Raw genomic sequence first — 144179 nt, forward strand, 5'->3', positions numbered from 1 at the left:
AAAACAGCAAAGCAAATTGAATAATCAGTTCCCTAAATACTGTGAAACAGCATAAATAGTACTGCACGATGAGTCAGAACTACATAAACTGGTAAAGAATATTTTCTGGAAAACACTGTTCTGTTTCCTTGAGTCAAAAATAGCCACTGGGGAAAGGATACAACTCCAGGATAAACCTGGCGAGGTAGGTAATTAGAAAGAAAAGCTAAATGTAGAATCCAAAGTCGCGTGTTCCATCTGACAGCCTGCCTACAGGGGGTGAGATGCGTGTTGAGAAAAGCAGGTGTAGGACATGCACCTGTGAAAGCACGTGGCAGGTGTGTGTGATCCTCGCAGCCTCCTACCCTGCACCCCAGATCCGTCATCCACCCCCCTCTGTCCTGCTTTTCCCGGTGCGCTGACATCTACCGGCTTTCACTGCGGCTTGCTTGTCTTCTACCTTTTATTTATTAATAGCGTTGGCCAGTGGGAGGTGTGGGCAGGAAAGCTTTGAGTGTAAGGAGGCAGCTTCCCCGTAATCTTCCTCCTCACACCCTCCTAGCGTAGCTGTGGTCCTGACAGTGGCTACCAATGAGTGTCCCTGTTCCGTGGCTCTAGCTCCCCCCCTGCCCCACTCGGGCTTCTCAGTCCTGAGGACGGCTCCCCACTGTTGCTAGTCCCTGGGTGCCTCAACATCCCTTGTTCCAGCCCGCAGCCCTGCATATTGTCCCTCCCTTGATTTCTTTTTTCTTTTCTTTTCTTTTTTTTTTTTTGAGACAGAGTCTCGCTTTGTTGCCCAGGCTAGAGTGAGTGCCGTGGTGTCAGCCTAGCTCACAGCAACCTCAATCTCCTGGGCTCAAGCAATCCTCCTGCCTCAGCCTCCTGAGTAGCTGGGACTACAGGCATGTGCCACCATGCCCGGCTAATTTTTTCTATATATATTAGTTGGCCAATTAATTTCTTTCTATTTATAGTAGAGACGGGGTCTCGCTCTTGCTCAGGCTGGTTTTGAACTCCTGACCTCGAGCAATCCGCCCGCCTCAGCCTCCCAGAATGCTAGGATTACAGGCATGAGCCACTGCGCCCAGCCCTTCCCTTGATTTCTTGAAAGTTAAACCTTTTCTAGTGTGCTATCTGTGTCCTGCCGGGACCCTAATTGAAATAGAATCTAATGTTGGGCACTCCCAGATCTACCCTTTCAAAGAAGGCAGCCAATATAAATAAGCAAACTCCCAGGAAAACATAGGCTAAGATTATGAAAGTTTTGTCTAATGTATTGTCTTTACTGAAATGTTCACCAAAACACATTGGGACTGTGGAGAGGGGGGAATAGAAGCGAAGAGAAAAGACTTGACAGCAAAGTCTTAAATTCTGCCTCATACCCGAACCATGTGTACTGAGGTTGGGCTACTCAGATTGGGTGGTTTGGAGGGAATGGTGGCTAGCCTGGCTAGACTGGCTAGCCTAGAAGCTTCTAGTTGCAGGAAGAGAGGCTTTTTGCAGAGATATAAGCATTTATTGCTGTAAATTTCTGTCTTAGAACTGCTTTTGCTGCATCCCATAGATTTTGGTATGTTGTTTCCATTTTCGTTTATCACAAGATATATATATATATATATATATATATATATATTTGAAGCAGAGTCTCACTTTGTTGCTCCAGGCTAGAGTGAGTGCCATGGCATCAGCCTAGCTCACAGCAGCCTCAATCTCCCGGGCTCAAACGATTGTACTGCCTCAGCCTTGTAGCTGGGACTACAGGCATGTGCCACCATGCCCAGTTAATTTTTTGTATATATATTTTTAGTTGGTCAATTAATTTCTTTCTATTTTTAGTAGAGGCAGGGTCTTGCTCAGGCTGGTTTCGAACTCCTGACCTCAAGCAATCCACCCACCTCAGCCTCCCAGAGTGCTAGGATTACAGGCGTGAGCCACCACGCCCGGCCCACAAGATATTTTTTGTTTCCTTTTTATTTCTTCTCTGATATATTGGTCATTTAGTAGCATGTTCAATTTCCACATATTTGTGAATTTTCCAAGATTTCTCCTGTTACTGATTTCTAGTTTTGTACCATTGTGTGCAGAAAAGATGCTTGATGTGATTTCAATCCTTTGAAATTTGTTCAGATGTCTTGTGGACTAACATATACTCTATCCTGGAGCAAGTTCTGTGTGCACCAGAAGAATGTATATTCTGCTGTTGGATGGGGTGTTCTGTGTATGTCTGTTAGGTCCATTTGGTCTAAAATATAGATCAAGTCCCATATTTCCTTAATAATTTTCTGTCTGGATGATCTAGCCACTGTTGTAGTTTGGGATATTAAAGTCCCCTACTATTATTGTATAAACGTTTGCTTTATATATTTAGGTGCTTCACTGTTGGGTGCATATATTATTTACAATTGTTATGACCTCTTAATGAATTGACTCCTTTATCATTATATAATGTCCATTTTTGTCTGTTTTTACAGGTTGGGTTTCGTTGTTGTCATTTTGGTAGAGATAGTGTTTTACTATGTTGCCCAGGCTGGTCTCAAACTCCTGGCCTCAAGCAATACTCCCACCTTGGCCTCCCAAAGTGCTAGGATTACAGGCATGAGCCACTGTGCCTGATCTATTTTTTATAGTTTTTGACTTAAAGTTGATTTTTGTCTGATATAGGTATTACTACCCCTGCTCTCTTTTGCATTTCATTTGCATGGAATATTTTTCCCCATCCTTTCACTTTGTGTATCTTTAAAGAGCGGTCAGTCTCCCACAGGTAGCATATAGCTGGGTCTTATCTTTTTTTTTTTTAATCCATTCAGCTACTCGGTCTTTTTATTGGAGAATTTAATCCATTTACATTCAAAGTGACTATTGCTAGGTAAGAGCTTCCTACTGCCATTTTATAATTTGTTTTCTGGTTGTTTGGGGTATACTTTGCTTCTTCCAATCTTGCTGTCTTCCTTTGTGATTTGATGGTTTTCTGTGGAGGTGTGCTTTGAATCCTTTCTATTTCAGTTTTGTGCATCTACTATAGATTGTTTTGTGCTTACCATGATCTTTGCAAAGAAATGAGTTCATATTGTCATATCCCAAAGGCTTGCAATTAACTAGTTAAGGATGTGAGCTTCCTAACTGAAAAAACAAAAACAAAGATTTTTCAAAGAAATCAGAAAGGTTCAAGGCTTCATTTAAGCAAAGAATGAATTATGCCTGAGTAGAAGCCAAATTTTTAAGGTAACTAAGTATAGCTTCCTTATTTAGAAGATGCTTAAGTGCTACAATCTGGAATCTTCATAACAACTGAGATTTGCCAAGTGTGTGTATGTGTAAACTAAATGGCATAAACAGCGTTCCACATTTGGCAAACCCCTCTTTATTTTCAGGCTATCCTTTGGGATAGATGAAGGTTTCCTCTAAGTCATATTTTATAAAGTTTTTCAAGCACAATTTCCTTTTTTTGCCTTCCAACTAGGCATTTAAAAAAAAAGTACTCATTGCATGATGGATATATTCATATGAATAATATTTTATATTACTCTTGGATACCTGAAGCTTTCAAGAGGAAATTTTACTATTTGTCCAAGATCCTGGGATAGAAACTCCACCAGCCCACTGACACTGGTGAGGCACTCCCACCAAAGAATAAGGATGGAACAGTTGTTCTTTGGACTGTTTACTGTGGTAGGAGTTAGGAATTTGCAGAAAATGTGTTTGGGAGGAAGAAGTGGTCTATGCCATGTAGACTAAGCCTATGTTTTCCTCTTTCTCATTTTGTAAGTATTGTGTGTGTTTGGTCTGGTTTCTATTTTATTTATTGATTTATTTCATCATATTATGGGGGTACAAATGTTTAGGTTACATGTGTTGCCTTTCCTCCCCCTCACCCCCCACCGCCGGAGTCAAGCTTCAAGTCCATCCCCCCATGGTGTGCATCTCACTCATTATGTATGTATATACCATCCCCTCCTCCCCTCTCCCACCTGCCCGACACCCGATAAATGTTATTCCTATATGTCTACTTAGGTGTTGATCAGTTAATACCAATTTGCTGGTGAGTACATATGGTGCTTATTTTTCCATTCTTGGGATATTTCACTTAGTAGAATGGGTTCCAGCTCTAGCTAGGAAAATACAAGAGGTGCTATATTACTGTTGTTTCTTATAGCTGAATAGTACTCCATGATATACATATACCACATTTTATTAATCCACTCATTTATTGAGGGGCACTTGGATTGTTTCCATATCTTTGCAATTGTGAATTGTGCTGCTATAAACATTTGAGTGCAAGTGTCTTTTTTTATAGAATATCTTTTGTTCTTTTGGGTAGATGCCCAGTAGTGGGATTGCTGAATCAAATGGTAGATCTACTTGTATCACTTTAAGGTATCTCCATATTGCTTTCCACAGAGGGTGAACTAGTTTGCAGTCCCACCAGCAATGTAAGAGTGTTCCTATCTCTCCACATCCATGCCAACATTTATTGTTTTGGGATATTGTTTTTAATAATGGCCATTCTTTCTCACTGGGGATAAGTGGTATCTCGTTGTGGTTTTGATTTGCATTTCCCTGATGATTAGAGATGTTGAGCATTTTTTCATGTTTGTTGCCCATTATTCTGTCGTCTTTTGGAAAGTGTCTGTTCATGTTTTTTGCCCACTTTTTAATACAGTTGTTTGATTTTTTTCCTTGCTGATTTTCCTGAGTTCTAAATAGATTCTAGTTAACAGTCCTTTATCGGATGTGTAGCTTGTGAAAATGTTCTCCTATTCTGTAGGTTGTCTGTTTGCTCTCATGACAATTTCTTTGGCTGTGCAGAAACTTTTTAATTTGATCAGGTCCCATTTATTTAGTTTTGTTGCTGCTGTGATTGCCTTTGGGGTCTTCTTCATAAATTCTTTGCCTAGTCCGATGTCTAGAAGAGTATTTCCAACATTTTCCTCTAGAATTCTGTAGTTTCACACCTTAGATTTAAGTCTGTTACCCAGCGTGAGTTGATTTTTGTGAGAGGTGAAAGGTGTGGATCGTGTTTCAGTCTTCCACGTGTGGCTATCCAGTTTTCCCAGCACCATTTATTGAATAAGGATTCTTTTCCCCAGTATATGTTTTTGTCTGCTTTGTCAAAGATTAGATAGCTATATGAGGATGGTTTTATATCTGGGTTCTCTGTTCTGTTCTACTAGTCAATGTCCCTGTTCTTGTACCAGTGCAAAGATGTTTTAGTTACCATAGCCTTGTAGTATAATTTGAAGTCTTTGTTTTTATTGCCTAGGATTGCTTTTGCTATACAGGGTCTTCTCTGGTTCCATATGAAGCGTAAAATTATTTTTTATGTATCTGTGAAAAATGATGATGGTATTTTAATAGGGATTGCATTGACTCTGTAGGTCACTTTGGGTAGTATAGACATTTTAACAATGTTGATTCTGCCAACCCACAAGCATGGTATGGTCTTCCACCTGTTTACATCCTCTGTTATTTCCTTCCTCTGTAATTATTATTTTGATGGCATTCTTCTTTATGCATTTCTGTGAATTATTTTTTCAAGAGATGAAATCTCCCTGTGTTACCCAGGCTAATGTTGAACTCCTGGGCTCAAGCAATCCTCCCGCCTCAGCCTCCCAAGTAGCTGCGATTACAGGCGTGCGCCACCACGCCCGGCTCTGTTACTTAATTACTGATAAAACAAAAAATCACCCAACCACATAGAAACGAAAACTTGTGTATATCTTGTGTGTGTATATATATATAAAAAGATCTTCCCCATAGCCAGCTCTTAATTTTTACTTCCATATTTACCTAAACCTTGAGAACACTTTAAGAAGTCACCTAAGCTTGAACTTTCACAGCTCAGACTCCTCTGTATACCGCATTACAGAACCCTCTTGATGCAACCTCTGAGATGCTGCTTGCAACTGAAGCCTCTTGTCAAGCCTACTCCTGCTACCCTAGGCCACATCTTCACACTGTGTTACCACCATAGCTTCGTTAATTTAAACTTCATTCCTGTGATGGTCGTTTATGCTGTTCAAGTATTTTCAGCTTTCTGGACACATAGGACTGTACTTCCTGCCCTCCTTGTGACAGGATGGGACAATGTAACTGGTTTTGGCCAGTAAGTTATGAGATGTGACATTGGTCACTTCTGGGCCGGAGCATTTCATTGCACTTTCCCTCTACTCCAGTAACTAACAACTTTTGTGATAGTGGGGTAATTGGGACCAGGAGATACGGACATGACGGACACTGAATGTAAACAAGACATGTCTTGTGACAAGCCATTTAGACTTTGGGTTGTAACCAGGGCATAACCTGACCTGTCCTGATATACTCCCCCACCATCCATGCTAAACACTGCATCTGGTTACAGCACTACCAGGTCCAATCCTTTAGGCTGTCATTCAAGGCTTTTTATACCTTGGCCAGAGTCTACTCTTCCAGCCTCAGCTCCCACTTCTATACTAAACAGAGTTAAATGGGCTTCCTAGGAATGCACCGAGCATGCCCCCCCAGTATCCTTTCCAAGTAGCCACACCCAGCATCTGTAACTAATGAAGAAGCGGCAGAACTTAGGTTCCAGTGTGGATTTTTGCTCAGCATTCATGTCTTTCACTGATGGCTAAGAACTTTCTACACTGACCTTTCCCCAATTCTAGTCCTTCTTTCTGGAACTTCTATTAAAGTTGGATCTTCTCATTTTGAGCTTTTTTCCTGCATTCCATCCCCTCCCTCATCTCTGTGCTGTATTCCAGGTTAATTTTCTCAACATCTATCTTCCATGTTACCAATTCCCTCTTCAGCTGGGCCACCTAGGTTTCTCCCTAGGGCCATATCACTGTGTAGTCGTTTTTTACTCTGGATTTCAGTTTCTTCATTCTTGGATCTCTGAGCTTTTTAAAAATTTTTTATATTGTGGTCATTCTTGCACAGGGGCCATGATAATCTTTGTATTGTTCCAACTTTAGTATATGTGCTGCTGAAGCCAGCCAGCACTGGGCATTTTTTAAAACTTTCTTTTGCACTCAACTAAGTATTGAACAGATACTAATTTCATATTATATCAAATATTTCTATGCATTAAAGAATGAAAAGACTTTCAGGTTATCTTATAAAAGCCATAGTGTGCCGAAAACAAAAATTCTGTATCATGTTTTGCACATACTTTTTATTTGTTGAATAAATGAGTATTTATCAATATGTACATAACCACATAGAGCGAGCACTATATTTAGAGCAAAATATTTGGGTTCTAATATGCAAAGCCACTTACCAGCGATGAGGGCTTAGGCAAAGAACTTAATCTGAGCTTAGCTCCCTCAACTGTAAAACTAGGCTACTCCGACCTGCGTGGCCGACCACACAGGTTTATTGCAAGGTTCAAATGCAGAAACAATGAAAGTGCTATGAATACAACTCAGAGCAATACAGATATAACAAGTAACAGCAATTGAGTTTCAAGTTGAAGAATAATCACACCTTCGGATGGTACCGATGGAGCCAACGAGAAAGTGACAATAGCTGATTACTAATGAGAATGAATATGGCATTCTTCTGAGTGGGAAGAATTCTGCAATATCCCGTAGCCTGTCCCTAAGACTAATCACTTCCTAAACTTCATGAAGATGTCAGAGACCCACCACCAATAACTCTCTCACAGAAGCACAGGGCCAAATGTCCCACGTTTATTTACATATGAAATGTGTTTAATACAGTTACGATGATGTAGTGCATAACACCTGACAGCAGCAAGACCTTTTGAGGAACCGAACGTTGACTACAGTATATCATGCAAGTATCTATATATACACAAAAGAATTTTTCTTAAAAAAAAAAAAAAAGTACAAAACATGTTCAGGGATAAATACAAGATATAAAATGCAAAAGAAAACACAAAACAAAAACCAAAAAATAGAACTCTCCCAGAGAACTATAAACGGAAGGGACAGAAGAGTACCTCTGCTGCACTTAACAAAGCAGAACTACTGACATGAAATATACTTATTGAAATGACGGAACTAAACCCAGGTGGCTCAGTGCGTAATCTAATGGCCAATTGCAACACACAGGCTGCTGCATTGATAAGTCGGTGGTTGAAGTTGTGCATCCCAACTCTAAGTACCAGGACGTTTGGCAGTAGCACCCAGAACAGGAAACACCAACTCTTTTGACAGCAAAGGGTTAAGTCAACTGAGATTTTTTTTTCTTCCTGTCAAGAGCCAGAGAAATACTTGATATTCTTAGTTGTGTTTCTGTAAGTTAATAAATTACATGACAAAAAAACCTGACTATATAAATCTATTGGTCTAACTACGTATTTGTAACTTTTATAGTAGTCCAGCCCTTTCGTAACTTCATCTCCTTGTGCTCTTGTAAGCTGGCCTTGCAAACGTCGCCCGGAAAACAACCAAAATATGTGTTTTCGCTTCCCTTTTAGAATACCCTCGGGTTTCCCATTCCTCAAGATGCAATTAAGGTAATAAGCTACATTCTTTCCTGGATTCCTGGCCTAAGTTTTTTTACCCACTGCGGGGACAGAGGCCGCCTGCAAGGCTGCTTTAAATACTGAGTGGCGCGGCCTGGCACCCGCCGCGCCCGCACCGGAGTGCAGCTGCGCCCCGCGGCCCGCTCGCCGAGGGCGGCGCTAAGACACTTAAAAGTTCCTAGTGTTTTTGAGACCCACGATTACCTATAATTTATGTAGTGAATTCTAAAAATTAAAAACACTAAAAAAGGCATTATTTCAGCCTGTAATTAGTTAACCCATTCAAATTCGTAACATACAAAATGATTTATTCGAATTCAGGAACTGCCCCTGTTACTAAGAACTCTGTTGTAAAGAAACAGTACAAAAAAGAAATTCTAACCCAAAAAAAAAAAAAACCAACTCAATGTTTTCCACTAAATACTGATACAAACATGTAACAAAGAGTATAAAAAGTTATTCCTTTAAATATATACAAACTCTTTTAAACTCAAATACTGCTTTAATACTTATCGAGGATATATACGACCAGGTTGAGGGTAGGTGGAAAGAGAATATATTGCAACAGCCTAGATAGTACTGTTAACTCTATTATACTGTGAACTTTTTGTAACAAAAATGTCTTTTTTATTCCAATGTGGACAGGGATTTTCCTTATGGAACATCTGTGGCTATTTCTCAGCTGAACTCATTCTTTTGGATTTAATGAAGGCCATGCCGTGTGTCCGCATGTGAGTATTTAAGGCAGCTTCAGTTTCGAAAGTTTTTGCGCACACTTTGCACTTTCTGTCTGACACGGCGCCGTCGGGGGATTCGTCCTCCGGGCTGGGTTTGTTCTCCTGCTGGCTGTCTTCCCCGGCCCCGTTCTGCTTGGACACCGGCTGCGGCTCCTTCAGCTTGTGCACGATGAACAGGTGCCGGGACAGGGAGACGTGGGACGTGTAGCAGAGGCCGCACTCCCGGCACTGGTAGGACGAGCCGTCCGATTTGTGTTGAGGGATGTGTTCGTGGAACTGCAGCAGGTTTTCGGTGGTGAAGCCACACACGGCACATTTGTGGACCTTGAAAACGTTGATCTTCAGCTTTTTCAGTGGTTGGGTGATCGCTCCCCTGGGAGGCCTGAACTCTAGAACTGGTTCTTCCAACTTCCGCTTAGGACTAGGAACCTTGGGGGGGAGGGGGGCGCAAAGAAAAGAAAAAAAAAAAAAAAGCAAATGACATAACCGAAAACCATCCTGCTCTACTGATAATTCATCAGTTCTGACTTTAGAGCTGTTAGGAAAATGCGGGCTTTGAGATTTAGGGGGCACTAAAGTCGCATGTCTGCCGGCCCACACCTGTCCTCTGCGCCACAGACGGGAACCGGGCCCAGCAGTGGAGGAACAAGCCCCGGCCTTTGTGGAATTTACGTTCCAGTGGAGCTGGATGGACAGAAACAATAGACAATCCACAGCACAGGAGAGCCAGCAGCGCCTGATGGAGGCTGGGCAAGCAGCAGGTACGTGAGTGTCAAGTGACATTTGAACAGAGGCCTGACGCAGCAGGGAGTGTCGAGGCTGCAGGAGACGGCAGACCGAGGCAGGTGGGCTGGGACGCACTCTGGGAGAGACACAGGCAGGACTCTGCTTCTCCTCTAGGACAGGAAGCTGCTGGGGGACCTGCCAGGTATCCCCTCAATTCTGCATTCCTTCCCCTGATACACCTACCTGCCTTTCCCCTCCTTCCCACTCTGTAACTCCCTACACCAGCCCATCCCCTCACTTCTAGTTCTGCAAAAGTCCAAGCCCCAGAGACTCGTCCCCCCTACACTCCATGGTCTATCACACCTGCCACCTTCACGTGTGGCCTTAACCTGAAGCTATCTCTGCCCAGAAGTTCTTTAATTCCCTGAGTGCTGAGGGGAAGGACTGCATATTAACGTGACACTGGCCTGACAGGTATTCTGATGAGGGTTTGCTCAGAGATCAATTCCTTGACTGTACACATGTGCTTTACCCAGGTACATTCTAGACACAGCACCAAAGACCACAGCACCCCCCTAAATGCTGCACTGCGGCTTTCTTTACCTCAAATAGCACCTGGGACACCCTGTATGTGGGTTCCTACGTATATACATAGTCGCCTGACTGAAGTTTACTATCTGCTGATAAAAATCACAAATTTGTGCTTTATTCTTATTAGGTACCTATCACAACCAATATATTGCCAATAAAAAAAAAATCTAGCTTTAATACATTCCTTTTGGCTAGGAGATAATTTTCATATTTAAAATTTTAAAATTCAAATATGCAAGTAGATCCCTGAAGCTGTTTCTGGAAGGATACAGGAAAAACCTTAAAAGATTACCTTTCCAGGAGCAAGATGAGAGGTGAGAATGGGTGTAGAGGGAGATGAGCCCCTGTTTTACACCTGTATGCATAGTCTGAATTTTAAAAGGTACGTGACTAGACAAAAGCTGCATGAAAAGAATGAGGAGTGAAGCGTGTCAACACAGTCTTCGCTGTAAAGCGAGCATCTGGGATGTCTCACCTTGGCGTCGTCTTTTATTTCTACTTCCTCCTCGTTGGTGATGTCTGTCATCTCTTTCAGGTCGGGGTCCTTGATGCCGTGCATCAGCTGGATGTGCTTCTCCAGCATGAGCCGCTTGGTGAAGGTGCGCCGGGAGTCCGGGCAGTGCCTGCGGGGCGAGGGGAGGAGGTAACGCCCCCGCCGGCCAGACGGCCCGGCCCCAGCACCCTCAGGTGGGCCAAGGCAAAATAAGCCCGTTTGTGAAACTTTTTTACCACTCTTATTAAAAATTCTCTGTTGGTTTTGAGTCTATATAGGACCAGCCTCATGTGGTTCAGATGGAATATTTATTTTCTAGGTTTGCTTAAAGTATCACTTAATTTCTAATTCTAGATGGTTTTCAAGTGGAAAATACCAAATTTCAAGTGTTCTTTACAAGGACTCAGTATTCCCTTGGAATTGTCATGACAGACGTTTTAGCATGAAGGATCAGGGAAACAATTTCTTCATGCTAATGTTAATTATTCCTGTTTACTCTGCAACAAAGAGCGAGCTTCTAGCCCAAACTCTTCAACACACAAATACAGCATGCGTGTGTACATCAGACACTCAAATATGTGCATGCAGTAGATTAAAATGCAGAAAATTATAAACAGATCAAAAATAGGTCAATTAAGTTTTCATTTTATCTTGTGCAAAAGATAGAAAATATTTGTCAAGGAAAAATAATCCTTATAATTAATAAGAGAGGCCAAACACAGGTTTAAAAAAAGTTAATGACCACAGTGATTAAGTGCTCTAAGCCAGATATGAAGAATGCCACTGGAATGAGAGGGTTGCTACAGGGTCTCTCGTGGTCTTACTCATGAGCAAACTTGCTGCCTTCAAAAAGGCTTCTGTGGATTTTATAATGACTGGCCCCACGCCCCGACTGCATGTTAGACACTGTCTACAGGGGCAGGAGCAGCACCACCACCAGAGGACCGGCGTGCTTGAGTGAAAATGGGGTTTAAGTTAGACAAACAATCGCAGCGTTTTACTGCGTTACAGTGACTGCACAGGGAGACACACATTGCGACAGCAAAGGAGGAAGCCAGGCCAGGCTTCCCTCCCTCTTCTTAGCCCAGGGCATCCTTCTAATTCTCATTCTTTTGATCTGGTCTCAATTTAGGGGACATTCTCGCCTCACCAAGATCACCCCTAACTTCAGTTTCACTGAAGGAGAGTCTACCTCCCTAGTTTTCCTACCTAGGAAACTTTCCCTAACTAGCCAAGTCATCATAAACCCCAGGAATCTGACTGTCAACCTTCATGACCCTCCAGATCCACCGGGCCTTGCTCTGAGCAGATATTCATGTGACCTACTGGCTCCCTAGCCTCAGGGTCCTTGTTCTATCCACCCGCTTTAGGCACATTCTGGCTTGGTGGGTAAATAGAGATTTTCCGCTAATAATAAAATGCATTGTGATCGACATAGATAGTGAAGTAGCCTGTGACTGTCCATTGGGGCCCGAGTTGACAGTGGCTCATGCAGTCCCTTAAATTTGGTTCTGGCAATGACGTGTCCTGAAAACAGGCCACTCTGCCTCCTGCGGCAGCTGTAGCCAAGGCGCCGAGGACAGAGCGGAATCTGTAAGTAGGCCCGGGCAAGGCTTCCTCTACAGCCCCGAGTAAACCAACCGGCCCAATCGCGTGCCTGCACGAAGGCTGGAAGACATCTTGTTTATTAACTGCTCACTGCAAATCCATCACTTCCTCAAAACTCTCAGTAATAAAATATATGTCTCTGGATAACATAAGAGTATACACACACTATGCAAGAAAATGCTCCTTAGTATTTTAATTTTTAAGTGTGACCACCCAATCCAAAACCAGCTAAGACAATTTAAGAAACATAACCTAGGAACCGGGGACTATAGCCAGCTAATGGTTGAATACGAAAACCCTTCGAGAAGTTGGTTCCCACTGAACCCTCTCACTGCGCTCCCCGTGGGAACCCGCGACTTACGAGCAGGTGTACACTTTCCTGATGCCTTTGTGCTTGATCCGGTTGTGCCGGCACAGGCTGTGGGACGAGCTGAAGGACTTGTCACACTGGCGGCAGGGGTGTTTCTTCATTTGCTTTGTTAGGAGACAAGAGAGAGAAGTCACTTAAAGGAATGAAAATGGAAACATTTGGAAAAATTAAACTTTTGTAACAGTTTAAATTAAATATCATCAGTATGGGTTGAACATCCCTAATCCAAAATTTTCCCAAGTCTGAAACTTTCTGAATGCCGACATGAGGGGGACAAGTGGAAGATTCCACACCGGACCTCGTGTGACAGGTTGCAGTCACAACTTTGTTTCACGCACAAAATATCAATCTCCTGCTTAGATTTGGGTCCTATCCCTAAGATACTTCCTTATGAATATATAAATATTCCCAAAATCTGGGAAAAAATCCGAAATTTGAAACATTCTAGTCCCAAGAATTTTGGATCAGGGATACTCAACCTGTATTTAAGAATACAATAACAAAACTAGAAGATCTTTAAAACATGGTAGAAATGCAGGGCCAGAGTAACCACGAAGGGGCTAATTTCAGGGAGACAAGATGCACTTTATCATAGGAGCAAAAAAATATATATTTTTTCACTCAAATACTTTTTGATTCAACACAAACATCCAAGAATTTGAAATAAAACATTACATTTCTTCTGCAAAAGAGTTACTTTTATTTTTTATTATTTATTTTTCTGTTTGTATTTTTTTTTCTAGAATTCAGGAAGCAAAAAGAGTTACTTTTTAAAAGCTGACAAACTACTATTTCAGTAAGTACCAAATAAAGCCATTACTTTGTTGTATAAAGAATATGCCGTCTTATCCAGTGTGCCCTGTTAAATTTCTGGGTAGTTTTAAACATTTTAAAACTTTAAGGATTAAGTATCAAATAATTATTAAGGGAAGAGTTTTCAAAAAGACCTTTTAATTAATACTATTTGATTGAGGCTGCCTATTGGTTTATCTGGGGAAGTGTGTATACAAGCTATCGAGTAAACAAGCCTAACTTTTTTCCCCCTCATATTTAAAAGTTTCCCACACTCTGGCTAAGACATAACCCAGCCAGTGTATTTCCATACAGAACCTTTGAAGTAAATTAATAGCTTAACTTTAAACAAATTCTATGGGTATGACATGTGTAGCAGTCTGGAACCGAACAAATGTCATATCACTAGGAAATTAAATCAAAGAGCTGTCACAGCCTCATGAATGAAACAAAAGAATGAAACAAAATTTGGCTCAACCTTCATTAAAAATAAGGCTGAAGTAGGACTAAGTTCTCATGTGAGATAAAGTTACATACAACTTTTGGCAGTAAGAACAAGTCAACGCTTGCAATAACAATGATATAAGACAGATTTTTTAAATTTTACAATTATTTTTCCACTAATGATCTGAGCGGCCAAAAGCCTGGCTCTTCAGCACCAGAGATGGGCTGACACCTTGTCTCTGCCACCACCAATCACAGGACCTGTGGAAGGTGATTTGGCCTCCATGACCACACCCCCTCCCTCAGCTGGGAGGTGGCTCGCACCTGTAATCCTAGCATTCTGGGAGGCCAAGGCAGGTAGATTGCTCAAGGTCAGGAGTTCAAAACCAGCCTGAGCAAGAGCGAGACCCCGTCTCTACTATAAATAGAAAGAAATTAGCCAAACAACTAAAAATATGTAGAAAAAATTAGCCAGGTATGGTGGCACATGCCTATAGTCCCAGCTACTCGGGAGGCTGAGGCAGCAGGATTGCTTGAGCCCAGGAGTTGGAGGTTGCTGTGAGCTAGGCTGATGCCACGGCACTCACTCTAGCCTGGGCAACAAAGCGAGACTCTGTCTCAAAACAAAATCTAGTATCTATTAATTCCTTTTGAATTTGATACATATAAAATCAACAATATAAAGAAAGATCAACAGCTGAAACACAGACATCTTTCTAAAAGCAGGACAGCTTTAGCAAATAATCATAGCAGATTTAGAGAAGAAAAATATATCTTTCAAGGCAAGAGGCCCCAGAGAAAGGAAAATTGGATTTTCTATTAAGGTGAAGGGTTTAGTATTTTATTTCTTGTTACTGTGTAGTTATGTTAATATCAAAACAAAATGAATAGAAAAATGCCAGTAAGGAAATTCTCAGCAGACAATAAATTAAATGAACACCTTAGGTGAACCAATACCTATTTTCAAAAGAGCTGAGGATGTGTTAGGCATCTTTTTTATCATCTTTATGAAAAAATGTTGAAATCAACTCTGCAATCCCAAAATAATACAGCAGGGTTTCTGATTCACGGATGACAAGATGAGAGGCTTTAACACCAGTTTCCAGATCAAACCTGCCACATTTGCACCACCTAACAAAACAAATGACTAACTTATTCAAAGGTACTTTACCTAATTTATTTTTATAACTTCTCTTCAATATTATGAGTTCATACTGCTATTTCACAACACAGAAAATTTTATATGTTGAAAAAATGGAAAAACGGTGTTAAGAAAGTGGACAGCCCATCGTCACCCTCCTGTTTAAGGCCATTTGCTTCCTCCTGGCTTCAGTGCAGTGTAAGCTGAGACTGAGGGAACCACGGCCTTGAGTGGACTTTCCATAGTTAACATCAGAGAAAGGGGTATGTTTTCCCACTCAATTCTGAGCTATTTTGTTTTTAAATAGAACTACTTTAAAGAAATAAGAAACTAGTAAGTTGGCAGGGTCCCCAAAATTTTTAGCATAAAACTTTTTGAGTAAAATATCAAATAAAACACTTAGGTACACACTTCCTAAACTTCCTCCCTGCTCTAATTTTTGAGTCTTTTACCTTCACTGCTTTCAAGAGAGCAACAAGCATTAACAATTCTCCTTCTCACCAGGTGACCTGGCTAAGAGGGCCCCACCCTGTGGTCAGCCTCGCTCAGGTATGTACACGGCCTCTAAAAGCTATTCTTTCTGGACGTCTGTGTCTGGGTTTGCCACAGGCTCCCGCACAATCAGACATTTCCTGTTCTGACAACTAGCCCCTCTCTCTCTCTGCCTGCAGGCCTCTTTCTATTTCAGATGACTTCCGGGGAAGTTAAAGGGAGACAGTCACAGCTTCACACAAACAGCTGACAGGCGTCCACTTCTCCACCCTGTCCTGAGGGTCCTACCCCTCCACGAGGCACCAACACGAAGTGGACCTCCTTCGGGACCACCACACACCCAGAAGTACACACAGACTTGAGACTGAAGGGTGCAGAGTTATTCTCATTCTCAATCCATGCTGACATGCCCCCTACCAACGCACTTGATGAAAACCCAAACCAATAACATGAACAGAGTACAGCACCAGGAAGTCCCTCAGAATTTAACTCCTAATGCACTGATCACTTCCACTTGGGGACCTATTCTATGGTTATTCCCACAACTTGGTATGGTCCATTCTGTTACAACCCAACACACTTGCTCCTAAAAAATAACTGCCATGCAAAAACCAGGCGATGAAAACCACATGGCTTCTAGTGAAAATGGAGGTAGGGAACAATACTCAAAAACTCAGTGACACAGCCAGTAAAACGTACATGCGTGTGCGTGAAGAAACGTCAAGAGACACGAGAAACAGTGATTACTGGTGGCAACAGTAGGAATCAGACTTTTCACTGTGGTCCTTCATACTGTTTGGATTCTTGAATGTGAATGTAACACGTATATAAAAAAATCTTTTTGTTGCCTCAAAATAAATTTTAAGTCTGGTTTATTCAGTTACAATTTACAAAGGTAAAATCTGCCCCCCTTGAAAGTATAGTTCTATGAGTTGTGACAAATGGGCACAGCTGAATAACTGCCACTGTAGTCAAGAGAACAGCTGCGTCACCTCCCCCGGTCCTGCCCCCAACGCCCAGCTCTTGGCAACCAAGGTCTGTTTTCTATCTCTGCAATTTTGCTGTTTCCATTTGTCATGTAAATGGAACCATGTAGTGTGTAGCTTTTTGAGTGACTCCTTTTGCTTGGAGCAATACATGGGTAATTGATCTGTGTTGCAGGGTCTAGCACACCCACTCCTTTTCACCGCTACGTAGTGTTCCAGCGTGGGGACAAACCCAAGCGTGTTTATCCGATTCCCAGTTGAATGGCATCTAGAGGTTGTGTTTCCAGTTTGGGGGATCATGGATAATGCGTAACATTCACTTACAGGTTTCTGATTTTATGTCTCTTGGATAAATACCCAGAAGTGGGATTACCGAATCAGATGTCAAATAAGAAACTGCCAAACTGTTTTTCAGGGTGGCCGTCCGTTGCATGTCCAGCAACAGAGAAGAGCTCCAGCTGCTCTAAAACCTTTTGCGGCATTTTGGTATTGCCATTTTACAGGGGGGTCAGTGATGTTTCACAATGGTTTTAATTTGCATTTCTCTAATGACTTACGTTATATTATGGTAAAAAAAAAATTTCAATTAACAGATAAAATACCTACTCATATATAACTTTTCCTCCAAAGAAAACTTTGCTATCAAAGTTTTTGGCTTTTAAAGGAACGTTAAGGGTGTTTTCACTCTCCCATAAGCTCTTTGAGGACAGAAGCTATAAACTGTTCATCTCTGTACCCCTGACATTCAGCATACAGAAGACACTCAGTATTTACTAAGTGAATTAATAAATAAAGATTACCTAAACACACAATTAGAAAAATATCAGTAGGTTCTACAAAGTAATCACAAAGTGACAAATTTAGGCTAAAGGGTGAGACAAGCATGTTTAACACATTGGCCCCAAGGAAAAAAATTTTTTTTCTAGTGTGGCATAGTGTTACAATTAATACTGAAAATATTTTCGACACCAAGAACATCAAGTAAGATTTTCATGAACCAAATGCAGGCTCCAGGCTCAAAAAACTAGTGTGAGTTAAATACAACTCACGTGGCAGTTAACATGTTAAAAACTGATGACAGCGAGCCTATAAACATGAAGATGTTGAGGACACAGGAGAGGAGTCAGTGAGCAGGAAGGCATTCCAACAGAAGGAAGAACAGCTCTTCCTGCGTGGCCGGAGCCAAGGTGCCGCCCGCGGACAGGTGTGATGCTTATTAAAGTCAGGGGTGGGCGGCGAGGAAAGGACCAGGAAATTGAGGGGATTCTGGCACAGAGGCTTCCATTTTCAAAGTGAAGTATGTGCGCTGTACCTAGATACCGGGGCCTTCATTTTCTTTCTTATTCCTTTAAGTATTAAACTAACAAATGCTCACTGCAAAATAAAAGAATAAAGACTGCTTCCACTCACAGAAATAACCACTGACAATTTCCAGCAATCTATCCTTCCCATTTTTTCTGAATATACAGTCACGTGTATTTATAAAAATGGGTCCATATTCTACATGTCGACTTTTAACCTGATTGTTCCCACTTGGAAAACACACACCTACACATATTTTGACAGTTCTGCACTCTTAACAAGCACATAGTATTCTGTTGCACAAATAGACCATATTTTGCTTAACTATCTTTCTATTAATGATTCAGGTTGTTTCGACCTCTTAGTAATTACAGATGCAAATGACTATAATCAACCAATTATTTCCTGAAAGTACTCTTTCTAGTTCAGTAGTTGTGAAAAATGTTAAGGCTCCTGATGCTACTTGCTGAACTGTCCTCAAAAAGGATTCACGCTCCCACCATCTGCTGGTTCACTGAGAGTTTCCAACACCAGATCATCATTCTTCAACTCTGCCAAAGGGATAGGTAAGATACATTTCACCTTTTTCCAATGCCTGGTGATGCTGAACACTCATCCATGTATTTATTCCTTGGCCATCTGTATTTCTTCACTGAACTGCCAGACTACATCCTTTATGTAGTTTTCCATGGAGTAAGGACAGAGGACAGACAGAAGGGCATGAGGTGGGGATGGTTGGCTTTGGTACAACCCTCAAGGGTGGAGAGGCTAGTAGGATCTGTGGATGGGCCAAAGGGGAGAAGAGGAGGGACCAAAGATGGCTCCAAATTCTCTGGGCTGACAACCTGGGAGAACACAGTTGCCAGTTACTGAGAAAGACTAGAAGAGAAGCAAGCTAAGGGATGGCAAGGAATCGAGTTAGGTTCTGGGCATGCTAACTTTGAGAGGCCTACTGGAGAGGTACTAAACAGATGGTAGAGAAGCTAAACAGGTGGTTAGATTCAAGTTTGGAGGTCAGGAGATACAAATCTGGGAGTCACTAGGGTATACGGATGGCATTTAAAGTCATGGGCCTGGGTGAGAACATCAACACCTATAAGCTGGAAAGATGAGACAGTCTGAGAAGGACGGTGGAAGATAAGAATCAAGAGAAAACAGTATCCTGGAGGCCCAGAAATGACAGCATTTCAAGACAACTGCTTCAGACGGCGCAAGAAAGATGACGACTGAGTAAGCCAGGAACCACCCCAGGCCTGGGGACAGGAAGTCACCAGAGACCTCGGTAAGAGTGGTTCTGATGTGGTTGCAAGATGGAAACCTAAATGGGAGGACAGAAAGCCACTTCAGCGAGACTTGGTGTAAGGAGAGGTAGAGAGAGGCAGGAGGGGAAGAGGAGTCAGGAGGTGTTCTGTTCTGTTCCAGCAAGAGGCACCACAGTATGCTTTACGATGACTAGAGAATGGTCTTTGTGAGAATAATACGGGAAAAGCCGAAGATGCAGGAGAGAGGAGACAGTGCAGTTGGGATATCCTTGAATGATCCACAAGAGGTGAGTGCACAGATGGAGGGGTGGTCCCTCCAGAGGGATACTGAGTCACCGTTCATTAAAAAATAAAAGTTCCTCCTGCAATCAGATGCAAAAGTGTTTTCAATGTGCTCTTTCTCCTTACATGTAAGGCAAGATCCAACTTCCTGGCTTTCAAGACTGTCCACAATGTAACCTTCAAACTGGCATCTCCTGGGACTTTATAAACTTTCCATTCAAGGCCAAACTCATACCTGCTGAACACGATGACATACTCTTCCCCTGCCCGTCTAAGACAGCCTCACTCTCCCTGAGCCCGTTCAAGCCCTGTCCACCTCTTGGGCCAGCCCAGCTCTCAGCCCCTTGGTGGCCTTCCCCAACACCCCTCCTTCCTCTCGTCCACGTCCCACACAGCTACAGAGCAGGCAGCTGAAAATGCACAGCTGATGTGTCACTTCCCTGCTGAAGAGAAGTCACTTCTCTGGTGCTCTCGTAGCTTTAAAGAGTGAGACCTTGACCTTGCCTGCCTCCACATGCTTTGAGGCACATACCAGGCCCCGGAACCACCTGCTGGTTTGTGCCATATCCCCCGCCTTTCTCGTGCTGCTGTGTGAGGGGCAAATTCTTCTTGTGCAGCCTTCAAATAACCTCTTTGGGGAGCATTTCTGCTGTGAAGGCAGCTTCCCTGGCACCTCCTAACCCATCCCCACGAATCACTGAAGTTCAAATCTCTTCCTTACCTGTTCCTTACCTTCCTTGCCTGTACCTTCTGCTTCCTATGCCTGAGATAAAATTCGACATCTTCCCTTCTGTGTATCACACTGGATTTTAATTTTTAATTTTATCCTCTGACCTCTTTAAAGGCTAGACTGTCTTTTTTTTTTTTTTTTTTTTTTTTTTTTTTTTTTTTTTGCCCCGTTTAAAAAGTTTGATAGACTGTCTTTTATTGTTCACTCTGTTCACCAGGTCTCAACAAGTAATGAGCTGAAATCTGAATTCGAAGCACTTTCCATTTAGCACTTTATTATACACCACCTGTGATTCCTCTAAGACTATCATTTTACACTCAACTCTAAGCTTTTAACATGTTTTCTTTTTCTACCCAAGTGTAAGCATCTATAGGGCATGCATTATACTTTACACTTCATTTGTTCTATCCCATAACAAATACCATGCAGCTTGATAGAGGTACATACAAAAGGAAAAATAGTTAAAAGTTACACTCCCAAGATATGAATGGCCATTTTGACAGTTTCAGAACTGCGCATTATACCTATAATATGTATACACCCAGACAAACCAAAGACAATTTAGAAAGATAGAATAAACCTGAACAGCCCTTTGAAAAAGTCTACAGCCTGATATGTCCCCTATAAATTAGCTTTTCTACAGAACAGCAATGTGCTGAGATTATATCTAAACTATGGCTCAAAAAGGTGATTTTTTAAAAAAGAAGCTCATTAGCATATTTATTAAATAAATAAAAGTTATAATTTCCACTGCAAGACCTCTTCAAAAGCTTTTCATCAGGATAAGTAAAAACCAAGGCTTCACAGGCATTAAAGTGTCCTCATTTATTCAGGTTAGGTCCAGATACAGTCAGTTGTGCCCACAACGCTGGAAGGCTTTCGCTCCTGTTACGTGTCACCTCCAGTTACATTTGGTAAGTTACGGGACATAAGCCTGCTTACCCACACCACCTATACTTTCTTAGAAAATGATCTTTTACACACAGACAAGTAGGCGTCCCCTGAAGCTTGGAATATCGTAGGCCATAAATTCTAAAGTCCTAACTGAGTTAACATCTAGAGCCCTGGTGAGATTTTCCAGTTCCAATTTCACGCCACCCAAGAACAAACAAGCAAAGGGCATTTTAATGAGCAGAGCACAGCACAGGAAACCCAAACTGCCTACATGTGAAAGCCTTAAAAAAATACAATTTTTCAGTACCAAAATTAATCATACCACCCAGGTTTCTATATTTGAACTGAGTGGTTTGGGGAAATATATAAGCTCAGAGTATAAATTTAGACCAGGAATCAGCCGACTTTTTCTGTAAAGGGCCAACGAGTGAGTGAGTGAGTTAGGTTTTGTGGGCCACAAAACTTCTGTTGCAACCACTCACCTCTGCCCTGTGGTTTAAATCTAGGCAATAACGAATGAATGAATGGGCCTAGCTGTGTTCCAATAAATTATTTACCAAAACAGGTGGTGGGCCTGCGAAATATAGCTTGCTGATCCTTAGTTTAGACCACTGTCTCACATGCAATAGAAAACAGAAGTCTCAATCATTCAGAACCACATCTACTTAAAGTGGATACCCTAGCTAAAACAAGTTGTAACTATAAAGTGAGGAGAATACTTTTATTTTCTCATGCGATGTGCTGTCAGCGGATTTTGAGAACCAGCACTATCACGGCCATGCATGTAGGTTACTGAGGTGACAACTTTGAAATAAACAGTGTTCACAAGGACGAATATGTGCTTGCTGTTAGGCTTGTTTAAAACAAAACAAAACCAAGTCTCTTCTGACTTTCTGGTTACAGGACTATCTAGTTTGCTGATGACATTGTATAACTGAAAAAGTAATGATGCAGAACAGTCATAAATGCACAATAACAAAAGCCAAATCCAGAGCAGATGGGAAAGAAACACATCGCGCCATAGTTTCCGTGCTCAGAACAGTGTCAGGCACTCGGGCAGAGGAAGAAGAAAGTGCTGGAAGGAAGGCTAAATCCTAATCACGCTGCTGCCAGCATCATGGCAACGAAGCCAGAGACGCCCGCTGGGGCACAGCTGAACAGTGGTGACCCGCAGCACAGGTCTGGGGTTCCCCCACTACACACCCTGGCCTAGCAGACCCCACGGCTCCTCCCTGCCAGGGGACTCTTGGGCAGATGTCCTCCCGCCATCCACCTGAGAGTATCTTCACTAACCCTTATTAGAAGGCCGTCACACCATAAACCCTAATGGTTACTCTCCTTCAAAACTGACATCCGAGAAGCAGACAGGCGGCTTGGGGCGTGTGCTGCCGTACTTCATGAGCCCCAAAGACCACATGGCTGTGAAAAAAATCTCTGCCCGATTCTTCTAGGTCTGGCACAGCTTCATTCCCTGCTGTCTACTTAAAGGGGTTTGTCCTCTACCTCTGAAGCCACCTGGGTTCCTAGGCTACACACCTACAGATGGGTGACACATGATTTATTATTCCTATTCTGAGAGAATCCAGTCTTCAAAGAGGGACCCCTAGCAGAATTGTACAGAATGTTTTCCTTCTCATGTAATCTGCAATACAATCTTTTTGCTCTTTGTAATTATAAAGCAATCCAAAGAGAAAAAGGTCACTGTGAAAGATTTTTTCCCCTATAATCGCTAGTACTTTATAAAAGAAAAGGACAAATATTGTTACATAATAAATTAAAACGTCCTGTCTGAAGACCTAAATAGAATCTTTCTAATAATTATTCATTCATACAAATCAAACGACAAACTAATCATTCCTTTTAGAGACAATCACTGTTTTTCATCAGATGATCTGTAAGAAATGTGTTAATAACTTAAAAAAGTAAACAAAGCAAACACAAGTGTTAAGAAAGCTCACATTAAATCTAATGACAGGTTATTTTCTCCTTAGCCCTCGCCCTACATCATGTAGGAATTTTCCAGCTGTCTAAATGAACCATATTAATGAGGTCTGGCTAGTAGGTATGATCAACCAACAAATCTAAAGGTGTAAGGAAAAAGAGGGGTACCCCTGGGACCCTTGGAGTGTCCCAGGAAGGTGCTACACACCCTGGTGAGAGGACAAACTGCCAGGCAGCTGTAAGACTCTCCTCTATACTCCTTGTCTTGTTGGTGTTGATTCCAGCTTTGTGGATATGAAGAAAAGGTGACTGTGGATTCCCTCTTCCTTCCCTGAACCACCCTCTCAAATGGGCATGCCAGTGGACTTGCTGAATTTAGTGAATCGGACAGAACCTTTCTCTGTGCTCACATCTCACCCCAGGCTCTAGCTCTCCTCCTGCCAAACAATAAAAGTTTGTTCTCACTGTAACTTGGGGCCACTGCTTAAAAGCCCACGCCCCTGGGCTCTGGCCCAAGGGCTAAGAGCTTTGAAAAAAAGTCCTGCAGTCCTCCAGGGTCTGAAGTTTTCCCACCTACAAACAGATCCCCAACCTCTCCATTACTTCCAGAGCTGTCTACTTTGCAATTTCTTATGAAGTCCGCCATTAGCCCAGAATGCCCTTTTCTCCATTTCCTTTGACACACCCGCGTGTGGCATGTAAAAATTATTTTCTAGTTGTTTTGGGTTTCAAGGTAATAAAGTTGATTTACAGACTGAATTGTGTGCTAAATTCTTAAAAATCTAAAAACTGGGTCTGAGAGTTGGATTTAGGAATGCGTTCTCCTACAGAAATTACAAATGACGGTTGCATTCCTGAGCAAGCCCATAATAGCCTGGCCACGTGTGATGGCAGAATCACAACAATGGGCCTGACAACCACCATTTTCAGCGCTAACCCAGCAAAGAAACCTGATCTCCGGTTCTTCGAGGCATGACCCATCTGGGTGTCCTCCTCCCACTCCACCCCGCAGGGCCTGCACCAACACTCTACCTGCCAGGGACAGGAAGGCAAAGCGCCCTGAGTCTGAGACATGACAAGGGAGGGTTTCAGGGAGGCATCGGCCTGGGCCTACGGTGGGTTACGGGCGGGAAGCCAAGGTTTTGCTGTGCGGTGCAGTTCGCTTCTGAGTGTTGTGAGCAGCGTGAAGAGACAGCAAAAGCAAGCCCCACCAAGCCAAAAGGAAGAAAAGGAGGACTAGCAGCGAGGCGCACTGTGGCCACAAACACTGGGAGCCGGGCTGGAAGGGAGGTGCACGCCTGTGACAGAGAGGGACTCAGTCTCTGGCTGTGGGCGATGTTTTCAATAAAAAATGTTCCCGAGCCAGCAAGTTCTGGTACATTCCCCCAAAGCAGATGGAGACAGGCTCCGAGTCTCCTGCTTTTCCTGTCTCGGCAACAGCACCAGCCCAGTGTCAAGGGAGCCCTACCTTCCGAACCTCCCAGAGACAAACAGGAAAAAGCCAGGGGGAGGAATTAGATTCCTCAGTCTCCAAAATAACAGCAGCCTGGTAGGAATGCACTGCAAATGTCCGAATGTCTGTAAACATCTTAGTCACTGTGGTGTTTTTAAACACCACGCTGTAAGCAGCTATTGCTGGCATGCCTCGAAGGGTTAGTGATTTTTCAGAGACGGGTACCATATGTGCCGTACTTCATGTGCAAAGATACTACTTGCTATCTGTAGCTCTAGTGATCTAAGTCTGTGGTCCCCAACACCCTGGCTGTGGACCAGTACTGGTTCGTGGCCTGTTTAGTGACCAGGCCACAGAGCTGTGCCACCACCCCCTGGGCCCGATCCATGGAAAAATTGTTTCCCAAGAAACTCAGAAATGGCGGGAGGGGGGTGAAGGGGGTGGGAAGACACAGCAGGAGGTGAGGGTGGGAGGGGGTGCAAAGCTTCATCTATATTTACAGCCGCTCCCCGTCACTGGCATCACCTCCTGATCTGCTCCCCACCCCTCCAGTCTGGGAAGATTATCAGTTCCTGATGCAAAAAATGTTGGGGACCACTGCTCTAAGTGATTTTCTAATACCTGTGTAATGAGCCCACACTGAACCACTCCTTTTTGGCCAGTAATTCTAGCCAATGACTTGTATCAGCCAGGTGGCAAGGTAAAACTGAAGGTTTTATTTTGGTTACAAAGAGAAGTGAGAGTAAGTGGCCACAGCCAGCCCTTGGCCAAACAGAAGGTCTGAACCAGCCTAGCCAACCCAGGACGCCATAGCAGACCCACTGCTGTGTGTTTTGATTCCTTCCACAATATTTACTGAGCTCCTACTTCAACTTGCCAGGACCTCCCTGCTCTTGGGCTTATAACCTGTTGAAGGCGGCAGAAAAATTATAAAGATGGTGCCAGTGCAACAGGCGGTATGATGCAGGTAGTCACAGATGGATGGGCACATTGAGGACAGGGAGACTTCTGCTGGCCATGAGACAAGGAAAGCGATTTCTAGGCAAAAGGCATTGGAAGTAGCAAAGGCAAAGAAGACTGGCACGTGTCAAGAAGCTACAAGCACCTCTGTGTTGCTGGAACAAGAACAGGTGGGGTCAGATCATGGCGGGCTTATATGCATGACAGACATACAAGAGATGGCTCTGGCAACTGTATGGGTCTACCAGGGAAACCTTTGTCACCTGCCAGTGGGTTCTAATCATAGGGGGATTGGTTCTGTTTGAGACCCTTCACTGGGACCACCAGCCCCTAAACCCTGAAAGGTTGTCAGAAACAAGCCCACTGACCCGATTACTGGGACTCAACACATCTGTCTTGCTACTATGTTATTAATTTTATTGCACGTCCTTCTGTGTGGGGTTTTTATACTTAACATCTAATGGAATGCACATGAATATACGCTCCCATACAGTACGATCAGAAAACATACAGATCATGACAATAAAAAGAGTTAATAAAGAAAGCCATGTCTTTCTTTAGCCCACATAACCTAGCATACATAAATACCTATTCACAGCCTTTCACCCTTGTTTGTAGCAACCTCAGGTGAGTTTACAGAAAAATGCCTCCTAAAAAGGGCTGCAACAGGGCCAGGTGCGGTGGCTCACACCTGTAATCCTAGCTCTCTGGGAGGCCAAGGCGGGCGCATTGCTCGAGGTCAGGAGTTCAAAACCAGCCTGAGCAAGAGCGAGACCCCGTCTCTACTATAAATAGAAAGAAATTAATTGGCCAACTAATATATATAGAAAAAATTAGCCGGGCATGGTGGCACATGCCTGTAGTCCCAGCTACTCGGGAGGCTGAGGCAGGAGGATCACTTGAGCCCAGGAGTTTGAGGTTGCTGTGAGCTAGTCTGATGCCATGACACTCACTCTAGCCTAGGCAACAAAGCAAGACTCTGTCTCAAAAAAAAAAAAAAAAGGGCTGCAACAGACATGTGACCAGATACCAACATTTCACACCTAAAAGCAAATCTTTATAAGAATCTGAAAAAAACACCTCTTCTGGCTATAAATGACAAGGTGTAGAATAATATTTTGCAGTCTTGTTTGTGTCACATTTTCAAAATAACTTGTTAATCTTTCCTGAAAGGCCTTATTTTTCCTTTTACTGTCCCTTGTGGAAAAATAATCAGCAAGCTTTAGAAGTGGAAATTGGTCTTTCCTTATCATTTCATTTTCTTCCAATTTAGAGTGCCAACCCTTCAAGTTCCTTCTCTATGTTTCGCCTTCTTTCGGTTCAGTGAAACAAGGAAGAATTGCTGTGTACCAGGGCAAGCTTGGGGCTTTCCGATTCTGCTTCCTGATTCAAAAATAAATAGGTTTGCTGTAATAGTTTAACTGAAATAAATTATAAACTAACATCAAGGCAAGTCATTTTTAAGGTAAACTTTTTAAATGGAAGATAATGCCCAAAATAAAAACCTGCAGTTTTTCTAACTATTTTTCAAAATTTATATTAACTCTTAAATGGGAATTATTTTCCAATCTCATCTTCTTGTTAGGTAGCTTTTATAAAGTCTTTGTCATTAAGAGCTATAGACCTGGGCCAAGCATGGTGGCTCACGCCTGTAATCCTAGCACTCTGGGAGGCTGAGGCAGGAGGGTCAGGAGTTCGAAACCAGCCTGAGCAAGAGCTAGACCCCATCTCTACTAAAAATAGAAGTTAACTGGCCAACTAAAAATATATAGAAAAAATTAGCCAGGCATGGTAGTGCATGCCTGTAGTCCCAGCTACTCGGGAGGCTGAGCTCAGGAGTTTGAGGTTGCCGTGAGCTAGGTTGACGTCACGGTGGCCAACAGAGTGAGACTTTGTCTCAAAAAAAAAAAGAGAGCTAAAGACCCTAAATAGCTTATCTCTCAGCTGTCAACTAATTCCTTTACAGCAGAACTTCTCAAGGGGAGAAGAGAAGGTAGGAGAGGAGGAGGGAGAGAGTGTGTGAGTGTGCAGGTACCACAATTATCTAGGAAAGTTTAAAAATAGATTCAGTCCTACCCAGGTTCTACCCACTTCTCCACCCCTCAACCAGACCATCAGAAAAACTGATTCTGATTGGTGACTCTCTCTGCCCCTCGCCTCTGCTTTAAGACAACCCCTGCAATCAGGCAGGAGCCCCTGTCCTGTGCGTTTCTCCAGATTTCTGAGTCTGTCTCTGCAGGAAGAGCCGCTGTCTTCCAGGAGGCTCCCATTCAGCCCCCAAGCACATCGCAGGCAATCGCTAAGCAATACAAGCCACTCTAAAACATTTTATGACTCTGCAGGACGATCTGCCCAATTAATTCACGATGCAACAGCGCTACTGACCACAGCTACAAGTGACTCCAGTAGAACATTAGGTCCCAACTGAGGAATATACAAAACTATTACACTCAACCATCCCTCCAAAACTACAAACACACGTTCTTTTAATGATGGCACAGAGCCAACTTTAATCAAGATTAAATGTCTAAATTAAAATGACTATGTCAAAAGCAGAAGTGAAAACTGGCTAGAAAGTCACATAGTTGCTAACTGTTTCACATCTACATTGAAAGAGTCGATGACACTGAAATTACGCTGTTTTTGAGTCAAGCTTCCATGCTGTGCACACAAGTAACCGTTCAGCTTGGCGCTGCAGCACTTGAGGAGTCCGGGCTGGACACCCATCTGTACTGCAGAGCCTGGGCAGGTTACTGACCGTTTCCTAAACTTCATTTCCTCACCTGGAGAGTGGGATTAGTAACAGTGTCTACGTGGGGAGCCTGCTGCGAGGCCTAAATGAGACAACCAGGGCCAGCTGCTGATCATGTCCGCCCCTCACCCTGACCATCCTCCCTCCAATCTAGCCACACGTTACCAAAATCACTGTATTTTAATAGGCTTTGAACCAAAAATTTAACATCATTTTTACAAGGCATTTACATCGTTCCATTTTTTTAAAAAAGTTTCCATGAAATAGAAGACTGGTATAAAACTATATATAGTGAACCATACTAATATCCAATAAAATAAAAATAAATTACAAAAAAGTAAATTAGTAAATGGAAAATATACTTGTTAAAAATATGCAAATACATAAGTATAGCCTAAAAATGTTTAGAATAAAAATATACTAATACCAATTTCAGTAGCAAAAATTAATTAAAAATAAGTTTTATAAAGCCAGCAGTGATATACATCTCTAGCACAAAGTGTTAATACACAAACTGTAATTTAAGTGCCTTTGAACTCTTGGACTTACATCTGATCCAAACACAGAGTCAAGGGAAAAACCATCCTCTGTAACAACTGACCAGAGATAGAACAGAATATGCAAATAGTTTAAATATATTTCTCCTGAAACCTTGAGCAACTGCAAACAAGTTCTCAACCAAAAAGATAAGAGAAACTGATAATTTTATTTTTTACCTGTTGCTAGAATAATATGATTTTGTCAGAAAGTATCACTGTAGCTAAAAGATGAGTTTTTTAAAAGGATAAAAATATATTATTCTCCCTACATTGAGATTAAAGACCGTTGAGTATGTCCAGTAGTGAATGCCTAATGATAACAGGATAAAACAAAAAAATGAAAATGAAACCACCTGGCAATGAACTGAGCAAACCAGACAATATTTCCATCTCCTTTGCTAATAACATTCATGACCACAGTAAGGTAGGAAGGCAGAAACAAAATGGGGACAGAATGCTTACTTTGCAAATTTCTCTAAAGAAATTTCAGAAAATTTAAAAATTATGCCCAACCATACATTTTATAAGCATGAATAGGATCCAGGTTGGGTGGGTACTTCTTAAAAATTTTTTACATGTATATATTACATACATATATATATATATATATATATATATATATATATATTTACAAATCATCTGCCAGTGAGAGTCTCTACAAAGTTCCACAGTGAATCTAACTATGACTGTCCCACACCGGGACACATACGCAGCTCACTACTGTTTTAGGAAGTACAGGACAGCAGGCCACATCAGCGTCTCTGCTAATCTTCCAGCACTCCGATCCTTTCATTTCTCCCATTTTCCTTTGCTGCCACTACCCTCTTTTACCTAGCTCTCTGAGTGAGCTGAAAGTGTATTTCAGAACAGAAAAGACTCGCAACAGGTATTCCAATCACCCACACCCACTGTGCAATGCAGGAGATGAGATCTGCGGACTTATCTTAAAAGCTTCACGAACCCATCGGGGACAGACACATTAAAACATCCTAAAATCATTTATAATCAAGGCATTAAATTATATCAGACAGACTTTGGGCTCAGCTGCCCCTCTACTTACTAATGCTGAAATTTCCAACCTCCATAGAGTTGTGTTCCGTGTATTCACCACTGAGAGGGAACGTGGATCCGCAGGAGTCGTTACACAAAAGCACTTGGCGTCAACCTTCCCCAAACTGCGAACCCAGCGAGGGTGCGTTGGTGCCGTGGGGGTTACAAGTGAGGGCCACAGGAACGAGGGAAGCTGCGTGGCAGATTCCCGATGATAGTTATCGAGTGTTCTCGACCCCGGCTACAACAATGGAATCACCTGGAAGCTTTAAAAACGCCTGTGCCAGGTCTCCTCCCCAGCGATGCCAGTTAATTGGCCTGGGGGCACATGTGTGCTGGGACGGCACTAACAGCTCTCCAGGTGATTCCAATGTGCAACCACCCGGTTAGGCTCACTGCTCCACTTGCAACCTCACTGCCAACACAGCGACTTCTTGCTGCAAGTTTTGTTTCAATCTACATATCAGAGCAACTGTGAAAAGAAATGCTTTTCATGAGACTTTGGTTAGTTCAAGGAATGACTTTAAGCTACTTTTAGCAGCTGTGGTCTACTACGTGTATTACAAGAGGTGGTTTCCTTTCATTCCAGGGTCCGAGGCTGAAAGGTACCTTGGTCTTGGAATCCCTTCTAGTCCATTCCTTTATAGGTGGGCATTTGACTACTGGCCTGAATAATTCCAGTGACAGGTAAGACACTTCACCCACACCCGGCTCCAGCTGTAATTATCACGCACTGGTCCTTACACAGAGGATACAGATATCTGAAGATGGCACCAAAGTTCTGACTCCTACTTCTCTATCCTCCTGGCCCTGTTTCTAGACTCTCGCTGCCTGGCTACCCTACTCTGCTAGCGTGTTCCACCCATCTTGGACTGGTGAAATGGGAACCTGAGCACACCATTTCAATTCACGTAGCCACCTTACTGCGGGTGGTAAACATTCCTTGTCATTCCCTCCCCTTTAGGGCACACAGAAGAGCATACTTTGCAGCCCCCTCAACTGAGGCTGCAACAACCGAAGAGGTGTGTTGTGTGTCACATGACCAGGATGCGAAGGCCAAGTGTGATTCTCCAGTCTTTTCCTTCTTGCCCACTGAGGAACACCTATGCTGACACAGTAGGGCTAGAAGAAGCGGCCTTGGTCACTGTTTTATGAGTGGAAGGGACAGCTACCTGGAGAAATGTTCAAACCCATAGCAAACCATGCACAAGAAATACATTTTATTGTATGAATCAATGGGCTTTGGGGCATTTTACAGTCACAAAGTATGGTCCCAAGGCCAGCAGCAGCAGCATCACCTGGGACTTGTAAGAAACACAAATGATCAGGTTCCATTTCAGACCTGCTCAATCAGAAACTCAGGGTGGACACTAGCAATTAGCAGTTTGACAAGCCCTCCAGGTAACTGCGGTGCACACTGAAGTTTTGAGCATCACTAGCCACATTATGGTGCCAAATTAAAGGAAAGGGGTATCCTTGATATGCATGCTATCTCAGTAGCTACAAAGAAAGACTGCATTAATATTTACAGTCCAAATATACCAAGGGTGCTGGAGGCACATGTGGCGGCCACTGTGGACCTGATCACCAGGAGCCACCACGGCCTGAACCGCCAGGAGCTGAGCTTCGCAGCACTGTCGTAGCACAAGCTGCACGCAGCTGTGAAGCACACGCCCAAGGCCAAATACCACGGTAACGTTAAGCAGCTGCTGCTCCCCAAGACAGGAGGAGCCTACCACAAGGGCCTGGGCCCGAGCTACAACCTCTCCCGGGTGTGCGACAGGAAGGTGTCTGCACATGTCCTCGAGGGAGAGCGCCGCACGCTGCTGGAGGGCAGTGGCCTGGAATCCGTCATGGGCATCATCCAGGGCTCCCTGGCAGAGCCGCCTGCGAGAGTGGCTGGGCCCAGCACCCACCAGACAGCTCTGCCGCCCCCTCACCTGGCCTGTCCTGCCGAGGTGACCCTGCCCCTCTCGGCTGCTAGAGGTAGGCTGTTGTGCGTGTCCTATCCATCTGCCACCACCCACGGTGTGCGGGGAACCCAAAGCCTGATTTGGAGACGCCCCATCTGTGAAGAGCCAGCGCAGCCCACAGAAGCGGGCCTGAGGCTTTTGTACCAAGTGGACGTTTGCAGCTTGGTTGGTCTGTCATTTCTCCACTCAAATTAGGTATTTACTGCCTTGCTGGCAAAGCCCCTCACCTCCACCCTCTATGAAGAGCGCAGAGCACCCGGGTCAGGTCCTGGGCACCACATGCAGAACAGGTGGCCGCTGTACACACAGGTGGCCGCCCAGCCTGCCAGCTGTGCCCCTTCTCAGCTAGGCCTGGCCCTTGCCCACTGCATGGGAGGTGGCAGGCAGAGCGAGTCCCTCAGAACCAGGACAGGTGTGTGTGTGTGTGTGTGTATATATATATATATGAAGATTAGCCAGGCATGGTGGTGCACCTGTAGTCCCAGGTTCCTGGGAGGATTGCTTGAGCCCAGGAGTTTGAGGTAGCAGTGAGCCATGACACCACTGCACTCTAGCCCGCATAAAAGAAGGAGACCCCGCCTACCCCCCAAAATTAAGTTACTTTTTGCTACCCCCGTTTCCTCCATTATAGTTTCCCATGCTAAGTGATGATCAAAATATAGATTGAGTCTCTTAAAAATATGCTTATCATTCTAAATAAAAGGAAGCAGGTTCCCACAAGAAATGGTTGACAGCAGGGCCGGTACAGGGAAAATAAAAGATGAACTAGAAATGTACCATGACACCAGAAAGGAAGTTCTTGGAAATACGGCTTGTCAAGAAGACGTGGGAGCCATTGAAAGGAACCCCCAATGGCCACATCTAGGACCACTTGAGCAAAAAAGTAAATAATGATAACAATGGATTCAAACCCATTGGATAAAATAAACACTCATAATAAAAAACTGAGCTTATAATTACAACAGAGTTCCAATTAATAAACACAGAAGAAGTGACAGAAGTTAATAGACAAGTCACCATTAGGCAAGCACTGCAGTAATAACTGTTGCAGGCAAAAATAAAGAATGGATGTCCAAATTCATGGGTGAAAGAATGACAAGAAACAGGCTGTTTGCACAGTCTCAACGTATCTCCCCACAAGATTGATTACAGAGGGAAAGTAGCCATTTACAGGGGAGAAACCTGTCAGACACCAAACCTGTCAGACACCAAAGCCAAGCGTTGAAAATATCATCATCCCCAGGAATGATTCATTCTGACATCAGGGGCCTCCTGATATGTTGCACAGAAAAGGGCACAACATAACCTCCATGATATTATTACCAAAAACCAAATACTCTGAATCTAATCATGAGGAAATATCAGACAAATCCAAACAGAGGGACATCCTACACAACAACCAGTCATCTTCAAAAGTGTCAACATCATGAAAGATAAAGACTAGGAACTGTCCCAGGCTGGAGGTGACCAAGGAGGCACGAGAGCTGGATGCAAAGTGCAACCCTAGCTGGGATCCTGCAACAGACAAGAGACCTCAGCGGGACAACCAGTGAAACTGGAACAAGGTCTGAAGACTTATCGATAGCTCTGTATCGATGTCAACGCCCCTGTTTTGATCACTCTGCCATGGTTATGTAAGATGTTGACATCACAAAAGCTGAGAGAAAGGTATACGGAAGCTCTGCACTATTTCCAGAATTTTTTCTATAAGTCTAAGATCATTTCAAGGACAGGTACGGTGGCTCACATCTGTAATCCCAGCAGTCTGGGAGGCCACAGTGGGAGGATCACTTGAGACCAGGAGTTTGAGACCAGCCTGAACAGCACAGTTGAGACTCCAACTCTATAAAAAAATTTTAAATATTAGCCAGGTGTGGCAGGACACAACTGTAGTCCTAGCCACTTGGGAGGCAGAAGCAGAAGGATCACTTGAGCCCTAGAGTTTGAGGCTGCAGCGAGCTATGATGATGCCACTGAACTCCAGCCTGGGCGACAGATCGAGATCCCATGTCTTAAAAAAAAAAAAAAAAAAAAAAAATCTAGGGTTCAGAGAAGAAATACAAGATAGAAAGAAAATGAAGGAAATGGCTACTATATACTGTGTTAGAGACATGATCTCATTTGATTTAATTTCAAAAGAACTTTATGTGGTAAATATTATTTCCCTTTTAGACATAAAATGAAGCTGGAAGGTCATTTTTTTTTTTAACAAAGCCACACTGCTAGTGGGTGGTGGTGCTAGAATTCACACACAAGTCTCTTGGGCTCCTCCCATGTCACAAACACAGAAGCGGACCACATTTACACCATGAAGAATCTTGAGAGATCTCAGGTTCATCTGCGTGTCACCCGAGTTCCCTGACTCAGGGCAGGCACCTCTGCTTTAGGATCTTTTCATTAAAATGTTCAGTAATAGTTTTTGATGTGTAAGGGCATACCAAGCAGCAAATGAGAAAACGACTACAATTATCACAGATCATGTAGTGATTTCTAAGATTTGAACAAATACAGACAGCTTTTGCTTTCTTATCTTACTACTAGCTCACATAACTGAAGGATGCTTGATTTCTCAGAATGACCTAAGATACCTCTTTCAGAGGATCTTAAGGTTCCTAGAAAACCCCTTAGAGCAACCAAACAAGAAACATGAGGAACGACGACAAAAAGAACATTAGGAGGTGCATAACTTGTCTAACATCATACGGAGAATTCTGTGTATCTGTGCATGCATGAGAAAGAGCTCATCGCTTGGATGAGATCATCAGGTTAACGACACGGACAAGCCCATCCTCTAGATTTTAGGGTTGAAAATAAGGAGCTACTGAAGGCGAAGGAATTTCCGTGGTTACAAAACTATCTAAGTATGCAAACCTGGACTTCTAGTAACTGGTGTGTACTTGTGACTAACACAAGAGGATCCAAAGACAACTGCTGCATCAGTGACTCCAGAGATGGCCCTGCAGGGCTCCGCACTGCAAACTACCGAGGACACCACAGAAAGGCAGGCACAGAATGTGCCCTCAAAGGACACGTTCCTGGCCACGATAAAACAGTAGTATCAACTTTACAAAGTGATCAGGTTTTTTTTTTTTTTAACTGACTTTTCTATATGGAACTTCTACAACACGCTTTTTACAATGCTGCTGCTTTAACTAATTTTATTTTTTTAATGGCTAAAGTAGCAATTCAGCAAGTTGTGGGTTATAAAATGATTGTGCCTTTAATAAACATGTATTGAATATCTGTCAAAAAAAATGTAAGTACTTGATATCAGATTACAACACATTACTAGAAAAAAGTTAAAAGACACTAAAAGTAGATACTGGGTTGGTATTAGTTTAAAAAATGCATTGGAGACATAGAGAAGCTAGCTTCTGAACAACTAGCATAACTGAAACCATGTTCATGAATCTTGTAGACAAGGCTACTGAATTATCTTTATTTAACAAGTGGAAGTCTACACAAAATATTTCTTTCAGTGAAGAATTTTTGGATGGGAACTGAGGAGAGGAATAAAGGTCAAAATAATTACTGAAACCAAAAAGGCCATCTAAAACAAACGGCAATGAATTATTTTTATGTGAATTTTCAACTTATGCCAGTTGGCTTTACTCCTAACTTATAATCCTTTCTCTAAACCCTATCAAAATAACAATCACACTAATAGCAATAACAGTAAGGTAAGGACTGTACTTATGGTTGGCAGAATGTGTTTAGATGAATCCCAAAATTATTCAATATACATATATATTATTTTTAAGTCATAATTATGGCACTGAAATCAAGGATACCTTCACAGTTCACTGGTTCAGAACATTAATGTACTTATCATACTGCATAATCCTATTTCATTGGGTAACCCAACAAATTCAGATCTTTCCAATAACTTTGTGCCTGGTGGAAGTAAACATTGGTGTTTTCCTAAGACCTTTAGCCAAATATAATTTTCAATCCCTTATAAATTTATAGCATATTTCATATTTATATTTCATCTTAAACCCAAAAGGATTGGAAAATGCTTATCACCTCACCTATAGTTCTTTTCTAGGTACCTACAACACAAGACCCTGGACAGTCTGTAAAGCACGTACCCATTTTGAAGAAGAGGAACTTAAGACTAAGGGGGGGTTAGATATCCTCAACTTACTATGAGGTAGGTGCAGAAGCTCCCAAAGACCATATGGATAGGAACTGAAGAAAGCATGAAGTTCAATGAAGAAAGAGGTGTGCGATTCTGATAAGGTAGGGTAGATCCAGAAAGCCGTGCTATGAAGGCTGGACTATTGTGAGGGCAACAGGAACCTTGTGCAAGAGAGCAACACGACGGGACCTGTAACTTAGGAAAAACTCTGGCTACAGTGAGAACGATAAATCCGAGGGAGAACTGACAGCTGCCTGAACAAAAGCAGTGGTAATGAAGAGAGATACGCGGGTGAACTAAAGGGTACTCAGGCTGCCAGAGGGGCTGGGTGGAGAGAAGGAAGTGGAGACGGACACCGAGCTCCTGCAGAAGCTGGGGCCGGGGGAACAGCTGAGGTTCACTGTCGGGCAGGCTCAGATGAAAGCTTCTGTGCATCATCCAAGAAGCTAAAACACTTAGTAAGTGGCTGGATTTCGGAGACTGGCATTCAAGCCAGAGGCCACAGCTGGAGACACAGATGTGGCCGTTTTCTGCGCACATGCTGTATGTGAGAGAGAAGCGGAGCAACGAGAGGGGTTGACTTTCCCCGAGAGTTAAATGTTTTGAGGACAGAAACCTGGTGGGTGTTCCAGCAACCAGGAGAAAACCCAGAAGAAACTGGTGCTCCACAGTAAAGGTAGAAAACAGCTTTTAGAAAGAGCTGCCGATTGTGCCAAATGTTGCAGTAGGGCCCAGGGAGGCAAAGAAGGAAGCACGACGTCCAGCGACCCGTCCAGCAACTCCGCAGCAAGGAGGTCCAGAGAGGACGGGCTTGTTTGGTGACAATGAGGTGGGTCTAAAGCCCGCAGGCAGCAAGCTGGGGAGGGGCCAGGAAGGGATATTGGGACGGCGAGGCGCCCACCTGCTTGTCTGAGAGAAGAGGGAGCAGAGACAGGGCAGGAGACGTGACGTTTGGGGGACGTGAGTATTCTGCAGGAGGAAAGGAATAAGGAATGGGAATGGGTATGGGACGCTTGCAGGTGGGGTGTCTGGAAGTGGAGGGTTCCAGTCTGATGCAGGATGCTAGAGAGCTCACGCCCTGGCTACTGCTTCCTTCAACGCTCTTTCCAGGTCACTGGCGTGGAAAGACAAGACTTCCCTCCCCTCCCCACCTCTCCTTTGCCCTTCGCAGGAGGCTGAGGGAATAGAATCAAACTGCGAAATAATCTGATGCACCTCATCCCAAAAGGCAGGGCCTCAACTCCTTCAAAGCCAACCCTAAAATCCTGCCAAGCCAGACATTTCCTTTTTGACAAATGGCTCCATCTAGCACACGAGCACACACTGTGCACACACACACGATTCAGAGTGGACTCCGGGCCCCAATCCTAGAGCAAATGGTTTCCCTGAGTGCTAAATTTCAGCCCACCAACTCTTTTGGAGTCATCTCCTGATCTTATCGTCTAGATCTGATAATTATCCCACGTGCAAGATAAAGGCAGTATTTTTTAAAAAGGAAAACAACAAACCTGTAATGTTAGAAGATAGTTACAGAAATCTCTCACATGTAAAAGAAAGGAAAGGATGGGACAACTAGATAACTATTAAGGTCAGCTCCGTTTTAACATTTATGATACCCAGTTTGGATTCCAAGTAAAGATGACTTTTCCTATAATCGCCACATCAGGCTCTGAAAGAACTATTGGTAGTATATTTGTACAGTAGGTTGATAAAGTATTGTTCCTTACAAACACGACCCAGTGTTTACAATGAATATTATAGGAAGCCTAAAATTAAGATGATTAAATAATCAATATGCCACTAAAAGCAAATATATTCTATAACTCTTTATAGTGTGACCAAATATAATAAAAACATCTTTTTGAGATTTATGGTCATTGTGATCGATGCTCAAAGGCCATTTGGTTGGTAACAAGGTAAAACATGGCAGCTTCATTAGCAGCTCAAATAAATGGTATAAATGAGATGGCAGAATAATGCTTAACACACTTAATATAAAAAACTACACAAGGATATATATAGTATATACTAATTCCTATGTACTAGTTTTACAGGTTCACTAAGGAAAACTACTTTGTTATATTGGCAAACAGAACTACTTTGTTCTTGGTTCTATCTACTTTGTTCTATTCTATTTAAAGAAATAAGACAGCTTTCTTTAAAAACATCATGTATTTGAGCCTACTAATCAATCTTAGTATTACTAAAAGTGGAACATGGTATTATGTTCCTCATGACGAGACAGAAAAAGAATATAGTATCTATGACACATTCTTATCTAAAAAAATTCCATCTGAATCTAATTGAAATTCTAGGAATTATAGGATAAAGAGGAATAAGTTAAATAATACCAAAAAGAAGCAATTACCTAAATCCAGTAAGATGAGGGATAATCTGTAGGACAAACAACCCCAGTTTTTCCAACAAATCAATAGAACATTAAAAAATAAAACAGAGGGAGGGCAACAACCACATGCAATATGCAGACTCTTTGTGGATCCAGACCATAACAAACCAACTCTGAGACAACCAGGAAACGTGAGTACGGCCTCGTCTTGTATCTAATACGGTGTTAGATAATATTTGAAAATAATTTTGCTAATCTTATTAGGTCTAATAATGGGTCTTTTCAAAATTCTTTATCAGTTGGAGATGTGCATTTACTATTTTTAAAAATAGAAAGAACATACATTTTGTGGCTCAGATTTTTGTGATTTTGAGTTACAGAGCTTCTCTTGGAGGGTGAAGGTGAAGTTCCTCTTCCCACTACCCAACTCCGGGAAGAGCCATGTGAGTCTCACAAATGTTACTAGCAGTTTTGAGCACATCCACTTTCTTTCTCGCCCGTCTTCCTTATTTGTCACAGGGCTGAGAGGCACATTCAAACAGTTTACTATTGTTCTCAGCTTCCCCAGCTATAAACACGAACTTGGTGAATAGCTTCCATCTAGTCTTGGCATGTGCAAGTTAAGGAAACGATTAGCAAAATCAGAGAACGAGAATAGAAGGATTTGGAAATGGCCATTTTATAGATAAAGAAACTGAGGCACAGAGACAGAGTGGTTTCTGAGGTCATGCTACCAGCGACTGACAGAGCCAGGCCGAGAACGTGAGTCTCGGTGGTTTGCCAGTCGGGGCTCTTTCTTGCGCCCACGCGGAGTGGCCCCACCCTCTACTGACCTTCCCATGCTCCTTCCTCACGTGGAATATGTACACATCTCTCTGCGTGAACAGGCGGTCACACTCCCAACACGTCCACCCAGGACTGGCCACTTTCTTGGAGTCCACTGATTTTTTCACAGGAGATGGAGATTTCTTTTCCAATTTCTCTTTCCCGTTCATGGATTTGGTGTCCTCTTTGTTCAGATTTGCTGAATTTTGAGTTGCAGGCTTAATGCTCAAAGGCAAGTTTATACCCAAGTTTGGAGGCCCTTCAATACTTTTCAATGTTCCATGCATAGACTACATTATAAAAAGAAAAGAAATATCTATCACAAATCACACCACTAAAAGAAAGCACATGAAGACTATCTAAATTCATTATAGACATTTCAATAGGATTTTATATTCATTCAAAAAACATTTCTTAATATATAAAGAAGAAAACCCAATCTAAATAGACATTTAAAAAGATAAAAGCATATTCATTTTTATGATTGCTGTTATTTTTAGTTCCAAATAATTTTTAAAGGCTTATATATTTGTGCCATTTTAAAATTCTTTAAAGACCAACCTTCAAATTAAAATTCTTTAATTTGAATCCAAATTAATCCTGGTCCTCAATTCTCCCACAATGTCCCAGAGGGAGGCCTCTCTACACAGACCATTTCTGAAGAACACTTTAATTTCCCATCAGCCCAGAAATGTCTAAATAGGCTAATATACCATTAGGTATTCAACCAGAATGAACCGACTTGAACGAACATCTAAGACCAATACGTTAATAGCAAACCTTTCTCTTTCCTTTCATGTTCATGGAATACCTGAAACGGTTTGGTGTTTGCTAGGTAATTTTCATCTCCCTACATCCTATTCCAACCCATCTCTTTTTACTGATAGCACCCAGGCCTGAGAACCATGCACATTAGATATGTAAAACATCTTTTAAAATTGTTTAGCTGTTTATTATCATTAATAGCAACAACAGCCATCTTCAACTTAAACTCACAGGATTTCGAATTTGAGAAAGGTAAATTAGTACAATTTGATTATAAGACCAGGGCACTTTGGTTTTTGTTCTATGTTCTAAAAGCATGGAGAAGAGAAGGAAGGAAGGAAGGGAGGGAGGGAAAAAGGAAAGAGGGGAGAGAAGGAGGGAGGGAGGGAGGGAGGGAGGGAGGGAAGGAAGGAGGGAGGGAAGGAAGGAGGGAAGGAAGGAAGGAGGGAAGGAAGGAAGGAAAGAAGGAAGGAAGGAAGGAAGGAAGGAAGGAAGGAAGGAAGGAAGGAAGGAAGGAAGGAAGGAAGGAAGGAAGGAAGGAAGGAAGGAAGGAAGGAAGGAAGGAAGGAAGGAGACAGAGAGAGAAAGAAAAGAAAATCTGTGCTGCAATATATAATTTATCTTTGAATAGAGCCTTCTCTTATTGGCATTCAGGATTGTAGTTAGTCTCTGAATTCCTGAACCCACAGAAAGACATAACAAGAAAAACTTTCCCACACGTGCAGGACCCCCTGCTGGGTCACAGTCTCAACAAAGTGTAGATCTCAGCCCCACATTCCTTCTTGAGTGTTCAAGTAAGGAGCTATTCCTTCAGCACACTCTCCATACTTACTCAAGGTAAGGTCTTCTCTAAACAGTACCAAGAATTAGCCAGCCTTCTTCATACTGTCTTCCCCAGAGGGAAAAAAAGGGGCTGGAAGATTTTTCTCATTAGGAGAGGTTTCGAGATCTACCCAAACAGACAACCATTAAACTGATACACAGAAGGGGGAGAAGGTGAATGTCTAACCATGATCCTTTGCAAAGAAAAAATCTGGAGCAAGACGTGATTTCTGGATAGTCAAAAACTATACATATGCTTCTTTTCTACTGTGCAGGGCAGAAGGCTTCTCTGTTTGAATGGCCCTTTTTCAAAAGAGAAACTAAGTTTTTACATTTTTAACAACTTAAAACCCAAAGGAAACAAAATCTAAAACCTTCTAAATAAACTTTTCTTAAGTTTCCAGGCATATGCATTTTCACTAATGGACAAGTTGAAGAGAGAGTAAAGTATTATTCTTCTGTAAGATAACCTTAAAGTACTATAGAAATCACAGAAAAGCAAAAAGTTCCGTAACAAAAGAGGATGATGGACTGTGTGCTAAAAAGAACATTTCAAATTTACTAATTTTATTTACACATTACAAGTAAAAACAAGACTATTAAAAACAAATGTCTCCTTTGCTACCGATCTCAGGAAAAAAAAAATAAAAAAAAAAAAAAAAAAAAAAAAAAACAAATGTCTGGGAGGCTGAGGCGGGCGGATCCTTTGAGTTCAGGAGTTCGAAACCAACCTGAGCAAGAAGGAGACCCTGTCTCTACTATAAATAGAAAGAAATTAATTGGCCAATTAATATATACAGAAAAAATTAGCTGGTCATGGTGGCGCATGCCTGTAGTCCCAGCTACTCGGGAGGCTGAGGCAGGAGGATTGCTTGAGCCCAGGAGTTTGAGGTTGCTGTGAGCTAGGCTGATGCCATGGCACTCACTCTAGCCTGGGTAACACAGTGAGACTCTTCCTCAAAAAAAAAAAAAAACAAACAAAAAAAAAAACAAAACCCACAAATGTCATTTTTAAATAAAAATAAAGCAACTTAATTCTTTTAGAATTGGTTTTTCCAGCTGAGCACAGTGGCTCACGCTTGTAATTCCAGCACTCGGAAGGATCGCTTGAGGCCAGGACTTTGAGACAACACAGTAAAACCCAGTTTCTACAAAAAAATTTAATTAAAAAAAATAAATAAAAATTAAAAAATTGGTTTTTTCTTAGCTCCCTTAACAATAATTAATTTAAATAAATGTTTGTAACTTGAAAGTGTACTTTAAATGTAAATGCCAATGTAGAATATAGGGGTCCTATAAAGTAAATAAATATACATTTTGGCAGAACAAATGACACAAATTGGATTAAACTGGGCAAAGAAAGATCTCCCTTCAAATGAATATGCATGCAGAGAAACACTGTTCTTGTTCCACTTCCTCTTAATTCCTTCCTCATGAAAAAACTGTGCAGCACAGGTGCTGAGCAATGTGAATAAGTAACAAAAGCTAAATACATTACCTTAAAAATGAAAACAAAACAGGGTGACCCTAAACTTCATCCTCACCTATCCCCAAATACATAAACGCAGGCTAACATTTGAAAATGCACAGAACATACTTGCAACGAGAACGTAAGTGGTTATTCCCACTGTTTGCATGTCATGCAGTCTTACAAAGGTTTGGATGAATAAAAACCATTCTTTCCTCTTTGCAGGCACCAAGATTTTACCACTCCTCTTCAGTTCCCATTTCTTGGAACCTGTATTCCTCCAAATTCGCTATTAGCACAGGGAAGGCCCTACCCACAAAGTCACTGACCCCACCTGCAGATATAAAGATGAGTTCCAGAAAGCCAACACCTTAAAAGCCTCTTCAGAAGCAACTGTTCTTTCTCTTGTTCCTTTTTTTTGGTTGCCCCATATATAGTATGCTAAAATATTTTGGTCTAATTCCAATGTCCCTAGGTTTTTATTAGCAGTTTTTGCTTTTTTCGGATGATTCATTAAATAAATATTTACTGTCAAGATAATTTTGTAATCTTAGCTAAAACACTGGAAATATCTCAAAAGAGGATTTTACTGTACTTCAAGTGAAAATGATGAAACATGCCTCCCATGCACTTCATTCACTCTAGTAATGGCACAACCACCACTATCTTCACTTTGCCAATAAAGAGTAGAATCTCCAAGATATTAACTTCATTTACAGTAAGCCAATTACTCTATAGGCACTCTAATATGCTCAAGACAGGAAATTCTAAGGGTTAATAATACAGTCATTTAACTGACACAGGACTAGACTAATTCAGAGACTTTATTTGCTCTTTAAACTGACTTAAAAAATATATATATATATAATGTATTTTTAAAAGAGCAAAACTAAGAGAAAGAGATTGAGTTCATGATAATACTGGGTCTCTTGTTTCTCTGTTTAAAAAGTAAATCATTTTAATCCCTGAAAGCCAGTGGATATTATCTCCTAATCACACAAGGAATAAAATTGTTGAACCTATCACAGTGGACAGTTAAGAAGCTAGGACTAAGCACTGGCCTTAGTAAGCTTAAAAGGCTATAAATAGACTTTGGTGCCCCTTTTGGGGGTTGGAGTAGTCCAAACTGGACATACACTTATTCATCTCATTAACTGCAGCCCCCACGGACCAGGTACTATGCTAGATATTTGATAGTCAATTCACATGCTATCTTTAGAGAAAAAGAAAAAAGATTAAAAGATTTAGGGGTGTCAATTATAATGCAAACTTAACTACTTAAAAAATTACAAAGGAAAACCTTCATTCTTCTAAATATACTGATGTTTTGTGAAAATTAACATAACCCATCCATCACAGCTTCTATTTCATACAACACAAGAGTTCTCAAAAGTAAACTTCACAGTCATCATTTTCATATACATGTATATGAACCCTAATGCCCTACTATTCTTTTAAAATCGAGGCATGCATTGGTTCCTTTTCACTAGTCTTTCACGGTGAGCAGATCAGGACTCCTGAATAAGAGCAGCCCATAGTCAAGTGAACACACGGTGACCGCATGTCAGGTGCTCACTGACCACTACCAGCATCCATCCCTTCCTTCAACAGCAAGGTATGTTTTTTAGTAATCTGTAGCTCAGGCTTGATTTATGAGCAACGAATGTATCTGCAATTCATTTAAAGGAGAGGATAGATGCACACACACCTTGATATGGTCCATCATAAGTTGCTTCTGTGCATATAAAAGAGAACAGTCTGGACACTTGAAAACAGACACCTTCTGGTTTTCAGTGTGTTGGTCAAAGTGGCGATACAGCAAGGTTTGCAGGGTGAACACAGTGTCGCACATGGAACACTTATATATTATTCTAAAATAGAAGAAGTGCAGCGAAACAATGTCAGTCAGCCTTATCTCTCAAGTCAAAGAACTGCTACTTTACAGCTGAAGAACTCAGGAGGCAGAAGCACACTGAGTACACACAAATATAATACAAAGAACAAAAGTTTGGCTTTGAAACAAACTTTGGAAGACAGCTAGCATCACTCAATCATAGAACAATCTTAACATTTTGGGGTAAAGACGCATTTGGCTACATTTAGTTAGAAGTCTAAATTAACGACCATTTTACTGCTAGCAAATCTACAACCGTACAAAGTCTACACGTAAGTTACTTTAACACAGAGCAAAAGCATCCCCTTTTTTCAAGATTTTTTTTTAAGATCAGACAAGGCAATATAGCTCGATGGTAGTACAACTAACTTGAAAAAAAAATTGAATTTGATTAATGAACTAAGTAGGCCTACTCAACTCCAAAGTTTTCTTTTAGAGTTAGCAACAATTTTACGCTTAACTGTCAACCTTTCTATACCTGTTCTTAACATAAGAAGCCTTATGCCAGTAAACAATTATACAGCAAAATAAATAGGAAGGAAAACCCACAACACTGCTGTTTTAACACTTGAATGTTTCTTGTGCTTTAAATGGTTTAAAATACTCACTTGTTGACTACAAACTATTTCTGCACCTAATATGTTACCACCAAGTAGCCTCCTTAAATTAAGTCAGCAGACCTTAATCTTCTGAACATAATCCCTCCTACCCACCCACACTCTTCGCTGAAGCCTGGGCAGAAGATGCTGATATCTGCAGGGGTTAAAGGACAAAGCCTCCTCTGCTACCACCTTTCACCTGCAATGGATCTCAACGGTCACTTGTGAACCACTCTGACCACAGCAGGTCACCCTGCTCCTTAGCGGTGGCCCTGTGGGAATCTGTGTCTCCTTTGAAGAGCTAGGAGGATGGGCACAAAGAATTCCAGGGAGCAGGTTAGGAAAAGATCAAAGAGAAGTGACTGAATGTGAAGGTTAGAAGGTGAAAATGTGAGGTTTAACCTGGTATTTCGACAGCAAAGTTAAAATTAACCTGGTAGTTCGACAGCAAAGTTAAAGAAAGGAATGCCCCCTAAAACGACTTGCCTTTCTCTCAGGGCCTTAAGAGATCACTTCTCACGTAGCTTCAAACCTCAGTGTGAGTCTCTGTCTAAAAATGATAGATTTAGCCTTCATTTCTTTTCAGTTTGGGGGCGTTTCTTTTGTTTGGGGAGGGGGCCTGGGGAAGGGGAGATAGAGTCTCGCTCTGTCTCCCTGGCTAGAGTGCAGTGGAGTAACTGTAGTTCACAGCAACCTTAAATTCCTGGGCTCAGTGATCCTCTTGCCTCAGCCTCTTGACTAGCTGGGACTACAGGCATGTGCCACCATGCCCAACTGATCTGTCCATTTTTGTAGAGATGGGGTCTCCCTCTGTTGCTCAGGCTGGTCTTCAAATGCAAGGCTCAAGTGATCCTCCTGCCTTGGCCTCCCAGAATGCTAGGATTACAGGAATAAGCCACCATACCTGGCCCTTTTTTTTTTTTCCCTTTTTCTACATAAGATTTATAAATTTAAGTGGAATAGCACATTATTACAAGTTCTTGACATGTTGGTTATTTTTCCTCAGAGCCCATGTACCCTTGATTGGCAGGGGGTGGGGGTTATTTCTGAAGATCAGACAAGGTTTTGCAGGACTTTAAAATGCAGCCCAATGTTAATGATGTGCCATCATTAACCTAGCAGGTGTTGACAAAGATGTTCACTTTCTCACTGTTTGAAACAGCTTAGTGTTGTGAACAGCCCAAACGACCAGTAACACAAGTGATTATATAGAACAACTATTTGGTCATTAAATTCAAAATGCCCAATTTCAAATCAAAAGTTTAGTTTATTATATCTCAAACAAGAAGCAGTACATTTAGTCAAAGTTTGTGCCTAAACTATCGACACAGTTTTGCCCTCTCAACGGTAGCTTGTTTATGCCAGCAGAGAAGAAGCCTGGAGAGCAAGTGGCGACGAAACCATGAGAAGGCATTTTCCACCGCTTGTTGAGATTGAGTATTTGCCTTGGAAGGAGTGGTCCAAAGCCTAGAAGAAGTGGTAGTCAGTTGGTGCAAGGTCTGGTGAATACAGTGGATGACAGAGAGTTCCCAAGTCCAGTCCCTGTAGTTGGAGCAGCGTTGTTTGTACAACATGCGGTGGAGCGTCATCTTGCAAGAGGACTGGCCTGTCTCTCTTGACCAATCTTGGCTGCTTAATTGCAAGCATCCTCATCATTTCATCCAACTGGTTGCAGTAGAGATCCGCTGTAATTGATCGACTGACCAGGTTTCATGAAGCTGTAGTGGACAATACCAGCGCTGGACCACCAAACAGACACCATTAGCTTTTTCTGCTGAATATTCGGTTTTGGACTGTGTTTCAGCACTTCATCTTTATCCAACCAATGCTTGCGACTGTCAAAAAGAATCCATTTTTCATCACGCATAAGAGTATAGTGTAGAAATGGTTAGCCTTTATGTTGTGACAGCAAGAAAGGGAAGCTTCCAGGTGAATTCTCTTCTGACACTCATTTAATTCATGCAGAACCCATCTATCCAGCTTCTTTACCTTGCCAATTTGTTTCAAATGGTCCAATATTGTTGGAATAGTAACATCAAACCTTGTTGCTAATATCACGAGCAGGCTGAGATGGATTCGCTTCCTCCTTGGTCTCAGGTTGCCCACATGGCTCAACTTTAAGATTATAACGACCAAAATGAAGCTTCTCAAACCATCAACATACTGTGTGCTCATTAGTCACATCCTTCCCAAACAGTATGTTGATATTTCGAGCTGTCTGTGCTGCACTGGTTCCATGATGGAACTCATATTTGAAAATAATATGAATTTTCTACTTATCCAAGGTTTCACAAAAATTGCTCTAAAAAAATTTTAAAGATAATCACAAGCCAAACTGTGCATTTGAAAGAATGAGGATGTACCCTCACAATAAAAATAAAACAAGAAGTGTCAGAGATATCAACTGTCAAATTTAATATTTAAGGAAATCAGACATTTCATACTTAATAACCTAATACTATAAAGATTTTTTTTAATGATGTTGCAGGCCTATACCAATGACATGGAAAGATTTTCATGAAACTTAGAGCAACAGATAATAAGATAGTATATATGATATGATCACATTTTTTAAAAGTTTATAGAAAAGAAACAGAAGGCACGATTGTCATCATCTCTGCTGGATGTTAGTCTATGTATTCTTTTTATTGTTTCGCTTGCCTGTATTTCCCAGTTTTTCTGTAAATAGCATATAACAATTTTAAAAAAGAATAGCTTCAAGAAAAGAATGGAGATTTACTAACTAGGCTAAGAATTTCCTGAGGATTCAAGTCACATGTTTTGAGAAATAACCATTTCAGGAAAAAACGGCATGGTTCATTTTATTCATGTTACATTCCTTTGGGGAGGGATCTTATTGGATACGTTGTCTTGTAGTTAATAAGGAGATAACCTATTTGTGCTCAGGCATCTTTCGGAGGAAACTGAGGAAGAGGCTACTGCTGTAGTATCAGGGAGATACAAAGGGGAAGGTGGTGACTTCACAGGGGAGAAGACTGAGAGACACCAACTTGACTTGGTGACAAAGGGTGCCATCACCACTAACCAGAGGACAGGTGGACGCTGCCTGACCTCCTGACGTGAGCTACCAAGGAGACCACACCACCTCCTCTGAGGCGTCCTGCCAAGAGCGCGAGCCCCCGTCCAGCTATGAGAAAGCTGCGACAGGCCGGGGAGGGCTGACCTCAGAACGGGAGGCCTGTGCCCCTCCTGCATGGCCGAAGACGTGCAGAGGCAGGACGAGCTGAGCAACTGTCCCAGCTGGAAGGACACTGACGAGGCTGAACAATTCGATCCAAAACGGATACCCAGAAAGGATCTTGGACAAGAAAGGAAAAAGACATCATCTCAACAACTGGAGAAATCTGAATAAAATCTAGGAATTGGACAGTATTGCAATCAACACTGATGTCTTGACTGGGGGCTATATGGTGTAATTTACATGAGTGGGGGGGGGCAGAACACAACATAGTATTCACTTCACCATGCGCCTTTACTCCTAAATACAAAGGTAGGTGGGGGACGGGGGTGACCCCAAATACCGTAAATGCTGACAACTGAGGAATCTGGTGTGGGGGACGCAAGAGTTCTCTGTACCTTCTTCCGGCTTTTTTGTGGGCTAGAAACTATTAAAAACTGCTGCTGATGTTTTTGTTTTTCACAAAAAGCCCAAGTAAAGGCACCACGAACCTCACAGATGTGGTTTTTAGGGACAGAACATGAGGATGGAGCAAAATCTCCGAAGACAAGAGAAAAATCCCAGGGGGACAGACTGCCAGGCGACAGGAGGGAAGACACTCCGGATAGGGAGAGAGCGCTCTGCACAGAGGCGGAGGTCTGCCTGGCCACGGCCTGCTGGGAACAGCGAGAACCCGGGGTTGGCCAGACTCCCAGGGGTGTGGGAGCGGCAGGGGGAGGGCACGGTGGAGCAGAGAAGGGCTTTGAAAGCCAAACCTAAACGTCCGGACCTAATGCTAAATGCAAGCCCGGGTGAGTAGTCGGGTAACGACACTGTAACAAAGGGTGGGGGAGCAGAGGGGAGGGGGAGAGGAGGAGGAGACAGGGGGTGTGGAGGAAGAAACAGGAATTGAAAGCCAAAGCCAAATACCCACGACACAGGTCAAGCTTGGAGCCACCAAAACTCACCAGCATGTAGTGCCACACTTGGAACGGGTGTGACAGGTGAATAAAGGATGCTAAGCTCTAAGATCGTTGCCATAAACCTTCTCCATTGTCACTGCCTGGATCCCGCCAGATGCAAAGTACCACCCTCCGTGTCACGTACCTAATCCCCGCGGCCCCGTTAGGTGGGTCACGCTACTGCCATTTCACAAATGGGACTCGAGACGTAGAGAGACTTGATAATCTGCTTGGTGTTACATAAATCCCACGGCCAAGGTTCAAATTCAGCTTTCTCTGACTCCGTGGTCTGCCACCGGACTGCTATTCTAATTTTGTGTGTTTTATTTCTTAGGAACTTGTTCAAAAATTCTGTCTCTTATACAATGTTTAATTTTAGAGCTCTCATTTCTCTACTTACATACATTTGGAAACTGTAAATCAAAGGAAAGCATAGCAAAAGAAATTGCTGTTAATTAGATGTCAAGGAAAAAATAATAACAGACACACAACTTTATCAACATAAAATACAGTAATGGACATTCAAAATGATCTTGAAGCATCCAGAAAATGTCAAAAGGTGTTCAACGTGTCCTTTTAGACAGCAGGGAGACATGCCTGCCCCCACACTGGAAAACAGGAAACAAAGCACTTACAACAACGACTGGCACACAGGAAACGCTACCTGGGTGTGTGTTAAATAAAAATCTCGTGTCGTGCTTTTAGAACTGAGGTGCTGTGAATGCAGGACTTTGTATTTTCAGACATCCATGTGTTCTCTAAAGAAAATGGGCGAGGGATTATTTTAATATTGATCGTTAAGAATTAATGTAAGCATTTGCATTATTTGGCATCATTTGCATGACCACCTGTTAACCAAATACTGCTGGGAGATTTCAGTGCCTGAGGTTCCTTTGCGGTGGGACCTACTTACTGATTTTGGACTAATGTAAACAGGACAGAGATGGATTTAAAATGTCAAAATGAAACTCCTGGGCCAAATGTAGGCCAAACAGCCACAAGACGGAAGCTTCTACAGCAGCTTGGATCGGAAAAGGTGGCGGAAGAGTTTCCCAGGCGCTATAGTACAGGTCTGATGGGCCCTGCAGAGCCAATCCACCTGTTGCCACAGCCAGGGCGGGATACAGCCACCCGCATGCTGCGTCAGTGCTATCAACTCACATCTCCTTCTGTTTACCATTGCATCTGTAAATTTGTTGTGGTTTTATACGTCAATATAAACTATTTTTAGGCTTGTACTTGTTAAAGAACCAAAGTATTAAAAAAAATTTAAAGAAAATACTAGAACAATGTTTTCCTAAACACTACTCAAATCTGAGGAATACTGTTTTAGCTGATTTTAATCATTTGCTACCTTATACTCCCAGGTAACGACTGCTATTACAGAATTCATACAATTAAACTTCATTTATTTGAATAAATGAACCAGACAAAAACTACACTGACTGGAGGGGGGGAGGCTGCATCAGTGCCCAGAAGTCTTACTTGTCATGAAAACTGAGGACACTGAAATTCACTAATCCCCATCTTCAGAGTCAAGATACCAAGTTGCATATGGGACCCCTGATTTGGGATGTGTTTCATGCTGAGGATTAATCTACAAAAATCAGAGTGAAGATATTATTAGAATAAAACTTCACTGTTGTTTAGCAAAGGGTCATTTCTAGTCTTCAATCACATTTCTCCAAAACTCAATGTTACAATAAGAGCCGTGTGTGCGTGTGCATGCGTGTGTCGTATCTGCCCATGCTCCCCCTAGTACTTCCTTGATTATGGAGTTACGGGCAAAAACATACCAACAGATTTGGACAGGAAAATCTAGCCTCGAGTAATCAGACTCTCCATTATGTGATCTAGGAATTAAACGAGCACAACCGGGAGCATTTGCTCCAGTGCTGTGCACAAATTGGGAGAGTGGAGAAATGCAGGCCGGAACTGTGCTTACAGAGGCCCCATGCTCCTGACACAGGGACGGTGCGCCACACACCTGAGATACGCCGCCTCATTCTCCCCTCACTAAAGCATGACTCTCACTCTACGGGGAGAAGACTACAGGTGAGAAAGTGTACTGGGCAAGGTCACACGGCTGGCGGGCAGTAGGATGTGACCCTCTGCTGCGAAGCTGCTCTACTCCGGGCAGCCCCTAAGAGTCTGCTCACGAACCCTTTCATAATTAAAGACTCCACTAAGCAAAAAACTGATCAAATTAAGAGCAAGATTATGGCAAAAATAAAATTTGCTTTGATTAACCAAGGACTTATACTGGCTATGAAGTTAAACTCAGTAACCAGTGCCTTGAGTTGACTTCATCTCAGAAATATTACTCTTTAAGTAAAAAGTGTATCCTATGAAAAAGGAACTATGGAAAAATTTAAAGATGACAGCTTTGTTTGTTGGTTTTTTAATAGTTTTCCTAGAACTTGTCAAAATCATCTTATAAATAAAATAGATAAAATATGTGCTTGCTGAATAAAAAATTGATGATAAGAGCATAAATAATAGGTAACATTTTTGGACAAGGACTTCACCTAGAAAGAATAGAAAGGTTTGGGTGAACTATGAGCTATGAGCTGTACTTCAAAGAGCATAAAAATTGGCATAGTTGTGTAATTTTTCATATCTTATTAAATTTTATTCAGTAGAACTACTACCTCCTCTAAATTACTAATAAAGTAGTGGATTAAAATGTCGGGATGACTTACTTCGGTTCTCCTATCTTGATGCCAGGATGCTGTGTGTAGGCATGGGAATGTGTACTTGGGGCAGACTTAAACGCCATTGGACAAATAGAACACTTGTAGAAGACTTCACAGTGGGAACCTTGAATGTGAGACTTCAGCGCAGCCACATCAGAGTATACAACATTGCAATGCACACATCTGTCAGAAGAATAAACACGCAGTCATTAGCACAAGACCACTACACATGCGCAACTGTGTAAACACTGGGTAAAATGAAAATACGGTCACAGCCCTTTCAGGGTTTCTAATGGCCTTTTGGAAGTGTATTTTGGTTTTTTTTCTATTTATAACAAATCAACTTATTTTTATATGTTTAAGAGGAAAGATTACGAAGAAGAAAAATAAAACTCAAATGGTCTCTTTTTTGAGCCTCTTTAAAACTCAAATGGTCTATTTTTTGAGCCTCTTTAAAAAAGTTTCTAAGAAAGGATGACTGGATTCCAGACTATGGTAAAACCGATGGGAGTGTGCAGGACATGTCAAGACTGGGGGACACAGCAAGACGCCCGTGACTTCTGACTCTGGAGAAGTCCATAGGCTGAATTCTGACACCAGTGCCCTGAGGTTCCTACCCATCCTCACCACTCAAATGGCGTTTCTCACACAAGAAGCTGCGATGTCTGAACCTGCATGCCAGGGACAGAAGGGCAGAGAGGAACCAACGAGTACTGGCTCCAAAGCCATGGCCCACTGTTTCCTGGTGCACGCTGACGTGGGTCAATGTATCTGGAGGTTATGGTGGCCCATGAGGTGGGGAAGGTCAACCACCTAGGTTTTCTGTCTGCTAGACGATCAATTTAAGTTCACTTGTATTTAAGAAATTACATGAATTATAAACTTATGAAAAATCAGCATCTCTAAAAAAAAAATGCCTCTTTAGATAACCTTACTTTTTGATTTCTAATAATTTCACAATTAGCTCATCTCTTACTCAAATCTAATCCTATAGAAACAACTTTAAAACTAAGATACATTTCTCTTGCATCTCATCTTTTTCACATGAGGACACTCACCAACAATTGCAATACCTCCATTTGATGACCCAATCTACTTAAAGTTCTTTCAGGTACTAGAGATACCCAAGCATACTAAATTACTCTGGGTTAACTGGCTGTGTTGTCCCAAACAGCTTAATGCCCTCTCTGTGTTAGATACTCATTTGTAAAATGAGAAGAGTTGGAATAGATCACTTTTAGCCCTTCCCAACTCTAGAAGCCTATGACTCCATTAAAAGGGGAAGACTACGTAAAACAGAAGTAGACGGGTCACTAATGAAACTGAAAATGAAGGCCCCACCACTCCATGAACCATAAAACAGAAGATTTTCCCATGAAGGGTAGAAAGGTGGTATGTTCATCAAAGGCCAAAAGACCAAGGAAGGACAAAAAGAAATAAAGAGAAAAGCACTAATTTGTTGAAGTCACTTAGAGTAAGAGGAAGGTTTACAGAAAGGAAAGAGGAAGTTAAAGTATAAACTAAAGATGGAATTTTTTTCGTGGCAGGAGGAAGTGGCTGAGACTCAGTCCAAAGCACCAAGGGAAAACCCTTCCTTAACGTGAGGCAGGAAAGCAATGCTTTTGGTAAGAACTTACAAAAAGAAAACGTTATAAAACATCTGCCTACAGAAGAAAGAAAAGGTTCGGGGGCAATAGACGCCAATGGGAAATGTAAGTGAAACAGGAAAGAGAAAGCAGAACTTGAAGGGCTCGTACAGGACCCTAACCATGCTATGAGAAAGCCAGCCTACTAAGAAATATTCAACATACCTGAAGTCCTTTTTGCTCCGGGCACCGATCAAGTTCCTTTATTTTTTGATTGTTTTTTAAGAAGTGTAAATTTACAGTATGGAATCCTATAATGACTCCCCTTTCGAGATGCACATCCAATGTGTCAGGTGGCAGGAAAATTCAGAAAAATATTTGACTTTTACCAAGTTAACCAGGAGCTAGGGGTGCCCTGTCAATATTTGGGAGATGTTATAGGAGCAAGAACAAGGCACAGTGACTGCATCGAGGGGAGACAGAGGAAGGCATCGGAGCCATGCTGCCATGTTGGAGCCTTCTCTGGCTAAAGACAAAACAAACTGAAAATGATCAGCTATGGAGCCAAAAGGAAGAGAAAAACACCACAAGGGCAAGAGGCTGCCAAGCCCCAGTCAAACATGAAAATGGACCGTTATTTCCAACAGCAAGAAAAAAAATTAAGGTTAAAATTTTTTTCTCTCTTCTAAAAAAGCGGTAAGCATGAACTAAACCTCATGACAGTTGTATTTTTGTTTTGTTTTCATTTTTTTTTTTTTTTTTTTTACAGTTCCTATAGTCTCAAGTCCAAGGGATGGTGGGGAGGGGGGGGAGGACCTATACTTAAAAACTTTTGGTAAAAATTTGAAATCTCCAATTCGAAACACCAAATTTAAGCAACTGTGAATGGAGCAAAAGAACAGAAACGCAAGGATAGTCTTTTCCAAGTGAGTTGACTACTTTCAGCCTACACGTGGAGCTTCTGTTTTAATTCAGGAAAGATACCAGGAATGGCTAAAATTGCAGAAGCATTACTTCCTTTCCTTTATTCATTCCAACCTAAGTTTACTTTCATTATGTTAGAAAAATAAACTAAACATTGAGAAACGTTTGGCATCATTTCTCACAAGAATAGCACTTGGAAAATGTTACAGAGCTGCTTTCTATTATTAAACACAGAATCCACTAATAGCTCAAAACGTGATGAGAGCCAAAGTATTACTCTGCATGGACTTTGTGGATCTAGGGCACCTTTCATTATCCTGTTTTACTCTATAACATCCCAGTGGAGCCGGAGGCAGGCAATGCACCAGTTTTATAGACAGAGACATCACGGCACAGAGAGCTTACACAAACTACCACATAATTAGTCCCTGCCAGACCTGGTACAAAAAACTCTGGTTTCTTGATTTCCAAGCCAAAGGTTTTCTACCAGGCTATATCCTAACCCATAAAATATTTGTGTGTTACAGGTTTGAAAGCATGAGATAAAAACGTGAAGTCTCGGGCGACTTCCGGGGCCCCTGCTCTTGGGGCCCCAGAACCTCGTCCACGAGTGTATAATAAAGCCACGTGGTTTGGCCCCCCCAAAAAAAAAAAAAAACAAAACAAAAAAAAAACGTGAAGTCTCATAGCTTAGTGTTAGAAAAATGGGCACAGCCACCCGGGAATCAAAGATACCATAACCTAAACTTAAATAAAACCATCAAATCATGCCAATTGAACTTCATTTTTATAAAACATCTTAACTGTATTACAACTAAAAAAAAAAAAAAATCACCGTGTATTAACAATCTAACATTAGAGTTACCAGGTAACCAAACATTTAATGTTAAGATAAACGTAAAATACAGTAATACCTCTATTAACAAAGACTCTGTGCATTGGTAACAGGCTTTCTTGGGGCATCTTCATCAGGTCAAAATATAAACAGCACAGGAATGCATTTCAGAAAGTCATAAAATGGAGAATAAAGTTCAAATATATCACTGCTCAATGCTAGCTAATCTATCATGAGATTTGCTAGATGTAAAATACACATCTGGGAATCTTAGCGGGCAGTGAAAGAGGCCATAGTTAAGATGTGCGGAGAAGACAAGATGTGCAGAGGAGACCTGGACTCAGGTAAAGGAGGAAGAAGAGGAGAAGGAGGAGATGGAAGATGAAGAGGAGGAAGAGAAGGTTATTTGGAGTGGAAGGCTCTTCCAGAGAGAGTAGTGTTAGAAAAGAGTATACACCCGATCCTTCAATGTGGCAAAAATAAAACTAATAGACCATCGCACCTTTTCTGTTTTCAGTAGAGGAGGGAAAGTCTAAAGAGGTACAGAAATGCATGGTGTTCTTACAGGGGTTAAAATGCAAAGAGTGGCCAGGCATGGTGGTTCATGCCTGTAATCTCAGCACTTTGAGAAGCCAAGGCGGGAGGATCACTTGAGACCAGGAGTTCAAGATGAGCCTGGGCAACATAGCGAGACCCCCATCTCTACAAAAAACTTTTATTAAAAAAAATGCAGAGTATGACAACAAAAGTGCGCTAGAAAGGGTGCAGAAAGAAAAAGCTGACAGTCACTCAAAGCCAAACTTCCACACACACGCAAGATTTTGCCTAAAGGTTCCATTTACCCTCGGCTTTGTGCAAACCAGCAGGGCCAATATTACATTAAAATGACTCCAATGGATCAACTCTGATAAGATAAGCTGGGTTCTCAGAGGATCTGTTAATCGAGGTATCACCGTATGACCCTGAAAACTATGTGCGCAGACCACTCGAAATGCTGTGTGGTTATAAGTGAACAATATACTGACCGAAAACCAACTCTCCGAGTGTAGTGCAGACAGTTCTTGGTGACGTGGGTCTGGAAGTGCACCGACCTGCAGATGGCCCCACACTCAGGGCAGGTGTAGGGAGATTTGTGCTGATGGATTCTCTGGTGTGATGCATAACTGCACTGGTTAGGAAGCAGCATCTGGCAGATAGTGCAAGTCTTCTAAATAAACCAAAGGGGGAAACAGGGTTGGTCCTACAAAGTATTTTCTAATTTGCAAAGAACCTTGGTTAAACCTCAAAATAATTATACATCCCTCATTTTGAATGCTACTATAATTGACTCTAAGCCCAAGGGAAAAAGCAAACTTGAAAATTACACGTCCACTGTAAAGTTCTTTATCCTGTAAAATAAAAAGAAGATGTACTATGTAGGCAGGCTCATCCCAAAGACTGAGCTAAAAATGTCAGCTCTAGGTAGAGTTCCAATTTCGTTACTTTCGCAGTTTGTTTAATGCAAAGGAGAAGTATTAGAACATGTACTCTTGCAAATTATGTTTAGCAAATCAACTTTAATGTATATTTACAGGTTTGTAGGAATACATATCTTGATAGTCATAGTTGTCACAATTTACAAAAAATTTTGTTCAAAATAATAAAAGTTAATTAGAGGCTAATCCAGTTTCATTTTTCTCCCCCATGTCACTTCGGTTACTTGAAATCTGAAATATGGGAATGCAAAAGAATGGCTACAGCAATTAGTTCTTTTTGCACTTAAATTGAGCTCTAAATGGATGAGCTGGCCATAATATAATTTGTTAAAATCAATGAACTCAAGCTCAAATACATAAATTTACACATTAAATTGAAATTGTATAGAGCTTAAGATGTGATTATGCATAAAATAAAATTAAGACTGAAATCCTCTTTGGAAAAGGCTCTAAATCATTAACTATCCAGGAAAAACGCAAACAGTATTTTTTATCCCCTTAGATGTAAGCACTAAACATAGTATATTTTTAAAACACAAAACCAAAAAGATATAAAGTAAATATGAACTGAGGTCTTATTACTTCCACCCCCCAAAAAACCTAATGTAGCATGACATAAACTGTGTTTGAATACTTTACAGACATTTGTGCAAAAACAAATTAGCTACCATCTTCTAAAACATACAATTTGTATTAAAGCCAAAGAAATTCTCAGAACATAGATACTTGCTAAGATGTAAAACATTCTTTTATACTGACGATAGTTTTGAAATTTTAAAACAACTTTTTATTCTTCTAGCTTTTGAATCAATCCCAAAAATTAAGGTTTAAACCACCCAGTGACTTAGACTAAGAAAAATTAGGAACTCGCTTGAAAATTCTTTCTTGGTTTTCTCCTAAAAGGACTAAAATACAAATTTTATCCCACAAAATGTTTATTATAGTCACAAAATAAGAACATTACAGACAGCTTTGATGAGGTTAGCATCATTAAAAAATAGCATTCCTCTTCTACTAACATATATTTCAAAGGTTAAAACATGCTACAACAAGGAAAATCAATCAAGAGATTCATTAATTAGAAGATCCTATTAACATCTACGTTATCACAGGTAATCACTTGTTTCTTTGAACGAAATTCTTCTATCTACCTTCACACAGTCCCAGGCAGTGAATTATAGTGTCTGAATTTCCACAGGTATCTTAAAATATCTTGTACGCGTATCTGGGACTAAAATTAACATTTTCTATACTAAAAGTCACAAAACATTTTTTTACATATATACATAATATATATAGTAGATATATCTATAAGTATGCAGTGTGTGTGTGTATTTGTGTATATAAATAAAAATATATGAATTGGCCCCTTCCACCATGAGCCAAGCATCTCATTTAACCACTTAGGTATGAGCGCCGAGTATAGTTGACAGCCACAGATGAATGCACACAGCGACTGTAGCCGACAGCCGTGATGTGACTTTTCTAATTTTTCATTTATCAAAATAAAATTGTGAACATTTAAAAATAACATAATGAAAACATAGATGTATAAGTTACCTATTCTGATTTACACTGTAAGTAAAGCTGCCTGTAAAGTAAAACGAGCTTTCAGTGCTTTCAAGCTTTCCTCATCACACAAGAGCAAAACGGATCCGTCATCAATGCACGGCACAAACTACCGTGGGGACTGTGAGTACCGGCTGTGGGCAAGGTGACATGGCCAGTGAGCGCCGTACCGAAGTGGATAATCTAAGATGTAGATAACGTCTCCAATTTTACTGATACAGAAATGAGGCTCAGCAAAGCTAAGAAAGCTGCACGAGGCCCTGCAGATATGAAGTAGAAGAACCAGGATCTGAAGCAGGCTCTCTGATGGAGGAACGCCAGGAGTGGGGTGGAAGTCACAAGGAAGGAGCACACGAAAATACACGGAGGAAAACCATGAGCAAAAGATATGAGCTCCCCTCCGTCTCCTAAGCGTCTGTCTTCTATCTAAGGCAATGTGATTATGCTACTTTTATACTAGTTACAAATAAAAACAAAGTCTAAAAAGGAGATAAAAGGGATCCCTAAAAGCTGGGGAAAAAAATGTTTACCTTATCTTTCATCAAGATACAGTACAAATGGCTATTCTTCACGACACACGTAGAATGCGCACTGACTTAAATCATTGGGATTTATCATAACCCCCCTGTAGGCATTTGCACTCATCCATTTCCATAGGCTGAGGCTCCTCCCCCACTTTAGATACAGAAGTACAAGCAGAAAGAGTGTCAATAAAGACTGTACTTAGCCTCAAATCAAAATGCTTTCATATTTTGCAATTGCTGAAACGGGACAAGTCGGTCACTGGGGAACCAAGTTGGATACTTGGAGACCTTTAGTTTATACAGATGCAAATATATTCATGCACCTACACTGTATCTAATCCCACGTTTCTATCTTTGTTGACCTGCCTCCCTCCACACCTTGTCTCCCTTCCATTTTGAGAAAAAGCACACTATTTTGGTTGGAGACATTCTCCTCCTGATGCTTGCACAGTATCAGTAGCTTTAAACTCATATGGTATCGTTTACTGAACTGTACTCCCTCAAGTTTCGCTCACTGTACCTGTTATAGAAAACATGTCACCCCTGCTTACCGAGACAGTGGTGATGCATTTTCACAGCATAAGAGTATACTAACACTAGCTTTTCTGGAATGCTTGGAATTCATGACAATGATGCACATTCTCTGGGTTAGAGGGACGCATGTGAGCACAGGGGCAGATAAGGATTTCCTTGGGGTCTAAAACTGAGGTCCCCAACCCCCAAGCCACTGACTGGTACCAGCCTGTTAGGAACAAGGCCGCAAAGCAGGAGGTAAGCGCTGGTGAGGGAAGCTTCATCTGTACGTGCAGCGGTTCCCGGTCACTCCCATCACAACATAAGCTCCGCCTCCTGTCAGATCAGCAGGGACTCGAGGATCTCACAGGAGTGCAAACCCTACTGAAACTGTACAAGCGAGGGATCTAGGCTGCACTCTCTTTATGAGAATCTAATGCCTGATGACCTGAGGTGGGGCCGAGGCGGGGATGCTAGCGCTGGGGAGTGGCTGCAAATACAGATTATCATTAGCAGAGAGGTTTGACTGTACAATAAACATAATGTGCTTGAATCATCCCAAAACCATCCCCCACCCACTCCACACCCCTCCATGGAAAAATGTCTTCCATAAAACCGGTCCCTGATGCCAAAAAGGTTGGGGACTGCTGGTCTAAAAGAATCTGATGTCCCTTCCATTTTTTGTTTAAATGAAATAAAACATACATTAAAATCCTAACTCTGCTATATAAGTTGAGGCTACTTACTAGAGGATAAAGCAGCTAACTGTGACAGTTCTTGCCTTTCGAATAGAAGCAAGCACAATAAAACGCACTGAAATGGTTGTGTGTGTCTCCTGACATTTCACTTATGACATCCGAAAAGGGAGAAATGTTTTTCCACATTTAGATAATGAACAGCTAATTTCTACTCTGGGGCAGCCTCATTTGCTCAGAGAACCGTCACTTCTTAAAGTAGATTATAACTTTTCAATAGTCAGGTAACACTGGAAAGCTACAGGAAGACAGAGATGAAAAGTAATCACATTCCACGCTTTGCAATTACAGCCAGCCCTCCATATCCACGGGTTCCAAGCATCCAACCAACCACAGATAAAAACATTTGGGAAAAAGATAAATAAAAATACAAATACAAAAGTATAACAACAATTTACATAGCATTTACATTGTATTACGTGTTGTAAATAATCTAGAGACGATTTCAAGTATACAGGATGATGTGTGTAGGTTATATGCAGATACTACCTCATTTTTATAGCAGTGACTCGTGCATCCTTGGAGGGTTCTGGAACCAATCCACCCAGCACATAAGGTACTGAGGTACACCTGTACTTTTCTGCCCAATCCTGGCACTAGAATCAACAGCTGACATGCAAAAATACAGGCTACAAGGAAAGGGAACAGGGCACATATTATGGCCCTGGTAAGGAATCAGAGAATGTCAGGACTCAACATCCTCTTTCTACAGATGAGGAATTATCCGAGTAATAAGGAAAATAATTCTACATGTTTCAGTTCACATTTTAGAGAAAAAGAACAGCCTGGGAAAGGTATAAGGGAAAGACTGAGAAAGGCTTGAGAAACGTAAATATAGCCATGTATTTGTGCTTAAATTCAAATAGACCAAAGGCCTGTAGCAACATGAAACACTGAAGCTAAAGGCAGAAACACTTCCAGCTTAACAGCCAGCCTGGATGCTAAGTAAATTACTGTCACCTCATTAACAGTAGTTTTATAATTCTGTCTAAAGTATAATTACAAAAAGACAATAATAATAAAGGATACCAGTGGCTTTCACTTTTGCCCAATGTCAAACTGAGGACACAAAGATAGCATTTCATTTCATTTCAGGTCTCACTTATGTGGAAATAACACAAAGCAAGCGTCATAGAAAAAAATGGCCCTACGTACCTTTTGTTCCCAAAGCTAGTTGGCTGTGGTGGTTTTGTCCTCAAATCATGCTGCTACACTCAAAATCCCTCATAAGAGCTGACAGCTAAAGGAGCAAATTTACAGAAAGCTGTATGGTCCACACATAACCTATTTAGGAGATTATCACTGCAGAAAATAGGTAAATGAAGGGTTGGTGACACTAAAATACAAGCTGGGACATAACCAGTATGACCAAAATTCAAATTAAAGCACTTAGAGCAAGACTAAAAACCAAAGGTCTTGAGTCTTCACCTACCATGTTTCCCCGAAAATAAGACCTACCCATAAAATAAGCCCTAGCAGGATTCTAAGCATTTGCACAATAGAAGCCCTACCCCGAAAATAAGCCCTAGTGATGGGCGTGGGTACGCAGCGCATCTGCACAACCCATGCATTTCGTCGCGGAGCGGTAAAGAAGATGAGCAGCTCTTCTCATCTGCCCCATGAGAGCTCTAGTGCTCGAGCAGCCCTTCTCATCTGCCCCATGAGAGCTCTATTGCTCGACAGGAGAGATTGGGGCCAACGGTTCTAAAGGAAATAGAGTCGCAAGAAATTCAGGATGGAATTTGGGGTTTGGAGAGCTATGATGATGTTCCAGAAGACGACGACTTAACTATATTTGAATAAATGTAGATTGCTGTACCATACTTAAAAATAATATCACATCCCCTGAAAATAAGCCCTAGGGTGTCTTCTTGAGGAAAAATAACTACAAGACCCTGTGTTACTTTCAGGGAAACACGGTAGTAACGATGTGTTGGGAGACTGCTGGGGTAAGGGGAGAAAACGGAGCCGGCGCCACGGTTTCCAGGGGAAGCTGCTTGAGCAGAGCGGATCTAGAAAGAAGTGGTAGGGCCTGCTCAAAGCAGCTTAATGTACTTGGTATGTTGTGTTAATGATGCCCAGAAAGTTCCTAGAACTAAAATGAATCAGCGATCCCTAAAAATAAGGACCACTGCAAAAACACGTCGACTATCTGCATAACCCCAAGAGTCTGTTCTTACAGGATTCCCAAGGTCCTTCCAGCCATAAGATTCCAGGCTTCTGCAACTTAAGGAATCAGCAGGATAAACCAGGAAGAATAATGAACTAGCAGTAAAGAAACCGTGCATGAGTTCCTGCTCTGCCACTTACTGGGCATCTGTTTTTTCCATTGCAAAATAAAAAGGCTGACCAAGGGACTATAACGTCCTGTGAGAGTCTATGCCTAATGCAGATGCCACACGAGGAAAACGGATTTTAACGATTAAGAGGTTACAGTACGCATTTCCAGTCTGTACTTGGCTAAATTTAGTCATGGTTTTACTAAGAGATGAAGCAATGACATCCCAATACATTTAAATATCAATTATTTAAACTGCAGTCACCAGCTCTTAAATACTTCATGGAAGAGAGAGGAGGCAAGCTTCTAGAACTGACCTCTCCCCCACTCCTTTTCTCAACCTGCCCTAAAGCAGGGATGATGATCAGATAGGTCAAAATAAAAACCCCCAACTGGGGCAGATTCACTGGTGTTAAAAAGTCAACTGCCCAGAGCTCTATTTTTATTGCACTGCTTGGTTCCACACCAGGATCCTAGGCCCTCTGGCTCTCCCCCTGACCTCTTCCTCCAACCTCCTCCTCCTCCTCCCATTCTGTCTGTGGGGAAATCACACACACAGCCTGGGCAGCCTAACCTCAGCCCAACATGCCTTAGGTCCCTAGACCTAATCTCGCACCTGCATGTGATAAAATTCCAAGACTGGGGCTCAGGCTGGGGGAATGTAGGGCAAAGAGTGCCCTGAGCTACATTCCAACCCAGGCCTTGCCGGAGACCTGCACTAGGCCTGCTGAGCACAGGGCCAGTTCCCGATGACACGGCATCTGGATGTTCTCTGGGAATTATCACTTGTGTATAGAGCAGCCACAGAACACGTGGAGGAGGAGCAGCACTGGCAAAGCAGAACTCACCAAATGCCACCCAAGCCTTCCTCTATCCCGAGGCATGGTGGCAAAGTCTCTGACGGCTAAGGCGTGTGGGAGCCAGCGGAAGGGGCGGTGGGGGGCACGGCCCCAGCTGGTGCTCAGGGAAGAGACCCCTCACTGGGTGCAGAGAAGCACCCTGCAGAAACGTAGAAATGGTCTGTTCAAGACAGAAACGAGGCAAAACACAAAATGACATTGAATGGGGAAAAAAATATGTAAAATGGAACATAAAAAGAAGGGAGATAGTGTCTGGACCAAGCCAAGAAAAGGTGGTTCTTGAGAGAATGGCTGAGGCCTTAAGAGACTCAGCCCTCCAGATGTGAAAGCTTAAAGGAGCGATTCTCTTGAAGATGGGGCTAAGGAAAGGAAATTTACCCTGGGGGCGTCGGGGGGAGGATGTCAGAGATTCAGAAAAGACAGAAATTCCAAAAAGCTAAATGAATGCCTTCCTCCCAGGGAACCTAATTCCAAAAAGCAAGTGAGAATTGCTGTCTGAATGTCTCCAGCAGAGCACAAATAACGTGATTATGGAATCTCTCCTTGAAGACAGGACAGTTATATTAGGACCTTTAACAACAACAACAACAAAAATGGAGTGAAACTTCCACTTCCAGGAAAATGGAATAAAAGTACCTTTCCCTATTCTTTCCACTAAGTGCCACTAGAAACCCTGGGCATTATATGTAAACCGAACATAAAAGGACTCTGCAAGGTGGAACAAAGAAGGCAGTCTGGGTGGGGGCCTTGGGACCCCAGGGATGACAGGGAGGTGAGCTCCTGGTTTCTTTTTGCCTCATATTCCAGATCTGGAGCTGAAGAAGCCTGGTGATCTAGAAACACCAACAGGTAGAGAGAAAAGTCCCCAACAAAAGCCTGCTCTCTATAGCCAAAGGATGAGAAAATAGGCAGTCCAGGAAAATGGAAAACTTTTAGACAATTACTGCTCCACTCCAGACAAACCCCACAGGAAACACTGTGGCCCCATCCCAATCCCATGCCAAGTCTAGATGGAACCCAGACTTTTACCCTCTTGAGACTGTAATGAATTGTCCCAACACGCCTGGCCCAGACAGCCTCAGAGAAGGCCAGTAGGGAAGAGGTACTTTCATCCCTGCCAAGGGGTAATGAGCCCCTCCCTTAGCCCAGCAGGCATTTTTTTTTAATCCCAAAAAACGAAATCTCCAGGCCCAGGTGGTTTCACTGGAGGATTCTACCAAACATTCCACCAAAGAATTCTACCAAACAAAGAAAATCCAATTACACACACTCTCTTCCAGAAAAACTGAAGAGGAAGGAACACTTCTCTATTCATTATATTAAATATAAAGCTAGTATCAGCCTACCCCAGACAAGGACAGAACAAAAAGAAGAAACCTACATTAGTACAGATGCAAAATTCCTTAACAGCATATTGGCAAATACAATTCACAATGTATAAAAAGTCTGATTGAAGTGGGATTCATTCCAGGAATGCAAGAAGAAATGAACCTCGACCTAAGGCCCATACCTTATACAAAAATGAATTCAAGGACAGGCACTGTGGCTCACATCTGTAACCTTAGCACTCTGGGAGGCTGAGGTGGGAGGATTGCTCAAGGTCAGGAGTTCAAAACCAGCCTGAGCAAGAGAGAGACCCCGTCTCTACTAAAAATAGAAACAAATTAATTGGACAACTAAAAATATATAGAAATAATTAGCTGGGCATGGTGGTGCATGCCTGTAGTCCCAGCTACTGTGGAGGCTAAGGCAGAGGATTGCTTGAGTCCAGGAGCTTGAGGTTGCTGTGAGCTAGGCTGACGCCACAGCACTCTAGCCCAGGCAACACAGTGAGACTCTGTCTCAAAAAAAAAAAAAAGAACTCAAAATGGATCACAGACTTAAATGTAAAACACAGAACTATTATATAAAACTTCCAGGGAAGAAAAGACAAGAAAATCTTCAGGGATATCTTAAAAATCAATGTAATCTACTCTTAAAAAGAACACTCTGAAATCAATAAATGAGTTCAATATTCCCAGGATATAATATACATATACGAAAATTGTATTTCCATACAGAAACAGTGAGTATGTTCACCAAAAAATATAATACCATTTACAATTTCCTAAAAATAGAAACCTAACAAAACACATATAGGACTTGTATGATGAAAACTACAAAATGATTAAAAGAAATCAAAGAAGTTCTAAATAAATGGAGAGAGAGTCTGTGTTCATGGAGTGAAAGACTCAACCATAGTAAAGATGCTGATTCTACTCCAAATGGATACAAAAATTTAACACAATTCCTACCCAAAATCCTAGCAAGATTTTTTTGTAAATATAGACAAGATTATTCTAAAATTTATATGTAAAGGCAAAAGAACAAGAATAGCTAAAACAATTTTAGGAAGGCAGAATAAAGGTGGAGGAATCAGTCTACCTGATTTGAAGGCATCACATAAACACCGTAGTTAAGACAATGTGATATGGGGAGAGGGACACACACAGATCAATAGAGTAGAAGAACCCAGAAATAGCCCCACACAAGTACGCCCGACTGATACCTGACAACGGCGCAAAAGCAATTCACTGGAGGAAAAACGGCCTCTTCGACAAACGGTGTTGGAGGAAGGAGACAAACACGGGGCAGAAGAAGAAATGAACCTCAACCGAAGGCCCACACCTTACCAGGGGTCCTCAAACTTTTTAAACAGGGGGCCAGTTCACTGTCCCTCAGACCGTTGGAGAGTGCGCACTGTGGGCCCGGGACGAGTTGGCTGCTAAGCAGGACAGGCAGCGGTGGCAAAAACATCCGCGGGAACACCCGGTGGGCCGGATAAATGTCCTAGGCGGGCGGCATGTGGTCCTCGGGCCGTAGTTTGAGGACGCCTGCCTTAGACAGAAATAAACTCAAAATGAATCACTGACTTCAATGTAAAACACAGAACTAGAAAACTTCCAGGGAATAAAAGGAAAGAAAATCTTCAGGATCTAAGATCGGGCAAACAGTAACACCAAAAGCAGAAAAAGGGAAAACTGATACACTGGACTTCATCAAAATTAAAAACTTTTGCTCTGCCAAAAACCTGTAAAAAGGATGCAAAGATAAGCTACAGACTGGGAGGAAAGACCTAAAACCACACAGCCAACAAACCGCTAGTGTCTAGACTCTCTCAAGAACTTGTAAAACTAATTAGTAAAACAAACCGAAAAAGACCTAATTAGAAAATAGGCAAAGATAGGAAGAAGCATTTCAACAAAAGAGAGATACAGCTGGCAAATAAACCCATGATGAGATGTTCAACATCATTAGCCATTAGAGAAACACAAATTAAAACCGCAATGAAATAATGAAACAGCACCACCCACACACCTACCAGAATGGCTAAAGTCAAAACTGGCACCACCACCAAATGCGGGCGAGGATGCTGAGACGAGGCTCGATGCTCCTACACTACTCACGGGATTAGGGAACGGAACCACCACCCTAGAAAACAGTTTAAGCATCTAAACACATGTAACTACCACATAACTCAGCAATTACATTCCTGGGCATTTATTTCAGAAAAACAAAAACTTACATTCACACAAAAACCTACACACCATGTGTTCATGACAGTTTTATTCATAACAGCCCCACACGGGAAACGATGCAGATGTCCTTCGATGAGTGCTTGGTGAAACAAACTATGGTACAACCATATAATGGAATACTACTCAGCAATAAAAAGGAATAAACTACTGATGCTATTGATTGGGTACCCAGGCAATTATGTTGATGAAAAAAGCCAATCCACAAGAGTTATAATACTACATGGTTCCATGTATATAATGCTCTTGAAATAACAAAATTATAGCAACAGAAAGCAGGTTAATGGTTGCCGGGGCTTATGTAGGGCACCGGGGTGGCCATAAAAGGGCAACACAAGAGACCCTTATAGTGCTAAAGAGTTCAGTGTCCTGACTGCACCACTGCCGACATCCTGCTTGAGACACGGTTCCACAGTTGTGTGAGATGGTCCCTTTGAGGGGAACTGGAGGAAGGTACACAGGTTCTGTACTATTTCTTACAAGAATGTGCGATCATCTCAAAATAAGCAGGGCAGGAGGTCCCTCTCCCAGTAAGGAAGTGCCTTGCTCCAGGCCCAGCAAACCTGGAGGCAGAAAGGTGGAGAGTGAAGGGTGAGGACCTGCCGGTCTAGCGAGGGCCCTGGAGGCCGCACCCTTTCAGCCTGCAGAACCCTGGACGGCAGCACGGGTCAGCTCAGGAGCCCGCCGCAGACGAGCCTCTAAGCACAGCCACCATGCAGGCGGAGGAAGCCCTGCCGGCCGGCAGACGCAGGGCTTGCGCCGCTCTGGGCCCCGACTCCAGAAAGGCCGGGCCAGGGAGCGAGGCCGGGACGGCGGCTACACACGCGGGGTGGTCCACGCTCTCGCTTCCCATGAGCTTCCAGCACGTGGAGGTCAGCGGGGAAACGGAAAGTGGAGGTTTAAGTGCTGGAACACGGAGGACAACAGAGGAAGGAAGGGACTCGGCAAAGTCTGTGGTACTTGCAGTGCCGCCGGGTCAACTTCTAAGTTTTGTGAGAAGACACAGTTGTAAGTGACATTCTCAGAAACAGTTCCTGTGGGTAGACTCCCCCCCCCCCAGTTTAAGTGAACCAATATGTACACTGGCCAACGGTCATGTGATGGTAAGCTGGAGAGATGAAATGAAGGGTTATTGTCTCCTCTCTGTCCCCGCCTCCCGCCACCGTGGCTACCTGATAGCACAGCAGGTGACAGCAATGGGTGAGAACCACCCTACCTGCCATGACACAACAGCCACGTGTGCCCGACTGACCTCCTGGAACTGGGGGGAAAGACTCGAGCGTGGGTGAAGCTGGATGCCGAGGCAGCAGCCACTCCTGCTAGGGTGGAAAGCAGATGCCCTGCGGGGGTCTGCGGGAGAGCTGTGGGGCTGGGCCCGAGGAGCGTGGGCAATGGCGGAGGTTCCTTGGACTGCAATTCCAAGGAGAGAGGGGAGCTGAGAAACAGCAGCAGGTGTACCGGGGGCTTATGTGGCCCTGTAGCACTTGGCCATGCAGTCGGCTGATGCTCACTAAGTAATATCAACACGCTTCTCTGGCGAGCCGGCGGATGACTTAGCTAGGCAGAACTGGAGAATGGAAAGAGAATAGGAGGCAAACGTTTTGCTTAGAGTGTATTTGGCCTTAGAGTTAAATGTACACTCACTGTGACTCATTCTTCGGACTCTGGGTGAAATAGGTGACCTGCACATTTTACTTGTCCCAGCAAAATATAAAAGTGATGCCAAAGCAACCACACCACACAAGAGATACTAATTTCCTTCTCCCATCGAAAGACCTTCACCCATGTGACCCTGGTTTGGCAGCTCAGACTAAAAGGTTAACAGAGAACAGAAACTCAAGAGAACACAGGGGAGTAGGAATATTCCTACCTCTCTGCCCATGTCCTTCCTCATTCCTAGAGGAGGGATCTGAAGAAGACAGACACATTTGAGGGCAGCTCAAAATGCCTGATATAGAGCACACAGCCAGTAGTAAGAACCGGCCTAAGCCAGGACATAGCCTACCGCCCCCCCCACGATCTACCCACAAACACAGGAACAGGACAAACGGAACTGGAGAAAGGGCTTTTTGGCCTTCTCTCCCTTTTACTGCATCCCTTTGGGATGAAAAGAAATATGACCATGTTGATGAAGTAGTGACAAGGCAAGAGGATATCCAGGCGGACAGAGCTCAAGCATTATCATGACGACAGGCTAAAGAGCTACAGCCACCACTGCCACCTTCAACTGCGCAGCCGCCTTCCTCTTCTCTGAGCATTCTACTGTCAGAGCCGATGAAACATTTAGCAACCAAGCCTGCAGGAATGTCCTAAAAACTCTTCATTGCTTCCATTTCCACTAAACTGAAAATTCAGAGGAAAAAAAAAAAAGTCAAGATATTCTTGATCTTTTGTTTATAACTCCCACAAAGAACGTAGTAACTGCCCTTCAGGAACCCTCCGCCATGACGGTACCGACCGCTGGCCCGCAGCAGAAACCTCCCAATTAACAAACACTGGAGGATAAAGAGAGGAAAACCAGATGAACACTGGATCTTCACCAAAGAAAAGTCTGAGAGGCAGAGCACATTAGCTCAAACTAGCACCCACTTTGAACCTCCCACGTTTGCTGGTTTGGACAATATATCATATAGACTAACTCGAATTTATTTCATTCAACATGCCCAGTTACTTCCAAGTAACAGTATCATATATGCGTTAAACACATTTATCTATTAGTCATTTGTTGCCTTGTGCAGTAACCATAGCTAAAAGGCCAAAATGTGTATCACCAACGTCAACCTGTACTTCACTACAAAACAGAAGCTGCAAGCGCACACACACACACACACAGTAACCTGCTTAAGTAGAGATGGGTTTGCCACTGTAGCTTAATACATTGCAGTGAAGAATATTACTAAATATATTTCTAGACCATCATCTTATACTTAAGTAGACACACCATTAAAGGGGGTACTGATTAAGTGCTTAACTATAAAAGAGATTTCAGTATTATAAACAACACTAAGTAATTTTTAAAATCTCAAAATTGTCACTAATAATTCAGGAACTTTGGTGATACAGCCTTACTTGAACACTGAATACAATGGGATGACACTATAATTAGCTGTGTCTCTGACTTCCGATATATAATCCAATGACTGAGCAGTTACCAAAATCTAAAGTACCATAGCTCGACTAGTACACACGGTTTGCATCCGGGCTAAAAGAATTGTCTTCCCCCCAAAACACCATTTTTTTTAAAGTAAGATTCATGTTTCAACATTGTTTCTATTCTATGAAAACGATCCTTTCTCTCTCGCATGCACGCCTGCCTGCGGGCACGCCCATGTGCACACACACACACACACACACACGCACACACACACGCACACACACACCCCATTTAACCAAGCTCCCACTCCCAAAATCAAAGGCATCTTAACAAGCACTCCTGTCTACAGACTCATCACTGAAACACCAAGATTTAAATGATACTCTACTTGTCCACTCGTATCTGCAGCGTGCTGGAAATGTGTAGCCAGTGACGTCTCATCCTGGAAGACTTCGTTACACTCCAAGCATTTTAGGCTGTGTCTACAGAGTTTGGAGGGGTCTTCATCCAGGGGCATGGCTGGGGTGACGGGAGTGCTGGAAGGAGCCGATATGACCGTCCCCGTTATGCCAGACTGAATTTTTGTTACAGTGTGTGTGCCGGCTCCCCCGGGGCTCTGCAGAGTGGAAGATGGAGCTGAAGTATTGCTTGATGGAGAAACTATCATTTGATCTGCTGGGACTGGCTTTAAAATTAAGTGGGAGCATTGCATCACCACCCCTTTTTCCTTATGCCCACGGGCATGGGAAAGGAGGCTGCATTTGTTGTAAAAAACGAGGTTCTTTGTACAATGGTTGCACGTTACTTCGATGCGCACACTACGTCTGTCGTAGTGCTGGGTCAGGCTCTTTTCAAGCGCAAAGGAGTCCCCGCACTCCAAGCACTTGTACCCACGCGTCGGTAACGTGATCCCTGCATTGGCGGGAGGACTGAGGTTTGGGATGTAAACTGGGACTGGATTGACACTGCTCAGCACCTTGTTGAAAGCTTCCACCACCGAACTCTGCAAGGACGACACCACCTGGACTCGAGACACCTTTTTGGGCGGTTGCGAGGCGGCTGCATTGATTATTGCCTGCTTTATTTGTTGCTGAGGTTTGGTTAGCACTTGGCGGAGTTCAGAGGTGGCCTGGGCACCCTGAGGCAGAAGGTTAAGGTTGGCAAGGTGCACAGTCTTTGGCACGAGTTTGGCATTGGCCAGGCTGGACGCCGGCACCACCACAGTCTGCTGCTGGATGGCGTTGGCGGCTTTAATGATGGCGCTGCTGGCACTCTGAACCGTGGCAGCAGATATGACCGTGGCTTTCACTGTCGTGTTGTTAGCGAGCTTCAAATTAATGACTTGGGATCCTGCCGTCTTGACAGCGGACACTGGGAGGAAAGCGGTAGCCACGGGCTTGATAGTGACCTGCTTCGGGGTCAGCTCCACGGGGGAGACCGCGCTGGCCACAACTGCCGACTGCAGAGGCGCCCTGGGGGGAGAGGAGAGGACGGCGGCGGTCGCTGTAGACGACAGCAGGGACGTCACAGAGGCCATGACGGACGGCGTCTGCTCGGAAGGCTTCTTCCCAGAGTCAAGGTCCGCTTCTGGCAATACCCTGGTCACTGTTCTCTTGATTTCCCCAGAAGACGTCTTGATGGTTTTTATGCGGACTTTGGGGATTGCTGGTGTGGATCCTGCAGGAGAGGACGGGGACCCCTTGCTGCTGTTCTCGCTTGAGATGCTCCTGGGACTGTCCGGTGGCTTTTGGGAGGGTTTCTTTGTCCCGTCGATGAGGTTCTGGGACTCGGGAGACTTGTCGGTGGCCTTCGGGCTCTCGTTCACTTCTTTTGGTAACGGAGAGGACTCCCCTGAATGGGCCACCGGCTCTTTGCAGGAGTCCGAAGCCGCCTTCCTAGCGCTGAGCGCCGCGATGGCAGCGATGCAGGATGAGAGCTTGGAAGACGACTTCGCCTTGGATGGCGCCACGCCGGCGAGCCCGCTGTCGTGCTTCTCTGAGCCCAGCTTCCCGTCAAGGACCCTGCTTTCAAGCACCTTTTCGGAGTTTTCCTTCAATTTATCCTCCGCTTTTCTGACTTTAAAGGGTTCATAGACACTCAGGTTTATAGAATTTGGTTCTGTTTCTCTCTTGACTTTGTTTTTCTCTGTGCTGCCCGCTGCAGAGCTTCCGGTCTTGCTGGAGTTCTCCCCTCCGGGCGGCTTCCCCTTGTCGTAGTCCTGCTGGGGAGCCGACCCGGGCAGCACGTTGGACCTGAAGCCCGGGCGCGCGTCCTCCTTGTCGGGGGGGTCGTCCACCTCGATCTTCTCGTCGTCGTCGAACTCTTCGGCACTGGAGATGGGGCTGAACTGGCTGAACGCGGCATCTTTCAGGGCCGCCTCGGAGGCGGGCGCGTCTCCCTTCGAGGGCTTCGCTCCCCCGTCTTTGCCGTAGCTGTCCAGGGAGGACGCCGTGAGGAACCCGTTGTGCAGGCCGTTGCCGGTGGGGTTGTGGCCGTCCTTCTCCCCGCCCTCGGAGGAGTCCATGTTGCGGACGTTCTTCACGATGACACTGACGCCCACGTCGGAGGAGGACGGCGTGTGCGAGTCGTCGTCGCCGTGGGCGTTCTGCTTCAGGTGGCTCTCGTGGTCGTCGTGCCCGGACTCGATAGCTGCCTTGGGGTCCACCATGTCTGGGATGTCAAACGCTGCCAAGAGGTCATCGAAGTCTGGGGTCTTCATGTCCCCCATGGTCATGAATGTGATCAGAGGTTCTGTTAAACGAACAGAAAACAACTCCATCAGCAACGAACGTTTCCCGGCCATGAGACAAGTCTCCCCGCGGGATTTACACTAGCGTAGTGATGACTACCAAGGAAGAGCAAGGTGGTGAACTGCGTTTTTATTGTAATTACAGAACTCTTGAGTCAAAGTGAACAAACACCCAGAGAGTATGCATGGAACCTAAATAATTTTAGCTTCAAAAGTAATCCCTCCAAACTGCTGTGCAGTGTCACCGGCGTGAGTCCTCACTAACAAGAATGAAACTGATAGAAACTGTTACAGCACAGAAAAGCAGGTTTTAGTGTGGCAACTATGAAATGTGTCATTTTCATAAAAAGCTACAACCAAACATATTTTGGAAAATGACAGTGTTTAACTGACAGTATTTGATTCTGCTGGCAAATTATCACTATCACAGTCACCATCGGATTGAGAATACACACTAAACGAAACATAATCACAAAACCAATTAGAGATTTCAGTATTCATCTGCAGAAAAAATGAGCATCCAAACCAACCACAGTATATCTACTGCTAGTAAGTCCACCTAGGATTTAAGAAAAAATAACAGCTGAGCATGGTGGCTCACACCTGTAATCCTAGCACTCTGGGAGGCTGAGGTGGGAGGATTGCATGAGCATAGGAGTTCCAGACCAGCCTGAGCAAGAGCGAGACCCCGTCTCTACTAAAAATAGAGAGAAATTAATTGGACGACTAAAATATATAGGAAAAAAAATAGCCAGGCATGGTGGCACATGCCTGTAGCCCTGGCTACTTGGGAGGCTGAGGCAGGAGGATTGCTTGAGCCCAGGAGTTTGAGGTTACAGTGAGCTGTGATGACACCTCTGCATTCCACCCTGGGTAACAGAGTGAGACTCAAAAAAAAAAAAAAAAGAAAACACTCTCAGATGGTAGGAGAATGGAGAGTTTTGGGAAAATGGACAGTCACAGCCCTTCCTAAAGATGAAGGACATATAAATACATGCAGTGCTTGGGGTCTTCAGAAGGAGCCCTTCACTCCACCTGCAGAGGACAGGTGATTGTGGGGATCAGACAAAACCTCCACTGCAAGGGGGTTGTTCTGCTCCCTGGACCCCCACAGCACTCACTGCATCTTAGGGTTCTCTTATTTCCTGGTATGTACCCCAGTGTGTGTGCGTGTGTACTCCTCCTCTCTTCTTATACTCAGACAAGAATATGCATACCTGTGAAAACCCACACAAACCACAAATCCATCAACAGCCGCTGAGACCCTCAGTGTGTCAACGCACTCTGGGGACACGTCCAAACACTCCTCAGAATTTGGTTGGGAAAAACTACTGCTGCTGATGAAATAAACACTTAAGGTTCGATGCGAGCTGAGGAATACATCGCCTTCCATTCGCACGTGTCCAAGTTAATACAGAACTGAAGAAGTCACGTGTACTTTTCCCTCGGTGGCCCACTTAGCCTGGAGAAAACACTCAACGGCCACTATTCTCTTAGACGGGTGTCTGAGAGACCACACAGGGAAAAACATATCCCGCCAGTATCAAACTACCGCCAACGTAAAAGGTACACAGGAAACAAAACCTTTCTAAAGTGATACTGATGTGAAACTATCTATGAGAAGGCAGACACAGTGGGAAAGTCTGAGATTATAGTTTTCTTTTTAAAATGAAATTGAACTTCAACTGCAAAATGTGGGCAACAAAATATCCATCTGTCAGACATATATCCACATAAGAATCCACCCACTTATGAATAATCCCTGAATGTCAGCACACTTATTTTTAACCATCACATTGATGTTGTAAAGTCACCCTGTGATCTGACTTTGCCAACCATGTTGATCTATGGCTGGAGGCCACTGTTACTAGAAAACTCAAGGCACAGAATCGTGAGCCACCCTCTCCCACCAAAACCAAGGTTGAACAGGCCTGACAGAGAGACTCTTAGTGCCACCACTTATCCAAGGCTTGGCCCTGGACTCTGTAAGTCCTCAATGGTAGCTGGGCTCTGTCTAAGTCCTTCTACTGTCTTGTTTTTGTTTTTGAGACAGAATCTCACTTTGTCACCCTGGGTAGAGTGCAGCGGTGTCATCATTGCTCACTGCAACCTCAAACTGGGCTCAAGCGATCCTCCTGCCTCAGCCTCCTAAGTAGCTGGGACCACAGGGCACTTGCCACCACATCCAGCTAATTTTTCTATTTAAGTAGATACAGGCTCTCGCTCTTGCTCAGTCTGGTCTAGAACCCCTGAGCTCAAGCGATCCTCCCACCTCAGCCTCCCAGTGTGCTAGGACTACGGGCATGAGCCTCCATGCCCAGCCCTCTCTACCCTTTCTTTCTAGCTAAATGGGATGTGTGTCATTTGCCTTCTCTTTATGATTGTGGTGAGCAAAAGACATCACACAGTTTCACACTGTTCATCCCAGAGGGCACTCAGTTGAGGAACAAAAAGAAGTTAAGAGAATACTCAAATACTCAGTGGGTGGCAGGCCCAGCTCAGCTCGCAGGTCAGATCAGCAGTGCAACTGGCAGGTAGCCTCACCAATCCTGGGAAGGTTAACACATGATTCTGATTATCTTCATCTTCTGCGACAGGTACCAGGGACCGGCCTGATTTATAAACAGGCACGCAGCAGCATCAAACCATTTAGTCAATGTTAGTTAGCTTGTTGCCCACCACGCCACCGTATCTCTTCCTATGTGACCAGCTAAAGCAGAGTTATGGTCTGGGAAGCCCCAGAGAGGAACCTCCATGCCTGCAAACTCTGCAAGAAATGGAGAAGCAACTTTTTCTCCACAGTAACCCAGCCACACCCGGCTCCCCAGTCCCTCTATTTCACCTAAGGTTTGCACCCTTCTCTTGGGGGAGGAGGGTGAGCCCGGGGTGAAGTAGCGTGGCATTTCGAAGAGGTCACAGTCAATTGCCAGTGGTTTAAAGCATATCGGTCAGCCACCCTAGTCCACCTGAAGGAAGCCTGACTCTGAGCTGCAAATGCACAATGCACATTTTGCAAAGCTCAGTACAGTGGCAACTGCATCGTGTCACATGAAACCAGAGATCGCTGCGGCAGGTGGACTCCCCTCTCCGGGGTTGTACAATTAATGTAATAAATGCCACTCTCTGTAACTTTACGCTTCTTTTTTGGTTTATAGAAATGTTTTTCATACCCACAATCACACTGTCCTATTACCCTTTCCTTCCCACATCCCGAACGCCAGAGCAAGTGTTCCACTTGCCGGGGGAAAAAATGTTTAACTCCCACTCCAGCTCTCAGTTATACTGAATACAAAGAGAAATATTTATGTGTGAAAGTTTTCTTCATATTCCACTCCAATTCCTAAGTACTACTGTCTTAAAAATAGATTCTTTTGCTTAAAAACACTACAAAAATAAATCTGTCCTCTTTTAAAAGATAGAACAATCTCATTTTAGCTTCCCTTACCCTCAACAGTTTGATTTTCAAACAGAATTAGCTTTAGATATTATAACAGTGACTTTCCTTTCATTCGTACCCTATAAAATATGCCTCCCTTCAAAGGCATTACCGGGTCTTTTATTATAATTTAAAACTAAACCCCTATACAAATAACCTGCAATTCACTAACAGCATTTGTGCTTAATGTATAATGAATGTCCTTTCACCCAAAGACATTGATAGATATCTTAGTGGAAAAAATGCTAGGCCTGTTTATAAAAAAACGAAATTGAAAGAATCAAGTCTGTCACATAATCACTTTATTCCCTCCTATGATACAGACAAAACATTCCCTTCCCTACCAAAGCCTCTTAAAATTATAGAAAGCTATTTCATCTCTGTTGGCAGACGTCAAAAAGTTATCAAGTAAAAAGGAAATCGTAAGAAAACCCTATTCACCCCCTAATCATACTTCTTATACTTTCTAATAAAAAACTGTTCTTTCTTTGCAATAAAAAACTGTTGGTTTCCCAATTTCCAACTAGACAATGTCAGTACAAAAGGCATAGACGTAAGCCAACCACTGAATCCTAACTTCAAATAATCCCCAAACAGAAAGATACATGCCTAAATCCAGCCTGAGTTCTGCCTCCTCTGAACAGTGAAAACACATCAGGTCCTCCATTTAAGTGGAGAAACGAGCATGTCTTGTAATGAAAATCGATAAACTCTAAATCGCAACAGTCGCACTTAAAGAAAAACAAATCAAAGCCCATTGACCACCCCAACAGTATCATACAGACTTCCTGTAAAACAACGGTGACAATACAAGGCCTGCCCAGACCCTGGGACTCTCCCCGTCACTGTTCTGCAGCACTGTCTGGCCACCCCTCAGTGGCCTTCATTATGTGTGTTGGGGTGGGTTTTTTTATTATTATTCTATTGAATTTTTAAAGAAATAATTCAATAGATGAATGGATTCAACACATTTTTATCCTTCTTATCTCTCCTTCAAATATAAAATGTTCTTAAAACGTGTGAATATAATGCCGTGTTTCACATTTAATTTGTTCCTCTTAGATAATAAATCTAGCGACCCTGGTTTTTATACATCTGCAAAGAAACACAGAGGGATTGGTTTCTCTCAGTCATCTATGTTTGCCTTCTAGCTTTCCCATTACACCACATGCAAACCTCAGTTCCACCTCCAGCAGTCTTTTCTACATCTATAGACCTTTTAGAGGGGAAGGGATGAGAAGGGGAGGGTAGAGGAGGGGGGAAGAAAGAAGGAAGGAAGGGAGAAAAAGAAAGAAAGAAAAGAAAGGAGGGGCCGGTGCAGTGGTTCACGCCTGTAATCCTAGCACTCTGGGAGGCTGAGGTGGGAGGACTGCTTGAGCTCAGGAGTTCGAGACCAGCCTGAGCAAGAGTGACACCCCGTTTCTACTGTAAATGGAAAGAAATTAGCCAAACAACTAAAACTAGAAAAAATTAGCCAGGCACAGTGGCATGTGCCTGTAGTCCCAGCTACTCGGGAGGCTGAGGCAGGAGGATCACTTGAGCCCAGGAGTTTGAGGTTGCTGTGAGCTAGGCTGACGCCACGGCACTCTAGCCCAGGCAAGAGAGTGAGACTCTGTCTCAAACAAAAAAGAAAGAAAAGAAAGGAAGAAAAGGGAAACAAAGAAAAGACAGAATAGAAAAAACAGAAAGAAGAGAAAGAGAATCTCATTTCCTCTCTTCCTTCTGCTGACCCCTTGCTTCTTTTCCACTGCAATTAGAATTGCTAATGAAGGAAAAACATGTTCTCACTGCAATTCCACTGCAAACACCAAGCCAGTTCTGCTGCACAGGTCTGCCTTATGCTTCTTCACTTTTCCTACAGTACCTGGGGACAAAGGGCAGTTTTGTGGCCAAGTTTTTTTTAAAAAAATCCGATCAGCTGCATCTCTGGAGCAGCTGTTAAGAATCCCTGGCTCATTGTTTTGCTCTGGAGAGGGTAGCAGGGGCAGAGAGAGACTGGGCCCCCAAAACTGGCAAATACACACATCCGGGAATATCTAAGTGTGTATAGTTTTGAGGAAAAATAAGCAATAATAAAAGGAGCTATGGAATTGCTTAAAAATGACATGCTATCTGAAGTCCCATCATATAAGCAACAAAATGCCAAAGAAAAGTGTTCATTTTAAATCTTTATCCTCCACACTACTCAGACCCTAAGTAAGTCTGGACAGCAGGACAGACCACCTTGTAAGTCTAAAGATTACGTTCCAGCCACAGGGAAGAACCCTGACACAAAGGAAAACCAAGACCCCCCCTTGATCCTCTCAGCTGTCAGCAGGTGGGAGGCAGGGACCCGGCCACACGGCCCTTTCAGAGCAGAAGAACTTCATTTTCTGAACAGCCCACACCAGGGTAAGACACAGTGTACAAATATAGTTTGTACGCAGGGCGAAAAACACAGAATTCACGCTTTGTTAATTCTTCGTGAGTTAATGAAAAATTAGCAAAACAGAGTTGCCGTCAGTCAGAACAGATGTTTATTGGTTTCATTAATCCTGATGGCATCGATCACAGATATACAAATACTTTGCCGGAGGTAGTATATGTTTTCTTCCTCAGTTAACACATAATATTCCTGATCTGAAATGTAACAGGCGAAAGTTCAAACTGCTCCACTTACTAACACCATTCATCAGGGCAAGACCTTGGGGGAGACGGGAACAAAACCAACCTCAGCCCTCCCTGTGGTTACTCCACGTTCCTCCCTCTCATCTAAAATAGGCCACCTCCCCCATCTCTTCCCCCCATCCCTTCAAGGAGCAGCTCAGGGGACATCCTCTTCACATAGGCTAATGTCACAACAAACCTCAGCCTCTTCCAAAAGCTCAACCTCCAGCACTGGGCCTGCTTCTCACAGGGCCCCCCTAACCCCCAGCCCTCATGGGTCAAAACGAAGGTGCGGCAAGAGTGAGCCCCTTTGCTCTCCCAGCTGCCGAGAGCCTGGCCCTGGTGAATCCCACTCTTCCCTCCAGCGGGTCTCAATGTCATCTAGCACGTCAATCCTTTTTTGCTTTTCCTTAACTCTCATCCTTCCAAGAGACAGGGGCTGTTTCTAATCTCTCCGTCTTCCCAACTCCAAGCCTTTGTCTTTCTGTAGTTTTAAAGATAACAGTCACCAGGCAAGAACTCTCCCTACGCACTTCCTTCTTCAAATCTTGTCTGTACCTCCACTGCTGGCCTTGCTTGGCCGACCCTCCACCGTGGGTTTGGTCCTCTCCCTTTGTTTTGGGTCACTCCTATCACCTCTGCCTATTGCCACACAGAGACCTCCCCCAGCCTTACCCTGGACACCTGGTGCTCTTGACCTTCTTGCCATGTGGCATTTGCTGCTCAAGTTTCACTACGCGGACAAATCCTACTCTTCCTAGTACCTCCCTAGCCCCTTGGCAACCCACTCTCTGAAACCACTGTTAAAATCCAGGCTGAGCCGGGTGCACACCTACGATCCAGCTGCTCAGGAGGCTGAGGCAGGAGAATGGCTTGAGCCCAGGAGTTCAAGGCTACAGTGAGCTATGATTGGGCCACTGTACTCCAGCCTGGGCGATAGAGCAAGACTCTGTCTCAAATATATATATACACACACACACATATACAAACAAACATATATTAAAAGTTAAAAAAGGAAAAACCAGGCTATGTGGTATAATAAAATGACAACAAGTTTGGAGATGAAATTCTCACTGCCATGCTTCCTGTTAGCTGGTGACACAAGGCAGTCACTTAGCCGCTCCGAGCGCCACTTCCCTCACAGACACAAACGAAGGTGCGTGCTGCCACTGAGCAGTGTAGAGCACTAGCCACCAGATGAAACAAAGCCAGTGTCTCTTTGCTACAGAACACTCTAACAGTGGTCCCCTTCCAATCTTTGCTCCCTCGTGTCTGTTCTTGCTGCCCGTGACCTTGCTGCAGAATTTCATTTCCCAGTCGTTCTTTCCTCTTGTGGACCCCACGGCAGAGCCAGGCGCCACGTGGCTTTTCCGGACTCTGGCTCTTCTTCTCTCCCTTCGTGGGTCTCTTTGTCATCCGTCACATTCAAAGCCGACCGACCTCAGCAACTCCCATGGTCATAACAATTATGTATTTTCAGAGAACTTAGATGCTTCTACATTAAGCCCTAATTCTACCTTAAAAGCCATCTTTCCAGTCACTGGTATGACATTCCACTTGGCCCTCTCAACAGTATGTCAAACTTAACACATACACTGCCACACTAGAAAAAAGAATTTTTTGAGACAGAGTCTCGCTCTGTTGCCAGGGCTAGAGTGCACGGTGTCAGCCTAGCTCACAGCAACCTCCAACTCCTGGGCTCAAGCGATCCTCCTGCCTCAGCCTCCCGAGTAGCTGAGACTACATGCATGCACCACCATGCCCGGCTAATTTTTTCTATATATTTTTAGTTGGTCAATTAATTTCTTTCTGTTTTTAGTAGAGTCAGGGTCTCTCTCTTGCTCAGGCTGGTTTTCAACTCCTAACCTTGAGCAATCATCCCGCCTTGGCCTCCCAGAATGCTAGGTTATAAGCATGAGCCACCGCGCCCAGCCAAAAAAAAAATTTTTCCCTGGGCCACGGTGTTTTATTAAAACAAAATGATCCTTTCTAATTTGTTATTTTTCATTGGTTTCTGTGAGTTACATGCATCGCAATCCATGTTTTGAGAATTAAACTGTCAATATTAATTGTAACAATAAGAACATCAACGAGTAAGATTTTCATGAACCAACTGTAAGGTTTTGCTTCATGAGGCCCTGGGCTTAAAACTAGCCCGAGTTAAATACAACTCACATGGCAGTCAATGTGTTAAACAAAAGCCCTCATGTTCTCTCTTAACCTGTTCCCCCTCTAAGTCCTATCTCTGTTTTGTCAATGACCTTCACCTACTCTAGGAAAACACTAAAATTAATCTTCAGGCAGCATTTCACAAACTATGAAACAGAGACGCTAGTTCTATAGGATGCTATTAGGTTTTTCACAAAGACAACACTGAAATACATACAGCAAATGCTAGATTTTTTCTAAGTTAAACAGATTTCTTTTAGGCAGGAGCCTCTATTTTGCTAATGAGTATTAATAACCTTCAAAAAAGAGCTATGCCAACAGTTCTCAAACTTTGATACAATCGTAGGTCATTTTTTTAGATCCATGAATACAAATACCAAAATGATTTCTCAAAAGGCTGCAAAAATTTTTGTTGCTACCAGTTTTGCATTAGAGTTATGTTTAGGGCATTCTGTCCCCCAACTTTATAAATATTTATCAGCTAATGTCAAAGGCAACAAAGATGTCTTATTTCAATTTTCATGTTATCAGAAAGTTTATGCTTTTACCCTTATGATTTGCTTGTTAATTGTAAAAGAAATCAATGAATGAATAAATGGAGGACGATGATGAATTTCCTATTTACTTCTTTCTGCGGCTCTACAAAACAGCTTACCAATCTACACGCTTGTCACTTATTAAGAAGCAAGAGGCCGGGCGCGGTGGCTCACGCCTGTAATCCTAGCACTCTGGGAGGCCAAGGTGGGCGGATTGCTCGAGGTCAGGAGTTCAAAACCAGCCTGAGCAAGAGCGAGACCCCGTCTCTACTATAAATAGAAAGAAAATTAATTGGCCAACTAATATATATAGAAAAAATTAGCCGGGCATGGTGGCGCATGCGTGTAGTCCCAGCTACTCGGGAGGCTGAGGCAGAAGGATTGCTTGAGCCCAGGAGTTGGAGGTTGCTGTGAGCTAGGCTGACACCACGGCACTCACTCTAGCCTGGACAACAAAGCAAGACTCTGTCTCAAAAAAAAAAAAAAGCAAGAGCATACTGAAGCTCAGAGAAGACCCAAGAGCCATCCTCCTCCTGGTCCTCAGGACCCTCGTAAGTAAGCTTCCCAAAGGAGCCCCAAGAATTATACAGAAATATAAAACTTTGAGTCTTTGTTAAAATTTAACTTTGATACGTTTTTAACTATCTCCTGAAGATTCACGAATCTGTAAAATTCCTGGACACTGCAGTAAAAACATAAATCACATACCAATAATACCATGAACCCAAATTCAACCTTATTTATAGCCAGATCCCTATGTCATATCAACACTAGAATTCAGACCACATAAAGCAGCAGCTAATTCCCCATTCAAGTCATAATACATTTGTCTGGTCTTCTAAAACTCTGACAGCTATAAGAGCCAAAACCGGGCAGTCTTATGGAAAGAACAGATAGGAAAAAGCAGAAAGGGGAGGTGAGAAAGTACAGATGCCAGACAATGATCAAAAGTGAGGAAGACATCCTGTACCCAGATCTGTGTTCCTAACGCCACTCTCCACTGAAACTCCTTGGAGAAATGCCCGATTCTAGGATCGGGCAAAAAATGCATCAAATGAGCCTGGAGCATCCTCGTAGAACCAGAAAGTAAGAAAATGCTCCACATTCCCTGCTCCCAAAACAACAAACTACATTGCCCGGGCATGCCAAAGGGACATAAAAGCCAATGGAAAGCTGGAACAATCTGAGCTACAATATAAATAAGGCAGTACTGGATTATAGCTCAAAGTCAAAAATAAAATACCCATGGGTCCACACTGATATCAACGACTGAATAACTAAATGGGAAAGTGTTGTAGATATGCAACGATTATGGAGGTGAAAAACAACTCCTCACCCCTTATACGACTTCTCTCCAGTGTTCAGTATGGAAAGAGAAACTTTCGGAACCACCTCAGCCAGGTGATCAAGGCCAACATCACGGCGATGAGTCACAGTGACAGCATGTGCCCTTGACATGCTGAGAAGGGCACACGACCTCCGAGACCTTCCTCCCAGAAACACACTGCCCAGCCTGACCGTGAGAGAAACATCAGACAGATCTCCGTGGTGGGACTTCTACAAAATCCCTGCCTGGTCCTCCTCAAGCTGTCAAGGGTCACCAAAGACAGGGAAAGTCTGAGAAACCGTGACAGCCAAGTCAAGTCTAAGGCGACATGACAACTACATGTAATGTGCTGTCCTGGATGGGCTCCTGGATAAATTAAGCATAGACTCTGGTTAATTTTTTTGAAAAGAGACAAATAATGAACAGTTAAGAGAACCAGGGAGCATGAAAGTACAGAGGAGAGCTGGGATGAGCAGAAGTTGTATACCGCGATCCTTTTACTGCCAAAGAACATTGGCAGAGGGCAATACATTAATAAATAAGAAGTCATTCCTAAAATGTTCAACAGCCCTGTATATGTAAAGATTAACTTCCCATTTTATCTTCTTACCAATAAGCTGCCTCAAGGTCAGTCACTGGCTCATCCAAATGCCTTTGCAACACTTACACCATAGGGTATCAGAAACTTCAAAAGTTTGCATTCTGGCTGGGTGAGGTGGCTCACGCCTGTAATCCCAGCACTCTGAAAGGCCAAGGCAGGAGGATTGCTCAAGGTCAGGAGTTCGAAAACAGCCTGAGCAAAAATGAGACCCCCCCACCTCCCACCCCCATCTCTACTAAAAATAGAAACTAATTGGCCAACTACAAATATATAGAAAAAATTAGCCAGGCATGGTGGCACATGGCTGCAGTCCCAGTTACTCAGGAGCCTGAGGCCCGGAGGATTGCTTGAGCCCAGGAGTTTGAGGTTACTGTGAGCTAGGCTGACGCCATGGCACTCTAGCCCAACATTCTAGCCTGGGCAACAGAGTGAGATTGTCTCAAACAAAAAAAAAGTTTGCATTCTCCATACTTTCTGCACACAAAATGATTGAGATGATCTTCTGTGACCACAGATGATAAATTATTTATTTGGTTTATTTTTTTGGCCAATGGGAGGCAACATGACAACTGGATCACTGATAATTTAATATATAAAACAACAGCCTATTGGAAAAAATAGGTCCCTCCTAAGGATCTGGTTATACAAGTCACGAAAAAAAAGGAAACTGTTTGCCTCTCTCCATCTGTCAGTTATCTGCTAATAAGGCCAGTCAGTCCTTCCGCAATAGCAATATAACCGGGTTTGCGATTCCAAAAATTAACAGTCATAAATGGGAACTACTGCTTCCCTTTAAATAAATTATATGCAGTATAATTTCCCAATCAAATATCAAATCAGATACTAAAGTCCACACGTATCACAAAGTCAATGTAATTATATGAATGGCCCACACAACATAAAATTTACCATCTTAACCATTTATATTTAATTTTTATATGAAGAATATATAAAATAGGCCAGGAATAATGGCTCACGCCTGTAATCCTAGCACTCTGGGAGACCAAGACAGGAGGATCACTTGAGCTCAGGAGCTTGAGACCAGCCTGAGCAAGAGCAAGACCCCGTTTCTACTAAAATTAGAAAAATTAGAGGGTGCAGCGGCACATCCCTATAGTCCAGCTACCTTGCAGGCTGAGGCAGGTACAACACCTGAGCCCAGGAGTGTGAGGTTGCAGTGAGCTATGATGACACCACTGCACTCTACCCAGGATGACAGAGTAAGATCCTGTCTTAAAAAAAAAAAAATATATATATATATATATATGGGGGGGGAGAAAGAGAAATAATAAAAGCAAAAGTGCTATCTATTATTACTAAGTGAGGCCATGCAGAGGAATAAAAAACAAACAAACAAACAATTAGTTGAACTATTCCCAATGTAGGCCAAAAATGTTATAAAAACTTTTCAGGGGGGAGACAGGGTCTTGCTCTGTCACCCAGGCCGGAGTGCAGTAGCATCATCATAGCTCACTGCAACCTCACATCCCTGGGCTCAAGCGATCCTCCTGCCTCAGCCTCTCGAGTAGCTGGGACTACAGGCATGCGCCACCACGCCTGGCTCTCACCTTCCATTCTTCTCTTGCCAAGCCTCTGCGGTGCTGTATTTCACATGCATCCTCTTTATTCTAATCCCTGTAACTCCTCCAGTTTGGACTATCTCACCTTCTACCTAGACAAAATACCCTGTGCTCCATTTTTCTATCCTCTCATTCAGAATTTCCAATTAATCTTTCTAAAGATGTATTTCCAAAATATATCTATCACTCTCGCTATTTAAAATCCTTGACTCACCTTCCAAATTAAGTCCAAACTCCTTGGCCTCACCCCGAAGTCCCCGCAGGATCTGCCCGGCCCGCTGCTGTGCGGCAGTGCAGGGCGTGACTGGCGGGCCCAGCTCTCCCTCCGCATCACACTGCCCCGACCTCAAATGCCCCCAACACTAACCTCACCAGCCTGGAGCCTCAATCTCCCCATCCTCACAAAGAGAACGAATAATAGTAGCCACATCAGAGGCTGTTTTCCTCCTCTCTCTCTGTGTTCTAATAACAAAACAAAAGGAGGGGGAAGAAAGCTGAATTCACGTTTTTTGAGAGGAGTGAAGAAGTTTCGTGGTGATGGTGGCTTGATCAGAGGAAAAGAAGGAGGTGGAGGATTCCTGGTATTTTCCAGAGTGGGGCACTGGCTCCTTAGTAGATTTCATTTCATTTCAAAATGTACAGCCCTTCTCCTAACGTGAACTTTCTCCTAACATGCATGCGTCTCCAGTCCGACTCCAGGCATCACTCGCCATGAGCAGGGTCCCCTGGAGTTCACAAATGGAAAAGAAGGCACAGTTGTCTCTTGAAGAGCAACAAAATTCCATCGATTCACAAAACAAAATATCTTAGTGTTTCTCTGCCTCTCCTGTGACCCCTCCTCTTGACTTGTCTTCCCAGCCCAGCGCTAACCAAAGATGGGCTGGAGCCTCGATGGTCCCCAGCGAGATGGTGCCCCACACCTGCACACCACGGTCCCACTGACGACACAGCCGCCCAGGGCCGGCGCACAGACCAGGCCCAGAAAGAGAGCAGGGCCCCAGGGGAAGCGGCCACAAGGTGACAAGGGTGGCGGGTAAGAGCACCTGCTGCGGGCCCCCTGGCGCCATCCACCTGGCGAGGAAGCCCAACCCAGAGCGGCGGCACCCACATCCTGGAACACCAAGAGAGGCCAGAGAAGAACAGGAACATAGACACCGAGCTTGGAGACAAGATAAAGCGACCGTGGGCTAAGAAGCCCTCACCACGCTGTAGAGATCTCCACCCCTACCTCTCTGGAAGGGTGACAGCCTCAGAGGTGGCGGCAGGGGAGCCCCCACTGGCCCGGCCACCAGCAGGCCAGGCACTGGCCCACGAGACCAGCCCAGGAACCCCAGCGGGCAGGAAGGGATGGGGCAATGTTCCCCAGGAGCAGCCCCAGGGAGAACAGGCTAATACCTGTTCAGGGCGACCCTTAAGGCCAGGCTAACTGGTGGCGTCACCTGCAGCAGGTGCTGTTGTCTGTGTCTGCCTTCTCTCCCTCACTGGTTCGGCCAAAGTGCGAGACTCCGCTTTGTGAAAACACCCAGAGCAGCTCTCCATGGAGCAGGAGCTGGTGAAAAGGCAACCGTGTGACAGGAAGATCTACGAGGTGACGGAAAGTCTTATCTGCTTCCAGGCAGCACGTGGCCTCCACTGCTCAACCCAGAAGACGCCTGAGGTCCCAAAGTCACCTTCTGGCCCCAGGTCAACCCCTCTGCTCTTCAGACACGTGAAACTGCTACGAGCCAAGAGGAGACACGAAGGCCACTCACTGATTTGGGCTTGGCAACTCCCAGCTCCAGAAGAGCAGAATTTCAGGTCAAGCAAAGCGTTCAACAGAGGACTGAGAAGGAAAAGGAAGAACGAGATACAGAGGAAAATTTCCATCTCTCGGGGGTACACCAGTCAACACGCCAACAGCAGAAATAGAGAAATGGGCAGAATATAAATTTTTTGCATTTTCATACATGGCAAGAACTGCCCACGAAGCAGCACTGAGTAAATTAACGAGTTTCTTTCCCTTCCCTTCTGAAATCCTAAAAGACGGCATTAGAAGTATTTTGTAAATGATATAAATAGGCAAATACATACAGACAGAAAGTAGACTGGGAGCTGCTTAGAGCTGGGGAGCCGTGGCAAAAGGGTGCAGGGTTTCTTTCTGAGCTGAGGAAAATGTCCTAAAATTGACTGCAGTGACGGTTGCATAACTCTGTGAACATACTAAAGCCACCGAACTGTACTCTCTAAATGGGTGAACTGCGTGGTATGTGAATTCTATCTCAACAACTGTCACCAAAAATATATTCTGCGAGAACGGCGTCACAGTCGAGGTGAGACATTAAAGTTTGGGGAAAAGGAAAAGGACAGAGGAGTGACCACTGACTCAGCAGGCCACGAAGTGACACCTCAAGGTCTACCAGGAGGCTGCTGAGGTGGAGGACGGGCAGTCCTAGACCGCCACAGACGCCCGGCCCCGCAGCGGGAAAGGGAGGAGGAAGTGGGGGGGGCTGGCAACAGGGCCAGGAGGGCGTCCGCCCACAGGGCCCTGACCGTACCTCCTGCTACCCGGGGCAGTTAGGGAAGAAGAGGAGGGAAATCTACCGGTTACCAACACCATGGAAGCTCAGGACTTCCCAGCCGTGGAGTCAGAGACAGAACGCAGGACCCAGGGGCTGGCCTCCCATTTTCTCCTGCCCCAAGGCTAAAAGCCAGCAGGAGCATAGACCAGCCTCCAATGAAAACAAAAGCTCCAGTGAAAAGACCCCGGATGCTGACTAGTGGGATCCTCCAACAACAGGTCCTGCTCCACAAGGAACCAGAGAACCCCCCGCGACAGGCCCCACCTGTGTGGGCAGAGTCCCGAGCAGCTTTTCACAGCCAGATGCGTGGGGAAGCCTCCAGCACAAGAGATCAAACCAACAAAAAAATAATTGCTTTTTAAAAAGAGGACAGAGATGCTGCAAGGAGAGGAAGAAAAAGAACACATACACAATTAGTATGCTGTGAGAAAAAAAGAACAGGAAGTTGTAAACGAACTTTTATAAATTATAAATATTAACAACTGAAATGAAAAGATAAAACAAGTAAAAAAAAATAGAGTCAGAGAAATCAGGATCTCTCTCAAAAGAGCAGAACTAGAAAAGAAATACAGATAATAGGAAAGGCATGAAAATTAAAAGTTCAGGCCAGCCCGGTGGCTCACGCCTGTAATCCTAGCTCTCTGGGAGGCCGAGGTGGGCGGATTGCTCGAGGTCAGGAGTTCAAAACCAGCCTGAGCAAGAGCGAGACCCTATCTCTACTATAAATACAAAGAAATTAATTGGCCAACTAATATGTATATATAGAAAAAAGTTAGCCGGGCATGGTGGTGTATGCCTGTAGTCCCAGCTACTCGGGAGGCTGAGGCAGGAGGATCGCTTGAGCCCAGGAGTTTGCGGTTGCTGTGAGCTGGGCTGACGCCACGGCACTCACTCTAGCCTGGGCAACAAAGCGAGACTCTGTCTCAAAAAAAAAAAGGAGGGGGGGAAATGGGCATTTATTGAAACCTTAAAATCTGTACCCCCATAATATGCCGAAATAAAAAAATAAATAAATAAAACTAAAACCATTTCAATATTAAAAAAAAAAAAGAAAAGAAAATTAAAAGTTCAATCCAGGTGGTCCAACATCTGACAAGTAAGAATATACATACCAGAAAGAGAAAATGTGGAGAGAATATTATCAAAGAAATAATACAGGAACATCTCCCAACACTAAAGGAGCCAGTTCCCATTGAAGGGGCCCTCACAGGGCTGCCAGATAAAATGCCCAGTTAAATTTGAACATCAGATAAACAACAAATAGTCTTTCAGAGTAAGTATGTTCTGTTGTGTATCCAGACATCTTTTTGTATTTGAGACAGGGTCTCATTCTTTGCCCAAGCTGGAGTGCAGTGGTGCGATCATAGCTCACTGTGGCCTCAAACTCCTGGGCTCAAGCCATCCTTCCGCCTCAGCCTCCTAAGTAGCTAGGACTACAGGTGTGAGCCACAACATCCAACTAATTTTTCTATATATATATTTTTTTGGTAGAGACAGGATCTCACTGTGTTGCCCAGGCTGGTGTTGAACTCCTGGCCTCAAGCAATCCTCCTGCCTTGGCCTCCCAAAGTGCTGGGATTATAGGTGTGAGCCACCACACCCAGCCAGCATCTTGTCTTTTTGATTTGCTAAATCTGGAAACCTTATACCTCTGTTGGCCCAGCACATCAAATGAAAAAAAAAAAAAAAAGTCCACACTGTAGCAAAATTACAGAGCACCAAAAACGTTAGCAGTGCGACCAAAATTGCATGGGGCTTACCATGTCCCAGGCACAGTAATAGGCTTGCAGGTGTCAGCTCTGGAATCCCCACAGCCCATAGGACACTCGGTGCCTTGGCCTCCAGACAAAAGGGGCCTCTGACCTGGGCCTGTGCTTTAGACAACCCATTTATCTCAAGAGCTAAAACAGAGATTGTTTCAGTCTTATAGGGAAGTTTTGTTTAATTTTATTTTTAATTTTGAAAACTGGATGAACAGGAATCCTGAGAGAGACTGGTGAGGAGAGGGGAGACTTGTGTGTGCAGATCACAGCATCTGCCCTGGTCTAGCAGAGAGTGGGCATCTAAGCAGACCAGACTTCCCAGATAACCAAGTTCCCGGATTCCCTCTGCACAGAAGGTACAGTTTACGAGAAGCAGGGGTGGGGAGTGCTTAGAACTGCCTAGAAATCCCAAGTCAGAGAAGTGAGGTGTTGGGAAAGTACAAGAAATTTATTCTGCATAGAGACAGGCTCTCTAGGAGCTTGAGCTGCCAAGACTAACTGGCACCAGTGGGTCCAACCATAGCTTCCCCACCCAATCCCCACCCTGCCCGAGCAGATCCCGGCTGTCCCAGGCTTGCCGGCTGGGCCGAGCGTGAGGGCATCCTTTAGACTTTGGTCTTGCGGGAGATGCCTGGAGAGTAGGCTCCAAGGCCCTGGGTGAACATAGGGGCCAGGAGATAGAGTTAGATGTAAACCTTTTAAATATTTAGGCCTCTGGAATATACCTTTTAAATATTTAAATATACCTTTTAAATATTTAGCCATCTGTTATCCACTTGTACTCTTGCCCCAGGCCCTACAAACATTAAGGGCAGACCAGAGAGCCATTACTATTATTACTGTGATTATAACTACCCCTATTCTATACATTAGGCAGAGAAAGTATCTTGCTCAAGGACAGATGGCCAGGAAGTGGGAGGGCTGGTGAGGACCCAGACCTTCTGCCTCCACAGGCTGGGCTTATAACCTTTTCTAGGGCCAGAGAGTCAGCAGGTAAAATCTAAAATGAAGAAGCCTAAGTTTAGCAGAGTAAGCAAATTACTGAGAAATAAAGTCAGTAAAAAAAGATCAAGAAGTTTGAATTCACTGCCTATGGGAATTATGACTGGTGAGTACTGTTTGATATTTTTTGAATCTATGTGCACATATCACTTTTAAAATAATTTGATTGCTGAAAAGAGTTAACTAACAACCTTAAATTTATATCTCTTCCTTCAATGTAAACAACTTAAAAATCACACCGCTCCTCAAGCGTCATACTTCCAACATAAAACATACTCATGGTTTTCCCTAATGCAAATGCAAATCTGTCACCATAACATTTCACTAATTGTAACCCTAAGGGTGTTACTGCATTTAATGTGGTCTTAAAATTATTTATGGTGAAATACAGCAAATTCTATTATTTGTCAGAAAAAATGTTATATAACTGAAAACCCAGAAATAGTAATTTCAGATTCAACATTAGGTGTCATGAATATACAGAATGGATTATTAAATGTATTTTCTTTTTATGGTCTTCCACACCAACCCCCAGAGCATTCAAAACATCCTCAGTGAGAATTAAAAAATAAAGGGATGGGTAGGAGAAGAAAGGCTTTCAGTATTCGACTACTTTTAGATTATCTATATTCTAGAAAGCTATGAAGCTTATAAAATTATTTGTTTAATAGAGAAACTGACAGAGAAACTGTCTGTCAAATTTACCAAATCTAAGAGCACACATTATGAAATGTTAATGACAATTCTCCTGTAGACCAAGACCAATATCAAAGAGAAAATCCAACCCAGAGAATGTTTGTGTCTCTGTTTAAGCCCTGAGGGAAAAAACAGAAAGAAAAAAGAAAAAAGCTTACAACCTAAGACTTGACCCCAGAACAAAACCACAGCTCTTTGAAGCACATGGTCTGAGTAGCCTTTCATGTCTCTACCTTGCTGGGCTGCCTGTTTTAAAATGTGTGGTCACACAGGATGGGGACCCTGTCTCTCGACATTTCATGGCTTATTGTCACCTGCACCATCTGTCAGCCCAGGCTTTCTTTCTCCCGTCCAAAGCCCCTGAAAACACTTCCCTGATTAATTAATGTCGACCTATTTCAACCTTTCCAATTTAACGATCTCTTCAGTATTTATGTACGTCATGTGTTACTGTTTTATTTTTTAAATACCAGTACTGAAAGATCTGAGGTGGTTTATCATAAGATATACACACATAAGGACCAAACACAGTGCAGAGGGAAAGGAATATAAAGCTATAATCCTAAATATAAATAGGCAGATAGAGTATCTAAATAGATATCTAGATAGATGTCTAGATAGACAGAGGTAAGATACCTAGATGGATGGAGGGAGGGACAGGTGCACGCATACATGTATGGCTAAAGGTGTTCCAGCATGTGCTGTGACCTCTTTTGCTGCCTTCCCATCCCAGACACGGGTGGTGGCTTGGCTGGGTCACAGCAGACCCACCAGACAGAAAAGGCTACACTTTGCACTTACCTGAAGTGTCTAGAACAGGCAAATTAAGAGACAGAAAGTAGAACAGAAGTTGCCAGAGGCTGGAGGAAGGTGAAAAGGGGGAGTTATTACTTATTTGGATCAGAATTTCTGTTGGGGGTGATGAAAAGTTTGACTGAGGGTAGTGTATTTCATGCCACTGACCTGTATGCTTATGAATGGTTCAAATGATATTACGTTATGTATTTTTTACTACAATATTTAAAAAAAACACTGATACAGAAGGGGGGGGCAAGTTACACTGAATAGAAAAGTGAAGATTTTAGAAATGCACTTATTTCTAACTTCTGACACCCCTGTGACATCTTTAGGGAAATGGGCTGATGAATGTGGGCGACGTGCTGAGCAACCTAGAGCAGCCAGCAGTCTGAGGGTAGAGAGCCCTGATTTTTTGCTGTTGCCCATTTCTGTGACTTAAATCCTCCCACCATGATACATTTCCAACGACCCCTAGTCAAGACGCCCCTGGTGGAGCAGAGAGGAGACACATCCTGCGGTGGGCTGGTGGGCTGGTGGGCAGGCTCACAGGCACTCACCGACGCCACTGCCTCCCAAACCTGTTCTGTCCACAGGTATCAGGAGCGAAGGAGATTCTGTGCTAGGGCCACATGGTTAAACAGAGCCCAAACTGGTTTCTTTGCCATAAGACTTCCCCAAATCTGTCCCCACCCCTCTCTGAGACCTTTACTATAGCAATGTGCATTCTGAATCGCAAAGAAGGGCTAGAGTATAAAATGTTTACCATATCCATCTGACCTCCAGACCCTGTCCCCCTAAGCCATCTCAGAGGTTTGCTGTGCCTCTTTGGGAGATACCATCTTAAAGAAATGACTCTAGGCCTGGTGTTGTGGCTCATCCTGTACGCCCAGCAGTTTGGGAGGCTGAGGCGGGAGGATCGCTTGATGGCAAGAGTTTGAAACCCGCCTGAGCAACATAGCATGACCCTGTCTCTATGAAAAAAAAAAAAAATAGAAAATTAGCCAGGAGTGGTGGTAGGCTGAGGCAGAAGGATCATTTAAGCCCAGGAGTTTGAGGTTGCAATAAGCTATGATGATGCCATTGTATTCCAGCCTAGGCAACGGAGCAAAACCCTGTCTCGGAAAAAGAAACGAGTCTGTTCACTGCAGGCAAACACAAAGCAGAAGCGGCAAGGCATCCAGAAGATCTGGCTACTCCTCAGTAGAGGGCCACCAATACCACTTGTGACTGGCACCCAGGTAGACAACAACACAAGCTGGGCAAGCCAGTTAGGTCAAACTTTAGCAACAACTTATACTGAAGGGTCTGATTAGCACCCCTGCCAATGGCCCCGGGCCACAGGGATGAGGGAGAAGGAAAGGGAAAGGGTTCAGGCACGGTTTCTTTCGGCCTTTTCTGTGGGGTATTAACTTTTCTCTGAGTTCTACAATGTATAATACCAACAGCCCTCAAAATCTTAATGCACGTTAATCTCTAAAATATGCCAGGTAGGATACAATATTAACCCAGGGAAAAAAAAAAAAAAAAAAAAACCTGCCAAAATATCTGGAAAAAATTGACAAGGCTAGTTCTGTTCATAAAATGCCAAGGAGTGTCTTAAAATCAAGGATGACTTCAAGTCTAATGAAAACGAAGTGGGTAAAAGGAACATCCAGGCTGCACAAAAGGCAAATGATTAATTACTTCCTTAGGGAAGAATAAGAAGGTCGATATTCATAAAGCCTAGCAAATTAATACCCAGAACGAGCCATGGTTTACTGGATTTGATTAGTAAGACTGTTATTTTCCCTTATTCTATTATTCAAACCCTTCCTAGACAGAGGGAAGTCTTTCTGTTTTCAACGGCAAGATGAAAATCACATATTTAAGGCATCTGTGCAAAAGTGCTCTGAAAACTGGTAAGACAAATGCCGGGATGTTAAGAAAAGACAACAGCGATCCACCACGAAGGCACTGCGGCGCAGAAATGGCCACGGAACGTTTGGCCCATGGTGAACGTTTTCTCAGCTTTCCTGAAGGATCAGATGGATATTCAGGAACCACTCAGCTGATCTACAGTTAGGTAAAAACATGTCCTCGTTCTACCCTGTGTAATCACTCCTCTCTCTGGCTTACGCCCACGAGAAGCATAAGGCAAACTCTTCAAAGATAAAATAACAAGCCAACCATTTCACAGGTACTAAGTTAGGTCATCTAATAGTTCTAATACATTAAGCAATAAGCACTGGGTCTAAAACTTCAGGCAGCTTCCCAATTAATTCATTTCTTTTTTTCCTTTTTATTTTTGAGACAGGGTCTCTCTGTTGCCCAGAGTGCAGTGGCTCGATCATAGCTCACTGCAGCCTTGAAGTCACTCGCTCAAGAGATCCTCCTGCCTCAGCCTCCTAAGTAGCTGGGACGGCAGGTGCACACCATCAGGCCTAACTAATTTTTCTATTTTTTGCAGAGATGGGGTCTTGCTATGTTGCTCACGCTGGTCTCAAACTCCTGACCTCAAACAATCCTCCCACCTTAACCTACCAAAGTGCTGTGATTACAGGTGTGAGCCACCACATCTGGCCCAAATTTCTAAAAGCCAATATTAACGTAATCAAAGGAAAAGATTCGTTGACATCTAAAGCAACTCACAGAAACTTCTAATTATTCTTTTTCTTTGAAGCACAAATAAGAAATTGCTGAGTTGGTAATTTGCCAACTTACTCTCAACTCACAAGCATTTCTTAAGACTTTCTGTATACAGAGCACTACTACAGAAACAACAGGTCAAGAATCTCATCATTTTTCCTATGCTGTCAGTTCCTAAAAAAAAAAAAAAAAAAAAAAAAGAATCTCATCATTTCATCTGCCATGAGGAGAATCTTGAATCCTTCTGTATGAGTTCTACTGCAAGAATGACAGTCCCCCTCCTCTGTCTCTTCCACACTCCTACTCAGGGATCTTCAAGCAATATAACCTCTTAGATTCGAAATCTCTACACAAACATTGCTACTCCATTAGAATAAGTCTAACTTGAATGCTAAAGTAGCATCTTTGTAAACAGCTTTATTTAGCCAACAAGCTTCCTTCTATTCAAATGTACCTCTCTTTCATTACTGGATTTCCTTATAGAGTAGTATGTGCTCTTTGCCAATACTCTAGAACCCAGAAGTAAAAGCAACAGAAGGGAAAAACCTCTGGAGGCCACCTCATCAGAGATAAACCCAGATAGCATTAGGTATACAGTCTTCTAGATGCAATATATAAGCATAAATATACACACACATATATGTACCTTTAACGTTATGGGCTTTTTCACACTCAGCAATATATTACAGATATTGTTCCATGTCTACACATGTTTTCATCATCATATCACAGATGTTTTTGCAAGTCCATTTAACACACAGAGTTGTTCAAGAGTATCCTTTAAATTTAGATTGTGAGTTTGGCGCAATGGCACGTGCCTGTAGTCCCAGCTACTCAGGAGGAGGGAGGATCACCTGAGCTGAAGAGTTTGAGACCAGACTGGACAACATAGCAAGACTCTGTTGCTAAAAGAAAAAAAATTAAGATTCTGATATTTCCTAAAAAGAGTTGAAAGTCAAAGCAAGCAACCACAGGAGAGACCTTTCTTCATAAATTCTTGGAAAAATAAGAACACTTCAAAAAATAATCTTTCAGACATACACTGTTGAGTTTCACGCTTTTGCTTTAAAATTCTGAAGATATGTTCTTAACTCATTACAGTATAAAATGAAAGATGAGGTAAATGGAGACATTAAAATCATTTACTCATGCTCTTAAGTCATAATCTTTAGTTTCAAATGTCTCAAAGAACAACTTCTGCCATCCCATGCACCAAGAAATGAGATATTCGTGATTGCATAGTATACTACACTTGCCTATGGGTAAGTGCCTGATATTTTTGGTACTTTTACTTTCACTTTCCTGAAGCATCTTAGCCTGAAGGAACTCTTCTAATCCAAATAGTAAACTGCTTCTCAGAACTCAAGGGAAGTGTGCACCAGAAGTCCATCCAGCCACAGGAGAGAGACCGCCTGGCCTAGGCTGGCGCTTAGCGGCGTGCTGAGATGGGAAAGAAAATGGCACGATCAACAACAAGAAAGGGTTGTTCGGGACCGAATGAGACAGCTAGCCAACTTTCTGAGGTGCCTTTAGTCAAACTCATTATAAATGAATTCCTACTTTAAGTAAACAGCCTTTGAATATGTGCAAAAACACAGACAAAAACCAAGTATAAGAAATCTTTTTAACCCCACTTATAAAAGCATGATCCGTTTCATCTGGTGATTTTAAAATGTTCATAAGCACAAGGGTCCCAGGTCCCTTTTACAAGGAAAGACAGAAGCCATTTACCTACAGGGAAGGAGAGCTGGAGAGGCGGAGGAAAAGGAAGAGGAAGAGGAAGAGCAAGAGGAGGAGGAGGAGGAGGGGGAGGGGTAGGGAGGGGGAGGGGAAGGGAGGGGAGGGGAGGGGGAGCAGAGGGCAGGACTGAGCAAGGGAACAAAACAAGCACACACAGATATTCACAGTTAAAATAGCAGCTGGTGCGAATCTAGGTAGCACCTAATGAGGAATGCATACCCCTTTCCTTACATTTTCAATTCCTCAAAAAAGAGTTGGGGGAAGAAAAGAATTCTTTTAACTAGTCAATGCAGAGGCATGGGGATTTTGGCAGGTAGATACCAGGTAGAGTTTTAAGGTTAAAAAAAAAAAAAAAGAAAGAAACTAAAAGTCATTAGGGAGATAATAACCACCGGTCCAGCGCAAAAGAGTAAGGATCAAACTGGAACCATGGGTACAATAGCTGCCTTCCGGGTAGCAGAAAAGCAAATGTTTACATAAGCCCAGGTTGTAACAGTTAGGTAGTGACAAGGATACTTAATTTTACTTAAGAGCTTATGTTTCTTAAGCACCTGTTCCCCTTCTGGAAAAATGTCCTTTTAAGTAAAAAGTGTAAGTTAATGTCAGTGGTGTTTTCTCACCAACCATATTTTAAAGTCCATGGATATATGTTGCATGGAAGACTACAAGAGGTTTATTTACCTCTACCTAGCTACCTTCAAAGCTTTCAACTCTTACGTGTTAACTATCGAGCATACGTATCTAAAATGCTTGGAAAAGAGAGGAAAAGAAAATCAAAGAAACAGAAAACATGGTCTGTAATACACTGAAGACAGGGAAAAACAGAAAGGGAAGTATGAGTTGAGCCCTCCAAATCTAAAAATCCAATACCCAAAACACATCATAATCCAAAACCTTTGAACACTAACATGATGCTCAAAGGAAATGCTCATTAGTGCATTTCAGATTTTGAATTTTTAGATTTAGGATGCTCAACTGGTAAGTATAATGCAAATATTCCAAAGTCCAAAAAAAAATCTGAAATCCAATGCACTTCTGGTCCCAAGCATTCCAGATAAGGGATACTCAACCCGTATGCATCATACACATTTTCATTAAAAAAAAAACCTCAAAATGAAAATATTTATATTTACAAAATTTGAAAATACATGACTTTGAGCCATGATAGGGTGCATTGTGACTCTTTACCTTCACGTGGAGTTAACTGATTTCATATTTGACTTTGAAACGTAGTTTGCTAAAATCACATGCCTGTTTCAAAATGCTCAATTTACCTCGATTAATGAACTACCTAAAAGTTTTGCACTGAGTCTGCTTATATAAAATACTCCATGAAGACTGCGTTTTATTATTTGATTAAATAAATTCCTTTAAAATATACTGTTTTCATAACTTCTATCAGAGCAAAAATCCCAGAAAATCCTTTATGTCAAACGACAAAGTTCTGTTCTTTCAATTTTCTGAGAACTAGAATAGTAGAGCAGTTAGAAATAACTTACAAAAAGCAAAGCACTAACGTAACGAAAAGATTGCTTGGGAAGAGCTCCTTTAATTCCAAAGCCCCTGCTCATAGGAAAAGCCACTCACATGTGATTTCTATTCCCCTCTGTCCCCCTAAGTGGGACCCGGGAGACAAAGGAGCATTCACAAAGTCCCACTGCCTCAGTCACTTCCTCAGGAAGTGGCACTAACCACAGCTCACCCCCAGACTCAGCGTGGTCTCCAACATTCAGACAGGCACTGGGATTGGGAAGAGGACACTCTGACCACAACCAGCAATACTGGCCGCTCCTGCGTGACACAGACACTCTTGCGAGCCTAGGCGTGGGAGTTTCTGTTTTGGTTTGTGGTTTTGTGTCAGAGCCCAGGTGGAAGATGTCAGGTCCCACACTGAGGCAGCAGACTATAGTCTTCTTTCTTTCCCTCTTCCCCAACCAGACCACCTCTCCGACCCAAAGCACAGGAGAAGCCGAGTGCCACATCGCCCGGGGACAAAATCTCCATCAAACAATACCCAAATTAAGCAAATGCAGTCAATCTGCACGACCAGTGTTTTCTTTTTCTTGCTCAGGAGTCAAAAATAAAATTGTGCTGACTTGCTGTGAACATGAAACTTCTTGAACAGTGGAATGTCTACTTACTGAATACATAAAGCTGCCCAAAATACCTGCCCCATGTTTTTCTATAGAAAACAGAATGTACATTTAAAGGGCACGATTGCCCTCGGGTTAGCATTTCAAGAAAAACAGCGACTCTTTGAAAAACTGAAACATAGTAGTAGCAATTTACTGAACACCAAACCACTGCACAGGACCAGGGCTCCCTTTGCCCAGGGCCTCCTGGGCCCCTGCTCAACAGTGTTACGGAATTAGCTGCCTAACCCAGCTATCAGAGCTCTGTTATCTGGCTCTGTGTTCTCCTGGGGGGCTGGGGGGGGTCCCTCATTTCACCTCCATGAATGCCTTTGGGAACCAGGCAGTTTACCTGGTATAATACATTCACATTGTTTTTGGTACAGTGTTTTATTGTAGTTTTAAGACAGAGTCTCACTCTGTTGCCCTGGCTAGAGTGTAGTGTGGTCTCATCACAGCTCACTGCAACCTCAAACTCACTGGGCTCAAGTGATCCTCCTGCCTCAGCCTCCCAAGAAGCTGGAACTACAGGCATGCACCACTGCGCCTGGATAATTCGTCTATTTTTAGTAGATACTGGGTCTTGCTCTTGCTCAGGCTGGTCTCAAACTGCTAAGCTCAAGCGATCCTTCCACCTGAGCCTCCAACAGTGCTAGGATTAGAGGCATGAGCCACGGTGCCCTGCAATGCTGCAGCGTTTTTATGGAGTACGATACAGTGATTAAAAGTGAAGTAGAGCCACTGTAAGTACTAGATAATTCAAGGGAGACCATCAGGTGACAACAATCAGGTCTTAATACATAAACTACATTAAAGTTTAAAAAGCATATATTTTTATGTTTATATATATAGATATGTAAGACTTACTGCTGTGTAGAATTTCATAGAAAGGCACAGAAAGATGCACACCAAAGATTCTCACACGTGGACCTAGAAAGGGCAGTGGAACCAAGCTGGAAAGGGAACTGTAGCAGCACCTTGAGCTTTTTAGTGTATATTTCCATTTGTATTCTTGTAACTAACACACACACACACACACACACACACCCCACAATTGTTTTCAAAGGCCATCCACAGAAGTGTAGGTCTGCATTTTCAAAATCTCATGTCTACACCAAAGGAAGCAGGTAGAAGTTTAAACTTCCTACCACCTTAGAGACAGTGCTGGCAATTCTGTCAAAGGCACTTTTGGACAAGCTCTATTTCTCATTGGATATACAGTCTTTTAATTAAAAGACCTTTGTGCTGACAGCTTACTCATTCATCAGTGAGTTTAGAGGAACACTGAAAGGGTCTAGGCTAAACCTATCACTATTAATAAACTTCAGGAAAATTCATTATAGCCTCTGCTTGCAGTGGGTTATTCAAACAGTTTCATGATGAGAAAACAAGACAAAAATTTCTAAGTTTCTTCGCTGTTGTTTATACACTGCCTTTTTTTTTTTTCTTTTAAAGAAAGAAGCACATGTGGCGAATTCCAATATTTCAAAACTAAGAAGTTACTTACTTATCCATGAGAATACTAGTAACAAAGGATTCCTGGCTTACGAATGGAACTCATGCAGACTTTAGAAGCATTCCTTTGGCATTTTATAAATACCGAGCTTAGCATCTCTGCAATTGTAGCTTGAAACAAAGCATAGATTTCCTAAATTAGAAGTGATGTCTTGAGCACAGAAAGAAGAGCTTCAAGGTCATTTTCCTTTGTCACCTGAATAAGCCTTCTCGATTTTTATGCCTAAGTCCTAAATCCTGCAAAGAAGCCTTTGTCCCTGAAATGCTCCGAACCACCGGCAGTATTTGCTGTTTCTTCTCACTCATTTTACCAATTTTTAAAATTTTAAATACTAAACAAAAGGTTATTTGCAAACATTTTTTGAGACTTCCGGCACCGGAAACCATGGAAGAGAACACGAGTAGCTGAAGGTATCTCACACTTCCCCGGGGGTTTACAGCTCAGTGCCGCCCGTCTGCTCGCTTCCCTCAATGCAGGTCTTTCTTTTGGAACGTTCACCACTCACAGCTTTGAAGTCTGGCTCTTGCTACAAGGCTTGACGTCAGTTGTCCTCAACTGAGGTGCTTTCCCGCCACCAGTGATATTTAGCAACATCCAGAGACATTCTGGTTGTCACTACTTGAGAAAGGGGGCAGGCTGTTAGCATCTAGCAGGCGGAGGCCCAGGGTGCTGCTAAACGTCCGGCAATGCACAGGACAGCCCCCCACGACAGTCACCCAGCCACAACGTCGACAGTGCTGAGGTGGAAAAAACCCTGCTACGGGGACACACACGCTTTTCCCGTGTCACTCTGACCTCCTCCCACCAATGCTTAGTCCTACTAATTAATGCTCCCCTCGGTCACCCACCCCAGAGCCTTCTAGTACGCAGATGGTGGCGAGTCTCTGCTGCGGCCCAACCCTGCCCCGACCCGACACTCTCCCACCAATCAAGGGAGGGGACAATGGGCTCCTTGTGCAGTTATCACAACTATTCTTCCCCCCCAAGATGGTATCATTGGCTAAGCATGAAACAGTCCTCACTAGATACACCAAATGCACTTAAAACATTGCGGGGACTTTGAAACATAGTGCTTTCATCTATAAAATATGTCTAAGAGCAGCCCCCAAACTGATCATTCATAGCATAGCCTGCTGCTGCTGATTTTAAAAATAAACTCATTTAAAAGTCCTATTCCTGGAATAGACAGAAAGCAGGGAAAAACAGAGAAAATGAATTAATTACATCAGTTTATCAATCGCTGTTATACTAACAGGAGGATGGGTGAAGCCTTGTGAGCATTCCTCACAAAGCCCTCTCTCATTTTTCATTAATTTCATCAAAGACATCAACAGCTTAGAATAATATTTACCCAGGAATGCTCCTATTACTAAACTTTCCACCTTAAAAAAAAAAAAAAAAAAGAATGGGGTCTACAGTCTAGGAATTTGAGAAATGCTAGGTTAAGTACACACACACACACACACACACACACACTTCTTTTCTCAAGGCTTCTCTGAGCTTTCCAGTGCTGATATGAATGAACCTCCCCTGTGAATCTTGCAAATGGGCATCTGGAGCTGGGAGCATTAGCCAAACTTAATTGTTGCCGAAGTTTTTGGGGTGAGACATCTTTGGGACATACTCAAAGTAAAGTTTAAGAAATTATTCTCATCAGAGCTAGGCACAGTAGCTCACGCCTATAATCCTAGCACTCTGGGAGGCCGGGGAGGATCCCTTGAGGCCAGGAGTTCGAGATCAGCCTGGGCAAGAGCAAGACCCCGTCTCTCCAAAAATAGAAAAATTAGCCGGGCATCAGTGGCACACACGTGTCATTCCAGTTACCCAGGAGGATGAGACAGGAGGATCCCTTGAGCCCAGCAGTTGGAGGATGCAGGGAGTAATGATGATGCCACTGCACTCTAACTTGGGCAACAGAGTGAGAATCTGTTGAAAGAAGCAAAGAAAGAAAAAAGGAAGAAAATAAAATAAAGAAAGAAGGAAGAAAACAAATGACTCTCTCTGGGAGTTGGTTTCAGGATATACGGTGAGAGTGTGAGTGAAGTGTTTCCTGCCAACCTTACTCTTTGCTTTTCTTGGGAATGGTTCCTCTAGGCACACATCTGCATCAACCCAAGATGCGTTAAGAACAAGCGAACAAATCTCCAAATAGGGAAGAACAACAATAATAAAGTATTTCTAAAGGGGTTCTGCCATAAGTTTCATGCCATAGAAAGGATTATAAAAACCTTGTTTGCCTGGTTCTATAAGTACTGCCACAGGAAGCTATCTGTGTTGTAAAATATACACAAATAGGTACACATATACAGTATAAACAAAGAAAAACTCAAAGAGAGCATGTTATCTCTTAATGTTTACAGACTTTCAGTACCACAGCCACATCAGTTTCATGAAGCAAGGAAGAAATACCTCCTGGATCTTGACAAGAGGAGAAATATTGGTTGACCCAGAAGTAGTGGCTTTGAACCTCAAAGATATTCAAGCCTATCACCAATTAGCTGCAGAAAGGACACCTATAACCACAGTGCACTGTCGTGGTTAAAAGCATGGGCTCTGGAATAAGACAAATTAAATTAGGGTGACTTCTAGCTTTTCCCTTTAAAAGTAACAAAATTCATAGGCACAGAATGTGGCATGACGCATGCAAAAAAAAAAAAGATAATAAATAAAAGTAACAAAATTGTAAGCAAGTGACTTAACTTCTTTAAAACTCCATTTCTTCAGGGGTAAAACAAAGATAATAAGATCTACCTCACAGACTTACTGAGAGGATTAAATAAAACAATACAAGTAGGCTGCTAACTACAGTACCTGGAACATAGTACGTGTGTACTAAATGTGAGGTTTTGTGCTTTTTTTATTTGTTTTGTTTTTGAGTTAGAGTCTCTGTTGCCTGTGCTAGAGTGCTGTGGCATCAACCTAGCTCACAGCAACCTCCAACTCCTGGGCTCAAGTGATCCTCCTGCCTCAGTATCCCAAGTAGCTGGGACTACAGGCATGTGCCACCATGCCCAACTAATTTTTTCTATATATTTTTAGCTGACCTATTAATTTCTTTCTATTTTTAGTAGAGACAGGGTCTCGCTCTTGCTCAGGCTGGTTTTGAACTCCTGACCTTGAGTGATCCTCCCGCCTGGGCCTCCCAGAATGCTAGGATTACAGGCATGAGCCACCACGCCCAGCTTTAAATGTGAGTTGTTATAACATCAAAACAAGGGCAGCGATAGGACTCGAGGACAAAGTCCTAGAAGAAATTAAGCCACAACTCTGATGCTCCTAAATAGGTGACAAAAAGAAAGATGCCATCAGAACTCCCAACAAGTACATGGGCTAGAATGAAGTGCACACTCCACTCAAGTGCCCCTTGCAGACAGGCCACCCAGCAAGGTCTTCTAAGAGCAAAACAGACGCAGATTTTTCCTGTCCTCAATGACCTGAAACTAGAGCTCTGTGTAACCAAAGATGTCGCCGCTCAATTTGAAACTCCCACTAAAGTCAACAATATCCTAATGCTCAAGATTAGAACAGAAATTTTTTTAAATTCTCAGCCGTCTAAACCAAACCATTAAAGCCTAATTACAGTATTACATCAAGTGCTAAAGTATGTGTTTAATCTTTTCCAAAATTAACATTGGCCAGATAAAACAGATTTGCATTTTGCCAAACAGATATATACTCATGAGAGGCCCCAAACATGCCACCCACACACCCAGAAAGCCTATGAGAAGCCTCTAATACACATCCGTGTACCCACGAAAGACCCTAAACGGTAGGCTTGGACAATTCTGCCAGTCACCTGGCCAAATTCCCTACCTTCAGAATCTCAGTCCAATACGTCACACAGACAACCAGTATTTGCTACGCATTTATGGAGCAAATACTGCAAACTAAACATTTCATGGTTTTGAGTAAATAGAGAAAAAATCCACTTTCTGCACTCCAAAGAGCTTATACACCCTGGCTACTGTACTGAAGCATGATAAACGGCACAGACTTCAGGGTCAGAAAGACCCAGGGACGAATGCCAATTCCAACTCAGCCGTGGCATACTTGGTACACTCTCCGAGCCTCAGGTTCCTCGTGCATAAGATGGGATTCCTCAGGCTAAAACTACCCGCTGCTCAGAGCTGCTGTGGGGCCTAACTACTCAGATATCAAAAATGGCTCCAAGCCAGGTTGTGGTTCATGCCTGTAATCCTAGCCCTTTGGGAGGCCAAGGCAGGAGGTTCACTTGAGGCCAGGAGTTCCAGACCAGCCTGAGCAAGCAAGACCCCATCTCTACAAAAAAAAATTATAAAGTTAGCCGGGCATGGTGGCATATACCCATAGTCCTAGCTACTCGAGAGGCTGAGGTGGAAGGATTGCTTGAGCCCAGGAGTTTGAGGTTACAGTAAGCTATGATCACAATATTGCACTCTAGTCTGAGTGAAAGAGCAAGACCCTATCTCTTTAAAAAAAAAAAAAAGGCTCCAAATAAACAGTTTCCTTAGCTTCATTTTCCCAAGGTCACAAAGTCACCCTTTAGCTAATCTTCCCTGCAACTCTTGTTTTTCATCATTTCTTATCACAAAATGTCCATCCAGCCACACAGCTATGCTCAGTGGCCTACGCACGCATTTTCTTCAGCTGCCAACGGTTCAACGTTCCCATCGTTTCCCACACTGGGTCATCTTTCCCTCTATGTCAAACACCATCACTCTCCTTTTTTGCAATCCCACCAAAACTTATCTTTTCCAGAATCTCTGTTTGGACTCAATACTTTCCTTTTTTGTATTCTTCCCACCCCTGCCCCTAGAACCCAAGTAAGCATGTCAGAAAAGAGTGTTAAAAATTAAGGACACACATTCGGTTCACTTACGGGTAAGTTATTTTCTGACAATAATGAATTAATAAGGCGAAGCTACAAACTACACCCTCAAAACAGTGTAGTCATACAACAAGTCTGTGCTCAAGGCTATACAGAGAACAGACGAAAGATGGAATGAACCAAGGAAAATCCATCCCTACCACTGAAAAAAAACAACAGTTGGCCCAGAATGTCATTTTTATATATGAACAACAGCACATTCCATATAAAAAGGCAGCCCCCAATTTCATTGCCTTTTTGTATCCCAGCTTGTTAAAACTTGTCTAATAAATGTGTGTAACTCGTTTCTCCCTGACTTCATTCACTTAATAGTTTTGCCAACGTCTGAACAAAGGCAGCCACCAGCTTTTGCTCTTACAATGAATGCCATTCTCTAGAAAGTATCGCATTTTAAAATGAGGAACACCTTGACCAGACACAGGAGATGGCTAATGTTTTATCATGTTTGCCTTCCTGGTTCCTACTGTAGCAGACTCCTCCGGGACTGTCTCATGAGCCTACTGTCCACACTCACTGAAAACTACTGCCACCTATTTGGGGTTAAGAATATAGGGCCGAGGTCGGGCGCGGTGGCTCAGGCCTGTAATCCTAGCACTCTGGGAGGCCGAGGTGGGTGGACCACTAAAGATCAGGAGTTCGAAACCAGCCTGAGCAAGAGCGAGACCCCGTCTCTACTATAAATAGAAAGAAATTAATTGGACAACTAAAAATATATAGAAAAAATTAGCCAGGCATGATGGTACATGCCTGTAGTCCCAGCTATTTGGGAGGCTGAGGCAGAAGGATCACTTGAGCCCAGGACTTTGAGGTTGCCGTGAGCTAGGCTGACACCACGGTACTCTAGCCAGGGCAACAGAATGAGACTCTGTCTCAAAAAAAAAAAAAGAATATAGGGCCAGGCATGGTGGCTCACACCAGTAATACCAGCACTTTGGGAGGCCAAGGCAAGAGGACTGCTTGAGGCCAGGAATTTGAGACCAGCCTGAGCAAGACCCCATCTCTAAAAAACTTTTTTTCAATTAGCTGGGCATGGTGGTACACACCTGTAGTCCCGGCTACTTGGGAGGCTAAGGCAAGAGGATCCCTTGTGCCCAGGAGTTCGAGGCTATAGTAAGCTATGATCATGCCACTGCACTCCAGCCTGGGCGACAGAGCAAGACCTTATCTCAAAAAAAAGGAAGAAAGAAAGAAGAAACCCATGTTCTTAAGCCACGGCTGATTAGACCAAGACCAGTTACATTTCTGGTCTTATAAACATAGATTGAGGAATCCAGGTGATATCCAGTAGTATTTTAAATGAGGACATGGAAATACACAGGCTGTGGGATAGCAATATTTAACCACACAGGAAAGAAGTTCTACCAAGGGGGAAGCACAAAAAGACAAGCAAGGACTTGAGGCCCTGAAAAGAATGCACAGCAAGCTTAGAGAGAGACGACACCTGAGTTCCTAATGTCAAGTCCCACGACAGCTGCTCACCTCTGTGCCTTACAAAGGCAGCTCATTAGCTCCCTTTTATGTTGTGTTGGCTTGATCGTGCATCTGCATATCATGCAAACTCTAAACAATCTGGTCTTTTAATGCTGCCCCTTATGAATCTTGCCTACTAGGAGCTCCTGCTTCTCCTGGTCCACACACCTCACTGCAGCCACCTGGGCCACGGGTGTCCTCAGTCACTACTCTACAGGAAGGCTGCCAGGTGAGACTGGCTCAAGCACAGTCATCCAGTGACCACTGTCTCACAGTCCTCATCCATCCAGCTACTCACCCACTCATCCCCAGGCCCTTCAGCGGCCCTGCCTGTCAGCATGGCAGCTCATTCGGACTGCCGCTTCCTGCCATCCCGCACTGTCACATGCTCACCCGTGCTGCTCCTCATGCTCTCTCGGTTCTTGCCTGTTTCACTGCACTCGCGACCATCCTTGCTTGGCCTTCTGATGCCCTCCGAGGGTCTATCTGCCTCGCCTTTGACTCCTAACCAACCCTGACTCTTGCAATGCTCCAGCAAGGCTTCTGACCTAAGGCCCAGCTACATTCTGAACTCACCTCCAACTGGGAAGAGCTTCCACACTTCCACTCCTGTCTCCAGGGCGGGCCCCACCCCATACCTGTCCCGACACCCAGGCTTGTGCCTGTTCTCCCAAACCCCACTCCGCTCCCGTCCCGGCACTCTGCGACTCCACGGCACCCACACTCGCAGGCCCAGCTCTGCAGACGCTCTCACCATGCCAGGCACAGGATTCCACTCAAAACAGGGAGCTGACGGATTTAGCCGCCAATTAATAAATTGTACTCAATGTGTCAGATTCCTGTATCACGGAACTCTGCGTCCAGATGTCCAATAAGATCTAAAACTCAACTCGGACTTCTGTGAAACGGTAGACTTTCTTGCAGAGATGGGGAGGTTAACTATCTCACGCAACAGACATCATTTTATCGCTACAGGCGTGCCTTCCCAAAGTAAAAAACAAAAAACACTGACTAAAGTTTTCCAGTCTCTTAATATACCAAACTCCTTCCTGCAACTCAACCTTTTGTTTGGCCCAGGCCCCGGGCAACACCTTCCCAGGAGGCTGGGCCCAAGGGCTCCATGGTGGCCGTCTTTGTCGTGTGCTGGAGAAGTGGTGTGATTAGCCATTTTCCAGCACTGCCATGTGAGGTGGCTCTTATAACTCCCATTCTAAGGAAAAGTCCCAAGTCACCTCAATTCTTTATCAGGCACAGGGAAGAAAGAGTGGCAAGCTAACCGTTTTGAGTCCTCATCTACCCTGTTTCCCCAAAAATAAGACAGGATCTTATATTTATTTTTCCTCAAGTAGACACCCTAGGGCTTATTTTCAAGGGATATGTTATTTTTTTTAAGTACAGTACAACAATCTACATTTATTCAAACATAGTTAAGTCGTCTTCTTCTGGAACATCATTATAACTCTCCAAACCCCGAATTCCATCCTGAATTTCTTGCAACTCTATTTCCTTTAGAACCATTGGCCCCAATCTCTCATGTCGAGCAATAGAGCTCTCATGGGGCAGATGAGAAGAGCTGCTCATCTTCTTTACCGCTCGGTGACGAAATGCATGCGTTGTGCAGATGCGCTGCGTAGCCACGCCCATCACTAGGTCTTATTTTCGGGGTAGGGCTTCTATTGTGCAAATGCTTAGAAACCCTGCCAGGGCTTATTTTATGGGTAGGTCTTATTTTCAGGGAAACACAGTATCACTGGATACTGAATCCCTGAGCCAAACGGCACAGGCACTCTGACGTGCTCACGTAAGGCCTGACAATCCTCACAACAATGAGTCACAACAAGTAGCTGAATCTAATCTCAATACTAAAATTACCTACTGTCTCCCCAGACCTACGGGTGTCAAGGGGTCAGTGGGATCAAGATAGCAAAGCTGGAGTAAAGTAGGAATGTAAGAAGAGGAATAAATCCACAAACCTGTATTCAAGCCAGAGCTGGGCAACAAGGACCAAAAAACCAGTTCTGGCCCTGTCTGCACTCACTGCTAGCTTAATGGGCCAAGCCAGAGGGTGAATCCCCGTGGAGTCAGGCACCGCCCTGAGAATCAGATCATTCTGGAAGCAGAGAGGAAGCAAGTCCAAGATCAAGGGAAGAATAGAGACCCTTGCTACTTGAAGTGTGACGGTCCACGCATCAGCAGGGCCAACATCACCAGGAAGCTACCTGGAAATGCAGAGAACACTGGGCCCACCTGCAGCCCTACTCAATCCTTATCTGTATTTAACAAGATTCTCCCAATGATCTGTATGCAAATTAAAGTGTGAGAAGCACAGTCTAGACAACAAGGGCACCCAGGACCCAGCCTGAGACTCTGGGCGACAGGTACAGGACGTGAGCAGCAAGTAGGAGCTTCTATCTGGGACAGGTGGCATGAAGCAGTGCAATCGGGGAAGGAGCTCCAAGCCAGCCAAACCCTGGTTCAAATCCAGGGTCAATCATGTACTAGCAGGGCAATCTCTGGCTGATCACTTAACCTGTCTGAGTCTCAGCTGGGATGTCGGGGATGTCAACTGCAACCTTACAGGGGACAGCAAGTGCCAGGTATCCGGCACACAGTGAACCTGCAATAAATACCGTTTTCCCCTTTCCATCATGAAGCAGACACCAACCCAGGATGTCTGTGTAGACTCTGTGATGAAGACAGATGAATAAGGAACACCTGGGAGAGAATAAGGGTCCACACAAGGGGAGGATGAGTTTCTTCTCAGTATTATACTACCTGCTCAACCAAAGGAGAGGCTGGATAACGATAAACACGAACACTGCAGGACAGCAGAGCAATTTCATTACTAAATGTATTTCATGTCTGGCCAACATTCCAGACCAGTAGTATAATGAAAGCTGTGTATGTAGGTTACATTTTCCTGTAGTCACGTTTTTAAAAAGAAGGAAAAAAGGGGGGGAGCAAAATAAATTTAATAAATTGCATTTAACCAAAATATTATGAGCTCAACATGTAATCGACAGAAAAAGTTAATAAGGCCGGGCGTGGTGGCTCACGCCTGTAATCCAAGCACTCTGGGAGGCCAAGGCAGGTGGATTCCTCGAGGTCAGGAGTTTGAAACCAGCCTGAGCAAGAGCGAGACCCCATCTCTACTATAAATAGAAAGAAATTAATTGGCCAACTAATATATATAGAAAAAAATTAGCCGGGGATGGTGGCGCATGCCTGTAGTCCCAGCTACTCAGGAGGCTGAGGCAGGAGGATCTCCTGAGCCAAGGAGTTTGAGGTTGCTGTGAGCTGGGCTGATGCCACGGCACTCACTCACTCTAGCCTGGACAACAAAGCGAGACTCAGTCTCAAGAAAAAGAAAAAGTTAATGAGATATTTTCCTCTTTTTTTTTTTTATTTTTTATTAAGTCTTCAAAACCTGGCATGTGTCTTATACTTTCAGCTCAACTCAATTAGGACTTTCCACATTTCAACCGCTCAGTAGCCATAGGCAGATAGTGGCTACCACACTGGACAAAGCAGTTCCAGAGATAAAATAATTATTCATAAATCTCTGGGATCCCTTCTCCACTCAATCTTCTACCCAGACTCAATCCTAGTGTGCAGAGTATGAATCTCTCCCTAGTCACTGTCAAACATGGGAAGCAAAGTGCCAGGGAAAAATGAACACAGGCTTTTGCTGACCTAGCATATTTTCACAATCAAGTTTCGTTTTGCTTTAAACTTTAGTCAACATAAATTACACCAAAAGACAGACAACCTAAACTACAGCCACTCACTGGTTGGGCTAAATTTTTCTGGGAGCAAAGAAAGTTCAAGCACAAAACTTGGACAAGATTCTCCAACTATAAGTGAAAGTACAGCCAAGCAAGGACAAGTACGCTACCCTCATGCCTACATTTCACCCACTTTTAACCAGATGTAGGGCAGCTGTAACTGAAGCCCTAGAGACCAGGTAGGAGACACACAGTCTGTGTGTTTTCATAGTCAAAAACAAACACCAACTTGCAAATGAACTAAGGCAAGACAAGAGACACAATACCCTCCAAGAAAGAAAGGGAAAAAAATTCTGGGGCTAAGACCATTCTCCTAAAACAGGGAGAGTGAAGAACACAGAAGAGCTACGATTTTAGGAAGGACTTACCACGTACACTCTTGCTAAGCACTTCACATGCATATATTCCTCTCAAGAAAAGAAAGCATGGCTTAGAATTTAGGTAACTTGCTTAAGGTCCCTCGGCTAGTAAGTAGCACAACACAGGCTTATAGCATTGAAGTTTGGGCAAACAGGTGTCTATCATTGAAAGCTAGGGAAAGGCAACTGAGAAGCTCCCTGTCCTTACCACCTAGATAGAACTGAACCCTAAGCATAATCAGTTTTCAAACTGACCCTCCCATTCTTGAAGTGTTAAACCAGCAAAACCGTTTAGGACCAGCTGACCAACAAGTACCTGTGTGAGGCTTAACTGGATCAACTCACGTTTTGGGGTTCATATAAGGATTATGCATATGAGCTGGATTAAATACCATCAAAACACATATGACAAATCTGGAAGGCAGAGAGAAAGCAGTAAGGGCAGTGGTCTGGGACTAGAGTTCAGAGTGCTGGGTTCCTGTTTCAACCCTGCCGTGAACTACCGCTGGCCCCTGCCCCCCAATTTGGGCTCAAGGTAGAAAACGAGGAGAGAACTATAAATATCTGAAGCACTTCCAGTCATGTGATCCTTTAAAACAGAGGGCTTTGAATTTTCTAATGTCTTAAGTTTTGTAACAATTAGATTTCAGATCCCTAGAAAGAATTTCTTTCTCAGAAAAGAAAATTATAAAATCAATACCCATTACTACGAGCACCATGAGTCAGCCTGTGGAAGGAAAGAGTTGGTGTCCCTAAAGGAAAGGGCTGATGTTGAGCAAACAGTCAAGAACTTCAACACCCTAATTTTATCTTTAGGTCTCTATGGATCATTCAAAATATCTAAAAGCTCTAATTATGTAAAACTGTAATAACGGACTGAAAACAATATAAAAACTGCATTTGGGGGCCCTGAAGATCATCCTTAGAAGAGGGATCCTTAATAGGGAACATGTGAGACAGCTAAAATAAACACTCTGAAGTTTGTCTAAAAATTACTTATTTCAGTCTCCAGATTTAGATTAAACAGAATTTGCTCTTCCCCCTCCTAAAACAGCCAGAATTTAGAACTTCCTGCCTGTAGAAGATGATTCAAAGAATTCTTTAAGCTGTTGTTTGTTTACTGTTGGAACAAAAGATTCTTCCCAGCACCACTTTCGATTTACTTTGGTTTTCTCATCCTTTTCAAAGAATACATAAAATAAAACATCTCTCCGTACCTTCTCCCTTCCAGTCTGTATCCTCACCCTACTGACCAGCAAAACTGTTCAGGTCTTTCCAACATGCTATTTCTAGAGCCGTCTCTGGTGCAGATACAGATTCTTCTCTGTGCTGACGGAAGTCAGGAAGATCTGGCTGAGCACAGAGGCCCTCAGTATAGCTCCAGCTTCTCCACTGCGCGTCCTCACTTCGAGGAGACATCAACTGTCACCTCTAACCTGAACACCATCAGTCGTCTTTGCTGTTTAGCACCTGCTGTGCCCTTTCTGGGCACCTCCTAGACTTCAAACCCCTAAAAAGCTTCCACCACCATCCACCAGCTGCGCCCCACCCCCCACCCCCCGCCAACGCAGAACAGCACAGTATTGGGGAGCATCTTTCAAATCCTGCCTCTACGACCATTTATGAGCTGGGGGACTTTGGCCAGGGTCTCTGCCTCGGTTTCCCCACTGGCACCGTGGAGATAAGAGAATACAGCTCATCTCACTGTTTTGTATTAAATGAGATAACATAATAGCTGAACATGGTGGTGCACCCTGCTAGTCCCAGCTACTCCGGAGAGAGGACTGCTTGAGCCCAGAAGTTTAAGTCTAACCTAAGGAACATAGCAAGACCCCATCTCTTAATTAAAAAAAAAAAAAAAAGGAAAAGAAAAAAGAAAAAAAATGAAATAACATAAGTAAAGGGCCACCACCTTCTGCAGTGCCTGCAGGTGTTAGCTACTAATTTTTTTTTTTGTAGAGACAGAATCTGGCTATGTGGCCCAGGCTGGCCTTGAACATCAAGTGATCCTCTGGCCTCAGCCTCCCCAAGGGCTGGGACTACAGCATGAGCCACGACACCCAGCCTAATTTTCTACCTTTCTGGAAATGCCCTCCAACTTCCTACAACACTTATTTTAAGTTCTTCAGAGGCTCCTTCCTCTCCCTTTCATTTATGGGTTTCACTATATAAGACATTATCTCAGGGGGCAGGAACTCAACCCCCTGATACCTTTCCTCTATCCTATCTATCCTCTCTGTATGCTAATGACTCACAGTCCAGATCTCCAGTCCAAATAGCCCTCCAGGACCCCCCACCGACAGAGCCAAGAGGCAAAGGGCAGCTCTGCAGGCAAGAGAACCCAAAACCCAAAACCGAACTCCCTGCATCCAGTCTCTCCACCTCCGCTCTCCCAAATCTATTCAGCCTTCTGAACTTGCTAACTCAAAGATGCGCCTCCACCTGCCACCTGGGAGGCGGCCTCTGCACTGCCCTCCTCCATCTCTCCCTTACCCCTCAGGTGCGCATGCTGCCCCTCCAGCCCCAGGAACAAGGCTTCGGATCAAAGCCCTCACGGTTTCTCTCTCTCCTGGAATCCTGCAGCGGTCCCCTCGCTTGACCTCCCTACCTCCATTCCAGCCTCCAGTGCTGCCACAGGACCTCTGTCATGAAAGGGAAGTCCTTCTGCCTACACTGCCCACACAGGAAGGCCACACTCGAAGGGACTGTACTGAGCGACCTTCCTCAGGCTGGCCCTCCCACAGCCCACTCCCAACACCGGCGCTCTCGTGCCTTTCCGCAGCCCGCTGCATCAGTACAGGCCTCCCTATTCTCACTGTTCTTTCCCGGTTCCTCTCTGAAGCCACCTCTTCAAGGGCTCCTCCCCTGACGCTGGCACTAGGTGGCCCATTCACATTCCTGCCATAGCTTCAGTAGGCTCATTCCCACTAGACTTGTCTCTCTGGTGTCCTTTCCCCTCTGCACTCCCAGCGACTAGCACAATGTCTGCTCAGTAAACAGTAGGTATCTGTTAAAAGGGCAGAACAATCCCCAAATTAACACCGCTTCCCATTTCTTGGGCTAGCCTCCCCCTACACCACCATGATCTCTGTCTATCCCTAAAACAGCTTTCAGGATCTGTTCTTCCCAATCCTGAAAGCTATTTTATCCTTAGAAAAAAAAAAAAAACTGCTTCCAAAATCTCCCCTTTCACTGCCTTGATATTGCTTAAAGACTTGCAGTTCCTTAAATTAGAAAAGCTGAATAGTAACTATTAAAACACCACCAATACTGGCAGTCAGTAAACCCAATTATAATTAAGAAGCTGTTTACATACAACTAAGATTTCAACAAAGAGCTTCGGTATCACTTTCCGAAATTGCAATTCTATTAATGTTTGGTGTTTTATTGAACCTGAAGACAAATGTAAAAATTAAACTGCCAAATGTTTCTGAAGAGATTAAAAATAACTGCTGCAGGAGAGAAAGGATATTTTACCACTTGCAGTTTTTGTTTCCACTTTTGGCTAATTCCGATTAGTTCAGGGTTATAAAGCATGTCATCCCATTAGAGAGTGTTCTATTATCATGATCATCTCTTGTGTGTCTTCAGACAATGTTCACTACGATCTCTTTCTTGGGAAGTCTTAACTGCAGCTGTCAAGGCTAGATCTTTTCTGTGACTTACAATGAGATGAATTTATTTTCATTCAAACTTTTAACTCTTGTGTATGTACCATATGACCCAGACATCTCAATGCTAAGTAGAGTCATGTAATGCACAATGACACTTCAGTCAATAATGGCCTGCCAATACAACAGTGGTTCCATAAGATTACAATACCATATTTTTACTGTATCTTGTCTATGTTTGTGTATGTTTCAATACACACATACTTACCATTGTGTTACAACTGCCCACAGTATTCAGTACAGTGACACGCTGTACAGGTTTGCAGCCCAGGAGCAACAGACCATACCAGATAGCCTAGGTGTGCAGTAGGACATACCATACAGGTTTCTGTAAGTGCACTCCACGAAGCTCACAAGATGATGTCACCTAACGATGCATTTCTCAGATCATACCCCCATCATCGCTCAACACATGACTGTATTTACCAAAGAGAAATGAGAACTTACATGCACACAAAACCCTGTACACAAATGCTTATAGCAGTTTTATCCACAATTACCAAAAACTGGAAACAACCCTCATGTCCTTCAAGCAGCGAATGAATAAACCAACTGTGGTACATCCACACAGTGGAACACTACTCAGCATCAAAAAAGAACCAAGCATGACACACAGAATATAGATGAACCTCAGTTGTGTTTTTGCTCAGTGGAAGAAGCCATTTATATGACATTCTGGAAAAGACCAAACTACAGGGACAGAGAACAACGTCCCTATGGCGGGACAGTGGTTGCCAAGGGAAGGGCTGGGGAGCCAGGGCAGCAAGAGGCATTTTTTGGTGCGGAGGAACTATTCCGTATGGACTGTGGTGCTGGATAAACGACTCTATACACGTGTCGAACCCACAGACTTGTGTATCACAGAGTAAGTTTTACTGTGTGTAAATGTAAAAATTAAGAAAGTTAATTCTTTAACCATGACTCAGTTAAAGATCATCCCTAAAATATAATTAACACAAAGGTGTATTTCTGTAATTCTTACCATGGCTGCTGCTGTTCTTGTTTTGACAGTACGGGGATTAGAAAGAGGCATTAGGGGAATGAGGGAGTCACTGGCAACCCTTTTGAGGTTCTACATACGGGCAACCTCCACTCCAGCTGCGAAAAGCCAGATGGACTTCCACCAAGGGTATGGGAAAGGTTATTCATAACCAACTGAAGGCAGACTGTACTCCACGGCAAAGCCCAAGAAAGCATGTCAAGGGAAGAAATAAACGGAGGATGGGAGAACTCACAAATCCTAAAATTCTAAAGCAGGTATATTAAGCAGAAAATTCCATTTACATGTTGGCTACTTCCGTCCTAGCCCTTCCCTAAAAATGAGTAAAGGTGGGTGGGGGCAGGGAACCTAAGACAGGAGAGAGGGAGGAGGGAGAGAGAACGAGCTCACACTCCCCAACCAGGTTAGGCTGAGAGTTCTAAAAGCCCCTGGAGCCAGTGTTTTTTAACATGGAAAAAATGACTCTACACAGGCAAATGATAAAAACAAGAAGGACTCGACACCAAGTTACACTTTCTTTCCAGTGTACCATGCTCAGCCAAACCCACACATTCCTGCTCAGAGGGGATGGCCCCCAGGTCGTCCTTGGAGATTGCTGCAGGCGATCCCGACCACAGGCTAGGCTGGGCTGGGCTAAGTGACAGTAACAGCCAGGCCGGCCCCGCCCCAAGTATGGGTGCCCGGTGTCTCCTCCTGGCTCTCCCAGGAAGGAACAGGCCCTTGCTTACTGCACACTCACATTCGCATTCCCAAGCCCAGAAGCCTCTCGGCTCCTCTCCTGGGAGACCTGGGCCTGCTACATTGTTATACCTCCCAGTGAGATCACCACCTGAGACAAGCTTCCATCCAAGATGAGCTCATGATTACTGCCCTAGAGAACCAGCTCTCCAGCCTTCAACAGCATTTGCAGCTGGAAAGACTGGTCTAAATGCAAAACAAATGCTATTTTCAGGAGACTTCTGGGGGTGGGGGTGGGGGTGGGGAGGAAAAGTAACAAAGCTAAAAACCACCAAGAGAGCAAACCAGAACATTCCATGACGTGCAATGCCTTCCAAAGAGATTTTTTTAAAAACATATTCTCAAGAAATAGCCAGTGCAAGGGGTTGGCTGTCAAAGTTACAGAAAAATCACCGACTCTGGAAAGACAAGAAGGAAGGGCCAAATGATAAAACAGCTTATTGTATTAAGCTAATTAAGGTGTATCATATTAGCCATCTGAGTTTTAGTTGGCACCAGAAAAGCAGGAGCAGCATATCGTGCAACATGGATTGGGATCTGCTTTGCAAGCATATTTCTGCCACGCTCATACACAGAACCTCTGGCAGTCAAAAATGATGTAGAATTGAAAACCAATTTTAGCACAGTGATTTGTAAAGAATTTTGTTCCATCATGTAAGCTATTTGCTGGTCTACCCGTCCGAGATTACATTTATCTCTATTAAATACTACATAAAGTATTCTGGGCTAACCATGCACTCTTGTTTCCCTTTTGCCAGCTTTATCAGAACAGTGGATGTTCTGTAGCCAAATGAAAAACATCTTAACAATAAAAACCCTTGCATACTTGACATCCTTCACTGCAGATATTCTGCCCACCAACTGCCAGCACACAACTTAACCAATTCTAAGATCCCCGGCATTGCTGAAAAGACTCTATTCTGCTGAGCATAAGAGAGGAACAAAATGCCCACTTCAAAGTAGGGCAGAATTTATTTTCAATCATGTCTTCTGTGAGCTCCTCTGCATGTACTTTCACCAAACCAGCAGCAAGGCAGAACCAGTTCTATCTGTTGCTGAGATCATACTGGATATGATTGTGGAGCCGCTGGTTTCCTGTTTGGGGAAGTTGCAGTTCTTTTCATAAGGAACCCCAAGGCAAAATGTTTAGTGTTCCCCTGTAAGCTCTCTCAGCCTTTGTTCTTCACTTTGCTAGACTCCTTGCTGCATTCTTCTCCTCTCCTCTCCAACCTTTGGTTTTGGAGGGTGCATAAAAATGCCAGCTCAGATCTAACTGCAATCTTTTAAGACATTACACATTTCCTACCATCCATTACAGAACAACTTTGAGTTAACAGGCATCTTTTCACAGATGAAGCCAGACTATCCGGTTTCCTCCTGGTATTGCATTAGTATTCCACATTAAAATGTATGCCACAAATAATCCAATGGCGAACTCACCGTCAACAGCCCCCAAAATCAATAAAAGACATTCCACCACTTGACTCGGAGTGAAAAACCTTTCAGGTTAACACAGAGAGCAAGGTAAAAGAAAGGTGATGAATGAACAAAAGGCAACTCTACCCTTCAGATTCCTCAAACTAAAAAGGTGGCTAGGCTGCCTCGATTTGGTGAAGCCCTTCCTTTTCTTATAATCATCGGGAAAATGCCACATGTGTACCGCTTTTGTTGTATGCAAAACAGCACATTCTCCACAAGGCCCTGACGCCTACCATTCTCTAAACTCCCTTCTTTCCAGGCCTGACTCTTCCAATTGCCCAGACACATGCGATTTAATGAAGGCATTCAGATTTCGCCTTGATAGCAATACCATCATAAAGTCACTCTAATCCCATTAAACTGGGTTAACATTAAGAGAATTTCTTCTCCACTCTGAACCCAATTTTATCTCCAGGGTAGCAATCCACTGTCAGTCTGTGTCTGAATGGATCTGCAAATAAATATTTAAATTCATGCTCAAAACAGCATATCTCACCTTGTGAACCTTGACCTTTTGGAAAGACTTTGGACCAGTGTTCAGTTACTGTCACACGGCTGCATTCTCAGCAAATATGAAAGGGTTAAAAGCAGCCCCAGTCAACAGGCCTACAAGGAAAAAAAAGACAGCATGTATGGCTAACAGCATCACTGGAACGCATTTATGCTCATTTCCTAGAACAATATTGTTACCTTTCGGCCTTCATAATAGTCAGAAGTATCCCCAACACCCTTTAGTACCTTCTAAAAGGAAAAGCACAAAACAGAACATACCCTGCAAGAGAAAAAAGGCATGCAAAGTAGCATTCTCCAGCAACAAACAAACTACCATTACAAATCCATCAGCTCATTTTGGTTTGGTTTTGTTAAAAACAGAGAAAGAGAGAGAGACTGCATAAACCAAGTGTCCCCACCCTAGCAAGGCACATTTTTTTCTTTAATAAGGGTCATAAATCTCAGCTCCTTGTCCATCCCTTAAGCAAAAGAAAAAGGCAGGAAAAGCCCAAGTAATCTCAGACCCTGCAAACCTGCACCTTTTTTTCCATCTTCTCTACCCAGAATCTTTCAGGGCTCCATTAGTCACGTACCAGTGCTGTGTGGTGTCTAAGTGTGCATTCACATACTGTGTTGGGATGGTACCTTCCTGCAAGCTCCTCTGCTTTTGGCTGCCATGGAGGGAGGAAGCTGCTATCCCACTGTAGTAGCTCAGTGACTGCATTGTGTTCAGGAGCTGATCTGCCTCAAACCAGTTTCAGCCGGTTCTGGTCACCCTACATAAAAAAGCTATGGCAACCCTCGCTGAGTTGCCAACAAGTCCCTGAAAATCATCAGCACAGGGGGATCTCGCTGGGGGTTGCTTCTCCCTTTTAGGTCTTCCTGAGCAGGGGAAGGTCATCGTGTGTCCCCCCCACCACACACGCGCACGCAGTCTTGGAAATGCTCACCTCACAAGCACCCCAGAGCCCCTCAGGCCCATCCCCCGCCCCTCCGCCCCACAGCCCTCCGCGGACACTGTTTCCCCCTCCTTCTTCTTCCCCCACTTACCTCCCACAACCTGGCTCAGATCTTTGTGTACGTGTGTGTCAGTGTGTGTTCTCTGTGTTGGTGGCTGACAAAGAGCCCCCAAGAAAGCAAGCTATGTGTGTCTGCTCACACAGGATGCGTCGGCTGCAGGAGCCGGCCTGGCCTCCTAGCAGAGTGGTGCTGGCTTGTTGACCAGGCTCCTCTCTGCCTGTCACCCCCACCCCACCCAGCCCCCTCCTCCCTTCCGTCCCTCTCCTCTCTCTCCCAGCCCTGTCACCACCACCAGCAGCCCCCCAGCCTCCTCCTCCTCCTCCAACCTTCTCTTCTTTCAAGCACCTGGGGGGAGAAGTCCAAATCCCTTCACCTCGGGGAAGAAAACTGGGGCTGTCTAGGGTGGGGGCGGGGGGCGAGGGAAGGGCCAGTGGGACAGGGGGCACGGGGGCCTCTGCGAAAGCATCTGTGCACACCAGCGCCAGCGGGGGGAGGAGGAGAGCTGCGCCCACGTGGCCCCCCTCTCTGAACCTGCGGGGCCTAGCAAAGCCGTCTGTTCCTCGGCCCCCCAAGCAAGCCGGCGGGGCGCGAAGGCCTGCTGTCCCCAAGGCCAGGGTGGGACAGGCCACTGCAATCAGGCCAAGGGGCCTGAGCCTCACGCGCTCGCCCCGACCCGCAGGGCTGGGCACGAGGGGCCGCGCCCCCGCCTGTCCCCGGCGCCCACCCGCGCCCCTCGCTTGCGCCGGCCGCCCCCAGGCCGCCCCCCACGCCCAGAGGCGCACACCCACCCCCTCCCCGGGTTGGCCTCGCAGCGGTCAAGCCCGGGCGCCTGGGCCGCAGCTCGGATGACCTTTGTTCAGCGCGGCGCCGCCGGCTGCTGCTGCTGTGGCTGCTGCTGCTGTCGTCGGAGCGGCGGCGGCGGCGGCGGCTTCCATGTTACGGGCGTGTCATCTGCGTTCCCGCTGCCGGGGTCTGTGTGTGCGTGTGCGGTGGAGCGGCCTCGCCGCCGCCACCGCCGCCGCCGCCGCCGCCTCCCGGGCCCCGGGCCGCCGCCGCCGCCGCCGGGCCTCGCCGAGCGCCCGGCCGGGCCCCGCGCCTCCCCGGGCGCCGCGCTCTAGGCCGCGCGGCGGCGGCGGCGGCCGGCCCGCCACGCCGGGGCCTACGGCTGGGGGTGCGGGCCCGGGCGGCGGCGGCGGCGGCTCGGCCCGGGCGGCGAGCGAACAAAGGGGAGCGCGGGCGAGGGGGAGGGGGCGGCCGGTGGGGGAAGGGAGGACCCGGGGAGAAGGGCGGCGGGCGCGCGAAGCCCCGCGGCCGGCCCGGCGGGCGCCGACGCCCGGCCGCCGCAGCCCCGAGTCCGGCGGCTGCGACAGGCGCCCCGCAGACCTGCCAAGTCTCGCCCATATGGGGCTGCAGCATTGCAACTTCGCCCCGGAGAGCACAGCCGGGTGGTGGTGGTGGTGAGGGGACGGAGGGAGGGCTGCTTTTTTTTCAAACGACATTTCAGGCTCTCACCCAGTCCTTTCCATGGCCCCAAGCCGCGACTTACTCGAGTGGAAGGAAGCAAGGCCTCGCCAAAGATGGTTGAAAAGACCGTGAGCCTCTACCCAGGATCTTGAAGCCAAGGTGGTGTTTTGTTCTCCTCGTAATGGTGGCAAATAAGTAAGAAGAGAGCACGCTATCTTGAGATAAATTCAATCTGAAATTCTCCCTGGAGGTGGGAGAAGGGGCTCTCCTCTGGTTAGTTAGTGGTTTGGAGCCCTTTTCGCCTTAAACTGAGCCACAAAAGAATGGAAGACACCCCCTGGGGTGGGGAGAAAGCCCTGGTGTAAAAGACACACGTTTTGCTTTCAGAGAAAAAGCCACTGGGGCCAGATTGAAACATGGCATGTTCAGTTCATGTGGGCTTTTTTTTTTTTTTTCCTTAATGGGGGAATGATATTGAGTAAACAAGATGTAATAGCTGGGTCTTTAAATTCTAGAAGGGAGATGGTGTACAAATGTAACAAGCACGTATTGTACATACAGCAGGTGGTCACAGCCTACAGAACACAAAAAGATACATATATAAACCCGCTAAAGGCCACGAAGGTGTGTATAATCCCTAACCCATCTGAGAGAGAGAGAGACTATTTCCATTCCAGATGAGGTATGCTACTTTTCCAGCCCTGTGTCCTGGTTCCTATATTGTTCACAGACGTGCACACGCCATTGAAAGGTTTTTAAAACCAGACAGAAAACCCCCATGTCGGGCTAATTGTGCTGACACTAGGAATAGTACGAAATGGAAGGATCTGAAAAAATGTCACCATAACCTATTAAAAAGGCTCACGCCTGTTTGATCAGAATCTGAAGACACTAATATTACTTGAGTAGCAGTGAAGACTCGCAGCATAAGAAGCATTTCTGTGTGTTTTATTTTAAATTAGATTGATTGGTTAATATTTGCAAAGTGTGCTGGAAACGTTAAAAAAAAAAATCTCAGTCTGCCTCTCCCTTGCATTAACGTCCATGGAGGAAGCCATTGTTCTCTATTGTGGGGGCACTGTATGATGTAAATTGCAAGTAGCACTTTTGCTATTTAAGACTTTTCATGTAAATGACTGGAATTTTAGTCTCACAGAAGAGTTGATGGTCTTTTAATTTCAAACAACAAATTGTTTGGAGCTGCACTTACGTTGGAATACATATCTACGTATTTACACATATTTAGAAAGACCTATGTAGTCTGCAAATTTTGCCAGTCACAGCATCACATTTATCAGTTGTTACAAGACGATGAAATTGAAGCTCTCATTTTCTTTTAGCCTAAAAAACGGTGCCAATACTCTGTGGGTTGAGTTTCACCTTTACCTGGGCTTCATTTCATTTGAAAGGAACCCTTTTTTCTTCTCCCAAAGATGAGCCTTTATTAATATACATGTAAAACCATCATGTGTACTGAAGAGTATACAAGGACCAGCTAATTTGAAATCTTGACGTGCTACACATTTGACAATTTATGGAATTGCATAATATACATACCACAATAAATCCTAGGTTTCATGGATTTGGAATCTTTGTTTACTTAAAATGCTCTCTTGCCCCTCCCCCATTCCCTTCTCTTAAGAGTTGAAATCACAGCAAAGCACAGTTGCAAGAGTTGTGCTACCAAAACTGAAGTCTGAATCGCTTATCATAAAGTCTTCAGCCTTATGGCTTCACGATGCCACATACTTTTTGAGCAGGGCTCTGTGCAAAGCTCAGTGTTTCAATCGAGCCGAGCCTCAGCTGGAGGAAATTTGGTTTAAAAGCAAAATTCATCGTTTGCACAAATGGCAACAGATAACATTGCATCTGCTTTTAAATACCACAAACAACTCCAAAATAATAATTTGTTGCAAATTATCTCAGTTCTATTTTTACAAAAGGAATTTCAGAGAAACCCCTTTGCCCAGGTAGACCAACAGTTAAAAGCAAAGCATCCATCTTAGTCTACTTTACAAAATCATTGAATTTCACAGCTGAAAAAGACAGCATTTATTCTAAGTATTTTTATAAAAAGGACCCTACACTCTTCCAAAGAAACCAATACAGAAAAGGTTCATTCTATTGCTCTACATGTATAAGGCCATCTTGTGCAGGCTCTGCTTTGAGCAACAATAGAATCAGTAACTGCAAGAAGGAAAATAAAACTATCATTTGAGTGCAGTAGATAAGGACAGGCAGAACAAAGAAATTATATCATTCTTATGCCAAATAGAAACTAAAGGACTTCTAAATCCTTTGAGATTTGGTTGTTGCTGTTTTTATTACTACCTCTCAATGTCTTTGTTTTTCCTCCAATCAGTGTATTGCAAAAATCCCAGCTTTTTTTTTTTTAATCTTTTGTGGTTAGCAGCCGTTTTGCAGAAGTATGTAGATGCTTTCCCTCCAAATTCCACTATGAAATTAGGAAATTCCTTTGTTAGGCAGAGCACACAAAAGGTGTGTTCCTGTAGGGAAAGAGGAAGGAAAAAAAGAAAGAAAAGCCTTTTCTTTATCTCACCATCAAAAGGTCTTACAAACTACTCCTACACTGAGCTGCCCCATGCCTTGACCTACACATTTTTTAGCCCAAAACCAAGCTAGGCCTAGGGTGTTCATAGAGAATTTAATATATTAAATGTGTTAGCCTGTTTTTAAAGGAATTATTACATTATCCATCATAGCATAATAAAGATGTGTAGCAGAGTCTCCAGCAAAAAAATGAGGAAAGAAAAATCTACCTTTTCTTTTTAAGAACATCAAAATATTGATACAATCAGGATTTTCTTTTTAATTTCCAGAAATATACCCTTGAAAGGAATCATAACCAGGTTTAAATGATTATTAGCCTGCCAGAAATAAACTGAGGGGAGGTCTGGAAATGGATTCCCCTTATCCTTTGTTAGTGATTTCATAAATAGATTTTCTGTAGCAAAACCACCTCCCCTTTTCTGAGCTTCGGTTTGGAAGTGCTTGCAAAGGCCTTTCTCTCCCAGACCCGGAAGAGGTGGGGGCTGGGCTCTGAGTTGGGCATTATTTAGGAGGTCCCCAGATATTTGAATGACCTCCTAGGTCCTGCCTACTAGATGAATCCACTAATCCTTACCGCCTGCTGTCTCCAGGCCTAAATGCTGGAAAGCTGGCCTTGCACAAGGAAGAAGAGAAGGGTGTAGGGACAGAGGAACGTGGGTAGTTTCTACCAGCTCTCCCTTCAGGAATGAAAGGAGCGCCATTAGTACGGGGCTTGGGATACCAGCAAAGAATCATCTGCAGAAACCGTGGGCCGGGGGAGAAGTCTGTTGAGAATTCCACTAAGGTTTCCTAACCCTTTGTAACTTTTATGTTAACATCTGGGCTTCCTTAGAAGGAATCTGTCTTTGGGTTTGATTCCTACACTCTTAAGTGCAGAGGAGGGGAAGAGAAAGAGGAAGTTTAGGAAGGTATCTGAGAAAAGGAAAAGCCATCAAGCTTCTTCCTTGAAGGGCCTTCTGGAAGGACGGAGAAGGGAGCACACAGGAATGGGGACTGGCTTCCACCTGAGACGGGCTCTCACAGGTCTCCTGCGACACGGAGGCTGCCTGGCCACTGTGCACGTGTGTCTTCACCTCTGCATCCTGCTCTTGGCATCCCCACCACACTGTCGCATTTGTCTAGAAATACACACTTTTTCTCCGCGGAGTGTACACCCCCAGCCCCTAGCTGCTGAGAACAATGGCTACTGACCCCTCGCAGCGGAGCCTGGCACTGCAAACTGCCTTGGCCCCTGTCTTGTGACAGTTCTTGGGAACTGTCTCACCTAGTGCTACACCTCTGCCCCCTCCCAAGGAGCAGCCAACGTCTCGCTGATGCAGAGAGAGAAAGGCTTGGCCCTCTCGCCTTAATTTTGGGGCCCACTCTGAAGGGCCATCCCAGCTCCACAGCTCCGTGTACGTTGGCGGAGGCCTCAGTCACCGTAGCGGTGTAGGTCAACTTCTCCTTTCTTCTGCCTTCCTCACTCCCTCTCAGGTGGATCTCCAGAGGCTATTCCGGGTCTGTTTCCAGGTACCTCAGCCCAAGATACCCACCCAGCCAGAGCTGTCTCCCCAGTGATGGCCCTCTCTGAAAATGGCCCTTTTCCCCTCTCCTCTGCCCCATCGCCAGGGGCAGGGAGGACTCTACCTCATGAGCGTCTGTTGACCTCAGTGCCACCTCTCTCCAGAGCCACCACCCAGACCCAGTTTCAGGCCCATCACTTCAGTTTGGAGCTGCTCATTAACTCCTTGCCTCCAACCCGGCCAACTTTCAGTGCATTCTCCACACTAAAACTCTCGGGATCTTTCTAAAGATACCATCTTGCCACCCCTCTGTGCAAACATTCCCATATCTCTCCATTGTCCTTGGAATACAGTCCAGACTCTGTAAACATGACATAGAGGGTTCCACATGATTCAGCCCACCTGCCTGCCCACATCCCTCGTCTCTCCCTCCTCACATTCCAGGATCTGGTCTTGCTGGACTTTTTGTTCTTTGAATGAGAACTCCCTCTCACTGTCAGACCGGCGCACATGCTGTCTCCTCTTTCTGGAAGATTCTCCCCACGCTTCCTTCCCCAGCCTCCTCCATCTAACTAACTCTTGTGTGTATCTTCAGGTCTAAATGTTTGTCACTCACTTGAGAAAGTCCTTCCTGACCGCTCCCCATACATACAAACTGGGTTTGGGTGGCTTGACATGTTCTCCTAAGTTCCCCTTTTCATGTGTTATTTGAGGCTTATCCAACTCTGTCCCATGAGACAAGAAGCCTGCAAGGTTAGGGACAATGACACTCATGGGGGTCTCCCCTACGCCATCTCAATGAGCAAGACATGTAAACATTAAGCATTCATTAGCCTGGGGTGGCGGCACACACCTGCAGTCCCAGCTACTCCAGAGGCTGAGGCAGGAGGATCGCTTGAGCCCAGGAGTTTGAGGTTGCTGTGAGCTATGATGATGCCACTGTACTCTAGCCTAGGTGACAGGGTGAAACCCCTGTCTCCAAAAAATAAAATAAAATAATAAAAATTAAGTGTTCAGAACATCAAGATTAACACTCATATGGTTTAGGGTTTTTTTTCCAATGACAAAGATAAAAGATGATCAAGTAGATTATAATTTTCTGCTGAACTTAACGATAAGTATTTTGAAGCATCTTTTTTTAATACTTTTTTTTTTTTTTTTAAACAGAGGAGTCTCACTTTGTTGCCAAGGCTAGAGTGAGTGCCGTGGCGTCAGCCTAGCTCACAGCAACCTCCAACTCCTGGGCTCAAGCGATCCTCCTGCCTCAGCCTCCCGAGTAGCTGGGACTACAGGCATGCACCACCATGCCCGGCTAATTTTTTCTATATATATTAGTCGGCCAATTAATTTCTTTCTATTTACAGTAGAGACGGGGTCTCACTCTTGCTCAGGCTATTCTGGAACTCCTGACCTCGAGCAATCCGCCCACCTCAGCCTCCCAGAGAGCTAGGATTACAGGCGTGAGCCATCGCGCCTGGCCTTGAAGCATCTTTTGAGTTTTTTTTTATATTTAATATCAAAAGACCCAACGTCACATATCACTGGGAAAACACTGGTTATCTCTGGCAAAGTTTTTCAAAATAATAGTAACAATAACATGATATATAAGCAAAAATACAAATATTAAAATATAAAAATAATAACCAGAAAATATGGCTACAAAATAAAATACATTCATTTGTCAGCAAACAGTTGGAAGATGCTTAGAAAATATTGCTGTAGACTTAAAGAAACACATATTAGAATAAATTACAGTGTGGGAGGTTTGCTCAACTATTGAAAGGCAAGTGCAGGTATTCCTAACATGCCCCTGCTTGCTCCTGTTCCAATGATGACATACCTGAAAATAACTTATTTTTTATGAACCATTAAATTAAAACTTTAGCAGAGAAGGTATAGTCTCAGCAATAAATGATCTCTTTAATCAAAACATTACATGATTAAAAAAAAAAAAAACTGTAACAGTAACCCCTAATGGAACAGCTTCTGTACAGAAACGTAAAATTCTGAGATTAAATAACAAATTCCGACACAAAATTTATCATCACTGCATCAACCACAGAGAAGCTCCTATAGCAAAGAAGTTGAAGCCAGAAGTTCACAAGTTTCTACAGGATATCATCAGCGAGGTTCATTTTATCTAAAAGGTCGTTACAGGCTGGGCATGGTGGCTCATGCCTATAATCTCAACACTTTGGGAGGCCAAGGTAGGAGGATCACTTGAGGCCAGGAGTTCAAGACCAGCCTGGGCAACACAGCAAGACCCCGTCTCTACAAAATTTTGTTTAAATGAACCAGGCGTGGTGGCACACACCTGTAGTCCCAGCTATTAAGGACACTGAGGCAGGAAGATCACTTGAGATCAGGGGTTCGGAGTTACAATGAGCTGTGATTGTGCCACTGTACTCCAGCCTGGGTGACAAAGTGAGACCTGGTCTCAAAAATAAATTAATTAATTAATTTAATTTAATTTAATAAATAAAAGGATGGGTTGGGTGAGTAGGAGGACCTTTTTCGGTTTGAGGCAGGGTCTTGGTCTGTTGCCCAGGCCAAAGTGCAGTGGCATCATCATAGATCACTGCAACCTCAAACTCCTGGGCTCAAGGGATCCTCTCGCCTCAGCGTCCTGAAGAGCTGGGACTACAGGTGTGTGCCACCACACCTGACTAATTTTTCTTTTTCTTTTTTTTCTGTAGAATCAGGGTCTCTCTATGTTGCCCAGGCTGATCGCTAACTCCTGACCTCAAGTCATCCTCCCCAGCCTCCCAAAGTGCTAGGATTACAGGCGTGAGCCACCACACCTGGTCTAGGAGGACTTTTTAAGCCCAGGAGTTTGAGGTTGCAGTGATCTATGATGATGCTTCTGCACTTTGGCCTGAGCAACAGACCAAGACCCTGTCTCAAACCGAAAAAGGTCCTCCTACTCACCCAACCCATCCTTTTATTTATTAAATTAAATTAATTACTTAATTAATTTTTGAGACCAGGTCTCACTTTGTCCCTTTATCAGAGACTCTCTACTGTACTTTGAAAGATGAAGCATGACTACTGAAAGCTTCTGTATCACTCAGTAGTTTGTTGGCTATGTCATGGCAATGAACTTAAAGTCATTCTTTGTCCTTTTTAAAAGAGTAGAGTTTCAAATTTGCTGACTTTTTCTTCGGTAGGAGCAATCCATAATATGCTATCTGGAAGATTTTGGAACAGGGGACCAAAAACATTTAATTGTCCCTTTAAGGTAAAGATAATATTTTAACCACAAGAAAGAAAATAATTACTTTTAGAAAGAAACTCAAGCAATGGAGAGAGCATTTTAGAAACAAATGTTTGGAAATCACTTCTTATATAATTTTTTTTTTTTTTTTTTTTTTAAGGTTTCAAATGTACTTTATTTCTTCAATAATGCCATATTTTAATGGGTACACAGTGATTTTACTTGGCATCAATTATGAGTTGGTTTTGGAAAAATTCAGTATTACATCAGCTGGGATGATTACTTCTGTCTCCACTCCTTTGGGGTGACTCTGCCAACAGGGGACAGGTTCCATTGTATTCCAATTTGTGTTACCACATATGTCCATATAGAAATACAGAAAGTGGCTCCAGTAGCTAATACAGCGTTACCATATTTGTCATGAAAATCAGGTGTTCGTTTCTGGTGGCTCTGCCTTGCCATTGTTTGCTGAATGTTTCGAACTTGGAGACGGCTTAGCGCATTTTTGGCCAAAGGAAACATCGTGAAGCTGAAGATAGAACTGCGACACCTCCAGCTGCTGCTTGGGTGCAAACCCGCTTCAAGTACCCTTGCAAAAAACCCTCAAAAACCTTATATAATTTTGATACTAAAAATTGTGCAAGAATATCACCTCTGATTGCTGGCAAACATGCAGGCTAATTTTTTCAAATAAAAAATTAATAAAAACAATTACGTCTGACAACTATCATATAAGTACACTTAAAATACTATAAATAGAATTTTCTAAGATGTTAAAACAAAAAACCCAAAACTGCCAGATAAAGAGTTGCAGTGGGTTTAGTCCTATTTGTTTTAAAATACTAAAATGCAAATACAACACCTTCCAATTTACATTTGCAGAAACAACTTAGTGACTTCCACAAGCAAATGGCAATTCACCACCCAAATTTTTTTTTTTAATTTTATAAAATATAGAATGCTTCACGAATTTGCATGTCATCCTTGCGCAGAGGCCATGGTAATCTTCTCTATAACATTCCAATTTGAGAATATGTGCTGCCAAAGCGACCGCACCACCCAAATTTCAACTAACCTTTTTGCACACGATGAAATTAAAAAATAAGCATTATGAGTAAATGATGAAAATTATCCATCTCTTCTAACTGGCACGAAACTTTGTAAGGCATCTTTTCCCATTATTACAGCTTTTAAAACAACCCAAGTTTCCATAGAGGCAGTACTAAAAAAAAAAAATAATAAAAAAATAAAAAATAAAAAAATAAAACAACCCAAGTTGAAAAAACAATGAATTTAGAGTTAGATATTCAAATTGTTTTGTCATGTTATACTAAGATTTCAAAAAAAGAAGCATGTTCAGGCCGGGCGCTGTGGCTCACGCCTGTAATCCTAGCTCTTGGGAGGCCGAGGCGGGCGGATTGCTCAAGGTCAGGAGTTCAAAACCAGCCTGAGCAAGAGCGAGACCCCGTCTCTACTATAAATAGAAAGAAATTAATTGGCCAACTGATATATATATAAAAAATTAGCCGGGCATGGTGGCGCATGCCTGTAGTCCCAGCTACCCGGGAGGCTGAGGCAGAAGGATCACTCGAGCCCAGGAGTTTAAGGTTGCTGTGAGCTAGACTGACGCCACGGCACTCACTCTAGCCTGGGCAACAAAGAAGACTCTGTCTCAAAAAAAAAAAAAAAAAAAAAAAAGAAGCATGTTCAATCATACTGAGCTTGAAATATTAAGAATTTAGTAAGAGCAAAATAGTAATAATAATACTTTGTACTCCTAATAAATAAAATTTAATTTTAATGATAGTTTAGTCCATCATAATTTTAACCTTTAATTTCTATTTTTGTGTATAACTTATAATGTATATAACAGGATAGTACTCCTATATTTAAATTATAAGTGCATTTTTCTAAATTATCAGTGATTAAATGGGTGAATAACTGGGATGAATACTCAAAATTGTTTTTGACTACAGGCGTGACCCATCAAAAGAGTATAAAGGCCACTAAGTTAGAAAAATTGCCTAAGTGGACAAGCTCAACTCTGCTCTGCACCATGAAATCTACTCTATAGTTCCACTTCACCAACAGTCTAGATTTGGGGAAATAAAATGCATGTGTCCCTGAATAAACTCATTCCAAGTATCAGATAAATAACTCAGAAAGACATGTCATACTCGTGCTATGTTTGACAAAGCCATGTGAACAGCCCAAGCAGTGTACCATTGCCACACCCTTTCTGAGTTTCCATCTGAGCCTGTGGCCAGATGTCCAAGGAGTCTAGACTCCAGCATTTACAGACAGCCCCTGGGTTGCCCCTCTGGCAGTGTCTCTTCTCTCTCTGTTCTTTCATCTTATCCTTCCCATATAGTGTTAATCAACTTGACTGCAGCCCATGGAGAATTCAGAGCATAAACCACAACTAGTTAAGCTACCAGAAGCATCAGGCCCCCTGTACCTATGCACCCTGCTCAGCAGCTTTGCAAAGCAAGTATTAAATAAGCCCTAGCAGGTGCTACCCATCTGTCCATTCTTTAAAAATAGCCCATCCTACTCCTACCATCTAAACACACACTAAGTTGAAAGGAATAAAGATCCTTCCTCCTGGGGAATAAGATAAACACTCAGGCCTTTGGCTACCTTCCTCAGTGAACCTACGCAGCTCCATACAGTCTGAAAGATTCTTGCTCCATTGGGAATACAGTGTGGGGCACGTCACAGCAGCCTCTTCTTCAAATTCTCTTCCCTTCGTTTTCATGACAGCTTTCCCTCTTCCAGAAAGTTGTTCCTTCTCAGCTGACTTTGCTGCACTCCTCTCTGAAATACAGATTTTCCTCAAGCCCCTATGTTTGGCCTCCTTCTCTTCTAAATCTGCATCTAAAAAATCTAAAATCTAAATCTGCATCTCCGGGGGAAACACAGTCACTCTCAAGGCCTCAAGTTTACTCTGATGATTCCCAAATCTGTGTCTGCAGGGCTGACCTCTCCGCTCCTTCCAGATCACAGTGAATTGCCAAGTAGACAGAGAAATGCTCCAAAACCACTTCCAACTTAGGAGGTCCAAAAGTGTACCTCCTCCCCTTCCATCCTCCACCACCACCATCTCGCTCGATGGCACCACGCTTTTTCCCTCCCTCTCTCTCTGTCACCTCACACTCCTCCCTACGTATCCAGGAGGAAAGTGCTGCCAGTTCTTTCCAGGCTTCTCGCTGTGTTATCCCTCTGTTCCAGCTCCAGTGGCTGCCTTAGTTGAAGCAGTTATCTCCTCCCTGATCTCTTACAGAGACTTCTTAACTGATCGCTAATCTCTTTACTCCCAATTTCTTCTCACAGCCCTTAAGCAACCAGAGTTTATCACATTAAATGCATATTACATTATGTTACTTCCTTTAAAAGGACAAAGGTCCATCTTGTGAAGAAAAGTGTCTCCCAAACATGACCAACACAACTGCTGATAAGGGAAGGCCGAGTCTGTGGCTTCCCAAGGTACACATGGGAGAGCATGGCCCTGCGGAGCTCAGGTAGCATCCCAAAGGGGGTCAGAATGTTTTAGAATCCACCGTTCAGTGTAAGGCGGGTCTTTCAATGCAGAAACTTGCCTGGAAGTTTAACAGTCCAGGATTGGTAGAAACAGCAAGGTGAGGACTTTGGGGTGAAGGATTTAAAGAATCTCAGGGTGCAAACTGATTATTGTGTCCTTTCCATTGAAGAGTTGATGGTCTTTAGGGAAGTCTCTTGTAGGGGCCAAGGAAAACCTTCCCTTCACCCTCTAAAAGTTTTCTGGAAATCAACTGACAAAAGGCAGATAAATAGGAGAAAAAGCATATAAATTTACTTGATCGTAGTTTTATGTGACATAGGAGCCTTCAGAATGAAGACCGAAAGATGTCAGGGAAACTGTGCATTCTTATGCTTAGGTTCAACAAATTAGGGACAGCCACGTAGAAATATGATTGCACAACAAGGGTGTGATCTAATGCTAACAGACTGAGTGGGGAAACCCAGCAAGGCCTGGCTGTCTGGGTTCTTCTTGGCCTCTGTGTGCAGCATCCTTCCGAGGAGGGGGCAGCATGCTCTCCAGAATGAAGGTCTTAGGACATCAAATCGAATAACGTGGGTCAGATCATTTCTTTATGGCCAGTTTTTACACAGAAAGGTGGAGAGAAAGTTAGAGAAATATCTTCCGGTTTTATGGCTGGCTTTGGGGAAAAGGGATTCTGGTTTCCAGGACCCACCCTGGGGAAAAGGGATTCTAGTTTCTAGCCTCAGGGGAGAATGAGGGACTAGAGACAGAAGGACAGGAGAAGGTCAGAGAAAAGCTTTTGCTTCTGGTAGCTCACACCTGTAATCCTAGCACTCTGGGAGTCTGAGGCGGGTGGATAGTTTGAGCTCAGGAGTTCGAGACCAACCTGAGCAAGAGGGATACCCCGTCTCTACTAAAAAAATAGAAAGAAATTAGCTGGACAAGTAAAAATATATAGAGAAAAAATTAGCTGGGCATGGTAACACATGCCTATAGCCCCAGCTACTCGGGAGGCTGAGGCAGGAGGATCATAGCCCAGGAGTCTGATGTTGCTGTGAGCTAGGCTGATGCCAGGGCACTCTAGCCCGGGAGACAGAGGGAGACTCTGTCTCTAAATAAATAAATAAATAAAACTTTTGCTTCTAGCCGGGCGCGGTGGCTCACGCCTGTAATCCTAGCTCTCTGGGAGGCCGAGGCGGGCGGATTGCTCAAGGTCAGGAGTTCAAAACCAGCCTGAGCAAGAGCAAGACCCCGTCTCTACTATAAATAGAAAGAAACTAATTGGCCAACTGATATATATATAAAAAATTAGCCGGGCATGGTGGCGCATGCCTGTAGTCCCAGCTACTCGGGAGGCTGAGACAGAAGGATCGCTGGAGCCCAGGAGTTTGAGGTTGCTGTGAGCTAGGCTGACGCCATGGCACTCACTCTAGCCTGGGCAACAAAGCGAGACTCTGTCTCAAAAAAATAAATAAATAAATAAATAAATAAAACTTTTGCTTCTAGCCGGGCGCGGTGGCTCACGCCTGTAATCCTAGCACTCTGGGAGGCTGAGGCGGGGCGGATTGCTCAAGGTCAGGAGTTTGAAACCAGCCTGAGCAAGAGCAAGACCCCCATCTCTACTATAAATAGAAAGAAATCAATTGGCCAACTAATATATATATATAAAATTGGCCGGGCATGGTGGTGCATGCCTGTAGTCCCACCTACTCGGGAGGCTGAGGCAGGAGGATTGCTTGAGCCCAGGAGTTTGAGGTTGCTGTGAGCTAGGCTGATGCCACGGCACTCACTCTAGCCTGGTCAACAAGTGAGACTGTCTCAGAAAAAAAAAAAAAAAAAAAAACTTTTGCTTCTGAGGAGTTCATTTTGAGTTATCATAGTCTGGGGCAGGTCAGTTTGGGAAGAGTAAAGCGATGCATTTAAAAAAAAAAATGGAATAGCAAAGCTGTGTTAATATAGGTGGTAAGGTATGGTGTAGGTTCTCAGTGTCCAGGCTGAGCTGAGGAATCTGGTTTTGGTTTGCTTATTTTGTCCCTTCAAGACCTTTCCAATTTAACTCCAGCCTCACCTGCCATTTACCCATCCTTGTCCTGGGCCAGAGTGTGAGGTGATGAGCCCAGACATGAACAGAGAACATGCACAGAGGTGTTTCAAAGCCTCCCCTCTAGAACATACTGAATAATAAAGCATTTGGACAAATAAGAAAACAATCTCAATAGAAAGGCCTGATCCTTTTATCCCTAGCAAATCCAGAGTCCTGCCATAAAAGAGGGAGCGTCCTGCCATCTGTAAAAGCAAAACCATCTCAGGACTCACATGGTCAGGTGGGTAGGACCCAAGGGACATACAGGGCAGGCAGATCTGGGGAAAGAACTGGGCTTCCGTCTTTATCCTGTTAACCTACTTATTTTGTGTTAAAATATTTATATCGTTTCTCTTAGGAAGCCTGTCACCAAAGAAAAAACTTTTTTATGACTTTCCTAGTTAAGATGCAAATACGCACTTATGATCAAACAGCAAAAGTCCATGAACAAATACCAAACACAGAAGGCCTCCCTTTGTCTTGGAGCTGTGAATCTCTACGTCTCTGCTATGGTTTGAATGCAATCCTCCAAAGCTCATGTGTTGGAAAGTTAATCCCCAATGCGACAATGCTGAGAGGTGGGACCTTTAAGAGGTGGCTGGAGTGGGTTCATTGTCACAAGAGTGGGTTTGTGATAAAGGTGAGTTCGGCCTCTTTCCCTCTCACGGGCACTCTCTTGCCACATGACACCTTCTGCCATGTCACAACGCAGCCAGAAGTCCCTGACCAGACGCAGTGTGTCAGGCTAACTGCTTTAAATCCCCAGCAGCTAGTGTTCTGCGGCACTGTCAGGCTTGGCACACAGTAGGCACTCATCAGTGCTGAGGAACGAAGGAAGGAAGCACAAAGCAGTACAGCACCAACTAAGGATTTATGCGCTAACTGGGCAGTTCACGCCACATTCCCATCCGGCCTCGGCTGTCTCCTCAGAAATTTTCCAATTGTAACGGGGATTCAAACGATGCAAACATTTGCTTTCTGGTCCAGATACCAGATTAAGACCACCAGTATGTATCGCACGGCCAAACCCCAGGCAAATAACAGCTTCCAAATCCTACTAACGCCAATCAAAACTGAGCCATAAATTTGGCAATTAAAAAAAAATCTTTTTCTGTTTTAAAAACATACCCCTATCCATTCCTGGTCTTGGCAAGTATTCCCCACCTATAATCACTGCATTTCCTTCCTCCAACTGCATCCACTGTTACTGCTCCATTGAGCTCTGCTCCCATAAACTAGAAAACCAAACTACAGCCATCAGATATTGTCCTTAACAGCTCATCTTTAAAATACTTGGATGCATATAGGGTGATAGTTTGCGCAGCTTCATCAGATGTTCTGACAACTGAGTATTGTTATTTTGACTACATTACTTAGAGGGGACCTTGTAATTCTCTCTCAATCACTCATGTGTATTTACTCAGCTAAGTAACTCTTGTGACCCGTGGCATTCCTGTCATGGCCATTTTACAGACGCAGGAAGCCAGAAAGGAGGCCCCCCTCTCCTTGGGGACAAGGGGGACACACACTAGAAACCATCTGCCTTTGTATAGATAAATTGTTAGGTATGCTTTTTTTCATGATAATTCTTTTAAGCTTTGTTGAGACTTAATCCCATGGAGTAATTACGAGCAACGTATATCTCCGTACATCTTGCAGCAGATGACCAAATACCAACAAAACAGTGGTGGGGACAGGTGAGGTGAACTGGGGCAAATGGCCCCTGAAAACCTGCCAAGAAAATTTCAAGAATCTAAGACACAACCTTCAATCCCTGCATCCCCCACCCCATATTCCCGCAAAAAAAAAAAAAAAAAAAAAAACAACAGTCAAAACAGGTACAAGACCTAGTCGACCAAGGCAGGCAGGAACTGCAATTTAGAACAGAGATTCCATACACAGGGCTCTTTTGCATGGGGCCTATTGTGAATTCACTATCTTCTGTCCATCATAACATTATTTCTGAAATTCCAAAATGACATCCTCCTACTTTGATGGGCAAGCTGCATTCTGAACACAGCCTTTATACTCCCAATAATTGTACTAGAATACAGTGATGTCTTCGGCGTGCTTCACGTGCCCTTGATTTTAAATGACACCAGTTTGCTCGCCTGCTACACTTCTGTGGTCTAGCTCCCATTCCTCCTAGAACCTCAAAAGTCCTCCCCAGCTGTACTCCAAGGAGAATGAGTTACTTCTGCCTTTCCTTAGTGGACCAGCTTCCTGCAGCTCCCGCCTTTTAAATCAGCTATTGAAGCCAAGTAACCACGTTTACAACAACTATGACTAAAGAAGAGGAGGAGCTCGAAGTTCCAGGGCCCTTTGTAAGCTTTCCCCTCCCACTGCATTCCTCAGACGTGTTTTAAATAACTGGCTGGGCAGGACCCAAGATTTCTGGGAGTTGTAGTAGCCAGGATAATACTCAATGTTTGTGGAGCACCTACTCCACGCCAGGTACTGTGGTTAAGTGTCTACTCAGTAAGTATTATCTCATTTCACCACATTCTCTCACACAAACCCCTGACTTAGGGCCTGGGATGGCCCCAGTTTGCAAATGAGCTTAGGGAACTTTCTCAAGCACGTGGCCATTAACCTTAAGGAGGGAGTCAGCTTTCAATGGCTGGCAGTCTGGCACCCCGGTCTGCTGCCCACTACTGGATTGGAGTCCAAACCTGAAAGCCGAGTCATATGCAGCTCTGCACAGGCTGGACTAGAACTCCTGGGCTTAAGTCATCCTCCAGCCTCAGCCTCCGGAGTAGTTGGGCCACCATGCTCCAATTGGTACTAAGCCTGTGGACCCCCCCCAATCTCTTAAACACCCCACAGCTCTTAGGATAAATACTCAAATGTCAGAGTTTACTCACGCCTCCAAAATCTGGCCCTTGGGTACCTCCCCAGCCTCTCCGCCTGCTCTCCTGGCAACGAACACTCCAGTAGTTCTTCCGTGTCTCAAGGTCGGAAAAAAGCCGTTCTCACCCTGAGGCCTTTGCCCCAGGATGGTGCCTTCACCAGGTACTCAGAACCTCCACGGGGCCTGGCCAACAATGAGTCAGCATTTCCGTCATTGCTGGGGGCCCGCTTCCGCGGGGGGAGCCTGGGAGACCTGGTCACCAGGTTAGGCCCTCCTGCTCCAGTCCCAGTCACAGTCCGCGTTTCCCCTATCCGGGTTGCAGTTGTCCCTCAGCACTGGGATGGCTCCTCTGTCCCTCATAGAACAGACTGGAGGCTCCCTGGGGCCAGGACCTCTCGTGTCTGGCTCACCTTTATACCACCAAAGAGTAGCAAGTGCCCACCTGGCATGAGTAACAGTAATCAAAGAATGTTTATTCATTCACCCATTTAACAAATAAACTAGGTGCCTGCTATACACCAGACACGATGGGACTCAAGATGTTCTCATTTAACTCAGCTCATAGATTAGGAAAATGAGATGTAGTTTCTTCTGTTTAAAAAATAATTGCGGGCCGGGCGCTGTGGCTCACGCCTGTAATCCTAGCTCTTGGGAGGCCGAGGCGGGCGGATTGCTCAAGGTCAGGAGTTCAAAACCAGCCTGAGCAAGAGCGAGACCCCGTCTCTACTATAAATAGAAAGAAATTAATTGGCCAACTGATATATATATAAAAAAAAAAATTAGCCGGGCATGGTGGTGCATGCCTGTAGTCCCAGCTACCCGGGAGGCTGAGGCAGAAGGATCACTTGAGCCCAGGAGTTTGAGGTTGCTGTGAGCTAGGCTGACGCCACGGCACTCACTCTAGCCTGGGCAACAAAGCGAGACTCTGTCTCAAAAAAAAATAAATAAATAAATAAATAAAAAATAATTGCGGAAGGTCACAGTAGACTCTCCAATATGTCTGCACTGAATGAACACATAGACGGCTGGATGAATGGCTGGGTCTAGGTGGGGATTGGGGGTAGCCAGACTGAGATACCACTGAAAGAACTCAGAAATAAGGTTAAAATTTGCCTCCTTAGAGAGGAACTATTTTAAAATATCTAATGTAAAAGGCTTGAGATAGGCAGTCTCCTTGAAAGAGACAAAAGCCTGCGGGCCAAGACAAGACTAGACAGTAATCTAATTGGAAGTATTAGCATATCTAAAGAAAGAATGTGTCAATCAGAAGAGGCGGGTGGGTTGGTTTAGAACCTGGGAAAATAAACTCCAGTCAGGATCCTGCCTGGACCGCGCCAGGCCCAGGGCCTTCCTCGCGGGAGGCGCCAGCTGAGACGGCAGGTGTGGCCGGGCGCGGGGAAGGATGCGGCCGCCGCAGGATCCGCGCCCACCTCCCCCGCTCGGGTTCCCGCGGAGCTGGCGACCCGACTGCAGTTCCGCTTCCGCCTGCAGGAATTGCCTAATAATAGCTCCCCGGTGTTGGTCTGCACCCCGCGCTGGGCTCTCGCCTGCCCGGCTCCTAGCACTGGGGCCTCGCCGCCCAGCCTCCAGCGGGCAAGCCTGCGGAGCTGCAGGGTTCGCCCGAGGCCAGCCGGCAGATGCCAGCGGAGGGACTGCCGGGCTTGGGGCCCGGCTGGCCCGGCTCCAGGCGCTAGCTCGCCTCGCCTCTGCCTTGCACACCGCCCACACCCGCTCGCCTGGGCTCTGGGTGGATATAATTAAGTGGGCCTTCTTCTAGTCTGGGCCCCTGCGTTGGGCGGGCTGGCTTCCTGTCTGCCTTCCCGGCGATGCAAGTCGCCTCGGAACGTGCAGATCGAAGCTTCTCCACCCCCGAACCACCGCCTTCGGCCCAGCGCCTCCCGCTCGGCTCGCGAAGCCACTCCCAGGGACGCTCCCGTCCCTGCGTGCCTTTCCTGCACTCTCTCCTCAAAACGCACACCGTCGCTTATCTGCGCCCCACATCCCGCGAGGGGTGGGGGTGGGGTAAAAGAAATAAATGGGTGCTCCCCTCAAACCACTGAACACCCCACCTGTTCCACCTCTGCCAGCGTAAGGGGCAGCCCGCCAGTAATCAGGCAGCCAGCACTGACCCCAGGCCCTTGGAAGAGGCAGGAAGATGCATCCGAAACCTTGGCTCAGCCTTTGGATAGACGCGTGACCTTGGAAAAGTCACCGAACTTTTAAGGGCTGAAATGTAAGACCCGGTGCCGAGATTTCCCTCTCTTCAAGGTCAAAGTCAGCGTAGAAGAAGGAGCACACCGGTCTGGCCTGTGCACGGACGGGCCCCCATGCCTGCTTTGTGACATTTCCCCCCAGCTCCAGGCCCGCCGCGCCAAGAGAACAGCACAGGGAGCCAAACGCGTACACGTTGTGACCTGCATTGTCCGCCCTCATCTCTCTGCGCTCCCCGGCTCTTCAAACACGCGCCAATGCCTCATTAAAGACTGCAAACCACCCCATTAGGTGCAAATGCATGGAAACATATTCATGATTATTCAAATGAACCCCTGTAAGATAATCAGCGCCGCCTTCATAAATATTCATTGTCACCGTGCTAATCACTACGTAATCTCACAAGAGGGTGCGCCCCTGTAATCCTGCTCTCTTTTGCCCTCTCTTCCCTCCTCCCTTTGTCTGAGGCTCTTTTTTCCTCCACGCCTAAGCCTCCTAAGGTCTTCCTAGGTCTCCAGGATCTCGTTCAGGGTAAAGATATTTCTGGCTCTGATCTAATGCTTGCTTTATTTGTCTCCATCAGAGGATTATTCTACCAGAAGGTTACCCTTTCTCTGTCTGACTGTGGCTCAACAGCGCTAGATTTTCAGGCATCAGTACTTCCCTGACACTCCCTGTAATGGATGATTAGAGGTTCTCCTCCCCTCATGGGCACTGCAGGCAGCGTGTGCTGGGGCCGGGATGGCAGCCAGGAGGATGACACCTTACGATCTGGTGCAGGTGAAGGACAGGGGAAACAATGCTCTGTAACAGCAGGCAGAATGAAATTGCAGGGATAGAAGTACAAGGCCAGAGCCGGGGGAGCACGCGGCGGGCAGCTGGCACCAGGGGAGGCAGGAGACATGGAGGAAGGGGCAGCCAGGGCCCAGAGTGGCATTGCCACACTCCCTATTCCAGCTGTGTACCTGGCTACTTATACTGTGATCTCTTATCCTCATCCCGGTTGTCTGCCTCTTTCCTAACTGGATCCTCTGTTATTGATTGCAGCAAGGATGTGCAAAGTTAGAAAATGAGCGTGAATTCGGGTGAGGCAAGGTATGAGGAAGATTCCTGCAAGAGGGATGCATCAGTACACGTTAATCCTTTAAATGGAGCTCTCTGGGAGCTTGTTCCAGTGGCTAGGATTTAGCATGGTGACAAGCAAGAGCCAAAGAAAGCAAAGAGAGGCCTATGCATTAATAAGCTTGGAGAAACCAGAGCCCAGGGTCAGACCAGTGCCCTTTTTTGGTAGCACTCAGAGTCGTGCCAGTGTAGTCTACTTGGGCACGTGGTGAGGAGGTGTCAAAGCCATTTATAGCCTCTGATGGAAAAAGATACAAAGGAACAGGAACCTTTTTATAGTGAAGGACTTTGGAAATTCTAGAATGGGAATAGAAATAACAAAAAATAAAGGGGGGAAAAAAGATAATAGCTATCACACTTTCTAGGCCCAGATAAAATGGCAAGTATTATATGTTATTTGCTACCCTGTAAGATACAGGGGAATCACTGTTGTCTTTAATTTGATAACAAGGACCATTTTACCTTTCAAGCTCTTTAGGGTGTAAGGAAAACCCACTATTGCTTATGTTTTGAATAGGAATCATTTTTCTTATCAAATGAGAAGCAAATTGCTCCCAAGTACCAAGCATGTATAGGATGAAAATGAATTGAAAATAGTTTCAAAAGCAATACTTTTCAGTAGTTTCATTTGTCTTCTTAAAGGCCTGAAAATACAATAGCCCATCAAAGAAAGCCCTCTGTTTCCCCTTCCCATTAAACATAGAAAACACTACCAGGGTAGAAAAAGGATGCTGGGTGACAAAAACCAATTTTTCATGGTTGATTTGTTAGTGGCTTCAGAGAGATAAATAATATTACTTTCTAATCCAAAGAGGTCTCATGCCTAAGATTTGCAACATTATTTCTTAAATCAACGTAGCTTTCTCTTTCTAGAAATTGTCACACAAAAATAGGAGTGCCTAGTTTGATTTAATGAGATTTACACAAAGGGAGTTGTCAGTAACCACAGAAACAGGGCAGGGTTTTCATAATGATTGTGCTTGAATTGTATTCCGGTCTGAAAAGAGGCTTTTTAATTATAGGGTTTGGGGGGGGGGAGCAAGGTGGGGGAGAGTGGAAGGGGAGGGGGTTGGATGTAGCTTTTCCGTGGTAAGAGACTGAAAAGTCTTTTATCTATTTAAAAGGATAGCAGGTGGGCTCCACTAACAAGTCTTAACCCCAGGACTTGGCTTAACCCTGGAGAAAATGTTTTTCATTTTCAACCCTATGTATTTGCTGTTTCCTCACTTCTTTAAATTACAAGCTCTTCAAATAGAGCCCCGGAGGCCTAGGGGAGCAGACAGCGGTTCAGCCAAGAGCAGTTCAGAGGGTTTGGAAGATCTCTGCGCAACCCAGTTCCTGGAGACCCGGCAGTTCTGCGGGCTGCCCTGAATCAGCAGCTCCCAGGCAACGCTGACCCCAGCTATTTTGAAGCTGGTGACACTAAAGCCTATGACTGTCTCCCGGATTAACAGCAGGGGAGCTGGGATTTTTGACAGTGTTAGGTAATTCCACCCATCTGAGTGTCTGTATTTTAATTCCTCACCTAAAGCCTGAAAACATTCGTGGGACTCGTTTTAGAAAGACGCCTCATCTAGTTAATATTACCAAGGTGCTGTATACAGGGACTAAATCCCCGAAGGGAAGGGCCCAGACCACTCTCCACAGGTAAGCTGTGCTTGGAGGTTTGGGGTCAGCTTAGCACCCTCTGGGGTCCTGTCTTCTCAGGATCCACCTCTCCTCCACGAATCATTTTACTTTTTTATTTTATTTTATTTTACTTTTGAGACAGAGTCTCACTTTGTCGCCCAAGCTAGAGTGAGTGCCGTGGCGTCAGCCTAGCTCACAGCAACCTCAAACTCCTGGGCTCAAGCGATCCTCCTGCCTCAGCCTCTTGAGTAGCTGGGACTACAGGCATGTGCCACAATGCCCGGCTAATTTTTTCTATATATTTTTAGCTGGCCAATTAATTTATTTCTATTTTTAGTAGAGACGGGGGTCTCACTCTTGCTCAGGCTGGTTTCGAACTCCTGAGCTCAAATGATCCGCCCACCTCGGCCTCCCAGAGTGCTAGGATTACAGGCGTGAGCCACTGTGCTTGGCCTTTACTTTTTTTATTTCTTATTTCTTAAGTTTTGTGAGGCAGAGTCTTGCTTTGTAACCCCGGGTAGAGTGACGTGGCATCATCATAGCTCACAGCAACCTCAAACACCTGGGCTCAAGCGATCCTCCTGCCTCTGCCTCCCGAATATCTACGACTACAGGCACAAAGCACCACCTCTGGCTGATTTTTTAAATATTTTGTAGAGATGGTGTCTGGTTCTGTTGCTCAGACTGGTCTTAAGCTTCTGGCCTCAAGCAATCCTCCCACTGTGGCTTCCCAAAGTGCTAGGATTACAAGAGTGAGCCACCTTGACCAGTGAAAATTTACTATTTTAACCATTCCAACTCTACAATACTCATTCCTCGTGTGCTTTATAAAGTAATAGGAGCTTTGACTTTCAATAAACATGGAGTAAATTAAATATTGAATCTAGCAATGTGGCTGGCCTTCAGGAAAGTAATTCCTCGAATCCCTCTATTGGAAACATTTTATAACCCAGGGCAGGTTCACCGTGTCATTCTAGCCTTCTTTAAATGTAGCATATTCCAGCCAAAGGCAGTACTGGTGTGGAGAGTGAACAAATCAAGGAAAACTTAGTGCCAATTTACTTTTTCATGAAAGGAAATGGACTATTAGAATGCCCCAGAAGTCTTCAGTAAGACAAAGGATTTTGAAACATTGCTGTTTCCTCCATATTGGTGGGTATACAGCTAACAGCCTTGTAACCAGTTCCTATATTTACCAAGTTTTTGACAAGTGAAGACATTTCCCCAGCATAAACACAATAGGCCTTTTTCCTGGGTGGAAAAATATTCTCTATTACAAAAAAGAAAACCTCTCCTACAATGCCTAAAATCATACTTTGCTAGCATTAAACAAATACTTATAAAAGTACTATACATGAAAAGTATGGAAGAGTACAAATGTCCTGGCCGGGCACAGTGGCTGACGCCTGTAATCCTAGCACTCTGGGAGGCTGAGGCGGGCGGATCGTTTGAGTTCAGGAGTTCGAAACCAACCTGAGCAAGAGCGAGACCCCATCTCTACTAGAAAGAAATTAATTGGCCAACTAATATATATAGAAAAAATTAGCCGGGCATGGTGGTGCATGCCTGTACTCCCAGCTACTCGGGAGGCTGAGGCAGGAGGATCACTTGAGCCCAGGAGAGTGAGGTTGCTGTGAGCTAGGCTGACGCCACAGCACTCACTCTAGCCTGGGCAACAAAGTGAGACTCTGTCTCAAAAAAAAAAAAAAAAAAAGAGTACAAATGTCCTGTTCCCCAAAGGTGACCACTGTTGCTTGGGTAGCCTTCATATAGGCTGTGCAAACCAACTGGATGTGTATGAGTGAGCTCACACACACGAGCAAGGAACAATGCTATACACTGTTCTGAAACGTGCTTTTGCCTTTATTGTCGACATCTTTCTGTTTTATATTGAGAGCATAGAGTATACATAGCATGAATAACACATAATTTATTTAGCCCTGGCTCACTTCCCCATTCGCTCTCAGTGCTTCAGATAAACTACTAGTGCCTGGGGGAACCCAAAACCAAGACACTGCCCTGTAGGCCACCCACTGGCCTGGCATCTGTAGTCAGGAAGGCATGCCAGAGAGACCCTCCGTGCATGGCAGCAAGTCTTCAAAATGGCATGTTTTGTGTTTGTTTTCTTTTCTTAGTGGACAACCATTTAAAATGACTTTTTTTTTGAGTCAGAGTCTCACTCTGTTGCCCTGGCTAGAGTGCTATGGTGTCAGCCTAGCTCACAGCAACCTCCAACTCCTGGGCTCAAGCAATCCTCCTGCCTCAGCCTCCCGAGTAGGTGGGACTATAGGCATGCGCCACTGTGCCGGCTAATTTTTTCTATAGATTTTTAGTTGGCCAATTAATTTGTTTCTATTTTTAGTAAAGACGGGATCTCATTCTTGCTCAGGCTGGTTTCAAACTCTTGACCTTGAGCTATCTATCCGCCTACCTCAGCCTCCCAGAGTGCTAGGATTACAGGCGTGAGCCACCTCGCCGGGCCTAAAATGACTTTTAAGAACAGGTCTGTTGTTCAGGTGCTTCTGAGTTGAGACTGTTGAATAAAAGCAGCAGCCAGGTGTGATGGCTCACGCCTGCAATCCCAGCGACTCTAGAGGCTGAGGCAGGAAGATGGCTTGAGCTCAGGAGTCTTCAGTGAGCTATGATTATGCCATTGCATTCCAGCCTGGGGGACAAAGCAAGTCCCCCTTTTACAAAAAAAAAGGTGTTCTGCAGTTAGTGTGGCTAGAGTACAGGGCTCCGTGGGGAGGAGGGGCATGGCCCGCAAGACAATCGTACTGTTGTCTGATCAGCACAGCACCTCCTGTTGTTGGGAAACTCTCTCCCCTTGCCCCATGTGGCTCTGAGACTGCTGATCAAAGTACCCCAAATGCCTGGCCCCCCTGAATTTCTCCAATAAATGCTAAGAGGAAAGAGCCCCTTTCAGCTGTGGGGTAAGCTGGGGCGTGGGGTGGGAGCAATGGGGGAGGAGCAGTGTTTAGCGGGGAAATGGCAGCCCCAGACCTCTGGTACCCAAGCTGGGGCCTCTGCTTCTCCAAACATGTAGGCATTCAACTCCTTTTTTTTTGAGACAGAGTCTTGCCGTGTCTCCCTGGCTAGAGTACAGTGGCATCAACATAGCTTACAGCAACCTCCAACTCCTGGGCTCAAGCGATCCTCCTGCCTCAGCCTCCCAAGTAGCTGGGACTACAGACCTGCATTTTAATGCCCAGTGAATTTTTTCTATTTTTAATAGAGAAAGGAAGTTGGGGAGCGGGGGGAAACAAGTCTTATCTTGCTGAGGCTGGTCTCCAACTCCTGACCTCAAGCGATCCTCCCACTTCAGCCTCCCAGAGTACTAGGATTACAGGCCTGAGCTACCACACCCGGCCATAGACATTCAATTCTGAACCTCTTTATTTATTTATTTATTTTTGAGACAGAGTCTCATTCTGTCGCCTGGGCTAGAGTGCAGTGGCGTCATCAAAGCTCACTGCAACCTCACACTCCTGGACTGAAGCCATCTTCCCACCCCAGCCTCCCAAAGTGCTGAGATTACAGGCATGCGACACCCTTATTTAAGCTCTCAGAACAAAGATCCTCTACACTGAGAAACTGGAGTC

The 144179-nt window shown here is 44.0% G+C and overlaps 2 protein-coding genes, 1 non-coding gene and 1 pseudogene across 13 annotated transcripts; all 4 read right to left on the minus strand.

Annotated features, from left to right (window-relative positions):
* Window positions 1-6863: 6863 nt before the first annotated feature.
* On the minus strand, window positions 6864-6955 carry LOC142861772 (uncharacterized; annotated as a pseudogene).
* Window positions 6956-7633: 678 nt separating this feature from the next.
* ZNF532 (zinc finger protein 532) lies at window positions 7634-120259 on the minus strand. 11 transcript variants are annotated; one of them, XM_075993825.1, is made up of 10 exons: window positions 119954-120257; window positions 117392-117501; window positions 70041-72403; window positions 56035-56216; window positions 51671-51847; window positions 44044-44206; window positions 39289-39570; window positions 12966-13078; window positions 10979-11126; window positions 7634-9615 (listed from the first exon to the last, which is right to left on the minus strand). In XM_075993825.1, the coding sequence occupies exons 3-10, from the start codon at window positions 72384-72386 to the stop codon at window positions 9121-9123; spliced, it is 3906 nt and encodes a 1301-aa protein (XP_075849940.1). In that variant the 5' UTR covers window positions 72387-72403; window positions 117392-117501; window positions 119954-120257; the 3' UTR covers window positions 7634-9120. The 11 variants fall into 11 exon arrangements, with proteins under 11 accessions (XP_075849940.1, XP_075849942.1, XP_075849939.1 ...); XM_075993827.1 differs by lacking the exon at window positions 119954-120257 and adding an exon at window positions 119258-119415; XM_075993824.1 differs by lacking the exon at window positions 119954-120257 and adding an exon at window positions 119196-119415.
* A 7035-nt stretch (window positions 120260-127294) lies between these two features.
* LOC142861616 (cytochrome c oxidase subunit 7B, mitochondrial) lies at window positions 127295-127771 on the minus strand. The gene has a single exon (XM_075993762.1). The coding sequence runs from the start codon at window positions 127678-127680 to the stop codon at window positions 127438-127440; it is 243 nt and encodes an 80-aa protein (XP_075849877.1). The 5' UTR covers window positions 127681-127771; the 3' UTR covers window positions 127295-127437.
* Window positions 127772-128105: 334 nt separating this feature from the next.
* On the minus strand, window positions 128106-128214 carry LOC142861759 (U6 spliceosomal RNA). The gene has a single exon (XR_012912912.1). It is a non-coding gene; the product is annotated as a U6 spliceosomal RNA (small nuclear RNA).
* Between the last annotated feature and the right edge of the window lie 15965 nt (window positions 128215-144179).

The sequence above is a fragment of the Microcebus murinus genome, chromosome 17, assembly GCF_040939455.1.
Source record: "Microcebus murinus isolate Inina chromosome 17, M.murinus_Inina_mat1.0, whole genome shotgun sequence".
NCBI classification, from domain to species: Eukaryota; Metazoa; Chordata; class Mammalia; order Primates; family Cheirogaleidae; genus Microcebus; species Microcebus murinus.

Coding starts and splice junctions, on each gene's coding strand:
- ZNF532 (XM_075993825.1), bottom strand. CDS start 72,386: ATGACCATGGGGGACATGAAGACCCCAGACTTCGATGACCTCTTGGCA. Junction 56,217..70,040: donor CTGCAGATACGAGTGGACAA/GTAGAGTATCAT, acceptor TGGTTTATTTAG/AAGACTTGCACTATCTGCCA. Junction 51,848..56,034: donor ACTCGGAGAGTTGGTTTTCG/GTCAGTATATTG, acceptor TTCTTCTGACAG/ATGTGTGCATTGCAATGTTG.
- LOC142861616 (XM_075993762.1), bottom strand. CDS start 127,680: ATGTTTCCTTTGGCCAAAAATGCGCTAAGCCGTCTCCAAGTTCGAAAC.